The 144179-nt window shown below is 44.5% G+C and overlaps 1 protein-coding gene and 1 pseudogene across 4 annotated transcripts; one reads left to right on the top strand and one right to left on the bottom strand.

Moving 5' to 3' along the window:
- Positions 1–29180: 29180 nt before the first annotated feature.
- Positions 29181–72505, bottom strand: RCN1 (reticulocalbin 1). 4 transcript variants are annotated; one of them, XM_073604493.1, is made up of 7 exons: positions 72355–72505; positions 63437–63682; positions 58003–58196; positions 53982–54157; positions 47928–47988; positions 32808–33007; positions 29181–29352 (listed from the first exon to the last, which is right to left on the bottom strand). In XM_073604493.1, exons 2-7 carry the CDS (start codon positions 63655–63657, stop codon positions 29245–29247), a joined length of 960 nt encoding a protein of 319 aa, XP_073460594.1. In that variant the 5' UTR covers positions 63658–63682; positions 72355–72505; the 3' UTR covers positions 29181–29244. The 4 variants fall into 4 exon arrangements, with proteins under 4 accessions (XP_073460594.1, XP_073460595.1, XP_073460593.1 ...); XM_073604494.1 differs by having other exon boundaries at positions 72307–72454; XM_073604492.1 differs by having other exon boundaries at positions 72325–72377.
- On the top strand, positions 54281–55213 carry LOC141112890 (histone H2A type 1-like; annotated as a pseudogene).
- Positions 72506–144179: the final 71674 nt, after the last annotated feature.

Genomic DNA, 144179 nt, shown 5'->3' on the forward strand with positions numbered 1-144179 from the left:
CTAGATTGAGGCCTATATTGTAACAAGATTAGGAGAGTTTTGTCTGACATTAGGCTTTGTCTTGTGTTGTGTCTTGCAGTGAACATGGATATCTTAATGAGAGATACTGACTTCATGTCACTATTCATTGATATGCTAAGTGAGCTGCCCTGTCTGTGGGAGATTACCCACCCCCATTTCAAGAACCAAGCAAAGAGGAAGGCAGCACTGGAGCAATTGTGTGAAATTGTGAAGCAGGTGATCCCCACGGCAGACATCACTTATTTAAAGATTTTCATTGGTGGCCTGAGGAGCACATATCTGAGGGAGCGCAAGAAAGTCCTGGATTCGCAGTGACATCTATGTCCCCAGGATGTTGTACTACGACAGGCTGCACTTTCTGGCAGGCCAGACTGAACCCAGGTCATCACTCTCCAGTCTTCCTTCCACGCTTCCTTCCCCCCTGGCTGAGGCTTCTGACGCCCAACCTGGGCCTTCCAGGCCGCATGTGGAGGAGCCCAGATTGAGCCAGGTATAGCATTCCTCTAAATATTTCTGCTTGTCCAATCAATGATGTTACCTAGATGTTAGTTTGGAGTACTAATTTAGAATTGTGATTGATGATGCAAAACATTACAACTATGTCCCTTTTTCATACACAGGGAAGTCTCAGCCAGGAGGTGGCCGGGCCGAGCCGGCTGGCTGATCTGCAGGTCCCTCCACCCCCCCTGAAAAGAGAAAGTGGCAGTAGGACGAGTGCCCTAGAGGAGGCGGCTATCAGATTCTTTTGGAGGGCTACAGAGGTCCTGGGAGCACCACACACCAGGCAGGAAAATATTGCTGCCTTCATAGCATATAAAATGCAGAGGATGGAGGAGGGCCAAAAAGCCATGTGTGAGGCCCTCATATCAGAGGCTCTGGAGAAAGGTATGAGGGGCCAAATTACACCTCACACACAGCTTTGGGATGGTCCTCCTCCTCCTCCCTCTCCTCCAGGTCCTCCCAGTCCTCCTCCAGGTCCTCCCAGTCCTCCTCCAGGTCCCCCCCAGTCCTCCTCCTCCTCCAGGTCCTACTCCTCCTCCTGCCACATCTCCAACTGCACAGCCACAGCCCGGAAGGAAGTGTGAAAGGAAGACCAGACAGTGATTGCCCTGGGTCCAGTCTGGTCGGCCAAAAAATGCAGCCTCTTGTGGTACCACAGCCTGGGGACACAGATGTCATCTGCTGCTATCCGGATCTCTGCAAATCCCGGACCAGACTGCCCTCCCTTACATATGGACTCCTCAGGCCACCAATTTTGATGTTGAAGAATTGATGTCTGCTGTGGGGGTCCCAGGCTTCGCTAATTTCTCCTGTTGATCCAGTGTTGCCTTCCTCTTTGTTTGGTTCTGATCCCTTAATAAAGGATTTTTGTTTTGAATTATACTCTCCTATGTGTTTTACTTCAAAAAGGACAGTTTGTTTGTGAGGATTCAGGTACATTTCAAATATACAATGTGAAATGAACAAGGGACACCAACAACAAACAATCTCCTGGAGATTAAATAATAAAAGATATTAATGGTGTTGGGGTAACTTGCCACACAAAACACACACAAAAATATTCTGGAGTAAAAATAAAAATAACATTGAACAAAGATCAGCCTTGGAAAAAATCCAAACATTAAAGAAAAAAAAAGGCTTAAAAACAAAATAAAACAAACATAAAAAATATAAAACTGTCAGATGTGACAACTAATAACAATATATTGAGGGAATCCCACTAAAAAAACACAAATAAAAGTTTGTGAGAAGTGTGTGTGAATATGAGCAGCAAAACTACTTAATTCTTGTCACATTATAAAGAAGAAGAGAGTGCGCTGTATTAAACCATTTTTTACATTGCAGCGTGACGAAAGTGCTGTATCCATTGCGAACGCTAAGTTTACCAGAACGAGCTGTCCCGTGTTGGAATTTCTTCTGAGCATGCGTGGCACTTTGTGCGTCGGAACAGGCCACACACGGTCGGAATTGACGCGATCGGATTTTGTTGTCGGAAAATTTTATCTCCTGCTGTCCAACTTTGTGTGTCGGAAAATCCGATGGAAAATGTCCGATGGCGCCCACACACGGTCGGAATTTCCGACAACACGCTCCGATCGGACATTGTCCATCGGAAAATCCGACCCTGTGTACGGGGCATTAGACTTATCAAGGGAAAAAGGTGTCTCCACTGAAGCTTTATGACCAATCCTTGTTTCCACAACAACCCAAAATTTTCAAAATCCAATTGTCACAGGGACAGAAAGTGAGGTGAAATCTTCTCAACAGGGACATAGACAGCAAAAACAAATGTTACAGGAGTGTTAACCCTTTCCTATGCTATCCAAAAAGCTTAAAAATATTTTTTTTGGCTGGAGCTACACTTAAAAAAATTCCGACTTACATACAAATTCAACTTAAGAGCAAACCAACAGACCCTATCTTGTTTGTAACCCAGGGACTGCCTGTACTAACTATAAGATAAATAATAAAAGCAATCAACTATTCCACCTCCATACTGATGAAAATTGTTTAGCTAAATCTTTCACAAATCTGGCCATGTAGAGGCAGTTAATATTATATCCTCCAAGCTTCCAATTTTACTGTAAAAGAGCATGGCACCTCCCTAATGTGATAGGTCTGCACACTGACCAATAGTGTAGTGAAGTGGAGAGGGCAAGGCTGAGCTCAACTTTTATATAGAACATACAGTGAGTGCTACTCCTGTATTTCTGGTCACAATAAACATTTTGACATGTAACAATCACTGAAATTTATGGAATTTATTCATAAAAAAAAACTGAATTCTGACTTTGAAACTCAGAATTCTGAGATTGAAATTCAGAATTGTAAGTTTAAAAAAAAAATTTCTACAGAATTCTGAGATTAAAAGTCAGAATTCTGAGTTTTAAAGTCAGAATTCTGAGATTCAAAGTCAGAATTCTGACTTTCAAACTCAGAATTCTGGAAAAATAAAAAAAAATTAATTTTTTTTTTTTTTTCAAACTCATAATTCTGTTTTTTTTTATTTTTATGATGGCCCCAGGGCACTTCCATAACCTTTGCTTGTGTATTCTTTTCAATTTCAATTGTCTATTATATTTTCACTTGTCTTTTTTTACCAGTTTGTGACTGGTGTACCTTAAGTACAGACCTCAAATGCAGAGGAAATGATGACTTAGCTACCCAGTACTGGGCATTATTTCCATTGTGTGTTTCCCTCTGTAGCTCATATTCCAAATAGGAAGCAAGAATAGGTTCTGGCAATAGAGATTAAAGTGTATATAAAGCCATAACCTTTTTTCTAGTTTTTGATAAAATATGTAAGGGTTGGAACCTCTGCCAAATTTGTTTTTGCTGTCTGTGTCCCCACTGGAGAGATTCAACCTTTCTATTTGTCCTGGTGGCCATTGCCTTCGGTACAGAAAGTAATACAAAGTCCCAAATTTTTGAGGTGTCACAGGAGGTGTTGGGAAATGTTCCAACGGGTACACTGTTCCGGTGACAACTGTCTAATGCCAGCCATAGACAGATCAAAAAATTTGGCCGGTTCAGCAGGAAGTCTAGACATGTGCGCCGTCAATAAATTTGTTTCATTCCGTTCCAGAATTAATTCATATTTCGTAATTCGTGTCCGAAATTTCATACAAACTACGAATTTTCGTTAGGTTCGTTAACTTTTCGTAACAATTACGAATGTTCTTTATGATGAATTTATCATTATGAGGGGCTCCCACCATCCCTGTGCTGTGCTGACTTCCTGGGTTTTTAACTTTTAGGTTTGTTAACTTTTCATAACAATTACAAATGTTCGTTAGGAATTTTGATCTGAAATTCGTAAACGAAATTTCGTATTTGGTCCAAAATCGAAAGCATAGCAATTCATATTTCGGATCCTCCCGAATGTACAAATTTACGGAAATTTGTACGAATTTTAGATTCGTACGAAACTAATCGCACATGTCTAGCAGGAACCAGATGAACTCCAATCCACCTATGGGTAGGCAGATTGTACTGAAGTTGATCTATCAATTGACTTCAGTACAACCAGCCTGTTTTGTTTTTGTTTTTTTTTTAATGATCATTGCTATTGGCAGAGACCAGTGGTTAAAGTAAAGAAAATTGCATAATGTTTGGCCAACTTTAGGGAGCATATCTTGTCACTTCAGGGAGTTCTCTTCTTACTTCTGCCTTTTTTTCAGGTACAGAAAGTGAAGGGAAATCCCAGACAGTATGTGTAAGGAGCTGGATACACACACTGTATTGGATTCTACTTTTCTCTATGTGGTGCATAGACATGAGTGAAATTTCAATAAAGAGGCATCTCTGGATACATGAAAGGGGCCACATGGGGGTCCTCAAAAAATTAAAAAATGGAGCACCTCACTATTTTTTGAAAGTCAAAAAATATTAATTTTCCTATATGATAATAGCCAAAACATTTTGAAGGCTTCCTAATGCCCCACTTTGTTATTGATTGACCAGAAACAGTTGTTTAATTGAAACTAACTGCTACAAACTGTTTCCACTCAATGCCCGATAAAGGGGGTATTTGGAAGACCACAAAATGTGTTGGATCTTATCATATGAGGAATTAAATATTTTCTGCATTCTCAAGATATAGTGTGGTGGACCATGTCTTCTACTTTGCAGAAAAAATCCTAACAGGAGTCTTAACCATTCCCTACTCCATCCAAAAATGTAAAAGTTTTTGCTTTACATACTGGTCAACCTGGGTGCATGCAACAAGCTTAGTAGGGGCTGACCATCATTCTCTATTCACGTACACTCCAGCTGGAATTCAAACTGAAGGAGAATGTTACTTTATATTTTTCAGCAAAGGGTCAAGGGAGATAGGACAGGGGATTTATTAATACCTTCTGTAACAATGTGAAGTAGAAAATGATGTGCACAGTGCAGCAACCAATCAGAAAACGTCTATGATTGGGTTAATTGATAGAAAAACTAAGATCTTGCAACTTAACCATACCTCCTCCATAGATTCTAACATAGGGGAGATGCACTTAACACTATTAGCCAGATGGTTTTTTTAAAGGTAACTTTTTTATTGTTTTTATAAACAGTAACAATAATTGTTATGCAGGTTTACAGAGCACAGCAAATGTTGCATTATTCAAGGTTCAATACAGTGGACAAGCACATAAACTGACATCATGCAGTAGTACATATAACACATTTCACAATACATTACATTGTCGGTATCAAATGTTAGGTGCTGGGAATTACATTATCACAACCAGTATTGTGTTCTCTCATTAAGCAGGGGGTATGGTACTCTCTGAACTCACCCATGAGTTCCAGATTTTAGTGAATTTTTTGGGACATCCCCTTGCCTCATATGTCAGCTTATATAATGGTATAGCTTGGTTGACAATAGTGAGCCAGAGTTTCACGGTCGGGACCACACTAGATTTCCAATGCATAGTTATTGTTTTTTTAGCATAGAACATCACTATACGTATGAATGATTGAACATGTTTGGATAACTCTTCATCATCAATATATCCCAACAGACATCTAAGAGGATTACAGATATTTGGTATATTGGCTATAGTGCTGATAAAGGCCGTAACCTCTGACCAAAATTGCCGTATCGGCGCGCATTCCCATATTAAATGGAAGAACGTGCCCTCAGCCGCCCCGCATCGAGGGCATAAGGAGTTGGGTGCTCTCTTCAGTTTAAATAATATTTGTGGAGTGAAGTAAGCTCTGTATAATAACTTGGTCTGGATTACTTTATCTCTAGAAGAGATGACAGAGGGGACCTGTACGGGTAAAATTTCCCCCCAAATCTCCTCCGTCAGCTCAGGTATGTCCAATTTCCACTTATGTTGAGTAGCATTAAGTCTGGCAGTAGTGGAGTGCAGCAAAGTCTTATAATAGGACGATATAAGTTTGTCATGAGAAGGGTCGGTCAGTAGAAGCTCAAGTTGTGAGGGTTGCATCTCCGTATTGCGAAGCCCAAATTGTGCCGCTGCAGTATGTCTGATCTGTAAATAATGGAAATATGCCGTGTGTGGGAGCCCAAAATCCCTCTGAAATTCCACAAAGGATCGGAATGTGTTATCTAAAAACAGGTGTGCTATAGTTTTAACCCCTTTCTTCGCCCAATATCCCCCGTCAGTTCTCTGGTTAAATTCTGGTAAACTTGGATTTCCCCATAATGGAGCGTTAGGAGACAAGACAGCTCTAGAGCTAGGGGGTAGTAGTTTAGATATTTTAAATATCTGTAGCGTCATGGCTAGAATCTTTACTCCTTCTCTCCCCCTTAGTGACATGCGATGTATTAGATTTTGAAGGGATTCATATGAAGTGAGGATGGCTGCCTCAAGGGCAGTAGCCGCATTGTTGGCCTCTGGGAAGAACCACCAATGGGCATGTGCCAATTGTGAGGCAATATAATAAGTTTGGAGACATGGTAGCGCCAATCCCCCCTCTAGGGTGGGCAATTGTAGGGTATGTTTGGCAATCCTCACCACACCGCCCCTCCATATAAATTGGGTGATTATAGAGTCTATTTCCTTAAATTTGGTTTTTGTTATATAGATTGGTGAGTTGCCTAGAACGTAAAGGAATCTCGGGAGGTAAATCATTTTAAAGATATTTATTCTTCCTAGGAGCGTCAGTGGAAGATTATTCCAGGTTTTTAATGTGTTTTTTAATCTACTAATGAGGGGATCTAGATTAGTCTTGGCATAGGAAGAGATAGGTTGTTCAATCAGGACCCCTAAATATCTAAAGCTGTGGACTATTTGTACTGGGCAATCGTGAGGTAGTCTTACTGGAGTCTCTCGATCGATCTGGAACAATAAGGATTTATCCCAGTTGACCTGAAAGCCTGAGAAAAGGCCAAACCGCCGGATGATTTCCAGCAGGGTTGGGAGTGACGACTGGGGGTCCTCCAAATATATCAACATATCGTCCGCATACAAGGACACTTTTTCTTCTAGGCCCCCAGTCGTCAGTCCCTTAACTTCCCCACTGGATCTCACCAATGCTGCCAGGGGTTCTATTGCTATTGCGAACAGGAGTGGTGACAGTGGACACCCTTGTCTTGTACCTCTCTTTATCTGAAAAGCTTTTGATACGGATGCATTTACTCTCAGTCTAGCAATAGGCTCGGAGTAAAGGAGGCGCACCCACTTTATAAAAGTAGAGCCAAACCCAAATTTGGCTAGAACTTCAAAAAGATATGGCCATTCAACTGAATCAAAGGCCTTGTGAGCATCTAAGGCCAGAACAGCTCGGGTACCAGTTTTATCGTGGATTGCTTGCAGATTAGTATACAGTCTACGTAGATTGATAGAGGTTGACCTTCCAGGTATGAATCCTGTTTGATCCGCCCCCACAATGGTTGTAATCACCGCATTCAATCGTTTAGCAAGTACTTTAGCTAAAATTTTTACGTCAGTGTTAATAAGTGAGATTGGTCGGTATGATTCGCATAAGAGGTGGTCTTTATGTGGCTTGGGGATTAATACTATCAGTGCTTCTGACATGGAGGGTGGCAATCGACCTGTCCTAATGGCAAAATTATACATCCTTAACAAATGAGGTATTAGTAGGTCCCTAAAGTGCATGTACCACTCAATAGGAAACCCATCAAGGCCTGGAGTTTTGTGTCTAGCAAAGGATTGTATTGCATCTCCTATTTCATCTACCGTCAATGGGGCGTCAAGTGTGACTGTCTGAAGCTCTGTTAATTTGGGGAGTGAAATTTCCGAGAGGTAATCGTCTAGTTCCACTATTGTATAGTGAGCTCTAGTTGTGTATAGGGTGGAATAGAACTCGACAAACGCTTCCATAATATCTTTGCTCTGTTCCACCACTATGCCCGCTGAATTTTTAATTCTGGGAATATTGCATGATTGGTATTCTGGTCTGGCTAGGTATGCTAATAACCGACTATTTTTATCTCCAAATTCGAATATACGTTGGCTCTGGTATAGGAGTTTTTTTTGTGTACGTTCCACTAATACCAAGTCCAGCTCTCTAGCCCTGTGTCGCCAAGTGGCGTATGTCGCAGAGGTAGGGTTATCAGAGTACGCAATCTCCGCGTCCCTGAGCCCACCCTCCGCGTCCACTAGTCTGGATTGTGATGCCCTGCGGGCCTGCCCAATCGCAGCTGCAAAGGAACCACGAGTGGTGGCCTTAAAGGCATCCCAGACCATCAGGGTGTCTGCACTATGTTTGTTATTTACCCAGTAAATTTTCATGTCGGCTGTACTCTGGTCCACCACGGCCTGGTCCTCCAACCAGAGCGGGCTTAGTCTCCACACTCTGTACGAGGAGGGTGCGTCAAAGGCCAGGTCCACCATCAAAGGTGAGTGGTCCGACAATGCCCTAGGTAGATACTTAATTCCTGTTATTAAATGAAGTATATTAGAAGAAACCAGACATAGATCAATTCGTGATAGGGTATTATGGGAATCAGATTGACACGAATACTCCCTCACACCAGCATGCTTCCATCTCCAGGCCTCCACCAGGTCAAATTGGGTTAGATAGGATCCTAAGGGCGTTGGGGGCATTGTAGAACATCGGAATCTGTCCATAGAGTTATCTAGCACTGTATTATAATCCCCCGCTATGATTAGTGGGCCTTCAGCAATTTCGAGTATTGTTCCCATCACCTTTTCAAAAAATTTCCTCGTAAAGGGTGGCGGGATATAGATATTTATCACCGTATATGGTTTACCTAGAAATTCCATTACCAAGATGACAAAGCAGCCATTTGGGTCAATTTTAATGCGTTTAATGGAGATTGGTGCTGATTTGGCAATGAGAATAGACGTCCCCCTGGCAAAGGAAGAATAGGTGGAGTGTAGAGCATAAGCTATTTTAGCTCTTTTAAGGGCCATAACTCTGGAGCCCTGGAGATGGGTTTCCTGGAGAAGGATCACATGCGGCCTGTGGCGTGCCAAGTAATCAAACATCACTGAACGCTTTATCTTAGAATTAAGCCCCCGAACATTCCATGATATCAGACGTAGAGTATTCATTTCTGAGTGTAATACATAAGATTGCGCGACCACCTCCCGAGGCACCCCAGAGCCACCCATCGTGTGGGACTCCAGGCTCCCCGAGAGGCGGGGGCGCAATTCCGAAAGCTTGTTTGAAAAATTTGCATATTATTCAGTACGTATACCTGAGCACCTTGATAATTTGTCTGATCCATAAACCTGCAAACATGTATCATAGAGTAGTAATAAGCATGTAACCATGGCATAAACGATGCCAACACCCAAAAGGTTTTCCAACCCTCCCATCCCACCCTAACCCTCCCGGCTCCCATATCCCAACTCATGAGAGCTTTGTACCCTAAATTGAAACTGCGTAGCAGGGGGTGTTTAGAACAGTCTCGTGGTCACCCTCCCGGGATAGCACTAATCAGGGGGAGATTGTGAACACGAGCTACCACCCGTGCAAACTTCCCGGGCAGAATATTCGTCAGCCCGGTCTTAACAAAATATTCCTTTGGATGATGATAGAAATGTTTCAGTTCCGGTCCGCCTAACTGTAACCAGATTGGTCAGCCTGTAGAAGGATACTAATAGTTCCATCATGGGACGTACAGCATTGAACAGTTGTCTTCCTTCAGGTGGATAAGTGTTAGTATGGGAATGTCAATGTCCTGGGGTTTATTTGTAATCTTCATTGTGAATATTAAAGATTAGTAGCTCAAAGGATGTCAATGAACAAAGAGCTCTGCTGTCATTGAACAATAGGGGGATGTATTGGTCATCGGGGGGGTGATCTCCGCGGCAGGTTCTTTTGTTCAAAAGGTCCCAGTGCGTCTGCCCAGTGAGCCGCTTCTTTCGGATCAGTGAAGAAATGGGCTTTGCCCTGATGAATGACCCGAAGGCGTGCAGGATACAGCATGCTGTATGGTAGTTGTAGATCACGTAAACGCTTCTTGACCGCTAGGAAAGTGGCACGCTGTTTCTGTGTGGCTACCGAGAAGTCAGGGAAGATGGTGATGCCGTTACCGTTGAAGAGTATACTCCCCTTCTCCCTGGCCGCTCTGATGATGGCTTCTCTATCCCTGAAATGCAGCATCTTAATGAGCATAGCGCGTGGGGGGGCCCCAGGGGGTAAGGGGCGCAGTGGAACCCTATGGGCCCTCTCGATGGCAAACATGGTGGAAAATACATTGGCGCCAAATACTGTCATCAGCCATTGCTCCATAAACTTTTCTGGGGCCTTGCCCTCTGCCCCTTCTGGAAAGCCTAGGAAGCGGAGGTTGTTGCGTCTTAGACGGTCTTCCATATCTGTAAGCTTATCAGCCATATAATCTTGGGCCTGGCGCAACTCCCTTACAGATCCCTGCAAAGGGTGCGTGTCATCCTCTAAATCTCCTATGCGCTGTTCCGCATTGTGCACTCTATGTCTCAGGTTTTGTACATCATGTTTCAGGAATGATAGATCAGTTTTAATTGAGTCCATCTGTGTGGTAAGGGAAGCATGGCTGTGCTGTATAGCCTCCATGATTTGTGAGAGAGAGGGTTCTGCAGGGCCTGCAGCCGTATCAGCATTAGGATCAGACACTGAGTCTCTGTCCTCTGGGGAGGGGGATAGCAGGGGGTCTTCAGGGCTGCTGCCAGGGATATATTGTGACTCACCCTTCCCTCGATGCTGCTGGATTATCAAAGAGGTGGATGGCTGACCTTGCTTCTGAGCGTGGAGCCGGCCGGCGCCATTTTGCTGCGGCGGGCATGGCTGTGATGGCGGACCGAGTCTCGAGGTTTCCTCCATGGCCGGACCGTATTTCACCATGATCAGAGGTGCTCTGGAGTCCTGGGAGGTTAATGAGCTGAAGGATGGTTGTGGATGGTGGCCGGGCTGGCAGGATGGCTGAAGGATCTGAGTGAGACGGACGGAGCTCAGGCTCTGCACGTCTTCACATCCCGGTCGTTGGCCACGCCCCCCCAGCCAGATGGTTTAACATCCTACCAAGGATCTATACCAGCGATAAGCAATTAGCGGATCTCCAGCTGTTGCACAACTACAAGTCCCATCATGCCTCTGCCTCTGGGTGTCATGCTTGTGGCTGTCAGAGTCTTGCTATACCTCATGGGTCTTGTAGTTCTGCAACAGCTGGAGGTCCGCTAATTGCATATCCCTGATCTATACCTTCTATCCTCTGGTCACCATTCCTTTGGAAAAACTGCAGGAGAATCAGCGCCTTTGCTCACATATAGTGGCAATGCCCAATGATACAAAGATACTGGTTATCATTATTGGACCTTATAACCCAAATTAGCGATATTACCTTTGCAGCTGAACTTTGGATTTGCCTGTTCCATAATATGCCTTCCTTTTAAAATACTACAAACACACTCTTTTCCTCCTGCTCCTTCAAATGTTCTCATCACTGCAGTCAAAAACTGTAAAAATGTTTATTTGACCAACGATAAGAACAGGGGGTCTCCAAATTTTCTACACAAAGGACCAGTTTACTGTCCCTTAGACCTTTAGCCAGCCTTATATGGTGCAATTTTCTTTCCTGCAACCACATGTTGCAGGAAAGAAAATCATTTGATTGATTCCCCCATTAACACAGTCAGTGTTGATCAGGGAATCCCTCCCGTCCCTGCCTAGAGAAGACAGTGATTATTGCTAGCAGCTATAGCCGCTGGCAGTAATTGCATGAGAAATCTGACATGCTAGCTGTACCCAAGTCGATCGATGGATTGTTTTGGGTACAATCAGCCTGCCTATACATGGTTCAAATCTCAGCCGGTCCCTGCTGAACTGGCCGAGAGTTGAACCATCTATGGCCGGCTTTAGGGGGGCAAGACTATGGAGAGTGCGAGTAGAAATTGGCCCCGCATCAGTGAGAGTAAACAATGCCTCAAGCTTGGTGATAAATAGGATTAAAACATTTACATAGAACATGTGGTCAGCAGGAGGAATAATACCCCATCATTGGTATTAGGCATGTGCAATTCGTTTCGTTCCGAATTCGTTTTTTAGCGAATTTCGACAAATTCGTTAATTCGGGAATATCCGAATTAACGAAAACCCGTTTAACGAATTTTTTCCGAATATTCGTAAATTTGATAAAAGTGGACATTCGTAAATTCAAGCATTCGTACATTCGTACATTCGCAATTTACGAATGTACATTTGTACTTTCGTACATTAGTAAATTAGTGAATTCGTAAATTTGTAAATTCGAAAATTCGGAGATCTGAAATAATAGTTAACTAATAATAACTTAACTATTAGTAATTACTAGTAACTTTTAAATTATAGGTATTGTAATTTCCTTTCAAATTTGGCTGTTAGTGAACGTAACACATACAAATTTATCCAAAGTTATGAATGATCCGAAAAAACGGAATGGAACGTAATGAATTAATAATAATAAATAACAATAATAATAATAACAACGTTTTATTATTATCATTTATTATTAATTTGTTCCGTTCGATTTGTTTAGATGCAGCATTCGTTTTGGATAATTCGTAACTTCGGATAAATTCGTATTTGTTACGTTCACTGACAGTCAAATTTGAAAGGAAATTACAATACCTATAATTTAATAGTAAGTTACTATTTCAGATTTTTGAATTTTCGGGTTTTTGGATTTTCAAACTTCGAATTTACAAATTTACGAATTTTCTAATTTACAAATGTACGATTTTACGAATTTACGAATGTACGAATTTACAAATGTACAAATGTAAAAATGAACGAATGTATGAAAGTACGAATGTTCGAATTTACGAATGTACGAATGTACGAATGAACGCATTTACGAATTTACGAATGAATGAATTTACGAATCGCGATCATAACGAATGACCCGAAAAACGAAAAAAATAATAAACTAATGAAATGAAAACGAAAATGAACTAATTTTTTGACTGTGCACATGTCTAATTGGTATTAGTGGGAGGAATTGTGCCCCATTGGTGTTCATGGTAGGAATAGTGCTCCATCATTGGTGTCATTGGGAGAAATAGTGCCACATTATTGGTGTCAGTGGCAGTAAAAGTGCCCTATAATTGGTGTCAGTTACAGGAATAGTGCCCCATAATTGGTGTAAGTGGGAGGAATAGTGCCTCATCGTTGGTGTCAGTGGGAGGTATAATGCCCCATTGTTGGTGTCTGTAGAAGGAATGGTACCAAGGGTCTAAAGATAAGTGAAGGGCTGCAGCTTGGAGACCACTATATTAAAAAAAATTGAACAAAGGTTCTTAAACACAGCTTTACAGCCATTCCCATCCTCCCTCCTTTTTCATATCTAGTCTCCCTGGCCTTTCTTTTCCTTTTCTGCTTTTCAAGCCCTCTAAATATGGAAAATGATGGTGTTGCTTTACTGAAAAACTCTTTATACTTACACTATATTACCAAAAGTATTGGGAAGCCTGCCTTTACACGCACATGAACTTTAATGTCATCCCAGTCTTAGTCCGTAGGGTTTAATATAATGAGTTGGCCCACCCTTTGCAACTAAAACAGTTTCAACTCTTCTGGGAAGGCTGTCCATAAGGTTAAGAAATGTGTCTATGGGAATATTTGACCATTCTTTCAGAAGCGCATTTGTGAGGTCAGGCATTGGTGTGCACGAGAAGGCTGGCTCACAGTCTCCACGCAAATTCATCCCAAAGATGTTCTATTGGGTTGAGGTCAGGATTCTGTGCAGGCGAGTTAAGTTATTTCCCCCCAAACTCGCTCATCCGTGTTTTTATGGACCTTGCTTTGTGCACTGATGCACAGTCATGTTGGAACAGGAAAGGGACGCCCAAACTGTCCCCACAAACTTGGAAGCAAGAAATTTTCAAAATGTCTTGGTATGCTGACGCTTAAGAGTTCCTTTCACTGGAACTAAGGGGCCAAGCCTAACCCCTGAAAAACAACCCCACACCATAATCCTCCCTCCACCATATGATTTGGACCAGTGCACAAATCAAGGTCCATAAAGACATGTATGAGCGAGTTTGGGGTGGAGGAACTTGACTGGCCTGCACAGAGTCCTGACCCCTTCCTGATAAAACACCTTTGGAATGAATTAGAGCAGAGACTGCGAGCCAGGCCTTTTCGTCCAACATCAGTGCCTGACCTCACAAATACGCTTCTGGAAGAATGGTCAAACATTCCCATAGACACACTCCTAAACCTTGTGGACAGCCTTCCCAGAAGATTTGAAGCTCTTATAGCTGCAAAGGGTGGGCAACTCAATATTGAACCCTACGGACTAAGACTGGGATGCCATTAAAGTTCATGTGTGTGTAAAGGCAGGTGTACCAATACATTTGGTTGTCTTGTGTATATGGAGGCTCACATGTAAAACCATCTGGATTGTTAATTATGTGTTTTTTTTCACTAAAACCTAATAAAGAGAAAATAAAATAAACCTATATTATTGTTCTGACCTTTTTCAAGGTGATGAGCGGTGCAGTCTGATTGGCTGTTCTGAGTTACTGCACACCATCGCTCTTCTCTACCTGAATGTTTTCGCAAGCAAAACATAACCAGAACATAAAATGATTCTTGATGGTTGAGAAATGCAAACAGCAAAATAAGATAATAAAGTTTGTTAGTTTAGGAGCAGTTAGCAAAATGAATAAAACCCAAACATTAAAATCTGCATGAAAACTCCAGAGATTCGGGGGAAGAAAAAAAAGTATATTTAGCTTTCAATAAGTCTTCATGAAGCATTTATAGCTTCAAATTTTCAGTCACATTCAATTTGTTCCACGTCATTTAACATTCTCTCTCACAATATTCAGGAATCTAAAAACAACTTAACGGTGAAATATGCAGATAGACTTTGTGTGATACACATTGTAACTGCATGGTGATCTAAAAACTATTGCGCACCGTGGTTTCAGGAAAGGGTAATGTAAGGTGGAGATCATAATTCTTGCTGACGCTGTTAACCGATTGGATTCACAAAACAATATATCCAAAATATTTATTTATTTCTCGTACATCACAGGACACAGAGAAGCCATATATATTACTACATGGGTTATGCACTACCTATAGGCGAATGGACACTGGGAGAATAACCAAAAACAGGAAGTGATCCCTATATAACCCCTCACATACAGGAAGTACTCCAGTTTTTTTGCCAGTGTCTAAAATGGTGGATGGTCATTTTTGAGCTCTCTGTGAGTTTCCATGCTGTAATCCCGCACAGGTTCTTAAGAATCAAGGGACAGCATTTCCAGATTGGATCCATTTCAAAAATCTACTATGCTAAGATAAATGGTACCGAGCCTCGTAAAGAAGATTAAATGATCTACAACTAGATTTTGCCTGTAATGCAACCTTCGGGTGCTGGACCCTGCGTAGTGGAATCCTGGACACCACAGCGCTACGGCATTCCTGCAGGGTGCTGTACAGGCCCAAGGGACCCTCATGCTAAAAGGGTACCCAGTCCTTAAAGGTCCGTGTGACAGAACCCACCACGATGGGTGAAGTTTTCAACCTCATCAAAGGCTTTTGAGCTTTGTCATAGAAGAACAACATTTTCAGTTTGTGGCTCTGCCCTTTGGGCTTGCAACCACACCCTGGGTCTTCACAAAGATCCTAGAACCGGTACTGGGTCTTCTAAGATCTCAAGGGATCTTGATTGCAGGCTACTTAGATGATCTCCTACTCAGGGATCAATCGCTGCAGGTTTTGATAAGGAACGTGACCTTTACGGTCCAATTCCTGGAACATCTCAGATGGATCATAAATTCAGAGAAATCGGCCCTAAATCAGGTTCAAAGTCTGAAATACTTAGGCCTTATCATGGACACAGTCCAGGCAAAAGTTCTTGCCTCCAAGAAGGGTCGAGGCCCTCATTCGAGGGAATTCCGTATGCCAGTTCCATTCCAGGGCATTGCAGCAGAACATTCTGTCTGCATGGAGCAGGAAGATGCAGGCTTTGGATTCCTGCATGATCATAACCTCCAAGACTCGAGGAAGTCTCGCCTGGTGGTTAATAGACCAGAATCTGGTACAGGGAAGGTCTTTTCTTCCACTGTCGTGGAAGGTAGTGACCACAGATGCCAGTCTTTCCGGCTGGGGCACAGTCATGGAAAGTTCCACAGTCCAGGGGAAATGGACTGACAGAACAGTGATTGCCCATCAATGTGCTAGAGCTGCAGGCAATATGCCTCGCGCTGAATTATTGGACGTCAAAGTTACAGGGTCACCCGGTAAAGGTGCAAACCGACAATGCCACGGTTGTGGCCTATGTCAACCATCAGGGTGGCACCAAGAGTCTTCTGGCCCACATGGAGGTCAGTCATGTGCTATCCTGGGCAGAAAGGCATGTGCCAGTGCTGTCTGTCATCCACATTCCAGGGGTAGAGAACTGGAAAGCAGACATCCAGGAGAATGGTCTCTGCACCCACAGGTGTTTATGCAGATTTGCCAGCGGTGGGGTACACCAGATGTAGACCTGCTGGCATCCAGGTTCATCTGCAAGATTCAGCAGTTTGTATCCAGAGCAAGAGATCCACTTGCGATCGGGATAGATGCTCTGGTAGTTCCCCGGACTCAGTCCTCTTTGATTTATGCTTTCCCCCCCCCGATTCTTCGTCTGCCACATCTTTTGCACAGGATCCGAGAGGAGATGACATCAGTTATTCTGGTAGCTCCGGCCAGAACCAGGAGGGCCTGGTATCCGGAGGTAGTGAGATTAGCAGTAGGCAAGCCTTGGACGCTTCCGCTCCAGCTCGATCTACTGTCACAGGGGCCTATATTCCATCCGAATTTACGCTTGCTGAATTTGACGGCATGGCTATTGAAGCAAGGGTGCTAGAAGATCGTGGATCGTGGAGATAGTGGTAACTACATTGGTGAATGCCAGAAAGGCGGTCACCAGGAAGGTTTATCACAGGGTTTAGAAGGCTTACATTACATGGTGTGAGGCCAGAAGTTGGCATCCTCGCAGATGTTTGGTAGAGAGAATTCTCTTTTTTCTTCAGTCAGGCTTAGATAAAAGATTAGCATTGACAACAACTGCAGGTATCAACCTTATCAGTGTACTTCCAAAAGCCTTTGGCTTCACATTCCCTGGTCCGGACTTTTATTCAGGGAGTGACTCACTTATTGCCTCCCGTTAAATCACCTCTTTGCCCTTGGGATTTGAATTTGGTTTTGTCACTGCTACAGGAGCAGCCTTTTGAACCAATCAACGAAGTTCCATTAGTTCTTTAGACACGGAAGTTGGCTTTTCATTTTGCAATTACTTCGGCTAGAAGGGTCTCCAAATTGGCGGCCCTTTCCTGTAAGGAGCCGTGTTTGATTTTGCACCATGATAAAGTGGTGCTATGTCCTGTTCCATCCTTTTTGCCTAAGGTAGTTTCTGAATTTCATTTAAATCAGGACATTGTTCTACCTTCTTTTTTCTCTCACCCTGGCTCGCCAGAATAGAAGCAGTTGCACCTTTTGGATGTGGTGCGGGTGGTCAGAGTCTACCTGCAAAGGTCTGCAAACATCAGAAGTTCTGATACGTTTTTTTTGTTTTGCCAAGAAGGGTCAAATGGCTTCTAAGGCATCCATTTCACTTTGGATTCGCCAGTTAATCACTCAGGCCTATGGTCTGAAAGGTAAAGCTCCTCCCTTTGGGGTTAGAGATCATTCTACCAGGGGTGTTGGAACCTCCTGGAATTTTCACCATCAGGCGTCAGTGGCGCAGATTTGCAAGACCGCTACTTGGTCTTCGGTACATACGTTCACAAGATTTTATCAGGTGGATGTTAAGGCAGCGGTTTTTACAGTAGTGTCTTGTGGGCTGCTGTATAAATTTGATGGTGTTTTCATACAGTGTCTCCCTCCCCTCAAGGCTATTGCTCTACAGGTAGTAATGTATATGGCTGCTCTGTGTCCCATGATGTATGAGAAAGAAAATTGGATTTTTTTCTTTATACTTACCTGTAAAATCCATTTCTTTGAGTACATCACGGGACACAGAGTCCCCTCTATTTTTGGGTGTTCATTGCTTGCTACAAAACTGGAGTACTTCCTGTATGTGAGGGGTTATATAGGGGATCACTTCCTGTTTTTGGTTATTCTACCAGTGTCCATTCACCTATAGGTAGCCCATAACCCAGGTAGGAATGTATATGGCTGCTCTGTGTCCCGTGATGTACTCAAAGAAATGGATTTTCCAGGTAAGTATGAAGAAAAAGTCGAATTTTCGGTATTTACTGTCAAATATGCTTTTCCTTCATTGGGGCACGCTTGTGTTAGGCAGTACCCTCTACTGGTGGGATGGAAAAAGGCTGCCGCTGGGTCTTCTGGTCCCCAGCTTCTTCACTTATAGATATTGGTCAGTTTTTAACACTGCGTATTTTCGGTAGACTTCAAAAAAAGCGATATGCTGTAACAAATGCACAAAAAAACAGTGACAGGCAAAGCCTATTGCTGGGGCAGGACTTATCATTAATGGTGGAAGGGGGGGGGTTTAAAAGAAAACTGTCATGGGCAAAAAACCTTAGCTTGCTTTTGCTGACTGCATTGTGAAAATGTTGATATGTCATGGTGATCCTATGGCTGGGTACAGGTATACGAAACAATGGCTTACGTGTACGATTTACAGATTGTGACTTATGAAGGATAAAAGCCACAGCATTTTGGATACAGAATTGTAAATTTGCCTCCTTGCAGCTATCTGTACGTTGGACAGTTGCAGTCAATGCCCTTACGGAACACAACCTTTGAGATAAACCCAGCTACAGGATGAGCCACCTAGAGAGGTCATTACATCTGCATTAAAATGGCGGAAAAACCATGTGACAGTAGGAAGCACAGCCTGAATATTTATCAAATAAAATAATTCATATTTAGAATCAGGAAGTTTTTATTTTAGTTGCAGTTTACCTATATACAAATCAGATGCTTTGGATCCGCATTCAATTTCAATAACATGTGAATTGAACCAGCTTTTAACGAAGCCGGGTTCACACATCTTCTGGGTGGCCGCAGTCCGTTTCTAAAAAGAGTCCTGTGCGATTTTGCGTCCGGTTTAGATGCAGATTCAAGTAAAAATTTGCACCTGAATCAGTCAACAAAAGCGCACCAGACTCCGGACTGTAAACTGCAGCCGGACATGGGTGAACCCAGCCTTGATTTTAATATTAGCACATTATTAACATCATGCAGTTATCAGAATGCAATTTTTTTTGCTACAGTGATCTTTTAATACAGGGTGTAACAATGGTTTTGCAGAGCATTCTGGGTTTTCTAAAGTATGAACAGAGCAGTAGATTCTTCTGCTGAGACTCTCTCTCTTTACCTAAAGGTCTATTTGCAGCCATTTGGAGCGGGGTAAGGCTTTTTAGTCATCCCTCCAATTTAACTTTGTGTGCAACTTGAGCTTTAGCTTCTTAGCACCAAAATTACTTTGTATAACTTGGCACAAGGTATTGTGAGTATTGGCTGGATAGTGGAAGTAATGTTTTTTTGTGGTTGTGGTTTAATTACAGTTAAACTCAGTAGTCAGATGCTAGTAGAATAAAGTTTAAGCCTCCAGCTATAAAAACAGTTTTGATAATATGGGGGTACCATCATCCTAGTAATAATATTTGGAGAGAAACTAAGGGCAACTCCACTACTAAGCCCTCAGTAGAGAAAAAAACATATATAAAAAAAAAAAAGTTTTATTTATACAAAAGTATTAAAAAGACACAAATCCACAAATTGGATAAAAACAATTGGTAGTAACATAGTCGGCTCATGTATTATACAAATAGTCGGCTGGTAGCATGGTATCGTTAGACATACGCTAAGGACATGGAACAATTGAATTCTCGATGTACTGCATATCCGACATGTTTCATGGCTGAAATTAGGAAATTATATAAAAAGTATAATCTAAAACAGAACAATAAAAAGCATTTTAATATTGTTCCAATGAGTGATAATGAGGGGAAGATGGTCACTGATTTGCTTACCCAAGAAGAACCATCACTCAGATGGCAGTCAAGTCAAAGATGAGGGCGCCCTATGGCGGGCATGTGGTACATTTAATATATGTATATCAATATCTGAATAAATTGGTGAAAATAAAAAGATATGTGTTTAATAGTCCATGTATGACTAATTGGGGTCGTTCTTATTGATGCAACAAAAGGTACGAGACGTAGGGATGAGGGCAAAAAAGAATCGACAAAATGGGGGGGGGGGGGAGGCAGGAAAAAAAGGGAAAGGGGTTGGGAGGGAGAAGGGGAACAGGTTTAGGTTTACACTGAGCCATGTGCAGCTTAGTGTACAACCCAGGAACGATTCCATGCTGGGATAAAGTATCTCCTAGAGTTATGTCATCTTGCTAATCAAAATGACCATAGCCTCCGAACCCATAAAGAGAGTTAAGGAAGATGGAACCAATCAGGATAAAGAGCAGTGAGGACAGCATGGCGCTGGAGGGAATCACTTTGCAAGGTATGTGTGCCATAATGTGCAAATATGTTGTACATACTTGAACATTATGGCGAAAAAAGCTCCTGGTGGCCCAAACATTTTTTTGGGATGTTTAATTCTTGAAGTATTAGGGCTATGTATAAATGCCTCTTTCTAAACAAACATGCTGTATACAAGTATTAAAATTCCCCATCTCTACGCTTGTTTCAGCTTACCGACTCTTTGAAGACAAAGCATCAGCATGACAGCCAGAAGATGAGCATTGCCAAAAGGAAAAGCCAGCAATGGCAGCCTACACAATTTTTACATGTAATTTTGTAGAATAGGTTAAAGGATAAGTTCGACTTTGGGAACATGGAACATGGTCCCAATGCAGCTGCTGCTGCCCAGTTCCCCCTGGCAGCAGTATGGGGAGAAGTTCCCTGTACTAGATGTCACTTTTTGAAATCAGCGCGGCTGCGTGGGGCTCTGCCCACACAGCCACATCATTCACTCACACAGCTCTGTGTGTGAACGAACTACAAGCCCCGACATCCTTTGCGGCTGCTGGCTTGTAGTTCTCAATGAGAACAAGGCTCCACAGCACTATGATAGTTCACATGTGCATTTATTCTTTTTTTTTTTTTTTTTTTTACTTATCCTTTAACCATTAGTCAACCTGCTCACACAGATATCCTGCGGTAGGTCGGCTCTCCTGAGCGAATCGCCATACCTGTACGGCGGCTCCCGCTACACGAGCATGCCCGCAGGTCGGACGGACTCGATGTCTGTCTGCGACCCGCGATCGCCTATTACAGAGGCAGAACGGGGAACTGCCTTTGTAAACAAGGCGATTCCCCATTCTGAGAGGGGAAATGTCAGAGATCTATTGTTCCCAGTGAATGGGAACAGTAATCTTTGGTTATGTCCCTGGTAGCCCATCCCCCCTACAGTTAGAACACGCTGAGGGAACACACTTAACCCCTTGATCGCCCCCTAGTGTTAACCCCTTCCATGCCAGTGTCATTTTTACATTGATCAGTGCATTTTTACAGCACTTATCAATATAATAATGTCACTGGTCCCCAAAAAGTGTAATTTGGGGTCAGATTTGTCCGCCGCAATGTCGCAGTCCTGCTAAAAATCGCAGATCGCCGCCATTACTAGTAAAAACAATAAAAAACAATAAAAGTCCCTAAAACTATCCCATAGTTTGTAGACGCAATAACTTTTGCGCAAACCAATCAATATACGCCCATTTTTTTTTTACCCAAAATATTTAGAAGAATATATATCGGTCTAAACTGATGAATAAATCATTTTTTTTATATTTTTTGTTTGGACATGTATTATAGCAAAAAGTAAAAAAAAAAAAAATATTTTTTTCATAATTGTCGCTCTTTGTTTATAGCGCAAAAAATAAAAACCAAAGAGGTGATCAAATACCACCAAAGGAAATCTCTATTTGTGAGAAAAAAAGGACGTCAATTTTGTTTGGGTACAGTGTCGCACGACCGCGTAATTGTCAGTTAAAGCGACATGGGGGGGGCAAATCCTTTCCGGGCTGAAGTGGTTAAATGTCCAGGTTAGAGAGGTATTATTTACAGTTAAAGCAAAAATGCAGGGTCTGGTTAAAAAAAGAAGTATGGCCAAAGTTAATTTTGGCCATAGGTGTGCACTTATTTGTGCTCTCCTGTGACCCAGAAGTCTGCTGACTTCACAGAGCCACACCAGACTCTGTATGTATCCCGGCAATAATATTGGGATCTACCCAGATGCCTTGCAGGCAGCTGGCTTAGTCTCTTAATGTGCTGCTGAGAGCCTGAGCCATCCGCTCCTGCCTGGTGCTCCAGTGAGTGCTGGAGGAGCAGAGTGGTGACTGTCACCTCTTTCTGCTCAAAAAAAAAACAAAAAAAACCCCCAAAAAACTCCACTTTGCACTGAAAGTGCACATGGAAGTAAACCCGCTGTAGATCTGAGGGGGACATGCAAGGAAAATAAAAAACAGCATTTTAGCTTGCACATGATTGGATGATAAAATCAGAAGAGCTTCCCCTTATTTCAGATCTACCCCTTAGATTTAGAGCGACTGCACTTACAAGTGCACATGCAGTGCAAAGTGGATTTGCCTTTCGTAAATAACCCCCTATGTTGACTCCCATTTACCAGACTCCACTGGGTTGTACTGGCTGCATGCACTCTCCTGGTTGTACTGGGCATGTCGTATTGGTGCTGCGGCGCTGGTTTAGTGGAATTTTTTTTAGTATGGCTGTCTGCTCAGAGCAAACTGAGAACGGTCATGTGATCGCTCAGTTCTCAGGCTCAGAGTCAGTGGGGGATAGCTTGCAGCATCAGACTGATGTTGCAGCAGGTAAGAATGCATGTATGTGTGTGTTTTATATTCTGACAATTCTACTTCTACAAGTCCCTGATTCCATCACATATAGCAACTTTTTACAGTTACAAAAAAGTTTTTAAATAAAAAAAAAAAAAAAAGTTACTACATATACTAATGCTGGCCATAGAGAGTTGGAACCTCGGCTGAGTCAAAAGGAACCGGCTCAGAATCGAACCATGTATGGGCAGGCTGACTATACCCAAGTTGATCCATCAATCAACTTGGGTACAACTGGCCTGACGGATTTTACATGCGATTATTGCAAGCGGCTGTTATAGCGGGTAACAATATTCACTGTGTTCTCTCAGCGGGGGCGGCTTTTCTTGCCCAAACCCCTCTTTGCTGGGGATATTACATATCCCTCATCTTGTGAGAAGACCATCCTGCACTGTTCTGGAGCATCTTCTCGTAAGGTTTGGTATACTCAAAATTCTCTGGGATCTTACTGAAAGGATAGCAAGGTCACCCTCTGCAGTACAGCAGCCAGGGTAAGGCAAGTATTACTTTTTTAAGTTTTTTCCCTACATTTTTTTTTTCTTTAAGCTGCTATATGTGATGAGAGAGAGGAACTGATTTATCAAGCAAACCTGGTGGACTACTGTCTCTTATCACTCTTAATGTGCAACTAAATGTATTTAACTATATGGTTACTCTCACTTCTTTCCATCAAAAATCAGATAACGCCAGTAAATCTGCTTTGGATAGAAAGAAATCCATTCCCTCAGCGTAGTTAATTAAACCGTTTATCAGGACATTAATGCTCTATCCAATTATTCTTACTTTATCTTGCTTCTCAGACTGACTTAATTTTTATGTATGCAATTTACAAATGATATAGAGAGACATAAATTGTGCTACAACTGTGGCATAATTAAATTCACTCTGGCTGGGTGACCTGATATTTACCTGCATGCAACAGATGCAGTATTTTAATCGCCAAATGTTTTATTACATCCTTGCTTGCTTGGGAAATAAGATTTAATAATTACATTGAAAAGGACATTGAATATCTTAATTAAGAAATAACGGTCAGGCAGGTCCAGCGTGCTACGCACCACAGCCTTTTCAATGCTGAACACACTTAAGGTAAATCTGTCGCAAATTCGGGCAATTCAAACTGAGCATATAACAACGAAATAGGACAAATGCACTAAAGGTTATATGATAAGGGGGTACTAATGTGCAAACCAAGGGGTAAGAAACTAAACCTAACAAGTAGCTGCCAACATCTGGGGGTTTTGGTAGATCATAAGCTCAATAATAACATGCAATCTGCGGTTTCCAAAGCCAGCAAAGTCCTTTCTTGTATTAAGAGAGGTATGGACTCTAGAGAGAGGTATAATTTTGCGCCTGTTCAAATCATTAGTAAGACCTCATCTGGAATATGCAGTTCAGTTTTGGGCACCAGTTCTCAAAAGGATATCGGGGAACTGGAGAAAGTGCAGAGAAGGGCAACCAAACCGATAAGAGGCATGGGGGAGCTCAGCTATGTGGAAAGATTAGAGGAACTGAATTTATTCACTCTTGAGAAGAGGAGAATAAAGGGGGATATGATCAACATGTTCAAATACCCTGTTCCCCCGAAAATAAGACCTAGCGTGATTGTCGGTGATTGCTGCAATATAAGCCCTACCCCCCAAATAAGCCCTAGTTAAAGTCCTTGTAGGTCTTATTTTCAGGGTAGGGCTTATTTTCGGGGAAACAGGGTAGGGCTTATATTGCAGCCATCACAGACAGTCACACTAGGTCTTATTTTCGGGGAAACAGGGTATATAAGGGGTCCATATAGTGAACTTGGTGTTTACGGTCAACACGGAGGACAAAGTGGCACCAAATACGGAAAGGTTTCTTCACAGTAAGAGCTGTGAAAATGTGGAATAGATTCCCTCCAGAGGTGGTTCTGGCCAGCTCAGTAGATTGCTTTAAGAAAGGCCTGGATACTTTCCTAAATGTACAGAATATAACTGGGTACTGACATTTATAGGTAAAGTTGATCCAGGGAAAATCCGATCAGGAAGGATTTTTTCCCCTGCTGTAGCAAATTGGAGCATGCTCTGCTCGTTTTTTTTTGCCTTCCTCTGAATCAACTGTGGATATAGAATTGGGTATATTGAATTGTACAATATTTTTTATTTTATTTATTTATTTTATGGTTGAACTGGATGGACTTGTGTCTTTTTTCAATCTAACTATGAAACTTTGAAACATCAATGGTGTTCCCACAGTTAGTTTTGTTAGTGTGGGTGCACTAAAGGTTACCTACCATCATTTTTTTTTTTTAATGGGTAACAGAAATGAACCACTATTAGCAGTCAAGTTAGTCTCCCTCTCTACTGTCCTACCTACATAATCGGGATGTTGCTGCCTTTTCCTTTATTACCCTTCCTGATTGATCTTATTTGTTAGTCTCATCTGACATGTTCCTAGGAACTAATTTTTAAACCTCTATTGACATGATATGCATTTCATGAAGGCATAACTTCTTAGGGCTCATTCTGATGGGCGCTAAGAACTGTCCTCCGCATTGAGGCATTTTTTTTCCTGCGTCTGTGTCCACCTCTGAGCTGCACCCAGGCAACCTATAGAAGTGGATGCAGACGCAGCGGCTGCACAGACACATTCGCATGTCAAAATCTGACATGTGAGTAGGAGCGGGTGCATGGATCTTAACACACAGGGGGGTTATTTACTAAAGGCAAATCCACTTTGCACTACAAGTACAGTCGCTTTAGATCTGAGGGGGACATGCAAGGAAAATAAAAAACAGCATTTTAGCTTGCACATGATTGGATGATAAAATCAGCAGAGCTTCCCCTCATATCTACAGCGTCTGCACTTCCAAGTACACTTTTAATGCACTTGTAGTGCAAAGTGCATTTGCCTTTAGTAAATAAACCCCATTGTGTCACAGCACCTGTCTGAATAAGCTCTTAGGAGAAAAAACATGAAACCCCGATTGGTAGATGGGACTTTAAAAGTGATCAAGGAGAATGTATTGTATCAAAAATAAGAAACTTATTACAAAAAAACATATTGAATAAAAGACTCAAGTCATCAAAGACAAAAGAATACATCAATATTGATACATTTGATTGGGTTTACAGAGTACAGACACGAATAGGCTTATTGTATGAACCCGACGTTTCCGGCTTGATGCACTTCTTCAGGGGTTTTTTAACATCCAGAGCCCGGTGTCTATTCGAAAAATGTATATATACGCATCATTAAGTAATTCGTACAAACAATGTATATCTTCTTTTTATATCTCGAACAGTTAGTGTTTTTTTGGCCATTTTGAAAAAGAATAATTTTTTGTTTTCAAACGCTTCTAGACGCAAACGCGGCTAAAAGGACGTTTTTTGATGCCGGTTTCTAGGTGTGAAGTTAAATCGTTCAGGAGAGGTTGAACAACATCCCGTGTACATGAAGCCTTACCTATCTAGTGTGTTCCTTGGCCTTCATGATGCGGTTTGTTCACTAAGGTTCTCTAACAAACCTCTGAGGGCTTCACAGAACAGCTGTATTTATACTGAGATTAAATTACACACAGGTGGACTGTATTTACTAATTAGGTGACTTCTGAAGGCAATTGGTTCCACTAGATTTTAGTTAGGGGTATCAGAGTAAAGGGGGCTGAATACAAAAGCACGCCACACTTTTCAGATATTTATTTGTAAAAAACTTTGAAAACCAATTATCATTTTCCTTCCACTTCACAATTATGTGCCACTTTGTGTTGGTCTATCACATAAAATCCCAATAAACGACAATAAACAACAGACAAGGCACTGTCACTTCAGTCACCTATAGGATCATTCTGCGTTTTTTTTTTTTTTTATTACAATGTGGAGTTTGAGTTTTTAGGTTTGTTACGAGTTTACTTTAATCAAAGAGATGCACAGTGTGGAAAAACTGATACATTTTCCTTACATTACAGCTCAGCAATTATTAGTTTGTAAAATTTTATCAAAAAAAAAAAAAATCTATAACTATATTAAAATCATTTTATTAACCCGATTCCTGCCCACCCCAGCATCTCTGAATGCCTAGGAGGCAGGGACAATCTGCAATCAAAGTGACCACTGTCACGGTGGTCACATGATCAGAGGTGAGTCCCACCAGCTACTGATCTTTATTCCAGATCGAGGGCTGTCTTCGACAGCTTGGTCTTTGTGCTGGGAGTGTGAAGTGAGCAGGCTTTCGGCACAAAAACCTCGACCACTCAGTAACCAATATGTACAGTGTGTGGGGGTTGTTAAATCTCACCCTCTTGCTGCCGCACATGTGTTGGGTGGTCATAAAGGGGTCAAAAACTAACACGCTAGCACATTCTGAATAACTCAAAAGAAAAGAATTAAAAAAAAAACACAACACTTTTTTTTTTTTTAAATAAAAAATTTTTAATAAAATACTGATATGTTAAAACAGGCAGAACTGGTTATCTGTATACAGAATAAAAACTCTGTATTATTATGAACAATTTAATCCGCAATATACAATAAAACATTCTTAATCTTTAATAAAGATTTATATGTACAAACATTAGAGGAAAAAAAAAAAATTAATGTTCCCAAATTAGGCTAAACTACTGACTGTCGCTATTAATCATATATGTAAATTTTATTGAGGCCATACAGGAAAGGGTTTATTCACATGATGTGAGAATGTTGGTGAATACCAGTGAAATAAAGAGCAAAAAGTTAGTTAGCTGGCCTTTTACTTAAAGTGAGAGTGCGAGGTACCCCTCAAGGGCGGGGCTAGTCATTTTTATGGGCCATATTTGATATGGTGGGAGAAGTTGTTCCAACAACAGATAACTTATACTGTGCTATAATTAACTTTCATATATACATAGGTGGAAGGCTAACTTGCTCAGTCTATACTTGTAGTTCGGAAGCAGGCAGCATCATCAAGTGTTTTTTGCAATAATTGGAAAGCCGGTATTCAGAGCTATTAAGGCCAGGTACGACTGAAATGCGTGAGCAAGGGACCTTTGTAGTAGCCTTTTTTGATTATGTAACAAAGTGTGGACAGCTGGTGGCCTCATGCACAATGGGGTTGATTTACTAAAAAAACTGGAGAGTGCAAAATCTGGTGCAGCTCTGCATAGACACCAATCACCTTCCAGGTTTTTTTTGCCAAAGCTTAAGACCCCTTTCACACTGGAGGCGTTTTTCAGACACTTTTGTGCTAAAAATAGCGCCTGTAAAGAGCTTCAGCTGCAAACCCAGTGTGAAAGCCCCAGTGCTTTCACACTGGGGCGCTGTGCTTGCTGGGAATCACAAAAAATCCTGCAAGCAGCTTCTTTGCAGTGCTATTGGAGCGGTGAATACACTGCTCCTATAGTGCCCCCTGTCCATTGAAATCAATGGGCAGTGCCACCGCAAACCGCCGCTGCAGCGGCGTTCTTAACTAATTTTAACCCCCGCTAGCGGCCAAATAGCGCTGCTAAAACTACGGTAAAGCCGCTTTACTGCAGACGCCCGGGCGCCAGCAGTGTGAAAGCACTCTTACTGAACAAGCTGAAGTTAGAAGCCGATTGCCTATCATGCACAGCTGCACCAAGTTTTGTACTTTCCAGCCCTACTGCTGGCAGCCTACAAAACTCTATGAGAGGCTAAAAGCTGCTGCAGCTGGACGGTGCACCGAGCAGTACTATGGTTTAGGGCAGCATGTGCCCAGGGGTGAATTTGTCCCTACAAGCATACTGCCCTAAACCTCAGTACCACTTAGTGCACCATCCAGGGCAGTATGTGCCCAGGGAGGAATGCCCAGAACTCAGATTGCTAAACATTAGTACCAGATGGTGCACTGTCCGGCCACAGCAACTTTCACACTCAAAGAGTTCTACAGGTGCCTTCCGCCCAAGCCAAAATGCTCCTCCCATGCACCAGAGCAAAACAAACAGTGTGCATGAAGTCCAGGGGTGCTGAATTTACTATTGTTGCTTTGTACAGAGAAGTGCAGCTGTACATCTTTTCTGCTAGTGGTCCTGTTCACCTGTTCTTTGTGATGACCAAACTCATGGAGTGGTCATCAAACATCTTTAGCCCACAGTCCTACGATAGCCTCATGGACTGCTAGGAAATCAGTACAAACTCATTACCGCATCCCTCACTAAAGTCTTCCTCTGGCCCATTAGTGGTGCATTTGAATGTTGGTTAAATAATATGTTGGTCGTATCATCTGTACACAAATCCCCAATGTGCCCCTGTATGGCCAACATTTTAGTAAACATAAAAAGAAGAAAAGAAAAATGGAACAATCTATGTAACAGACGGTTTCCATCATCACATTAAAATCTGTTCATAGGCTTTTTCAGAACACTAAAATCCTGGGTAACTCTACCCATTTTGAGGTAATGAAGAGCGCATAAATTTGTGGTGGTGCAAATACTATGGTTTAGTAGAAGTCAAGTGAAAAAAAGAAAAAAAAAAAAAAAAAAAAGAAATCACAGCTGTGCAGTCTTTCGATCACAATTCATCATGGTTCCTGGTAAGGTCTTCTCCATAGTTTGTAGCCTGGCTTCCTACAAACATGTTCCAATTATTTATTATCTCCTCCTTGGTCAGTAGTTTATCCTGTAAGCAAAAGACAACAATGTTAAAAATGCATTTTACTACCAGCCAGGCTTGTGTATGCTAGGGGAAGAGATGGAATTTATTCTCTGCTTTGCAGGAACAAACTCCATCCCCTCCCACCTGTCAGAACGGCAATCTGCCTTTACATAGGCAAATTGCAGTTCTGTCTCTCTGTCCGACGATCAGCGGGTGCTGGCGGACAGCAAGTACCCCATCGCCCATCCATCGGTTTAGGTGTGTAATCACAGCGGAAGTGAGCCGCCGGCAGTGTGCACGCGCGCCCCCTACCCATAGGTGAAGGATCACATCCAAAGCACAGCTGCTACCCTGTAGCAGTAAAACTGCTATAGGGCAAGTGGTTAAGGTGGAACTACACTTCATCTGAGAACCACAGACCAAAAATGCTATTTAACTAATTTTTAATAGCAAAGCAAACTCAGCCACTCATACAAGTCTCCATGCTTTATTTTGTTGAGAAGTCACTTTGAAAAACATCCTCCTAGCATTTCTGGCTGTGGCCATCTTGAGTAAGGGCAGATGACTCATGTAGCATTTACTTCCTGGAATCAACCTGCCTTAGCTTAGGCAAGCAGGAGAAGGTGTGCTTAGCTGAAAAAGCCCCTCCTACCCTACTGAAGACTCCTGGGATGTATGACATAATTTGCTTAGGCCTGGAACCAGAAAGGAACTGAAGAAATGTATATATATATAAAAAAAAAAAAAAAAAAGTTTAAAACACAAGTAAATATGATATACATTCCTATCCATGTATTAATTGCTAGCACCAGTCAGATTAAAAATAGTCAGTCAATGCTGACTGAGAGAGTAAAGTTTCCGCTGTAACCTAAAACTCCAGCCAACTCATATATCTGTTTTAGAGCGAGTGGGGAAAAGGTTTGCATCTGTCATGTTTTACCATTTGGGAGATTTTCCTTCATTTCCTGCCCTAGTGACCACCTTGGAAGGAAGGGAGAGGAAATCTCCCCAGTGGGAACACAGGCAGGAAAAAAGCCTCAACAGAGATTCAGGACCAAAACCACATTTATTGGTTTGAATGGGAAAGGGTTTCATGTGCCATCTATGTCCCCACTGGGGTGATTTCTCCGCACTCCCTTTCCTGGTGAACCAGAACATGACGTGAGAAGATATAACCCATGAAAAGCAGACAGGAAAAAAGACTAGAGTCTCATCCTTACCCACTCACACCCACCGCAAAAAAAAAAATTTTTGCAAAGAGTGCGAGACACAGAGGTAGTGAAAGTCAGAATGGTGTTACTTTCACAAGTCCATTTACAGAACAATGTTCCGGATGTAAAATTGAATTTCTCACAAGAGACCTTCTTAACGTTTTCCCCCTGATAATACGGCTAACAGATTGATAAATCTGCTGAAGCCAGCAGTCCTATTCTGTATACAGCAGAGAATGGAAACGTAGGATGCTTTAAAGTGGTTCTAAAGGGAAAATGTTTTTTTACCTTAACCACTTGCCTGCTGGGCACTTTCACCCCTTCCTGCCCAGGCCAATTTTCAGCTTTCAGCGCTGTCTCTCTTTGAATGACAATTGCGCAGTCATGAAACACTGTACCCAAATGAAATTTGTATCATTTTTTTCACACAAATAGAGCTTTATTTTTGTGGTATTTAATCACCACTGGGTTTTTTATTTTTTACTAAACTAAGAAAAAAAAAAGTCATATTCATAGTTTGTTATAAAATTTTGCAAACAGGTAAGTTTTCTCCTTCACTGATGTGTGCTGATGAGGCTGCACTGATGGGCCCCTTATTATCAGTACTGATGTCCCTTTAACACAAGGCGGTTATCGGTTTTCTTCTTCTTTCCTCACGCTATCAGCGTGAGGAAAGAAAAGCTGATAATTGGCTTGTGTTTACATCCTGTGATCAGCTGTCATTAAACACAGCTTTGATTGTCCCTTTACCCCGATCTGTGATCAGCTGAGTCCAGAGGACATGACAATCACAGAGCATGCTGCAGGATGCCCTCCCGGCAAATTAACCCCACACTGTAGCCATCTTTCGGCTATACTGCGGGCAGGAAGTGGTTAATGGATTTCCCTGCATTAGAGTAATAAGAAAAAAAAACTTGCCATTTGGTTTGCCCTCCCCCACCCCATCCAAATAGGTTACCTGACTTCTGTATCGATTCAGCGCAGTGACTGTCTGCCAGTCTGGTTCCTCCCTGCTCTCACAAGCTTGGCTGAGAGCAGCAGGCGCCATTGGCTCTTGCCGCCGTCAGTCAAATCCAGTGAGCAGAGAGCGGGGGGTGGTACCAAACTGCGCTGTGTGTGTCAATAGACACAGATAGCCTGGCTCGGGATGGAGCCCACACAGCAAGTGCTTGCTAAGGGGGAAGACACAGAAGAGCAGGAGCCAAGAACATCAGCAAGGGACCACCAGAAGAGGAGGTTCGGGGCTGCTTTGTGCAGTACCATTGCATTGAGCAGGTGAGTAGAACATGCTTGTTCTTTTATTTAAAAATAAATGCCTTTACAAACACTAAGGGTTAAGAAAATTGCTTAAAGCTGAAATAGCTGTATATGATGCTCTTTGGACTTCAGAGAGTTTACAATCCAATGCTTGTGTGGACTGAGCATTAGACTGTCCATACATGGATCTTTCCCTTTTTGGTCACCTGGCGGGCTGACTGCAAAAAAAATAAAAAATTAAAATGAACTGATTCCCCCATTCATACAAGCAAGATGGATGAGCGAATCCTGCCTGCAGTGCCATTGTATTCTGACAGCAGGGACTACTCTGCTATTAGAATACACTGAAAGGCACTGCAGCTGTAGGGCTGCAGACGCTGATCGAATGAAAACTTTTCAACAGTCCTGTTTAAGAGACGTTGATCGTTAGATCAGCTTCTTTCACATGTGAACGTTCATAGATGGATTAAAATTTGGCTGGTTCAGCAGGGACTGGTTGAATTTCAATCCATCTATGGCCAGCTTTAGAAGCATTATAGCTTTTATTATATGTCCTAGGACTGAACAGAGGCAGCTGGATACTTTGAGCCAGATAAATTAGGATGCAGGGAAGGGAGACGCCCATGAGGAAAGAGATATGATCCAGAAGGGCGAGGACACAAGGGGAGCGTGAGATGCTCCTAAAGGGAGAGAGAAACTTACAAAAAGATCCCAGGAGTTGTGAATGTAACTTGGCATAGCATTAAAAAGAACTTTTAGAATTCCATCAATATAAAAAAAAAGTATAAATATGGGGCGAGTGGCAATCCACCGAGAAAGCTGGCAAAACGCAGATGCCATGAACAGCTCCTTTTCACCATTCATTTTACTCATGCCCTTTCATATATAGGATTGTCGCGCATCCAACATTCCAATGTGATTCTTGGTTCTAAACAGTTGCTCATATAGTGACAACGAATGAGTAGAATCTATGCAATTAGGTATAAAACATTTTATAACATTTCCAACTACCTTGCTGGTGTCGGATTCATAGATCAGATGTCTGGCCTCAGCCTGGGCATGATCATAGTCCTGAGGAAGAATCCAGTGTCTGATTTCTTCATGGTCCATTTTTCCATCTTTGTTGAGGTCCCGGAAATCAGAGAACTGCTCCCTCTCTGTGGCCACCCATTCAGGCTCAGGAGTCCCTTCTTCATGTGAAAACATATCCGCTAGAAAGAGCAGGCATTAGATTTAGATTAAAAAAAAAAAAAGGATATATAGAAGATAATGTACAGAAAATAACAGTTGATTTCACAGTAAAGGTGGCCTCTACAATCATAGCTGAAGTAATCAGTCTGTGCCAAATATCTTTTACAGGGGCACAATCACAATCACAAATATAATGCTTTTTATACTGTATGTGCAGTACAAAGTTTGGAGTTTAAAGGAGATGTAGGGAGTTAATTCACAAAAAAAAAAAAAAAAAAAAAAAAAAAATGCTGCAGCTGTCCCCCGTTGGCTTTAAGACCAAGAACTGACAGATCACATGACCACTAATCACTCAGCTCTCGGTCTTCCAGGAACGGAGAGCTGCGACTGTCAGTCACTGCTCTCCACTCTGCCTATCCAGCGCCAGGCTGGAGACGGGGTGGGGGCAGCTGGCCTCAGCTCTCAGCCATGTGTTGGGAACCTGAGCCAACTGTCAATGTGGTCAGGATCCTTCAAGAGCCTGGAGCGGCTCTGTGACCTCAGCTGACAACGGGCAATAGCTGGCTGTGGACTGAATCAGGGTCACAGAAGAGCAAAAAAAAAAGTAAGTGTTCTCCTGTGACCCAGAAGAGAAGTATGACCAAAAATGCTCTGGCCATACTCTTCTTTTAAGGGCTAGTTTACCCAAGCATTGCCCTCTGAGGAGCAATTGCACAGGGAATTGCTTTTCAGAGGGCATTTGAGGGGCAGTGAGGCCCCTTCACCGCCTGTTTAAACCTCCCAGAGGCCCACAACACCTCGTCATTACTGTGTGTATTGTTGAATGGGTTATGCTTGGTGGGTGGTAGTGCCCGCCAAACATGACAGGGGGGTTTCATTCTTGCCATGGCCACACAACTGACCGATTTGGCACTTTGGGAGGAGTCCCAGGCTTGTAATGGTACATTATGTCTTTTATTATTTTTTTACCACTTGTAAAATCATCACAGCAGTTTTCAGATTTCCAGAGTCGGATTTGCCTATGCTATGTTTGCATAGGCCGCAGGGGTCTCTAAACTATAGCCCTCCAGTTCTTCAGGAACTGCAATTCCCATCATGCCTAGTCATCTCTGAGAATGTCAGAGTGTTACAATGCCTCATGGGACGTGTAGTTCTGCAAGAGCTGGAGGGCCATAGTTTGGAGATCCCTGGATAGGGCCTTGCCTGGATATTGGATAGAAGGGAGGAACCTTCTGAATCAGCAAGCACTCCGGCATTTTTAGGCATCATTTACACAGCCATAGAGGGCCGAACACCATCAAAAAGGAGCTTATTTCTGTGTCTCGAAAGTCACAAGTGTTTGTGTACAGTCTGGATGGGAATTATCTTTGTCAGCTATCCCTGTATGCATGTAACTCCTCAAATGTGCACTTACAAGTGTATAGCTGCAGCATCTGTCAGCCTGTCATTGATTTGTACAGGCTGCTGTCAGCATCTGTACACAAACACCTGTGACTCTTGGGCTTAGATCTCCTTCTTGATGTATGGCCCTCTGTGGCACACAAACACCATGCCTGCCTCAAATGTAGCAATGATAGGAATGGGTTCTAAATGTATTAATTACATCTACTGTAACTACAGTGCCTTGAAAAAGTATTCATACCCCTTGAAATTGTCCACATTTTGTCATGTTACAACCAAAAATGTAAATGTATTTTAAATGGGATTTTATGTGATAGACCAACTCAAAGTAGCACATAATTGTGAAGTGGAAGGAAAATGATAAATGCTTTTCAATTTTTTGTTATAAATATGTGAAAAGTGTGGCGTACATTTGTATGGCGCCCCCCTGAGTCAATACTTTGTAGAACCACCTTTCACTGCAATTACAGCTGCAAGTCTTTTTGGGGATGTCTCTACCAGCTTTGCAGATCTACAGAGTGAAATTTTTGCCCATTCTTTTGTGCAAAATAGCTCAAGTTCTGTCAGATTGTATGGAGAAGGTCTGTGAACAGCAATTTTCAAGTCTTGCCACAGATTGTCAATTGGATTCAGGTCTGGACTTCGACTGGGTCATTATAACACATGAATATGCTTTGATCTAAACCATTCCATTGTAGCTCTGGCTGTATGTTTATAGTTGTCCTGCTGGAAGGTGAACCTCCGCCCCAATCTCAAATCTTTTCCAGATTCTAAACAGGTTTTCTTCTAAGATTGCCCTGTGTTTGGCTCCATCCATCTTCCCATCAACTCTGACCAGCTTCCCTGTCCCTGCTGAATAAAAGCATCCCCACAACATGATACTGCCACCACCATGTTTCACAGTGAAGATGGTGTGTTCAGGGTGATGTGCAGTGTAATGCCGCATACACACGAGCGGAATGTCTGACAGAAAAAGTCAGACGGGAGCTTTTCATTGTATATTCCGATCGTGTGTATGCCCATCGGACTTTTTACGTCGAAAATTCTGACGGACCTAGAAAAGGAACATGTTCTAAATATTTCCGACGGAACCAATTCCTATCGGGAAAACCGCTCGTCTGTATACTGTTCCGACGTATCAAAAACGACACATGCTCTGAAGCAAGTACGAGACGGAAGCTATTGGCTACTGGCTATTGAACTTCCTTTTCCTAGTCCCGTCGTACATGTTGCACGTCACCACGTTCTTGATGGTCGGACTTTGGTGTGATCGTGTGTATGTAAGACAGCTTGAGTGGAATTTAGTCGGAATTCTGTCGGAGAAACCTTCAGAGTTTATTCCGACGGAAAAAACGATCGTGTGTACAGGGCATTAGTTTTCTGTCACACATAGCATTTGCTTTTAGGCCAAAAAGTTAAATTTTGGTCTCATTTGACTAGAGCACCGTCATCCATGTTTGCTGTGTCCCCTACATGGCTTCTCGCAAACTGGCTTATGGCTTTCTTTCAACAATGTCTTTCTTCTTGCCACTCTTCCATAAAGGTCAGATTTGTGGAGTGCACGACTAATAGTTTACCTGTGGACAGATTCTCCCCCCTGAGCTGTGGATCTCTGCAGCTCCTCCAGAGTTACCATGGGCCTCTTGGCTGCTTCTCTGATTAATGCTCTCCTTGCCTTGCCCGGCCTGTCAGTTTAGGTGGATGGCCATGTCTTGGTGGGTTTGCAGTTGCTCCATACGCTTTCCATTTTTGGATGATGGCAGTGCTCCGTGAGATGTTCAAAGCTTGGGATATTTTATTTTTTAATAACCTAACCCTGCTTTAAAACTTCACCACAACCTTATCCCTGACCTGTCTGGTGTGTTCCTTGGCCTTCGTGATGCTGTTTGTTCACTAAGGTTCTCCAACAAACCTCTGAAAGTTTCACAGAACAGCTGTATTTATACTGAGATTACCTTACACACAGGTGGACTCTATTTACCAATTATATTAGTTGGGGGTATCAGAGTAAAGGGGGCTGAAAACAAATGCACGCCACACTTTTCAGATATTTTTTTTGAAAACCATTTGTCATTTTCCTTTAACTTCACAATTATGTGCCACTTTGTGTTAGTCTATCACATAAAATCCCAATAAGTTTACGTTTTTGGTTGTAACATGACAAAATGTAGAAAATTTCAAGGGGTATGAATACTTTTTCAAGGCACTGTACTTGTATTTACCCTGTATCACCTATAGGGTAGACCTCAGACTGTGAGACAAAAGGTCAGTGTAGTGTCCTGACACTAAGAATTGTAGAGGAGTTCCACAGATACTTTTGTATCCATCAGGCTTATTTGATAAAGCAAAGCAGATGCTATGTCCAGTATGTCAATAGTCTTCCCAGTAGAGAGGAGGGCATTATAGCCACACAGAGAGGAACTCCTTACCAATGCCTGTGGTTCTGGCATTGGGCATCCAACAAAATAATATAAATGTGATGTCTACAGACTTTTGGCCATATAGTGTGCAATCCCTCCCACCCCCCAAAAAAACATATTACATATATTCCAGGCAATGTTTAAGTCCTTTAACTGTCAGAGATAAAGTCAAGGGGGATCTTCAATACTATGTAGAGTGGCAGAAAAGTGTGTAGTCTGGCTGAACAGAATTGCAAAAACATTTGGCAGGCAAAATAGCTAAAGTAGAACTCCAGATTAAAATAGTAGGCCTTAAAACGACAGAGTGCAATACTCCCTTTCAATGCAGAGTTGTCCCCCACAGTAATTTTCTCCTGGCACTAGATGGCGCCCCTTCACCAGGAACTCACTTCCCCTTGGCCCAGGCTGTAGTGAACCTGCCTCTGGGGAGGCGTTATCATCCAGCCAGGGCTCGGGGGACTACCACATTGAATGATGTTATAATTACATGAACACACATTTTATATATTTATTCATGTGCTCATGTATGCGTATATTATTCAAAATTTTAATAATATCATAAAGATATTAAGTGCAGTGTCTTAAAATATTAAAGTGCCATTAAACCCACATCATAAAAAACTACCAATACATGCTGTTCATACTCAGTCACTATGAGATTCATTTTCTGTATTCTGCAAAAAACCTGGGTCGATCCTGCTGCTCTCTTCATGTCCCTAATCCAGCTAAGGATTTTGCAGAGAAGTGTTGGCAGCTTTGCACATGCTCTGTTTTCAGCGAGTTTTTATACTGAGCTTTTCCTCCCGATCACATCTGAGCAGCCTATGTGACTATAGGAGTCACACATGTGGGTGTATACAAATTGGTAAATGACATCCCACTTCCTCACTCCTCCTCAATACCCACTTACCACCTATACACAATGGAGGCTCTATATTACATGTAGATTCATGGAGGCTTCACTTCCCTCTTATTCTAAGACACAGGCTGGAGGCTGTGACTGGCAGAAATTCACCCACACCATTGTATTGTCACAAATAATAAATATTTGATTATGCCAATTTAAAACAGTTTGATAATTATTTATTTTTACTTTGTATCCCAAAGGCTGTTTTTTTAGTTTCACCATGTGAACAGCAGTAGAGGACTAGAAGCTACTCCTGCTTATGTTTCCCTGCAGACAAGCTGGAAAAGATCTGGGTCATGTGGCTGCTGTGTATCGATTAGGAAAAAAGTACTTTTATTATTTATTTTTTATTAAAATAATTACAGTGCCATCATCCACATACAGAAATAAAAAGGGATAATGTTAATTAAAAATAGTGCTAGGCAAGCAGACTATGGGGGCACAGGTTCTCCTTGTGCTCCCCTATGACCCCATACCAGAAAAAGCGTAGTGCTATCTATCTACACACACACACACACACACACACACACACACACACACACACACACACACACACACACACACACCTCTCCTGCTTAACAGCACTAGATCATTTGATGCACCAAGCACTGCATTTTGGCTAGGTAAGGGAAGTGTCAAGTGTCAAGAGGTCCCCAATACCCAGAAATATTGGGTATTTCACTATTCCCAGGCAGGTCAAAGCAATAGCAGTATTGGGGGGAGCAAGTACTGGTTACTTATAGCATCGGTTTAAATCCCAGCTGGGATACTATCTGCATGGAATTTGCAGGCTTGCCCTGTGCTTGTGTGGGTTTCCCCATGGGACAACAGTTTCCTCCACATTAACTAGTATGTACACATGAGATCAAGATTAATTGTACCCCCTCCCCACTATGCTGCTGGTCTGCACTCACCCTGTTCTATAAGGCGGTGTTCCCAGGCACACTCATGTCATCACCTCCTGACCACAAAATGATCCCCGCTTCTGCTCTCCAGCATGGTTTGCATTCTCATTGAAGTGAACCGGACCACAAGTGAACCGTGCCCAGGACCACCTCTTCCAAGTGGTCCCGGGCAAGGTATGCTTAACCAATTCCAGGCGCGGTTCAGTGCAATCATCCCACATAAACAAACCGGATCAAGGGAGAAAACTGTGCCTGGGCACGGTTACATATGCCATATGGGTGTGAGTGCACCCTTAAAGTGATTGTAAACAGTCACCTTGTAAAACAACCCATTCAGTTGAAAATAGAAATGAAAGGCAAAACATTTTTGTATAGATATAAAAAAGTTATTTATAAGGTTTTTTTCCCCCTCTCTTCCCTCTGTTCTCTGCTGTATAAGGAGGTGGGGGGGGGGGGAGCAGCAGCATATTGAGCTTCCCAGTGAATGGCTGTGCAGCGGGGGCTTGTGAGGACAAGTCTGATTATTGGAGGAAAATATACCGAGTTCCCAGCATTGCTATAGAAATGACCACGCTGTGCTCTCCTTAGTTTGGTCAGTTTTTAATAGGAAAGCAAAAGGAACTGGAAGGAACGCCAGGGATTTTACACAAAGATAGTAATACAAAGAGAACAGGATACTGTCTCATACAAGTACAGGGTACATATCAGGAATATGAAGTTTGGGGTAACAAACGCTTTAAGGTGGGCATATGCGGCTTGAAATTTGATCTATCTATGGGCAGGCTATTGATCGATTTCAGTACAACCAGACTGTCTTTTTTGTTTAATCACTGCCAGAGGCTATATTCACTAGCAGTGATTATTGAATTCTGACGGTAGGGAAACCTCCCGCTGTCAGAACACAATAGTGCAGCGGGAGGAATTACCCCATCAACATTGACTGTGGAGATGGGGAAATCGAGCAATTTTCTTTCCTTCCACCTGTGGTGGAAGGAAAGAAAATTGTATAATGTATGGACAGCCTTAGATTGTAAGCTCCTTTAGGGCAGGGATGTGAATGTACATTATAAAAAAAAAAAAAAAAAAAAAAAAACACTGTATAAATAATAATAAACTAGAAAAGCTACAATTTCTGGGGAAATTGTGTGAAGTGTTCTTGCCTCCATCTACAGTAGTCTACAACTGGAGTGGGCGGAGTAACGGGGTGGAGTGGCTTGAGTAAATGTTGTGTGGTTGGAGTGGCAGGAGTAACTGTGAAAAGTGTTAAAAAGCTTAATATTTTAAAAAGTATAAATAGTAGTAAAAAAGTTGAAGAAGTCCCATCATTAGCTGAAAGAGCTGAACTTTTTTTTCGAGAATTTTTTTTTTTTTCAAAAATGATTTTTATTTTTTTTATTTTTATTTTTTTCATGGGGTGGTCATAATGTTTTAGCTTATCATGGGGTGGTCATAATGTTTTAGCTTATCATGGGGTGGTCATTATGTTTTAGCTGATCATGGGGTTGTCAGCTTTTGTCACCTCCCACTCTAGTTTTGAACATGTCGCCATTCATTCATATGGGACCAATTATCGCCGCAAAAACGACGATATTTCGTGAACCATTCGGCGAAACGTTCCACAAAGTCATAGCACACCAATTGGGAACAATCCTCATGTTTCCGTATATTACAGTCTATGTAGTGTAAAAGCTGTGGGAGGAGTTAGGGTGGTAAATTTGGCTATAATAATAATAATAATATATATGTGAGATAACAGTAAGTGGTCTTGCTATGCAAGAACACTTAATAACCTACTATAAAGCAAACCTGTTACTTAGGCCATCATGGGTAAAATACAAGTTCACTTTTACGTATGTTTATTTCAGCTCTGTATTTAACTGCCCAAAATTCCACATTAAAAATTCTGTATTCAGCCTGTCTGAACTCATTCATTTATTAAGAATAATACAGATTAACCTGCAGAAAAACATTAATAAACCATATGCAGGCACAAGATAAACCAGCACAAAAATAATCCTTCTATAAAAACTTCCCATCTGTGTTCTACACAACACATGACAAATGGAAATGAAAAATAAGACAGGTCAGAAAAGGTTTCATTATGTCAATTTTGATTTGGGCACAAAAAAAAAAACTATGTAAACCTCGAATAACAGAATGTCATCTTTTTTTCCTTCTGTCTACCGCTGAGAAAACAACATTCTTGATCAACACCTAAATTAAATTACTTTACCTCTCTCCATTACCGAAGGCACTCTGGGAACACATCCTGTCATTACCAAGTAGGGTGCTGCCTTCTATAGCACTGTGACATTGTACACAAAACAATATACACAATTTGGACCACTTTACCCTCGCTGGGAGAACAGCAGGCCAGTAGGTAAGCACCAACCTCGACAGAACTTTGACCAAAGAAACATTTTAATTGCCAAGAGCCCATTAAACGTCTTGGGAGAGCGGCTTGCCGGCTCTTATAGTAGGATGCGTTTCTGCCTCATTTCATCATACACAAAAGAGGACACAATTATAGGTCTAATTTAAGCACACCTGCATTATTTCAAATCAGATGTATATAGATTTAAATATATATAAGAAAGAGCCAGGCTTCATTGGCACAGTGTGAGCAGTCAAACCCAGGTAGTCGTTCCCAAACTTTTTAGACTTGTTGCGATGTTCTGCAGCTGCCTGAAATTAAGTTTGCAACTGGGGCAGCAATAAATATATAGCCGTTAATAACCCCTGAAACGCCACTGGGGCTGATATATGAACAAAAAAAAAAAAAAAAAGAAAAAAATGAACCAAAGCAACCGGTTAAAGAGACATCCTTAGGATGCAGAGATCCTAAAAACAGTCTCATTTTAGAGAAGACCCGCCAAGTGGTCTGCTTTCTTACTAGTCTCCTTCCCCCCAAACACACCCAATTTTTTTCCCTAATAGGCCCCTGTCACACCGTCATGCTGCCTGTGTTTTTCATCCGTTCATTGAGGCATGAGAAATGGACAGCAATGCATACCTATGGGCAAACTGATGTAAGCGGATGATCATCAACACAATTTTTGACAAGTCAAAAAAAAAAAAAATAGTCCCCTATGTAGATCCATCATCAATCATGTCGTCCAGAGATGCAGGTCCATATCAATTACAATGAACGATGGCCGCCAAATCACATGACAAAAATTTTTAAAAAAGTCGCCTGCCCAACCAAATGGCTCCCTCTAGCAGCGGGGGAGGCGGTGCTATCATTCACTGAATGACCCCGCCCCCTTATGACACAATTGCCCCTTTGTTTGCTTTAACTGCGGGGAAACCCCCCGGCAAGCATCAGTAGTGGTCAGGTTCGGCAGCCAGCAGGTTTTTTTTTTTTTTTTTTTTGTGTGGGTCTTTGGCCATTGTTAATCATGACTGACATGGACTTGCATCGCTGGACATTATGTAATATATATATATATATATATATATATATATATATATATATATATATATATATATATATATATATATATATATATATATATATATATATATATATATCTCTATATATATATATAGATATATATATCTATATATCTATATATATCTATATCTATATATATAAATAAAAAATTTAATATAAAAAAAATTAGATAAAAAATAGTGTGGTGAATATAGTCCAGAACAGACACACACAATGAATGTGTGTGAACTCAACACACAGCAACCTATGCGTTTGCAAAAATATCTACTAAGAGAGGGTTTTTTTATTTCATGATTTAACTGGCTTCTATCATTGTAGGAGGTGTAGGGTGTGCTCTCTCAATGGTTGTAGACCTAGAAGAACACAAAAGTTCATCTCATCTAGCACCTCTATTGAATATGAAATCAAACCGTTCATTACCTGTTCCACCGAGGGTGCGGTCTACCTGCTCCAATGTCCATGTGGACTCCAATATGTGGGCAGGACCAAACGCTCCCTCACGGTGAGACTTAATGAACACATTACTAGTATTAAAAATGGTCTCCTTAAAAACTCAGTTTCAATACATTATTTAACAGCACATGGTAAAAATCCCGCCAAAACAATTTTTTGGGGAATCGACAAGTTTTGTCCCCAATGGAGAGGGAGCTCTTTGGTGCGTGGCATTTCCAGATTAGAAATGTCCTGGATACATAGGATCAAGAGCTATGTTCCTTTTGAGCTAAATGTGGATCTGAATGCATTTATTGACAATTCTCAATTGGATGGTTATATTGGTATATACACTGGCATAAATATTAATATATTGAATGTTAAATTGGGTGGGTGGTATTATCAATATAAATATATTATTGTGAACTTGGTGCGAGTCTTAGGTGGCCATATTTTTCCCAAATATATTTTAATATATTCTCATTGTTCTGATTCAAGACTCCAATTTGAATGTATTATTTTTTGTATGTTAACTTAATCACACTCTGCCTCTTTAGGGGGTTTGATCAGTGTGTTATATTTACTTGATCTTGTTCATGACACATTGTACGTTAAGTACCGTATTTTACCACTAGAGGCATGGATGAACCAATTTCCGTGTCCCCTTAGTTATAAATCTGTCAATTCCGGGACACGGTACTCTATTTGGTTTTGAAATGGCCCTTTTATCCTGTGAGAGCCCGAAATTGGTGCCTTAGTTAGATATGTGAGAGCCCGTAATTGGTGCCTCACTTAGATATATTTGCCACTATACAAAACTTGCCGATTATCTACTATTAAATTATAACAGGTTGTCCCTTTGTTCTGGTATGAATTAAGCTTTTTATAACCTTGTTGAAATGTTAGCAATGCCTTGATTCGGTATGTCTAACCCCTTCTTTAAGTTTTCAACTCCCTGTGCCTTGCAAATTTTTAGACATATTGCGGTTCTTATTTTGTAATCTCGAATAAAGTTTTTTTAATTCCTAATATATTCTTTTATTACCTCCCCAAGCAGAGGACTGGGTCCCAGCCTCCTAAGACTCAGATCGAGGCGTGGTTCCTTTTGTTCACTATATAGCGCGATGACTCACCCATTCCCCGAGACGTCAGGTTTGACGCGCTGACGTCATCGCGCTGTAACACAGTGGGCAAGTGTTCACAAGCCGGCCAGCTCTTTTTTTAACCATTTTATTCAGCATTTCTGTAAGTGCAATCTTTTAACCTTAATAAGCCTATATGGTACGTTTTTTACATTATGGTGAGTCGCTTTACATTTTCTGGGTAACGCTTGACCTATTCCCCTGGCGGTTTGATGTTTGAGTCTCCCTGTTCATCTGGTGCTTAGTTCAAGATTCTTCCCAATCAATACCTATGGATATTCAACACTCTTCTGGACAGAAGCCCTGGCTGGGTATTTAGCCGTAGGTTCATAAGAGCTTGCCTTTTGGTAAGCACGCACTCTATGTGGTGGAGGTGCACTGTCTTTGAGAGGTGTTTTTTACAAGAATATTACCGGTGTGCACTATATGGATTGAATCTATTTTTGCAAACACATAGGTTGCTGTGTGTTGAGTTCACACACATTCATTGTGTGTGTGTGTGTGTGTGTGTGTGTGTGTGTGTGTGTGTGTGTGTGTGTGTGTGTGTTCTGGACCATATTCACCACACTATTTTATTTTTTATATATTATTTTTTATAGCGCTGCTTTTTTGAACTTTATATTTGTTTATGTGTGCATCTCACGTTTTTAGCAGCCACTGTCTATCTTTAGTGGCTTTTCTTTTTGTTGGTATTTAGTGCGGTACTTTCCATTTATTTAAACACACACACACACACACATTTTTTTTCTCTCTAATAAAAGGACTTCCTGTGAATGGCTGAGCAACGCCAGCCATTTTCTAACAGCAGACAGGAAGTTCCCATCCCACTGACGGAACACAGTGCTGTATACTATGCAGTTGCTGACAGTTTATACAGCACTGACAGTGGGAGTATCTATAAACACAGGAAAAAAATATTTTGGGCCATATTCAATGTGCAGCCAAATTGGCTTTGTTCATTGTCTAGAATTTCCACCTCTAGGGTAGCTTCACTGCCCTGCAGGGTCTCCTGGAGCCACCCTGACATGCATGTCCCAGCTGGGTAAATATCTTCCTGTGTTGATGCTCTGTGCACTGAGAGACTCAAGCAGCACATAACCCCCTCCGTCCAAAGCTACTCTTACAAGGACTGTGACTGACATCAGCCCTCTTCAGTGAGATATCCCTAGTGTTATGAATTGTACCAAAGCAATAGTGTATTACTCGACAAAAAAAAAAACTTTGCAGAGGCATAAAATTATATATTGATATAGTCCCAGTGCATTACAGACATCCCAAGTTTCCCAAGAGGTGCAGGAGTCTCCCGCATTTTGGCTGCGGCTCCCTGACACTCGTGCTGCTCAATACCCCGGCTGCAGGGCAGGCAGCGGGTCCGGTGATGGCACTGCAAGGAAGCAGAAGTGGCAGAGGCTATTTCAGGCTGACCTGAGAGGAGCATGAAGTGTCCAGACTCCAGTCCCAGAACTCCTCCTCCTCCCTGCACTTCACCGCAAAGACGTAGTGCTGCAGGAAGTGACACCGATAAGGAGCTGCAGTAAGCCACACAGGTACAGATGGGGCTGTGGCAGGGAGAGGGCAAGCAGGACTGGAATAGGGTGGCCATGAGGTGGATGGTGTGCTCTGCTTCTCCTAACATTGACATGGTATGGATTAATGGCCATCACTCCTCAGGGGGCACGCTGGAGGTACTTAGTGCCTCCAGAGTGCCCCTTTAAATCCTTTAGAATGGATGAACAGCAGTACTAGGGGTCTCAATCTCTTGTGTTCCTTTTATAAAGTAAGGTAGTTGCGCGCTACTATATAAAAAAAAAAAAAAAAAAAAAAAAAAAACTAACGTAGGGTTGCTGCTGCTGTCACCCCTGTGCTCCCACAAAAAACAAGATATAAAAGTATATAAAATGAGACGTGTTTTGACCCCTTGTAGGGTCTTTCAAGGAGGTGAGCGAGCATTGCATGTGGTGGCGGGAGCACTATGGATATGGCGGTTATTTGAAGCAAGAAAAAAAAGTTCACATCTTCCTGTATGCCAGTGGAAGAAATATCACTTATAAATAATTATTATTGGACTTTTTTTAGAGCACTTAATATTGTACACAATTTTCTGATTTTCATTTCATATTATTTTGTTTTATTATTTATGCAGCGCTGTCTCATTTATATACTTTATATAGAGTGTTCCTTTAATATCGCTCTATAACCGATTTCATTTGATCTCACAGAGTGCCACCTCCCTGAAATCAGTTTTGAAAGGTTGGGATGTCTGGCATTAGGTCACACGACTAAACTGTCCAGTACGGTGCACACTCCCTGACTGGTATTAGAGGAAGTGCAGCAGAGAGGGACAGGCATGCTTTAAAAGAGGATATGTAAGCGTTAAAAGGGCAGCTCCACACTGCCCCGCTGCATTTCTGCTGAAGCACAGCTACCCTGCTGTTTTCATGGGGGTTAGCAATGCTTTCCTATAGACTTCTATGATGTCCTGTGGTTTTGGTATGGTTTCAGAAAGCACACCAAAACTGCATCTCTGGTGTGCTTTCTGAAACTGCATCAATGACGGATCATAGAAGTCTATGGGAAAGCGCAGCTAACCTGCATAAGACCTGCACACCGGGGCAGTGTGAGGCTGCCATAAAGCAAAGGTAAATGAAAAGCTTTTTTTCTTTAAGGTAGATGTATATATTATAGTGAAAATGCAGCTGTGCAAAGAGGGTTTGAAGGGTTAGTTCACCTTCACAAAAAAAACTGCCCATGCTGTTAAGGGGCATCTGTAGATAAAAGTAAAAAACTGTGTAGCTTTGCCCAAAACTGAATATTGCCCTTGCTATAGGTGTAGGCCATTTATAGAACTCAGTAAGCCAGACTGGAAACTCCAGAATGTTGCTTGGACGTTGCCAAGGTCCAGCTATTGCTGTTCACTTTCACCAAAGGAGTGAGCTCGTCCAACTTTGAACTCAAAACTACTGCATTAGGGGAGAGAGTGCGTGCAAAGGGGTTTGATTCAGAGAAAGAGCTCACTACTGTGATAGCGAAGGTAAACACTAACAGGTGGGACCCTCACAGCAATGTTCTGGGAGTATTCCAGTTAGGTGTCTTGAGATACAGAAATGGCCTACACCTATAAGAAAGGCATTATTCAACTTTAGTGCCTGTTCACACTGCCCTATGTGAACCGCTGCGGATGTCAATAGAAAGTTAATGACACCCCCAGATCGGTTCGCATTTCGCAGTGCGAATTGTCAAATGGTGCAGGAAACGGATCGCATGGGTGTGAACACCCATGCGATCCGATTCCAGTGCGGATCAAAAAAAGGGCCCGCACCATTTTGGAGCAAATGCAATGCGAATTTAGCCATACAGTCTGTATGGCTGAATTTGCATCGCACGGAGATCGCATGTGATGTTAGACATGCGATGTCTAACACTGCACCAGTGTGAATCCTGCCTTAGCCAAAGTTGCACAGCTTGTTTTGTATCTACAGGCAATCTTTATCTGCACAGGCAGTTTTTAGTAAAAGGTGAACTAACCATTTCATACTACTTTAAATACTTTGAGTGACTAGCTCTCCATCTAACTTTATCATGACTTTTCTAATCTGCATACGTGTTCCATCTCACTGAATCAAAATATTGAAGCCATGAGATCTGCACGAGACCAGGAAATTAGCATCTTTAGACGAGAAAGGTATTATTTAAAAGGCCCAAAAGGGAGGTCATGGAGGCAAGAGGGGTTGGGGCCAAGCTTGACATTTACAGTAAATGGACATCTGACCTTACTCTGACTTCCTTGATCTGCATACTTGTTCCAAGTCAGCGACTGGAAAAGTGTATCCAGGGGGTCTGGGCAGAAGCCAAACAGCTAAAAAATTTCAAAAGAATGATAGTCCTCATGTTGCTCTAAGGAAGGTTTAAGGGTCCATTCTTGTAAATGCAGTGCACTACAACACAATGGGCATTCACATTGAGTACCATGAAATGTGTCATGGCAGGTACAGATTGTCCAAGAACAGGATAATAGATATGAAGGTTTGCGAACTCACAGAGTCCAATGCCATGGAGCCTGGAAGTCTGGCATAGGTTTACTGGACAATTAACATCTGCCTTGGCACATTCTAGGGGTAACGGATTTAGGTGACAGTTACCTGTATGGACATACAGTGGGGGAAACATCTTTAACAATATAACCAATTCCAGTTGAATGCAACCAACTACTACTAGCTATTCCATGACCTGCATAAATAAGAATTTTCAGAGACTGTTACCATTAGATACAAAGTCTTACCAATATATTCATCTTCATCAACATATCCATCTCCATTCTTGTCAATATCTTCCAAGGTCTCCTACAAGATATAATACCAAAACAATAAAGAACGCATCTTAACAGCAGTCTAAAGCAAGCCATAGATTATGCAATTTTATTTCCTTCCACCACAGCTCAGTGTTGATGGGGAATCCCTCCTGCAGTGCTATTGTGTTCTGCCATTGGGGAGCCTTCCCTGCTGTCAAAATACAATGCTTAGTTTTGCCGGCTATAGATGGCGGCACGACAATTCATCCAAAATTATCAGAAGGGACAAACATGAAAAATTTTCTCGTACAATACCAGAACGTACAATTTTCGTTTAAACAGTACATTATTCAGCGGAAAAAAAAAAAAAAAGAAGAAGAAACAGCAAGACCACGCAAGCCTGAAAACCAAAAGAATACATTACAATGCAACACATCACGTTTTATTCTGTCATAGAGAATTTTCGTAGGTTTAGTAACCACTGTGTTTTTGATAGGAGACTAGCATGCAAAGAAAATAAACGGACAATCGTTCATCCGATATTCTCATCCTGTGTACAAGGCTTAAAGAGGAAGTAGACCCCGATGGGTTTTACTTCCTCTTTATTTCCCTGCAAAGGTAAAGCTTAATGGGCTGCTATACACTGCATAGTAACCCATTATGTGTCATTTACCTGAAAATGAAGCCTGCAATGTTACTGATGTCCCCACTAGCAGCAAGCGTCCAACTTCACCTCTCTTCCTTCTGGAGCCACGAACTCCGGCTCTGTGACTGGCCTGAGCCGCGTGAAACTCCAGCACACGAGTGTGGGAGCCGCCAGTCACGGCATGACCCCCTTAAGAAACGGCACAATCTGCCCCCTTTCTAAAGTGCGCATGCGCAGACATCGGCACGCAGCTTTATTGTAAATATCTCCTAAACCATGGAGGTTTAGGAGATATTTCCAGCACCTACAGATAAGCCTTAACATAGGCTTAACAGTGGGTAAAAGAGGTTGTACAGGGTGACAACCACTTTAAAAAGACAACCATGAGATTAGGATGTGTGTAGTTTAGCCATAAGCATTGTCATTTTCACACATCACAATATTTGCATACAAACAGAACACACAAATCTTATTTAAAACAATAAACACTACAAAGATCCTCTAACACTTTGTGAAACAGCAATCTGAAGGCAATGGTTTTGCCTGCTGTGTGTGCCCACATCTGCTACAGTCTCACTATACAATAGTCACCTGTGCACCAGTTTACTGACAAATAATCTACTGGCAGGTAGCTCTTAGTGAATTTGCCTTCCCAGAGGAAGCGTGTTCAGTGAGCAATGCAGGCAATCGCAAAGACTCGCAGAGCTCAGACTTTAGTGCTTGCCAATTGCAGTTCCCTTAGGAAGCCTCTACTGAACAGAGCCAAAAAATAAAAAATCCCAAACTCCAGTAGTAGCCTTTAGACACCAGTTTTTATCAGTTAAACCCCAGTTGGATTAACCAATAAAAACAGTTTCAAGTGCTCTTTTGGACATTTAGACATAGCCCCCTGAGAGACTTTGTACACTTACCTAAATCTCTGGAGGTTTTTCCAGCAGTTTTCAGAGGGTATCCTTACTCCTTTTTATAATACCTGTCTCCTCCACCCCCCCACCCCCCCCCCCTTTTTTTTTTTTTTTTTTAATGCATACAAGGTTATGCGGTCATGACTGTGCAAAACCTTCTTTAAGCTCTTTTAATACTTGTTAATGTCATTTTTGTTTCACTTTACAAGATATAGGATCAACCATACTGCACGTTTTAATTTTCTCTTTTCTGTACATATGAAGTTTAAAATAAAGAATTAAAAAAAAAAATTGCTAATCAGCAGCTCCATGATCCAAAAAAATATTGCTAATCATATTTGTTTTCACTCTATACAAGTACAATTCTGCATTATTTTTTAAATCTTTACACCCCTGTGGGCTGCTGCCTGGGGCTGAAGGCAGACTGTGCGATGACTGCACTTTCTGTACTCCAGAAAACTGAAGAGAGTGTAGTCATGACTGCCTGAGCATTCCGGGAGGGTTGAGTGAGGCTGGGCGTCATTCACACTAGGGTTGTCCCGATACCACTTTTTTAGGACCGAGTACAAGTACCGATACTTTTTTTCAAGTACTCGCCGATACCGAATACCGATACTTTTTTTTAATGTCACGTGACAGTGTTTTTTTTTTTTTTTTTTTTTGGGGGGGGGGAGTGAACGGTGTGTGTGTGTGTTTTTTTTTTTTTTTTTTTCCATTTACATTTATTATTTTTTACAATTTAATTTTTTTTATTCTTTATTGCACTATGTGTGTGTTTTTTTTTTTAATCAGCCCTGTTGGGGGGCTTTGGTGAGATATCAGGGGTCTTAACAGACCTCTGATATCTCCCCCTTGAGACAGAGAAAGAGACCGAGGATAGAGATTCCCCAGTCCCTTTCTCTGCAGCCTCGGCTGCACTGACAACGAATGGAGAGAAGACAGCGGCTCCTCTCCATTCATAAACTGACACATTGTAATCACAGGTGATTACAATGTTTCAGTTATGTGAATAGACAGAGTCAGCTGACTCTATCCATACACACAGCGGAGAGACAGCAGAATGGAGGGGACAGAGGAAGAGAGAGGGGGACAGCGGAAAGCCGGAACGGATGGGGACAGCGGAGGGGGACAGAGGAACGGAGGGGGACAGAGCAAAGAAGGAGGACAGCGGAGGGGGACAGAGGAACGGAGGGGGACAGAGGAACGGAGGGGGACAGAGGAACGGAGGGGGACAGAGCAACGGAGGGGGACAGAGCAACGGAGCAGGACAGCGGAGGGGGACAGAGGAACAGAGGGGGACTAAGGGGGGATGAGGTGACAGTCAGCGGTGATCGTGTGTGGGGGAGTTACAAGCACCGATCACCGCTGTATGTCACTAAAGCAGCTGAAAGCCGCGGGGGGAGAAGCCTGTAACTCCCCCACGCGCTGATCACCGCTGACAGTCAAGGTATCGGGGGAAGCATCGGGAGCATTTGCCCGAGTACAAGTACTTGGGCAAATGCTCGGTATCGGTGCCGATACCGATACTAGTATCGGTATCGGGACAACCCTAATTCACACTGTTGGTAGGATGGCTGGTAAAAAAAACAAAATGGAGTTTCCTTGGAGGAAAGTGCCAGGAGAAGGCTTAATAACTTGCAGTGAAAGCTGCATTTGTTCCTTTTCCTGGGGTTATGGAATTTAAAGCGGACCTGTTGCCAAACCATTTACGTCAATAACAGCCTTTTCATAAGCTTATATGTGCATTTGGTTTATTTTATGCATGTTATTTACCTGTAAAAGCCCCCCCCCCCTTCCTGTTTAGACAACCGAAAGCCCTGAGACCGCTGCTGAGTGTCGCCATTTTGGAAGTAATGCTCAATTCACAGGACGACTGCACTCTGAAAAGACATCCAACTTTATTGTAGTAATTAAAACACCCCAATACCAGGGGAACAGAGGAAAGTCAACTCATTTCACGCCATCTCAGAGCTTACGTTATGAAGAAGCGATGTGATACCGCAAAACACTTTAACTTTCCTCAGTCCCCATGGTGTTACAGTGCTGTATTGGAGTGTTTTATTACTACAATAAAGTTGGATGTCTTTTCGGAGTGCAGCAGTCCGGACCTATGGATTGTGCATTACACACAGGTAAACAAAGCTTGGGAGTGATGTCTGCAGACTCAGTGGTATCACTCGAGTCACACTATGTTACTCCCTCTCACTACAAACCAAGGATATGTGTATGAGACACTCAAGCTGTATGGAAATAAAGTCCTGTGCCCACCACTGTGAGTGCTGGCCAGGAATGGTAGAGAGTAATTAGGTGTCCAGGGAGCCGCACATCAAGACCTGATTTAAGGCAGTCTCGACCTGGACCCCCGCCAGGCCACGCCCCAGCATGTTTCACTCTGCCCGCTGGTGCTTACTCTTTCGGTGGGGTCCCCATGAGTAAGCTCCAGTGGGAGGAGTTAAACACATGGGGGCATGGCCAGGCAGGTGTCCATTCACGATCATACAGCAGGTCTTGACCTGATGTGCAGCTCCCAGGACACCTAATCACTCTCTACCACTCCCTCTCACTACTCTCGCAGCAGCTACATAAAAGGTGAAGGGAGGGGCAGAGGAGCTGGGTCAGCATAGAGACACTCCTCATAGAGAAGAGAGCTATGACATGAAAGGAGGGAGGAGGCTGTGCTAGGAATTTAAAGTCAAATTTGCTAGCAAGTTCAGAGGCACACTGCAAGTCAATTAAAAATGGTCTATGAAAAAAGAGAAAAACACTGCAATTAGTCATTTAAAATAGTTGACATTTTTTGTTTTTACCTGCATTTCTTAATTTGGTGACAGGTCTCTTTACCCACTTCAATACCGGGCACTTTTACCCTCTTCCTGCCCAGGCCGATTATCAGCTTTTGGCACTGTCGCACTTTGAATGACAATTGCATGGTCATGCAACGCTGTACCCAAACAACATTTTTATCATTTTTTTGAGACAGATAGAGCTTTCTTTTGGTGGTAATTAACCGAGAATTTTGAAAACAAAAAAAAGTTTGTTTTTGTTACAAAATTTTGTAAATAAGTACATTTTTCTCCTTCACTGATGTGCGCTGATGAGGCGGCACTAATCTGCAGCACTGATTGGCACAGGCAGGCATCGCTGATGGGGCTGCACTGATAATCAATGCACTGATTATTAACCTACCAGGATGTCTTTGAAGTGTGGGAGGAGTGCCTTAAAGGAGTTGTAAAGGCAAAAGCTTTTTCACCTTAATGGATTCTATGCATTAAGATAAAAAACCTTGTGTGTAGCAGGCCCCCCCAGCACCCACTAATACTTGCCCTGAGCCCCTTCTCTATCTAGCGATGTCCACGATTCCCTCGGCCGTCCGAGACTCTCCTTCTGATTGTCTGGGGCACACCCATGGCGCCATTGGCTCCCGCAGCTGTCAAAGTCAGTTAGCCAATGAAGAGAGGGGACGGGGCCAGGGCTCCGTGTCTGAATGGATACACAGAGTTCTGACTCGGGTGCCCCCATAGCAAGCTGCTGGTCTATGGGGGCACTCGTCAGGAGGGAGGGGCCAAGAGCACCAAAGAGGGACTCAAGAAGAGGAGGATCAGGACTACTCTGTGCAAAACCACTGCAACAGAGGAGGCAAGTATAACATGTTTGTTATTTATTTTTATTAAAAGCAAAAAACTTTAAATCACTTTAAGGAAACCCACACAAGCACAGAGAGCGCATGCAAACTTCATGCAGAAAGTGTCCTGGCTGGGATTCGAACAGCAGACACCAATGTAAGGCAGAAGTGCTAACCACTGCGCCATTGTGAACCCTTCCACTAATCACATAATATCCAGCTTGTAGCCAATAATTTTATAGCATATGTATAAGGAGAACAATTTGGTTTCTTTTTTTTTTTTACTTTGTAACTCCACTCAGCACACTGGGAAGCCTTTCCATTTCTATAAGCGTTTGTTACCCCAACACTTTATATTTCCGATATGTGCCTGTACCATGTACTTCTATGAGAAAGTATCCTGTTCTCTTTGTATTGCTTCCTTTGTGTGAAATTCCAGGTGTTCCTGCCAGTCCCTCTGCTTCTCTATTATAAACTGACCACACTAATCAGGAGAGCACAGTGTGGTCAGTTCTCTAGCTATGCTGGGAACTCAGCCTGTTCTCTTCCAATGATCAGACTTGTCCTGACACGCCCCCGCTGCACAGCCATTCATTGGGAAGCTCAGACTGTGGCTACTTCAACTCCCCCCCCCCCCCCCCCAGCTCTTATGCAACTGAGAACAGATGGAATGTGATCACTTCTGAAAAAGGGAAAAAAATTATTTATAATGTTTTTTATATCTATACAAAACCGTTTTGCCTTTCATTTCTATTTTAATGAATGGGTTGTTTTACAAGGGGATTGTTTACAATCACTTTAAGCTGAAGCTGGCTCTGCATACCCTGCACAATCATGGGTACAAACGTGGTCAGGTCTGTTCATATACCTACCAGTATAACAATATCCTTCATATGCTCAAATTCTTCTGGGTGGAGGAATGATGTAAACTCTTCCCGATTCGCTAGCAGGTCTCCGTTAAGATCAGCCTTTGTGAACCTCCTCTCGTCACGTGGCAGCATTTTCTTGTAGCTGAACTGGTCTGCATCCTGGAACTCCTCGGGATTTGCTGTGATGGAATAACAAATAAATTCAATACCAATGTTATACGTTTCCAGTATCTCATGAGGGCGTTACATGCAATTGACCACATCCAAAAGTTGAGAGGATTTCTGCAAAGTTTAATTTTTACATGGCAGACTGGAAAGTGAACCCCTCACCTGCTTGATGTTTAAAAGTTATTGAAAAGTTTGTTTTCTCAATATAACAAACATGTTATACTTACCTGCTTTGTGCAATGGTTTTGTTAGAGAGCAGCCCCAAAGTTCCTCTTCTGGGGTCCCTTGCTGGCGATCTTGGCTGCTCCTCTTCTGTGTGCCCCCACAGTAAGCCACTTGTTATGGAGGCACTTGTGCAGGCTTGATCCCAAGCCAGGCTGTGTGTCTATAAACAGCCCCGCCCTCTGCTCCTTCCCTACAGGATTTGACTGACAGCAGAAGGAGCCAATGGCTCCAGCTGCTGTAGAGTCTCCTCTGAAAAGAGAAAGAGGGAAGAGTGGCTGCAAATGGGCAGAGCACTGGATCGAGATCAGGCTCAGGTAAGTGTTTAAGGGTGAGGGGCTGGAGGAAGCAACTTTTGAAAGGTTCTTTACCTTTACTGTATAACCACTTTAAAGCAAATCACACAGCTTTTCCTAAACACCTCTCTTTCAGTGGGAATTCATTACCGGAATTCTGTCTACATGCAGTCAACAAGGCAAGGTTCGTGCCAAGGTCAAGACCTGATCATCCTGGGCTGGTCTGCAGTTCCCAATCGGTCATTTTCACCACCTGCTGAGGAAGGGAAACTATGCAGAGTGGGTCAGGGCCAGAGCTTCCATCCATCTGCCAACCTTCTTCAAGTAGAAATCTGATAGCCGAGATCCTCAAGATGGCCGGCAACACTGCCCACATCAGGAAGACCAGCATCACCCCATGACCCCTCCAGCTGGCTGTCCACAATGATAAGGAGCTCAACAATCTGCTCCTTGGCGTAACCATCGTCCAGGGAAGAGTCCTAGCTAACATCCAGGCCGTGCTGCTGGCCAAGAAAACCCGAGAGCCACAAGTTTGCTAAGTCCAAGTAAACTGGATCTTTTCATTTCAGGCCTTCCTAAACACCTATACCCAAAATGAAAGCGATATTAAACCAAAAACAAAAAAAGGTGATAAATTGTGGCTTATCAATCATTATATGTGGTGCCCCCCCTCCCCTCTGCTTTCACCTGGTGATCTGGCCACACCTCCTGTCTTAGAGTGTCCCCACTCTGGATGAAGGAGCACAGGGGGCACCTTTGGACAGCAGCAATGTCAGTCTGGGGGGGGGGGAGGGAGTGTTAGATGTACCAGCAGATTTAAATACACTAACAAATTAAAGCCAAACTCCAATTACACAAGCAGTTACAGCAAAGTGTTTTTTTTTTTCTTTTGGGATAAAGATTTTACATAAATAAATGCTGATCGTTGCAAGCACCCCTGTCAGTGTTAAATGGTTTTTCTCATTCCTGCAAACTGATACGTTTAAAAAAACAAAACAAAACAGATTACTGGCCAGACCACCAGGTGAAAATAGAAGAAAGTAAGCCTTAAAAAAGGAAACTATTGCAGCCATCATATCTACGAATTGGTAAGCTGCAATATAATAAAGGTTTGCCTTTGGGTTTAATACTGCTTTAAAATCACCCATGTAATTTAGCCAATGTCTGCTAACGGCTATTGATATCAGAACCATTTGCCCTTCTCTCACAGTCATTGTGTTATGATGTATTACAGCATGCAAACTATAGGAATGTGAACCCAATGATTGCCGAATATAAAATGCTCTGCAAATAGTGCAAAACTGACCACTAGAAGGCAGGGCTGGACTGGGACAAAAATGTGGCCCTGGACTTCATCCAGACCAGCCCAGGGCACAACACATCAGGGCATGGTACATCAGGGCACAGCACATCAGGGTATAGAGCCCAGCACATCAGGACACAAGGCACATCAGGGCACAGCACATCAGGGTACAGCACATCAGGGTACAGCACACCAGGCCACATCAGGGTATAGGGCACAGCACATCAGGGTACAGAGCCCAGTACATCAGGGTACAGGGCACAACATATCAAGGTACAGTGCACAGCGCATCAGGGCACAACACGTCAGGGCACACGACATTGAGGCACAACACACCGGGGCACAGGACATCGGGGCAAGGCACATCAGGGCACAGCACATCAGGGCATGGGGCACATCAAGCCATATGGTACATCAAGGCACAGGGCACATAGCACATCAGGGCACATGGAACATCAGGGCACGGGGCACATCAGGGCACATGGCACATCAGGGAACATGATGGGGCACATCAGGGCACATCAGGCTACATGGCACATTAGGGCACGTGGCACATCAGGACATGGGGCACATCGGGGCACATAGCACAGTAGAGCACGGGGCACATTATGTGGCACATGGCATATTATGGGATCTTACTAGCCAGCATGCAGAGTAGCGCAGGGAGCTTCTGTAGTAGCAAGTTTTCTCTCGTGTTATCACGCTGTTCCCCGGTGGCCCCTCCTCTCTTCTCGTCTATACCAGATGATCTTATAAGCCAATTGGTATAGACAAGATACAAGACACGAGAGAAAACTTACTACTACAGAAGCTCCCTGCGCTACTCTGCATGCTGGCTAATCTCGATCTACCCGTCAGGCACCAGCTGCTGGCAGTTGACGGGTAGATTGCCACGCATTGCAGATGCGGCTGAAAGTGAAACTGGCCCACACTGTGCCATCGGCCCACCGGGAATCTCCCGGTAGTCCCGATGGCCAGTCCATCCCTGCTAGAAGGTGTGAAACACACACCTCCAGACAATTTTAAAGTCCAACTGAAATTTACTGTAAAAACAAATAAAGGAACCCAGGGTGTAGCCAAACCCCCCCCCCCCCCCTTTTTTTTTTTTTTTTTTCTTCTGGACATTCGGTTACAGAGAAGGATCCAGCTCTGTGTGGAAGAAGCAGTCTCTCTATAGCGGTCCAACATGCTCCCTGTGAGTCAGCTAATACCTCTGAAATAAGCAAAGCTCATTGTCCTTACTGATTGGGGAACTCTACTTCTGACTTAACAGGGGGTGCACTGGATCCCCACAGAGAGACAGCTGCTTACACACAGATAGCAGCGGCCCCTCGGCATCTAAATGATGGGGGATGGGCCGATTTCTTCCAAAACAAGCTCTAGTGCCAGTAAAACAAGCAGTAATATCTAACAAGTTACTGTTAGACTACAACCTGGGTTCATTTAGGGATACTTCTCTCGGGTTTTAACACTCTTCATTCTAGAATATTTTTATGTGTCTTGTTAAAAGGGGTTGCAAAAAGATATGTTATTTTTGTGAAAGAAATAACAAACATATTTTATACTTGCCTGCTCTGTGCAAGGGTTTTGCACAGAGCAGCCCTGAGCAGATCCTGCTCTTCTGGAGTGCCCCCTCTTCTAGGCGCCCCTGGCTCCTCCTTCATCGGGTGCCCTCACAGAAAGCCGTTTTTTAATAGGGGCACTCAATGAAGGGGAGGCTCCCCAGTCCAACTGCTGCGTCCATTGACAGCAATGACACCAAAGGCTCCTACTGCTATCAATCTGTCCAATGAGAAGAGAGACAGCGGCTGGAGCCGCTGGGCTCGTGCACATTGCTGGATCGGTTCAGGCAAGAAAAAGGGGGACTCTGGGGGTAGCTGCAGCAAAGAAGGTTTTTCACCTTAATGCATAGAATGCATTAGGGTGATAAAACCTTAAGACTTTACAATCACTTTAAGCACACCATGAATTTGATAGCCCGAGACCATAGCTACAGTAAGGATTATCCAACATTCAATGTCATTTCAAGACTTACCCAAGTAGTACCCATAGGTGGCCTGCTTGTACTCTTCCCATGAAATGTGGTTATCCTGATTGACATCGTAGTCCTTCCAGACTCGTGCTACATTTTCATAGATATATCTTTTCTGGACCCGTTTAATCCATGACGTCAGCTCTTCAGTGCTTATAAACCCATCACTGTCATTGTCTATTCTGTCCACTATTTTCCTGCAAACAAATTAGAAAGGTGCCATGAGATTTACAAATGGTGAACAGTTATCTGATCATTCTAGTTTTTAAGCAGGTCTTCAAGGGATACTGTAAAATATTTATACTTGTATAAAAACTGAAGCTGTCATTTTTCATTTGAATTTTTAAAAAAGGGGAAAAAAAAAAAAATGATTAGTCAGCAGGCAATCATATCAAGTGTCCATATATCTTTATTCTTGACTATGACGTGACAACAGGTAGACAAGCAGTAGCCAAATATGAAATCCCCTTCAACAGGGCTTGAGCTTTAATGCCAGACTTCTTATATGAACTGTAGCACCCTCTACTAGGAGATAGGAGTAATCTGGCATTTGAGTCATGGTGCCATAGTAAATGCTTATCTTCTGATTGAGATCTCCTTCTAGGAGAGGGTGCAATAGTCAATATAGAAAGGATGGGGTAATAGCCCAAGCCCCGATGAAGGGAGATACTTTGTTCTCCAAGACACGTTGATTACTGCTCGTCTATCCATTGTTACTTCATAATAAAGCAATCTGGACACTTCAGGTGATCATCTGGCCCCCGATCTTTTTTCTCATTTGGATGCCTCAAGTCATGTGGTACCAACCTGGCGGAACTGACCCCCTCACCTTTGTGTTTTTTGAGCGGCCAAAGAGAAGCTAATAAAACAGACTATCAACTATCAAGAAAAAAAATAAATAAATCCTTTCCTTCAACAGCGGCTTCTGTAAAATTATGCTTTCAGGTTTAGCTTAAAGGGTAACATGGTATTTCTTATGCCTCGTACACACGGGCGGACTCTTCGACCGGACTGGTCCCACAGACTTTTGAATGAACGGACTTGATTACACACGATCACACCAAAGTCCGACGGATTCGTACGTGATGACGTACGACCGGACTAAAATAAGGAAGTTGATAGCCGGTAGCCAATAGCTGCCCTAGCGTGGGTTTTTGTCCATCGGACTAGCATACAGATGAGCGGATTTTTCGACCGGACTCGAGTCCGTCTGACAAATTTGAAACATGTTCCAAATCTAAAGTCTGTGCGATTTTTGACCGAAAAAGTCCGCTGCAGGTCCGATGGAGCCCACACCATGGTCGGATTGTCCGCCGGATTCGATATTGAATATAATAAATTTAATAAAAAATATATAAATAAATATAATAAAAAACTAAATATTTTCAATGGTATATATTTTTTTTTTTTTTTTATAAAAAGAAGAAAAGAAAAAAGAAAAGGAAGAAGGGGAGGGGTTAAGCTTTAAAGAATTATTTTAGTATTTAGGTTAAGTGTTGAAGGTATAACTTACTGCTACATCATTGAATGGTACCCCAATGCATTTGCTTTGCAGAGCACAGTAATGCCCCGTACACACGGTCGGATTTTCTGACGGAAAATATGTGATAGGACCTTGTTGTCGGAAATTCCGACCGTGTGTGGGCTCCATCACACATTTTCCATCGGAATTTCCGACACACAAAGTTTGAGAGCAGGCTATAAAATTTTCCGACAACAAAATCCGTTGTCGGAAATTCCGATTGTGTGTAGACAAATCCGACACACAAAGTGCCACGCATGCTCAGAATAAATTAAGAGACGAAAGCTATTGGCTACTTCCCAGTTTATAGTCCCGACGTACGTGTTTTTCGTCACCGCGTTTAGAACGATCGGATTTTCCTTCAACTTTGCGTGATCGTGTGCATGCAAGACAAGTTTGAGCCAACATTCGTCAGAAAAAATCCATGGATTTTGTTGTCGGAATGTCCAATCCATGTCCGATCGTGTGTACAGGGCATAACAGATGGCAGCGCGCCACCAGGCGCTACTGTGCATTAATAAAAATGCTGCAGGTACATTTTTGAGTGGAATTGGGTGTGTTGGGTAGTACAACGTATGTTAAACACACCAGAATGGACCTCCATGATATGAAGTAGTCCCTCAGGTAAGCTGCTAGATTTACTATAGTTAAGTAGCATCCTAATGTACCGTTCTTTTCTACAGTTGGACGAATTGGATGCAGGGACACACGGGATGCCTTTGCTGACATTTTACTCTTGCTTGGCATCACATGCGTCCCTTAAAGCCAGGCACACACACTACAGTTTTTTCTCGTGCAATCCAGAGGGTTGAACGAAAAAAACCTGATAGCTCTGGTCAGAGCCGCTGTACTAACCATGCGAGGTTAGTTCTGCGATTTCCCCCGCTGAGCTGTTGTATTCTGAAAGGGGGGCGGTCCCCCCCGCCAGAACAATCCGATCAGCACTCTCTGCCATTGGCCGAGAGCGCTCATCGGGAGTCGGTCGGATGTTGATTTTCCAACATGCGCGTCCAACAGAAACTGGCTGAACGTCCTCCGTCGGACAGACAGACATGCACAAGCCAGATGTTGGATTTTTTTTTTTTAAGCGCCCATTGTCCCGACATTCGGCCCGTGTGTTTGGGGCTTAAGGAGGGGTGCTTAATGTATATGTTCTCCTACTAAGGAGGCATTGAAATTTAGAGTTAGGAGCACAGTATACAAAGATCCCTTGACGTGGGCACTGCGGCTTACGCATGTTTGCATGTGTGCAAACAAAACCCACTGTTTTTTTAATGTAAACTGTTAGACAGGGTCAATGTGGTTGTTTTGCAGGCTGGCGTGTGTTCTGGGCAATCTTTGGTTTGTTTGTGACATGCACATCCGAACAAATGTGAAAGTATTAGATTTCTTCAACCAATTTAGAAAAAAATATGAAGAAAGAAAGTAGATTAAGAAAGTCATCCTAAAACAGAAATATAAAGGTCTTGATACGCATTGAATGTATGGAAAATGTTATTTTATTTGTTTTTTTTTTTTTAAGAGACAATAAATGCTTGGTAGAGACATTTTTAAGAAAGCAAAAAGCAACATGCAGTGTAAAATTGCCCTCAGCGAATATCAAATAATAGATACATTTTCACAGTCCTGATGATACATTTATATTGAATTCTGAGATGAGCGCTGAATGATCAACTGCAGCACGCGATTGTAACGTGGAGGTCACTGAATGACTGGCGGTAATATACTGCAGATACCATCTTATGTCTTCTTCTCAGTCCCCCTATTTGAATTAAGCTCATTAAATCACTGACAACCCTGACCATTTCACAAGTGTATGTGCCACGTTATCAGCATTGTAAGACACTCCCCTGTCATCTGATCATCTGACCCCTCACCGAGGAAGGCAGGGGGGACAGCTTCACACAGTCGATGGACAGACTAAGCTTTTTGCACAAACTGGTTAGGAAACCTAACAAAAAATACAAATCCTGAGATGGAATTACTAAATAAGCTAAAGAACAACTCGACAATTATCAATTATCAATTCCTCTTTCAGAAGTCGGACTGCAGAAAGCGGAAATTTGATTACTAATGGTTTACTTTGTGCATTGTATTCCTTACTGTGAGCTGTGCAGTCAGGATTCCCAGGACTAGCTGAGGCTCCCACCTATCACTGCAGGCTGTCACTGCCAGGTTCCCAGGAAACATGACAGGACATTACCATGTATAAAGCAGCACAATTTTCATTGGAAGCGCATGTTAAGAAACATAAGTAAAAAAAATAAAAAAATAAAAAAAATAAAAATAAAAAAGCACTACACGGAGACATCAAAAAAAAAAAAAAAGGCTGCGGAGCCACAGTTTGATGTTCCACCTAGAATGAGAACATGCAGCCGCTCATGGCTATAAATGTGCTGCACCTGCAGTGCTTTGCCTTAAAAAGTATACCCCCACTCCCTTTCAGTGGGCAGTACCACCATTCAAGTGAAACGGGATGTGCCACAACCATGTGCAAACAAGTGGCTTCCACTTCCATGCTTTTTAGAGTTTTAACAAGCAGTGAGCAGGCGATATATCACCTCCCAGCCTCCAGTCAACCTCCCTCTGAAAAGTGATTCATCACTGACTTTTTAGAGGGGCAGCAATGGCTGCCACAAGTGTGAATGAGCCATTAAAAGCCCTGCAAGTATAGAAAACATATCTACTGATCTGCCAGAAATATACTCAGGTCCCGAGTCTTGTTGTAGCCCCCATAGTTAAGAATGAGAAGTTACAGTTTTAGAAAGCTCATTACTGGAGTACCCAAGGAGGTATAATAAGCCAGCAGGTGAAGCTGTCTTTTGTTTTCTCAAACAAACATTTCATACTTACCTGTTCTGGTTTTGCACAGAGTAGCCCTAATCCTCCTTTTGGGGCCCCCCACCTGTGCCCCTGGCTCCTCCCCCTGGCTAAATGCCCACATAGAAAGCCACTTTCAATTGGGCACTCATGCTGGGCTCACCCCTGAGCCTCCGTCTGTGTCTATTGGTACAGGCAGGGCAGCTCAACCCCCGCCCACCACTACAGAATGTGACTGACAGGAGCCAATGGCAGCTGCTTTTATGCACAGCGCTGGATCGAAATCAGGCTCAGGTAAGTATGAGGGGGGGGGGATTCTGTGACACAGAAGGTTTCTTACCTTAAAAAGAGAAAGTAAACCTTCCTGTATTCTTTGTACCTATAGGTAAGCCTAGAATAAGGCTTACCTATAGGTACTGTAACTATCTCCTAAACGTGCGGAGAGGAAGAGAAATTTACTGTATACTGTGCCGATGAGGTCATCGGCGCATACGCTCTGAAGGAACAGCTGACCGTGCTGTTTCTTCAGAAGCCTGTGCCGTGACTGGCAGCTCCCGCACGGAAGTGATGTCACGTGGCTCCGACCAGTCACACAGCCGGAGTCCGCGGCCCCAGAAGAAAGACAAGCAAAGATGGATGCAGCCTCCAGCGGGGAAGGCGAGCGCTTTGTTTGCAGGTAAGTTTAAAATAACGTGCTAGTACATTATGCCTTTACTTTACAGGTAAGAAAAAAAAAAAAAAACAGCGTTTACTTCCTCTTTAATGCATTAAGATAAAAAAAAACAAACAAACACAAAACACCTCTAGGTTTTAGAACCACTTTAAGGTTAAGCAATGTTACCTCCAGCACCCCAGAGACAGAACGTGAGGGAAAATCTCTTCAGTGAGGTCACCGAGATAAATAAATGGGTATGTAAAGCATTCCACGTCTACCACACACCAATTTCTGTGATTTCCAGGTTGAGAATTATGTATTTGTGCAGTTGTATTGCTGCACAATCAATAACTGAAGACAGGAAAGTTCCGTTCATCAAAATAAAATAAGACCTTGCAAAGTTATCAACTTCGCACAGAATAATGCAAATGAGGTCTCACCCTAGTCTGTCTTTGCTTTCCTCCTGAGTTAGCTGATCAAATGTTTTGGCCTCATCTTTGCCCAGGAAGGCCTCATGGTCCTGCTGGAAGCTCTGGTTCTCCTCATGAACCTGAGTGTTGAGCTCGGGGTCCAGGCGTATCCTCTCCTTACGAAAGGTAGGTTTGGAGATCACCTCTCCTGCACACAGTAGCAGCACGTATAGAAACTTATGAGGCTCCATCACTGTTCTAATAGCAGCACAGGAACTGCAAGACAAGATCAATCCAAGGTTATTGTATTCTCACATCTACTTCTATTTATACACACAATGCTAAAGCCTGGGGAAATTAAAAGTATCTATGGGTCGGATTCATTAAGCTTTGTGCTGAACTGACCTCTCAAACTGTATCATATGTGATATCACTTGAGGGGTCACTTTAGCACACCTTCAGTGTTATCTCTACTTGAAGAGTCAGGATCTAGGTCAGCCTCTCTCAAACAGTTCCTCCAGAGGTTACTGGGGTTCCTTGAGTTATGGTTAATTGACCTCGCGTGTGGTGCATGTATAGTTCTGAGGTCAATGCCACTTGAAGAGCTAGCTGCAGGAACTCTGATCTTTTTATCTATCTATAAGAGTGGTATACTCTACACCACTGTAAACCCTTCCCACTAACCAGTACTGTAAGTAAATGTATGTAAATGGTGATTGAATCACATGTCTGCAAAACCTGTAAAAGGCTTTAAGGCTGCTTTCAGACTGGGGCAGGCATTGACGGTAAAACCTGACTGTTTTAGCGGCGCTTTACCGCCATTTTACCAGCGCTATTCGCCCACTAGCGTGTCGATTTTAACCCCCGTTAGCAACCAAATAAAGGGTTAAATGCGCCCGTGTAGCACTTTGCAGGTGCTTTGGAAGCGGTGCTCATTCATTTCAATGGGCAGGAGAGGTATATACAGCGCTCCTCCACCGCCCCAAAGATGTTGCTTGCAGGACGCAAGGCAAGCTTGAGCGGAATTCTGTTACCATCCAAGTTTTTTTTGGAAAATCCGCTCGTGTGTACGGGGCAAAAGGGTGTCACATATGGACAATTTTTGGTACTGTAATTTGTCGTCATTTCAGAGGCTTGCTCAATTTTAAATCTCGACATGTTTGGTATCTATTTACTCAATGCAACATCATCTTATATTTTACCAAATCGTTGGGTCTTATATTGTGTTTGAGTGCACTAAAATGCATTTAAAAGAGAAGTATGGGAATTTTTGTTTATTGTAGAATTATACACACGACTGGACTTTATGGCATACTTGGTCCGGCGAACCGGAGTCCGTTGGACAATTCGATCGTGTGTGGGCTCCAGCTGACTTTTTTTTCTCAAAAGTTTAACGGACCTAGAAATGAAACATGTTTCAAATCTGTCCGACGGACTCGAGTCCGGTCGAAAAGTCCGCTCGTCTGTAAGCTAGTCCGACAGACAAAAACCGACGCTAGGGCAGCTATTGGCTACTGGCTATGAACTTCCTTGTTTTAGTCCGGTCGTACGAATCCATCGGACTTTGGTTGATTGTGTGTAGGCAAGTCCGTTCATTCGGAAAGTCCGTCAAAAAGTACGCCGGACAAAGTCTGCCGTAAAGTCCGCTCGTGTGTACGCGGCATTATACTTACCTAGGTGGATGGAGCATCAGTCCCCTGCCAGCTCTAAAACTGAGAAACAAGCAATTAAACACCGCCAATAGCTCGGTTCTCACAGCTCCATGAGCAGAGAGCAGTAACTGTCAGTCACCGCTCCCTGCTCTGTCCCTCCCCTCGATCACTGGAGAGCTGGGCTGTAGAGGGGGTGCGAGCGGCCGGCTCAGCCTCTCAGCGCCTTGCTGAGAGGCTGTGCCGGGTCCCCATCGAGGCATGTGGGTGGATCCTGACCATATGATTGGGAACTTTCCCCAGCTTGGATTGGCTCTGACATCAGCGGAGAGCGGGCTTCAGTTCGTTCTGCACTCCTGTGATCTAAAGAAGTACAGCCAAATGCGCTTTGGTTGTACTTCTCCTTTAAGTGTATTTTTTCCTGAAAATTTGTGTTTCATAAACGGCTGCACAAATATCATGCAACAAAAATATTGCAGCAAGACCCACCATTTTATTCTCCAGAAATAATGCAATTTTAACGTGTATGTGAAAAATTTCAAAAATCACCCCAGTAGGCAAGAGGTTAAAGTAGAATTCCAGCCTAACTCTAACTAGTCTTAAAAATGTTCCCCCCCTCACTACCTATGCTGCCTAACCTGTTTACAAAAAAAAAAAAAAGCTGGAATTCTACTTGAATACTAAGAGCTGTGCTCAGAACACTTGAATGAGCTGTGCAGTGCCAGAATTGAGAATGGAAACATCTATCAATAATGTGGTTATGACATAATTCCAGCACTACGGAAGAGCTGCACATTGTTACCCCGGATAGGTCAGTGTACACATTTCCTCCATCTCACCGAACACACTCACTTACACAACACTTTCATCATTGCCTTTTATCATTTACTGGTGTGCAATCATTATCCCATCACACATTTACTCCCGTATTTCCCAACCTACAAGTGTGTAGCACCCTGATACCCTGCAGTATCTAACCGCCTCCTGTACTGATACAATCCCCCACCTGCCCCATTCACATGCACTGCCAGCATTCTGTATGGCCTGATTCACACCAATGCAGTTAGCTTTTGATCCATTTTGGCAGTGCGTTTTGCTTTTTTGCACACAAGTTTGACACGCTTTGCTTTTTTTTTTTTTTTTTTTTTTTTTTTTGGGCCAAGTTGTTGTTGAGCAGAATTTAAAAAACAAAAACAAAAAAAACCCCACACAACACAAAAACACATCAAAATGCACTACATGCTTTTCTGCAGCATCTCCATTGAAGTCTGTTGAACCAAAATCGCACAGTTTTGTATTTCAAAAAAGTCCCTGACCCATTCCAAGAAATGCAGCGGCTGAAAAAAAAGCATAGATGTGAACATGCCCTGTAGGAAACCATGTTAAATGTACTGTAATGCATTTCTGCAAAAAGCTCCAAAAAACACAAAAAGGTGTGAACCAGGCCTTAAAGGGGGAAGTAAACTTCCCTCTAATGTTTGTACCTATAGGTGAGCCTATAATAAGGCTTACCTATAGGTACTGCAAAAATCTCCTACGCTTGTACAGGAGATATCTACTGTATACTGCATCGATTAGGTCATCGGCGCATGCGCTCTGAAGGAATGGCAGCCCGTGCCGTTTCTTCAAAAGCCTGTGCCATGATGTCACACAACCGGAGTCCACGGACCCAGAAGGAAGATGAATGCAGCCTCCAATGGGGACGCCGCTGGCTTCATTTGCAGGCAAGTTGCACATAATGTGCTTGTATGCAATGAACACTAGCACATTATGCTTTTACTTTGCAGGTAAAGAAAAAAAGGAAAAAAAAAAAGGGGGGGGGGGGTTACTTCCTCTTTAAGCTGGCCATAGACAGATCAAAATGGTTGGTTCAGCAGGGACCGGCCAAATTTCAATCTATGTGTGGCCGCTCCCATTCAAAAGAACTCAATCAAATGGGCTTGTTTGAAAAATGTTCACGAGCAACAGCTGCAGCCTCTGAACAGCATATTCTGAATACAATGGCACAGCAGGGAGGATTCCTCCATTCACCTCTATTGTGTGTATGGGGGAATCAGTTAATTTTTTTTTCGATGCATCCACTACCTGATCGGAAAAATCAGTAGCTAAGCTGTTAGCACTTCTGCCTGGCAGCACAATGGTCATCGGTTTGATACCCAACTACGACACTACGTGCCTGGAGTTTGCATGTTCTCCCTGTACCCGTGTGGGTTTCCTCCCACACTCCAAAGCCATGCTGGTAGGTTAATTGGCTCTAGTATGTATGAATGGGAGTTAGTGACCTTAAAACATTGTAAGCTCCTTGAGGGCAGGAACTGATGAGAATGTACAATATATGTGTAAAGCTCTGCATAAATTGATGGCATTATATACAGTGCACCCGGAAAGTATTCACAGCTTCACTTTTTCCACATTTTACAGCCTTATTTCAAAATGGATTAAATTATTTTCCTCAAAATTCTACAAACAATACCCCATTAAGACAACATGAAGGATGTTTGTTTGAAATCTTTTCAAAGTTATTAAAAATAAAAAATAATCCCATGTACATAAGTATTCACATCCTTTGCCATGACACTCAAAATTGAGCTCAGGTGCATCCTGTTTCCACTGATCATCCTTCAGATGTTTCTAAAACTTGATTAGAGTCCACCTGTGGTAAATTCAGTTGATTGGACATGCACAAACCAAGCCATGAAGTCCAAGGAATTGTCTGTAGACCTCCGAGACAGGATTTATTAAGGCACAGAGGGAAAGGTACAGAAAAATTTCTGCAGCATTGAAGGTACCAATGAGCACAGTGGCTTCCATCATCTCTAAATGGCAGAAGTTTAGAACCACCAGGACTCTTCCTAGAGTGGGCCGCCAGGCCAAACAGAGATTGGGGGAGAAGGGCCTTGGTCAGGGAGTAGACCAAGAACCTGATGGTCACTCTAACAGAGCTCCAGCAATTCTCTGTGGTAAGAGGAGAACAAACATCTCTGCTGCACTCCACCAATCAGGCCTGTATGGTAGAGTCGCCAGATGGAAGCCACTCCTCAGTAAAAGGCACATGACAGCCTGCCTTGTGTTTTCCAAAAGGCACCTAAAGGACTCTGACAAGGAGAAACAAAATTTTCTGGTCTGATGAAACAAGGATTTAACTCTTTGGCCTGAATGGCAAGCGTCATTACTGGAGGAAACCAGGCACCGCTTATCACCTGGCCAATATCATCTCTACAGTGAAGCATGGTGGTGGCAGCATCATGCTGTGGGGATGTTTTGCAGCGACAGGAACTGGGAGACTAGTCAGGATCGTGGGAAAGATGAATGAAGCAATATACAGAGAAATCCTTGATGAAAACCTGCTCCAGAGTGCTCTGGACCTCAGATTGGGGCGAAGGTTCATCTTCCAACAGGACAACGACCCTAAGCACACAGCCAAGATAACAAAGGAGTGGCTACGGGGCAACTCTGTGAATGTCCTTGAGTCACCCAGCCAGAGCCCAGGCTTGAACCCAATTGAACATCTCTAAAGAGAGATCTGAAAATGGCCATACACCAACGCTCCCCATCCAACCTGATGGAGCTTGAGAGGTCCTGCAGAGAAGAATGGGAGAAACTGCCCAAAAATAGGTGTGCTAAGCTTGTAGAATCATACTCAAAAAGACTTTAGGCTGTAATTGGTGCCAAAGGGAATTCAAGAAAGTATTGAGCAAAGGCTGTGAATAATAATGTACATGGGATTTTTTGCAAAGATTTCAACCAAACTTTTTTCACATTGCCATATTATGGGGTATTGGTTGTAGAATTTTGAGGAAAATAATGAATTTAATCAATTTTGGAATAAGGCTCCAAACGGGCCCCAAATGCCAGTACCACGTGGTAGGATGTTCAGCCCTGTCCAACCACAGCCTGCCATAAACATCGACAGGCGGCCCACATGGGGACTGGACGCTGCGCCTGTCCCTACTGGGTGTGAGGATAGCACTGTAGCTGGATGACCCCGTGTGCAAGGGGCCCAAGTCTGTTTTATATCCATTTCCATCAGTAAATTCCTTATGTTACAAACCCCAGATCTCCCATTAGTTGGTCACTTTATGGTTGTAAAATGTTATGTGTTGATAATATTATAGAATAAAATTTTAGTTTATTCTTCTGATCATTGCCCCCTACACTAATCCAGAAAAAAAACACCTCCCCGAAATTCCCTCTCTATAGAATGCAGCTCTAGAATTGCATAAATGTAGCTGGAAAAAATGTCCACATCATTCGTGCCAGTAATGATAAGTTAACCATGGAAAAGTGTGCCCTCCCACTCAACCCTGAGCAAGTGTGCTCTACAACTAAGCCCCCAGGCATGCATGCCCTGCCCAAGAGTCTCAGACATGTGTGCTCTGCTACCCAGCTTTGGGCAAACTCGGCCCTGCCACTCAGCCCTCGGGGAAAGTGCTCAATCGTTCAACCCTCACTTAAACCATGCCCAGTCATTCAACCCTAGGGCAACGGTGACCCAGCCCTCAGCCCCCGTTCACCAGCGGTGACCCAGCCCTCAGCCCCGGTTCACCAGCGGTGACCCAGCCCTCTGCCACCGTTCACCAGCGGTGACCCAGCCCTCTGCCACCGTTCACCAGCGGTGACCCAGCCCTCTGCCACCGTTCACCAGCGGTGACCCAGCCCTCTGCCACCGTTCACCAGCGGTGACCCAGCCCTCTGCCACCGTTCACCAGCGGTGACCCAGCCCTCTGCCACCGTTCACCAGCGGTGACCCAGCCCTCTGCCACCGTTCACCAGCGGTGACCCAGCCCTCTGCCACCGTTCACCAGCGGTGACCCAGCCCTCTGCCACCGTTCACCAGCGGTGACCCAGCCCTCTGCCACCGTTCACCAGCGGTGACCCAGCCCTCTGCCACCGTTCACCAGCTGTGACCCAGCCCTCTGCCCCAGTTCACCAGCTGTGACCCAGCCCTCTGCCCCAGTTCACCAGCTGTGACCCAGCCCTCTGCCCCCGTTCACCAGCTGTGACCCAGCCCTCTGCCCCCGTTCACCAGCTGTGACCCAGCCCTCTGCCCCCGTTCACCAGCGGTGACCCAGCCCTCTGCCACCGTTCACCAGCTGTGACCCAGCCCTCTGCCCCCGTTCACCAGCTGTGACCCAGCCCTCTGCCCCCGTTCACCAGCTGTGACCCAGCCCTCTGCCCCCGTTCACCAGCGGTGACCCAGCCCTCTGCCCCCGTTCACCAGCGGTGACCCAGCCCTCTGCCCCCGTTCACCAGCGGTGACCCAGCCCTCTGCCCCCGTTCACCAGCGGTGACCCAGCCCTCTGCCCCCGTTCACCAGCGGTGACCCAGCCCTCTGCCCCCGTTCACCAGCGGTGACCCAGCCCTCTGCCCCCGTTCACCAGCGGTGACCCAGCCCTCTGCCCCCGTTCACCAGCGGTGACCCAGCCCTCTGCCCCCGTTCACCAGCGGTGACCCAGCCCTCTGCCCCCGTTCACCAGCGGTGACCCAGCCCTCTGCCCCCGTTCACCAGCGGTGACCCAGCCCTCTGCCCCCGTTCACCAGCGGTGACCCAGCCCTCAGCCCCGGTTCACCAGCGGTGACCCAGCCCTCAGCCCCGGTTCACCAGCTGTGACCCAGCCCTCAGCCCCGGTTCACCAGCTGTGACCCAGCCCTCAGCCCCGGTTCACCAGCTGTGACCCAGCCCTCAGCCCCGGTTCACCAGCTGTGACCCAGCCCTCAGCCCCGGTTCACCAGCTGTGACCCAGCCCTCAGCCCCGGTTCACCAGCGGTGACCCAGCCCTCAGCCCCGGTTCACCAGCGGTGACCCAGCCCTCAGCCCCGGTTCACCAGCGGTGACCCAGCCCTCAGCCCCGGTTCACCAGCGGTGACCCAGCCCTCAGCCCCGGTTCACCAGCGGTGACCCAGCCCTCAGCCCCGGTTCACCAGCGGTGACCCAGCCCTCAGCCCCGGTTCACCAGCGGTGACCCAGCCCTCAGCCCCGGTTCACCAGCGGTGACCCAGCCCTCAGCCCCGGTTCACCAGCGGTGACCCAGCCCTCAGCCCCGGTTCACCAGCGGTGACCCAGCCCTCAGCCCCGGTTCACCAGCGGTGACCCAGCCCTCAGCCCCGGTTCACCAGCGGTGACCCAGCCCTCTGCCCTGGTCCTGTGGTGACCCAGCCCTCTGCCCCTGTTCACCTGCGGTGACCCAGCCCTCGCCCAGCGGTGACCCAGCCCTCAGCCCCGGTTCACCAGCGGTGACCCAGCCCTCTGCCCTGGTCCTGTGGTGACCCAGCCCTCTGCCCCTGTTCACCTGCGGTGACCCAGCCCTCTGCCCCCGGTCCTGCGGTGACCAAGCCCTCGCCCAGCGGTGACCCAACCCTCTGCCCCGGTTTACCTGTGGTGACCCAGCCCTCAGCCCCGGTTTACCTGTGGTGACCCAGCCCTCAGCCCCGGTCCTGCGGTGACCCAGCCCTCGCCCAGCGGTGACCCAGCCCTCAGCCCCGGTTTACCTGCGGTGACCCAGCCCTCTGCCCCGGTCCTGCGGTGACCCAGCCCTCTGCCCCGGTCCTGCGGTGACCCAGCCCTCGCCCAGCGGTGACCCAGCCCTCAGCCCCGGTTTACCTGTGGTGACCCAGCCCTCAGCCCCGGTTTACCTGTGGTGACCCAGCCCTCAGCCCCGGTTTACCTGTGGTGACCCAGCCCTCAGCCCCGGTTTACCTGTGGTGACCCAGCCCTCTGCCCCGGTCCTGCGGTGACCCAGCCCTCGCCCAGCGGTGACCCAGCCCTCAGCCCCGGTTTACCTGTGGTGACCCAGCCCTCAGCCCCGGTTTACCTGTGGTGACCCAGCCCTCAGCCCCGGTTTACCTGTGGTGACCCAGCCCTCTGCCCCGGTCCTGCGGTGACCCAGCCCTCGCCCAGCGGTGACCCAGCCCTCAGCCCCGGTTTACCTGTGGTGACCCAGCCCTCATACACCTACCACTGATTCCTGGGGACAGGTACACCTACCACCGAGGACACATGCCTACCACTGACCCCTGGACAGATATATATATACATATATACATACACCTACCACTGACCCCTGGATACATACATACATACATATATACACCTACCACTGACCCCTGGGGACACATACCTCTCGCCCTGTCCTGGGGACACATCCCCCCCTCCTCGTGTACACTCACCCCGGTCCTCTGCATTCAGTCACACACCGTCCTCCAGCAGTCCCCCGCACACCCTTCGCCCTGTCCTCAGCCTCCTCCACTCACCCGGCGGGTCACTCTCACCCTGCACTCAGCATGTCACCGTGGACTTACTTGCTCCATACAGGGATAGGAGCCGCTGTCAGCCAACCCCGTGCGAGGAGACGTTGTGGTCTGTCAGCTGTCACGCCGCTTCCTATTGGCCGGGCGAGATTCAATGACTGGGAGGAGCCAGGGCGCCACGTTGCATCGTAGCCTGGGGTGTTGTGTACTGAGTACGGTAATGGAGGGGTTACTGGAGGGCAGACTGACACCGAGCACCGCCGAGATATCAGAGAGGAGAGGAGAGAGTATAGAGGGGCCCCCAACAATACAATGCACCTTGTATGACCCCCCTTACCTGGACACATACATGGGGGGGGGGGGGGGCACAGTATTTTATTACATTGTAAACACACTTTTATTTTATTATGCAAATTGAGGGACAGACATTCAGCAATACAGAGCTACTTACCCTATGTGACCCCTAATATGTATGACCCCTAATGTGTGATCCCCTAATATGTGACCCCTGATGTATGACCCCTAATGTGTGATCCCCTAATATGTGTGACCCCTAATGTGTGATCCCCTAATATGTGTGATCCCCTAATATGTGTGACCCCCTAATGTGTGATACCTAATATATGACCCCCCTAATGTGTGATCCCCTAATGTGTGACCCCCAAATGTATGACCCCCAAATGTATGACCCCCTAATGTGTGACCCCTAATGTGTGATCCCTGTTGTGCCCCCCTAATGTGTGATCCCCTAATGTGTTGTGCCCCCCTATATGTGACCCCTAATGTGGGGACCTTAACCCAACCCTGGCTGCATAGTCCTGGCATTTTGCATTATTTTCCTCCAATCCTTTCATTTCTTTCTTCCCTCTCCCCTCCTTTATATCCTTCCTTCATATACACTCCATGGGGGAGACAATGGGACTGATTTATACACCATTCACATGGAAATTAGAATGAAATAAATCTGTCATATTCACTAATATCTTGTCTTTATCTGCTCATTTCCTGGGAAAGTTATGAGATCAAATGCTACATTTCAAGATTTTAAACCCAAAACCAATGTATTATATTACAGCTTAATAATCATTAGATATGGTGGCTGCATTAGTTTCATATTTTTTTTTAGGCTTCCCCCCTCTGTTTTCACCAGGTAATCTGGCCAGTAACACACCTCCCCTATTAGAGCGCCCCCACTCTGGATGAAGGAGCACAGGGGGCACCTTTGGACAGCAGTATTGTCAGCCTGGCGGGAGGGGAGTCTTAGATGGACTAGCAGATTTAGATACACTAACTAATTGAATTCATTATTTTCCTCAAAATTCTACAAACAATACCATATAATGACAACGTGAAAGAAGTTTGTTTGAAATCTTTGCAAATTTATTAAAAATAAAAAGTGAAAAAATTCCCATGTACATTAGTATTCGCAACCTTTGCTCACTACTTTGTTGAAGCCCTTTTGGCACCAATTACAGCCCCATGTCATTGGGTATGATACTACAAGCCTGGCACACCTATTTTTGGGTAGTTTCTCCCATTCTTGTTTGCAGGACCTCTCAAGCTCCATCAGGTTGGATGGGGAGCGTCGGTGAACAGCCATTTTCAGATCTCTCCAGAGATGTTCAATTGGGTTCAAGTCTGGGCTCTGGTTGGGCCACACAAGGACATTCACAAAGTTGTCCCGTAGCCACTCCTTTGTTATCATGGCTGTGTGCTTAGGGTCATTGTCCTGTTGGAAGATGAACCTTCACCCCAGTCTGAGGTCCAGAGCACTCTGGAGCAGGTTTTCATCAAGGATGTCTCTGTACATTGCTGCATTCATCTTTCCCTCAATCCTGACTAGTCTCCCAGTTCCTGTCGCTGAAAAACATCCAAACAGCATGATGCTGCCACCACCATGCTTCACTATAGGGATGGCATTGGCCATTTGATGAGCAGTGGCTGGTTTCCTCCAGACATAACTCTTGCATTCAGGCCAAAGAGTCCAATGCTTGTTTCATCAGACCAGAGAATTTTGTTTCTCGTGGTCTGAGAGTCCTTCAGGTGCCTTTTGGCAAACTCCAGGTGGGCTGTCATGTGCCTTTTACTGAGGAGTGGCCTCCGTCTGACCACTCTACCATACAGAAAACAATTTTAAAAGATGGCTCTCAAACTACTATTAATATTTTTGGGGGCAAAAACAGAAACCAATTTGTCTAGTGTAGACAGGGTACCTCCACAGCTAGGGTAATTAGTTAAAAAAAAAATTGGGAAAAGAAACGGGGAAAGGACAAGTGGTTGAATGGAGGACCCAACCATGGTATTCATATGTCAAATAAACTTTATTAGTACAAAAAATACCGACCTGATTGGCGGAGTGCTGCTGGGATGGTTGTTCTTCTGGAAGGTTCTCCTCTCTCCACAGAGAAACGATGGAGCTCTGTCAGAGTGACCATCGGGTTCTTTGTCAACTCCATAACTAAGGCCCTTCTCCGATCACTCAGTTTGGCTGGGCGGCTCGCTCTAGGAAGAGTCCTGGTGGTTCCAAACTTCTTCCATTTACGGATGATGGAGACCACTGTGTTCATTGGGACCTTCAATGCTGCAGAAATGTTTCCGTACCCTTCCCCAGATCTGTGCCTCAATGCTGTCGGAGGTCTACAGACAATTCCTTAGACTTCATGGCTTGGTTTGTGCTCTGACATGAACTGTTAACTGTGGGGCCTTATATAGACAAGCGTGTGCCTTTCCAAGTCATGTCCAATCAACTGAATTTACCACAGGTGGACTTCAATCAAGTTGTAGAAACTTCTCGGGGATGATCAGTGGAAACAGGATGCACCTGAGCTCAATTTTGAGTGTCATGGCAAAGGCTGTGAATACTTCTGTACATGGGATTTTTTCTGTTTTTATTTTTAAACAATGTGCAAAGATCTCAAACAAATTTCTTTCACGTTGTCATTATGAGGTATTGTTTGTAGAATTTTGAGGAAAATAATTAACTTAATCCATTTTGGAATAAGGCTGGAACATAACAAAATGTGGAAAAAGTGAAGCACTGTGAATACTTTCCAGACACACTGTAGCTGTATATAAAATGCACTTTTTATCCTTCAAAAAAGTGTTTTCCAGTGCTAAGCGTTTCACCCAGCTTCTATAGAGAAAAATGCTGGTATGCCCCCAAAGATACACAATGGGACTTTTAAGGCAAATAATGAACAAAGTATATTAAACAAAAAAAAAATGTATTTGAACATTGTTAAAATATTGGTGTACATCACCATAAATCAACATATTACAAGATGAGACAAAGCTGAATAAGTTGAGGGTGTGTTCTCCTGGTAATTGGACCGACGCGTTTCAGGACCTGTGAGGAGTCCTTTCTTCAGGGGCATTCCATATAAACAGTGAGATAAACAGTTTACAACAACAGAGATAAAAAGTTTACAACACTCTATAATAAAACATAACATACATTAGGAATCAATGATACAGGAGACAGATCTAGACCTATCTGGGTGGGCCATTACCTATTCTTTCATCCAGCTTCTAAATTGATGCATTGGTAATGGAATAGTAGTGGTAAAAAAAAAAAAAAGCACTTGTGTGTTTAATCTTTTTTTTTTTTTTCTCCTTTTTGTATAATTATCTTTTAACCACTTTAGCTCCAGAAGATTTACCCCCCTTCAGTACCATGCTATTTTTTGCGATACGGCACTGCATTATTTTAACTGAAAATTGCGCGGTCATGTAACTCTGTACCCAAATAAAAATTGATGTCCTTTTTTCCCCACAAATAGAGCTTTCTTTTGGTGGTAGTTGATCACCTCTGTGGTTTTTTAAATTTTTTGCGCTATAAGCAAAAATAGACCGACAATTTTGAAAAAAAAAAATATATATATTTTTTACTTTCTGCTATAAAGCATTTCCAAAAAACAAAAGGTAAAAAAAAAAAAAAATGTATTCAGTTTAAGCCGATATGTATTCTGTTACATATTTTTGGTAAAAAAAAAATCCTAATAAGCGTATATTGATTGGTTTGCTCAAAAGTTATAGCGTCTACAAACTAATGGATGTATTTATGACATTTTTATTGATTTATTTTTTATTACTAGTAATGGCGGCGATCAGCGACTTATAGCGGGACTGCGATATTGCGGTGGACAAATCTGACACTTTTTTTGGGAACCAGTGACACCAATACAGTGATCAGTGTTTAAAAAAAAAAAAATGCATTGTCACTGTACTAATGACAAAGGCTGGGAAGGGGTTAACATCAGGGACGATCAAAGGGTGCCCAGCTGGTGTTTTACTGTAGTGGTGGAGGTGCTTGTACTAGGGGAAGGCATTGATCCGTGCCTTCACTACTGACAGAACAGCAATCTGCCTTGTGTACAGAAGGATCAGCCGGTGTCGGTAGACATTGCGCCCGATACCTGGAAGTGCAGGATCACGTATATATACACACACACACACACACATACATATATATATATATACACATACACATACACATACATACATGATCAGACGCAGCGTGGCCACCCTGTAGCAGTAAAACTGATATAGGGCAGTCAGCAAGCAGTTAATGGGGTGTGTCCTATGCCTACATACTTTTGCTAATTGGTGTCCCTCATTCCCATCCCAAAAAGTTAAATGGTATGCTGATACATTCTGCTGCAGAGCTTGATTTTTTTCAAAATTTTGAAAAAAAAATTTCTCCAATTCGTCCAATTTTCAATTCGGAACTAAACGAACCACACATGTCTAGTATTTAAAAGGAGAAGTACAATCAAAGCTCATTTGGCTGTCCTTCTCCTGTGAATCACAGGGGTGCAGTTCATTCTGCACTCCTGTAACCCGTTTTTCAGCTGACGTCATAGAGCTGGTCCAGTCTGGGGAAAGATCGTGACCAGGATCCACCCAGAACCCTGGACCGGCACCTGGCCCAGCCTCTCGGTGAGAGCTTGAGCTAGCCGTTTCCGCCCCCTCCACGGCCCAGCACTCCATCGAGCGTGTGTGTGTGTGTGTGTGGGGGGGGGAAGCTCTCTGCTTACAGAGCTCTAAGAACCAAGCGATTGGTGGTGTTAGATCGCTCATTTCTCAGTGTTGAAGCCAGCGGGGGACAAATGCAGCATTGCACTGATGCCGGATCCACATAGGTAAGTATGATTCTTTAAAAATATAATAATCCATATACAACAAGAAGGAGAAAGGAAATGGGACTTTGTATGAGGCAAGTCATTGGATTGTTCAATTTATTAAAGCGGGGTTCCACCCAAATTTTGAACAATATGTGTATGTATTCTCTTCCTTGCCTAGATGCTGACATGCCATTTAAAAAAATTTAAATCGCCGTAATTACCTTTTATTTTTCTATTCTTCTTTGCACTTCCTGGTTCTCCTCCCGTGGGAGTAGGCGTGTTTCTAGCCTCTTCCAGACTCCTGGGAGCTAGTCTCAGGCTTCCCAGGATGCCACTGAGCATGTGCGGGAACGAGCGGTGAATGCTGGGAGCACAGCATTCACCACATCCAGGAAATAAATGCTTGTGGGCTTCAAATGCCCACAATGAAGATGGAAACCGCCTGCAGTGAGTAATATAAGTTATTCTTTCCGATGAAATCGGACACAGGCGGACATATTACACACAATATGTGAGTATGTAATGCTGAGAAGAAAAGTTTGTGAATGAACTCAAAAAAAAAAAAAAAAAAAAAAAAAACGATAGATAGGTGGACCCCCGCTTAGCAGATTACATTAAGGAAAGTGTCAATCTGTAATACAGGACACAATCCAGTGTAATACATTTGCATAAATATAAAACAATTATACAGAAGAAAGTACAAAATAATAAACATTAATCACAAAAGGACACTCATCCATTCATAAAAGTTCAATGAACATGATCGATTTTTCATGGTAGGCCAAAATTGTTTAAAGCATCAGTTTGATATAACTCGACGCACGTTTCATGGCTCTTGCCAATCATCAGGAGTAAGATACTCTGAAAAGAAATCAGTAATATTTATGAGTAGGGATATCCTTTAAACGGAGAAACAATCTCTCAAAATAAAGGTGTGTAACTTACAGTGCGGACAAATGGTGGCGTCCAACCTAGGATCCAAAGGAAGAAGAGGGACAAGGATGATCATCTCACCCGGGGCTGAGGTGAGGAATCCCATCCAAGCCAGAAACAGCAGCCAGGTGAAGACCAGGTGACCATGTCACAACCATGTGGTTCTGGTGTGTGCTTATCAGTCCATACTGCTCTGCAATGGTAAGAAAATGAAACCATGTGAAATGAATGTGTGTAAATAATGAGTGGAGCCTATATCAGTAGATGAGAGAAGTGATGAATGGTGTTGTGATAAAATGTATGAACTAAAAAACAAAGAAACAAACTCGCAAAAATGAAATACGAAAGTAAGTGATTGTATCCAAATCAAAAGTGGATGATGGACTGTGTGACGTGAAAGCTAAGAATAAACCCAAAAGAATGTGGTGATGAGTATGAAACAAATAAAATTACCCTGTGTGTGGGTCTGTGACTGGAGACCAGGGGCGTAACTAGAAATAGCAGGGCCCCATAGCAAAATGTTGTATGCCCCCCCCCCCCCCCCACACACACACACACAGCTGCCCTAGTGTCAATGCAGCATGACCTGTGCCACATACAGCGTGACCTGTGCCCAATGCAGCGTAACCTGTGCCCAATGCAGCGTAACCTGTGCCCAATGCAGCGTAACCTGTGGCCCATACAGCGTGACCTGTGGCCCATACAGCCTGGTCTGCCGGTGCCCCATACAGCCTCACCTATGCAGAGGAAGAGGCAAGCCACCCGGATCAGCAGAGAGCGGGATTGCCCGCTGTAATAGCTTTCATTTGAATTTCCCGTCTTCCCGGGGCTCATCGTCACATAGCCCCACCTCATGGCCCGATGCCTTTTATGACGTCACATGTCCTGCATTGGATCGGCGTTCTGTCTATCAAAGGCACCGGGCCAAAATGTGGAGTTATTTGATGTGAGCCCCGGGAACACTGGAAGTTCTAATGAAAGCTCTTACATCGGGCAATTCAGCTCTCTGCTGATACGGACAGCTCACCTCTTCCTTTCCTCTCTCTTCCCCTGGCTGGGAGACTGTGCCGGCAGTGCTCTTAACCTCACTGGGCCCCACTCGGCTGCGGGCCCCATAGCACCTGCATGGGTCGCTATGGTTGTAGTTACGCCCCTGCTGGAGACATAGCTGCTGTCCTGCTTGTGTGAAAGGTTGATGTGAAATGGTCAGCTGGCCAGCCTGAGCAGCTTATATCAGGTATAGGGCGGGTCCCCACCAGCACCATGAGCCCCAATAGGATGGAGAGAGGGAGTGTGCACACGGCCCAGGCAGGTAAATGCACCGAGCAGAGCATTCAATCATGATGCCGAATATAAACCAGAATATAAAATTATAAATGTATATGATGATATGAAGGTATTTGAAAAGAAATGGCTCATTGTAAGGGAAACCAGAGTATAGAGTTATAAATGTGTATGATGATATGGATCACAGTCCATCATCCACTTTTGATTTGGATACAATCACTTACTTTCTTATTTCATTTTTGCGGGTTTGTTTCTTTGTTTTTTAGTTCATACATTTTATCACAACACCATTCATCACTTCTCTCATCTACTGATATAGGCTCCACTCATTATTTACACACATTCATTTCACATGGTTTCATTTTCTTACCATTGCAGAGCAGTATGGACTGATAAGCACACACCAGAACCACATGGTTGTGACATGGTCACCTGGTCTTCACCTGGCTGCTGTTTCTGGCTTGGATGGGATTCCTCACCTCAGCCCCGGGTGAGATGATCATCCTTGTCCCTCTTCTTCCTTTGGATCCTAGGTTGGGCGCCACCATTTGTCCGCACTGTAAGTTACACACCTTTATTTTGAGAGATTGTTTCTCCATTTAAAGGATATCCCTACTCATAAATATTACTGATTTCTTTTCAGAGCATCTTACTCCTGATGATTGGCAAGAGCCATGAAACGTGCGTCGAGTTATATCAAACTGATGCTTTAAACAATTTTGGCCTACCATGAAAAATCGATCATGTTCATTGAACTTTTATGAATGGATGAGTGTCCTTTTGTGATTAATATGTTTATTTATTATTTTGTACTTTCTTCTGTATAATTGTTTTATATTTATGCAAATGTATTACACTGGATTGTGTCCTGTATTACAGATTGACACTTTCCTTAATGTAATCTGCTATTTCTTAATAAATTGAACCATCCAAAGACTTGCCTCATACAAAGTCCCCTTTCCTTTCTCCTTCTTCTTCTTGTTGTATACATATTAGGGATGGAGGCTTGTCATTGCTATAATTATGTTGTGTTAGGTCGCATCTACTATAATAATAATCCATACTTCTCTTTTACAACTATTAGGCATCAGAGAAAGGGACCAAAATCTTTAGACATCAGGGAGAACTGTGTAGAGACACCATTAGAGTAGTATTAAACCCAAAAATAAACATTTATTATATTGCAGCTTACAAATTCTAGGATGTGATGGCTGCATTAGGTTTTTTTGTAGGCATTTTTTCCCTTTAATTTCACCTGGTGATCCAGCCAATAAGTCTGTTGTTTCTCAACAGAACAAGCTATTCTGCAGAGAGCTGAGACAAAGCATTTGCCACTGACAAGGGTGCTTACGGTGACCTGCTTTTACTTATTTATGTAAAACCTTTATCCCAAAAAGAACATAACTGTTGCTGTAACTGATTAGAATTATAATGGCTTCAATTTGTTAGTGTATCTAAATCTTCTAGTACTTCTAACTGCCTCCTCCCCCCAGACTGACAATGCTGCTGTCTAGGCTTGCACCGATACTGGTATCAGTGCCGATGCTAAGCGATACTCATACTTGTGCAAATGCTCCAATACCTTTGCAGTCCAATTTTAGCTTGCATAAATGGGCTTAAATTGCACGGAAAAAAATCGCATGCGATCTGAACAGGAATGCTGTGTGATTCCTGTCCGAATCACATGCAATTTCCTCCACCACACCTGTGTGAACCCAGGCTTGTCATTGTGACTTCACTCTGGTTTCACACAAGAGCGGTGCGGGAAACCGCATGACTTTTGGACAGGAATCGCACTGCATTCCTGTTTAAATCGCATGTGATTCTTTGCAGTGCGATCTGAGCCCATACATTTTGTATGGGCTCAGATCGCACGGCAGTGTTATTGGTAATCGGTATCGGCGAGTACTTGAGCATAAGTATCGGTACTCATACTCGCCGGTAAAGAAAATGGTAACGGTGCAATCCTACTGCTGTGCAAAGGTTCTTGTGATTTTAAAAGCAGGATTTACGCGTTTCCGTGTGTCGCACATAGGGCAGTCCATTCACTTCAATGGGTTACCCTATGGGGTTGACTTGCTAAAGGCAAATAGAAGAGAAAATCCCCCCTTAGATTGGGACTTTGACAGACCATCAACTCTTGAGGTAAAAATATATTTTAATAGTATACTTAAAAAAGATGTACAGGCGTCTATGACATACAAAGAAAAAAATAATAATTCCATACAAAATCAATAAATAATCAGAACAGGAAGTATATGCAAGTGAAAATAGTGGATGTACTCTCCTGGGGGTGGTGTACCCCAATACCCAATGCTAAAGGCAAATAGACTGGGAACTTTACAGAATTGCCCTCTGCAAGTGCAGTTGCTCCAGTGCTTAGTAAATGAGGTAAAGCTTCATTTTGCAAAGCATACCCAATTAGGTGCAACGAAAGTACAAAAAAATGTTTTGCTTGCACATGATTGGATGATGGAAGTCAGCAAAGCTTCTGCTCATTTACTAAGCTCTGGAGCAACTGCGTGGGAGTGGGAGTCCACCTGAAAAAAAAAAAAATTATTAAAAGTAAGCAGCTACAAATACTGCAGCTGCTGACTTTTAATAAACGGACATTTACCTATCCAGGAGTCCAGCGATGTCAGCAGCCGAAGCCGAACAATAGCTCGCCTCTCGGCTGCTGCCCCTGCCATTCTCGGTGAGGGAATAAGGAAGTGATGCGTTGTGGCTTCACTTCCCGGTTCCCTACTGCGCATGCACAAGTCGCGCTGCGCATCCTAAGTGGTCCCCGCTATCTCCTGGGACCTGTGTGTTTCCCAGGAGACAGCGGGGGGAGGGGGTGGGGTGCGGGAGGGGGCGTGACCCGGAAGTGGGTGCAGATATCTGTCTAATACAGGTATCTGCACCCCCCTCCCCCCTGAAAGGTGCCAATTGTGGCACCGGAGGGGGGGAGGAATCAGATGAGCTTTTGGGTGGAACTCCGCTTTAAAGTGGTTGTAAACCCTTACAGACCACTTTGTGCTACAGGTAAGCCTATAATAAGGCTTACCTGTAGCTACCCAGGATATCTCCTAAACCTACGTCATCGCGGGTCCGGTCAATTACAGCGCCGGAGCCGCAATAACCTGATGTAACCCCTGGGAGTGGTGTCGGCCGCCGGATTGGTGTACGGGCATCGCAGTGAGGGCTTCGATCTCAGGTGAGTATTACATAATGAGCTAGTATGCTACGCATACTAGCTCATTATGCCTTTGTCTTGCAGGTGTTAGTTTTTTTTTTTTTAAACTGGGTTTACAACCCCTGTAAGGGGTTGTAAAGTCAGAAGGTTTTTTATCTTAAAGCAGAGGTTCACACAAAAATTTAACTTCCGCTTTTTGGAACCCTCCCCCCCTCTGGTGTCACATTTGGCACTTTTCAAGGGGGAGGGGGGTGCAGATACCTGTCTAAGACAGGTATTTGCACCAGCTTCCGGGCATAGACTCCCACGGGAGTGTACGCCACTTCCTGTCCCCCTGCGCTGTCTGCTGGGACACACACGGGTCCCAGAGACAGCAGGGACCATTCGGATTGCGCATGCGCAGTAGGGAACCGGGAAGGGAAGCCGCAAGGCTTCATTTCCTGATTCCCTCACCGAAGATGGCGGCGGCAGCATCCGAGGACCGAGACGGTTCGGCCTCGGGTGCCGACATTGCTGGACCCTGGGACAAGTAGTTTTAGTCCTTATTTTAAAAGTAGCAGCTGCAGTATTTGTAGCTGCTGACTTTAAAAAAAAAAAATTTGCCGGACTCCCGCTTTAATGCATTCTCTCTATGCCTTAAGATAAAAGGCTTACTGTGTGTAGCATCCCCCCTCAGCCCCATCTCTATCCAGCGATGTCTATGAGTGTCTTGACCATCCAAGACTCTCCCTCCTGATTGGTTGAGACACAGCAGCAGCGCCATTGGCTCCCGCTGCTGTCAAAGTCCATCAGCCAATCAGGAGGGAGAGGGGCCGGGACTTCGTGTCTGAATGGACACAGGTAGCTGTGACTCAGCTCAGGTGCCCCCATAGCAAGCTGCTTGCTCTGGGGGTCTCAACAGGAGGGAGGGGCTAGGAGCACAGAAGAGGGACACAAGAAGAGGAGGATCTGGACTGCTCGGTGAAAATCCACTGCAACAGAGCATGTAAGTATAACATGTTTGTTATTTTTATAGAAAAAAAACAAGACTTTACAACCACTTTTAGTAAATCAATCCCTATGTGTGTTATTTGCCCAAAAGAAGCTCTGGCTCATTTTGCTCGAGTGGCTTAACACGATTTTTAAACTTGCCTTTTGCAGTGATTGCAGTGTGGTTCTGTCTTGCGACAATCGCAGCAGAATTGCACCACATTTGGGGTGCCAGTAAGAATAAAGGCACCCAAATGTGTGTCATGCATTTCCAAATCGCCTAGTGAGTGAATTGGGCCTAATACAAGTGAGATTTTTTTCTCCAACGGTTTGAGATTATTTTCCTTGGATCCTATATTGATGAACATTCTCTAACTATTCTGATTATTTTCTCTACTGTTGGACCAGACGGGCTGAGGCTCTGAGTTATACCCCCCAACCCAACCCGACAGTAGGGATCTGGGTGACCTCTGTACATACAGTATTACTGACCTTGTTAATAATTCTGATGAAACTGTCTGAAAATAGCATGGGTGGAAGCTTATGATGTCTGCAAAATGTGATGACATCACTGCAAGTCTGCCATGACATCACTTGGAATAGATTGAGTACTGCCTGTAAGTCTCATATACAATATTCTAGTGTGAAAACACGCTGCCAGCAAGTTTTGTTAAATTAGATTACTGGAAAAGGAACAAAGCCTGAAAATGCCCGTAATTCAGGAAAGTTTAAAAATTCACAGGCAGAGAACACGAGAGCTTCATTGACTCTGGCACTGAACTCCGAGAAGTCAATTTGTGTAAGAATTAGCGCATAAATGTTCTCACTTAGCAATTTGCCATTTCATCACTTCTTCATCCCCTGTTGCAGAGCTTCTCTGGCATAACTGGTGGGGACAGAAAATTAAGCAAAGTGTAAAAATGCAGATAATGAGGAGACCCTCCATATCTCCCAGGGAGGAAGCATAGTTTATTGGAAAGAAGAAGACCTCTGTGGGATTTGCTGTAGGACAAGGTTGCGTTCTTAACTAAAAATGGATGACACAATAGCAAAAAATACATTTACATGAGCCAGCGCAATTATACAGACCTCCGGGTCAGTTCAGTTTACATCTCCTTTAGCAGCTCAGAGTTTAAAGAGAATCATGATTAATTAAGGGTAGTGATGGAGCGTGCCTTGTGTGTGGAGGGAAATATCTGATACTTGCCATCCATAGCCTCTGACATAGTGCAGGATAAGAGGATGGACTAGAGGATTTGATTGGCTTCTAAGAACAAATGTTCTTCCAGATACGTTTAATTGTGATAATAAAAGAAGAAGGTGTTGAGTTAGCCCAGTTGTCTCCAAACTGCGTTCTGTGGGCTGGAATGCGTCCCTTTACATGCCTTTATCCGGCCCTTGGGAATTCCTCTGACATACATGAAGTGCTATTCCTCCCACTGTTAGTGGAAGGAACCCATTATCCCTGACATTAACGATGGGGCACTATTCCTCCCACTGTTAGGGATAATGGGTTCTAGACATGTGCGATTAGTTTCGTACGAATCGAAAATTCGTACGAATTTCCGTACATTCGTACATTTGGGAGGATCCGAAATACAAATTGCTATGCTTCCGAATTTTGTACGAAATACGAAATTTCATATACGAATTTCGGATCCAGATTCCTAACGAACATTTGTAATTGTTACGAAAAGTTAACGAACCTAAAAGTTTAAAACCCAGGAAGTCAGCACAGCACAGGGATGGTGGGAGCCCCTCATGATAAATTCATCATAACGAACATTCGTAATTGTTACGAAAAGTTAACAAACCTAACGAAAATTCGTATTTCGTACGAAATTTCGGGACACGAATTACGAAATATGAATTAATTCTAATACGGAACGGAATGAAACAAATTTATTGACGGCGCACATGTCTACTGGGTTCCTTCCACTGACATTAACGATGGGGCACTATTCCTCCCACTGTTTGGGGTAATGGGTTCCTTCCATTGACATTAACAATGGGGCACTATTCCTCCCACTGATACGAACAATAGGGCACTATCCCTCCCACTGACACCAACAATAGGGCGCTATTGATCGTTTATTGAAAAGAATCAAGCAACCAATTTTATACAAAAGTAAAAAACAAAACCATAGTACAAAACGTCAACAGAAATCCAAGGAATACACATCCATGTTCAGAATATTTACAATATATACGTAATCCACTACCAACACATTTTTAGAAAACTATTTACATAAAGCAGCAGAGAGGACCTAAGAGGCACAACCCATCACCTATGTATGCAGCCATTTATCAAAAATTAATCATAAATTATAAAATCTAGGGTGATAAGAGACAGACATCCACACCCGGGAAAGCGACTCCTGGCAGTCAGGGAGGCTTGAAACCCCTCCACGCCTTCAACCAAGCCCCCTGACTCCGCTTGTCTCTCTCAAGCACCCGAATCTTCTCCGCCTCATGCAAAATGTCATACACCACCACCTGAACAGGAAGGATTTTAATGCCGAATGCAGACCTGACACCGTGCATTCCAGGTGAAATAACGGACTGTAGGCTAACTAAAAAAAGTGTATCTAAACAAAAAACCCCACCAGTATTGAATGCTCCATACACCCACTCAGCATAACCCAGCCTGGAGAGGGAAGGAACACCGAGGGCCCGCCCCACCTGTTTGTACACCTCTATGTTAAAAGGGCAATGAAGCAGAAAATGGTCCATAGTCTCCTCCTCACCTGCACACTCCTCCCGAGGACAGCTATGATCCATCCCACTGCAGAATTTCAAATTGCCCCGAACATAGAGTCTCCCATGGAAGCACAACCAGGCCAGATCCCTAAATTTAGGGGGTACTCTGTCCAAATGAATAAGTCTTAACCCTGCCCTCAAAACTGGGCCTGGGCAATCCCTTAAGGCCAGTGGGTCATGAAAGACTTCGCTCAAGACTCGACTCATAAGGACTTTCCTCGGAACCGATCTGAGATCTTCAGCCGACAATCGCCACTGCCGTAGTAACTTCAGGCACGGAGCGACATAGGCTGGTAGCTGACCACGATGACCCCTGAGATTCTTCACTTGGCCACCTTCTTCCCAAAGTCGTAGAAAAGGCCTAAACCAAGATCTAAATATGCCTGCCCATCCAGGAGGTTCCACTGCAAGCATATTACCAATGTTAAACTTGAGAAAAAGCAGTGAAAAGAAAAGAACTGCGTTGACCATACCTAAGCCACCCTCCCTCCTGGATAGATAGGTGACATTCCTCTTGATGGGGTTCAGTCTGTTCCCCCACAACATCTGGAAGAACACACTACTGACCCTAGCTTAGAGAGACACTGGCAAGATGCAGACAAAGCTGACATACAAGAAGATCGGAATCAGGTAAGTCTTAATCAGATCAACCCTTTCCCTCATAGATAACTTCCATCTCTTCCAGCTGACCACCTTAGTATTGGCAATTTCCAGTCTGCCTTCCCAGTTTTTGGAGGCCATAATCGCGAGTCCAAATTCAATGCCTAGAATCTTAATTCTTTCCTGGGGCACTGGAAAGGTGTCCGGGAGATCAAAACCCTCACCTTCCTTTCCCATCCAGAAAACTTCAGTCTTTTCCTGATTGATCTTGGAGCCTGATGCTTCAGAATACCGTGATGTCAGAGAGACCACCTCCTCTGCTTCATCCGCCCCAGTGACAATCACTGACACATCGTCCGCATAGGCAACAACCCTCAAAGGCGGCTCACCCGGGAGCCCCACTGGCACCCCACACAACATGCTGCTCTCTAGCCTCCTGATGAAGGGGTCGATTGCAAACACATAGAGCGGGGGACTCAGGGGACAACCCTCGCGCACCCCGGAGCCAACCTCAAAGGACTGCCCAACCCAACCATTAACAAGAGGAAAGCTTTCTGCCCCCTTATACAAGACTTTTAACCAATCTACAAAACCACCCGGCAGACCGTAGTTACTAAGGAGCAACCACAAGTACTCATGGTTAACACGATCAAAAGCTTTTGCCTGATCCAATGTCAGCAAATACTTTCCCCAGCCTGCAGCCCTGCACCGCTCCAAGGCCTCCCGGACAGCTAAAACTGCTGTGAAGGTGCACCTACCCTGGACCGAACAGTGCTGATGGCGAGAAAGCAAAGACTCTGCTACTGACGATAGGCGCCAGAAAATGATCTTTGCCAGTATCTTTCTATCAACATTAAGAAGGCTGATGGGGCACCAATTCTCAATCATCGAAGGATCTTTACCCTTTGAAAGAAGAATCACAGCTGAGTGCCTCATGGAAGGGGGAAGTACCCCCTCAGCAAGGCAAGTGTTAAAAACCTCTACCAAATGTGGGGCCAGAATAGACTTAAAAGCTTTGTAAAACTCAGCCGTCAAGCCATCCGGTCCAGGTGACTTTTTGATGGCAAGCTGTTCAATTGCCCTCATCATCTCTTCAACTGTGATCTCCTCTGTCAAATTCATCAATGGGACATCTTCATCATTTAGACCTGGAGTAGAGTCCAAAAAGCTTTGCATCTTGTCACGGTCAAGCTCTTTCCTCCCAAGAAGGTCAGCATAAAAAGACTTCACGACCTCCAGAATCCCTGACCTGGACTTTGTCAAGGAACCTGTACTGTCCTTAAGGCCAACGACCGTTTTAACTGCTACACCTTGTTTGCAGTTCTGGTAAGGGTCAGGCGAGTGGTACTTCCCATAGTCCCTCTCCAGAACCAAAGAGGCATGCCGGTCATATTGACACTTCCTGAGAAGGAGTTTCACTTCGGCGATTGCCCCAGGATCTCCTCCTCTCGAGACAAGAATATCCAGCTTCCTCCGTAAACGTTGGTAGGTCATGTATTTATTAAACTGCTTTCTATTGGCTAGGCCCCTGAAGAATCCAGCAATCCTCTTTTTGGTCAGCTCCCACCACTCAGCCTTGCTGCTACAAAAGTCCAGGATGGTCACCTGTGCCTGAAAGAATTCCTCAAAGGATTGTCTAACATGTTCTTCCTTGGAGTAGAGTCGAATTCAATCTCCAGATGCCCTTGCCCCTCTGAGGGGCGTCTGAAGCATTCAGGACCACAGATAGCATACAGTGATCAGAGAACTCTACTGCCTGCACCACTGGGGGTTAGAAAGCAGAGGTCTCCTTCAAAAAAAACCTATCTATTCTACTCTGACTATTACCTCGATGAAAGGTGAACCCGGTGTCATCCGGGAGGTGCTTAATGTGCACATCCACAAGACCAGCATCCCTAACCATACTATTTAAAAAAACGCTATCATATCCCAGCCTGTCCTTGAAGTCCTTCCTGTCCTTGGGCCTAGTTACTGTATTAAAGTCACCTCCAAAGACCACTTGCCGGGATGTAAAAAGAAATGGCTTGATCCTTGTAAAAAGGCATTTCCTGTCCCACTTTGTGTGCGGCCCATAAACATTAATTAGGCGCAGGTCCTGCCCTCCCACAAGGACGTCTAAGACCATACATCTCCCAATCTCCACCTCAATAACCCGCTGGACAGTTACCATGCCGGTTTTAAACAACACCGCCACACCGCCGTAAGGCTCGGCCGCAAGAGACCAGTAAGATGGACCATACCTCCACTTTCTCTTGGCCATATGAATATCTGCCAAGGAGGTGAGCCTAGTCTCTTGCAAAAATAAAATTTCAGCATCTAATTGGCTGAACAAAAAGAAGGCCATAGAACGAGCTCTTACTGACTTAATGCTGGCGACATTTATTGTCACCACTTTTAACGGAGGGGGAACCTCCATTTGGATTATTGGGTGGATTGCTTCTTAGCTCCCCTCTGCTGCTCATCACCAGAAGCCTCTCTCTTTCTTGAGGCCACCTCAAATTCCATTTCAGAATCGGAACTTCACTCTGAAGAAGCTCCAGATGAGGAAATATCCCACGTAGAGGACCTATGACGGTTGGGGACAGGCACTGGAGCCTGTTCCATCCTCACCACCTGCTTCTTCCGCTTCCCAACCTTCCTTCTCTCCTCCAGGTACTGCAGGTCCGCTTCAGAGATGCCCTCATCTCTTATTTTTGTTTTTGATGTCTTTACAGAAGACTTCTTTACAGAGGAAGAAGCAACCTTTTTAGTACATGCTACCACTCCTGGTGGGGGGGGGGGGGTGCTCCCTTTGAGTCAGACTTAGGAGGGGTAGACTCCTGGGGGGGAACTGACTCAGGGGGCACAGACTTGGAAGGTTCTGACACAAGAGGAGAGGATACAGTAGGCGGGGGGGACACAGAGACAGATACAGAAGGAATACTTACAGACACAGGAGGGGTGGCCACAGGAACTGGAGAGGGATCCTGAACAGGACCAGGGGAGTCAGTCACCGCAACCACCTGCTTCTTCCGCTTCCCAACCTTCCTTCTCTCCTCCAGGTACTGCAGGTCCGCTTCAGAGATGCCCTCATCTCTTATTTTTGTTTTTGATGTCTTTACAGAAGACTTCTTTACAGAGGAAGAAGCAACCTTTTTAGTACATGCTACCACTCCTGGTGGGGGGGGGGGTGCTCCCTTTGAGTCAGACTTAGGAGGGGTAGACTCCTGGGGGGGAACTGACTCAGGGGGCACAGACTTGGAAGGTTCTGACACAAGAGGAGAGGATACAGTAGGCGGGGGGGACACAGAGACAGATACAGAAGGAATACTTACAGACACAGGAGGGGTGGCCACAGGAACTGGAGAGGGATCCTGAACAGGACCAGGGGAGTCAGTCACCGCAGAGGAGGATGGTACACCAGGGGCCTCACCCTCCATCCTGTCCAGCCTTGACAAGTCATCTAGTACCTCCTTCGCCATATTGTGCCAGGCTTCAAGACATCTGCTGTAGGGGTGGCCAAGGCGCAGGCACAGGTTGCACCTGATCATCTCGGTGCAGTCCTTGGCCATATGACCCTGACCCCGACACACTGAACATATCAAGGCTGAACAGGAGGAGCTCAAATGTCCCTTTTCTCCAGAGCGGTGACACAGCTTCAGCTGACCAGGGTAGAAAATAGTCATCCTATCCCTCCCTATAAAAGCTGAGGAGGGCAGGTGACGGACAACATTCCCATCCCTGGCCAACCTGACTGTAACCGACCAACCCCCAGTCCAGATGTTACGTTCATCAAGTATTTTATCGAGCTTAGTCAATACCTCACCATAATTCTTTAACCAGACCTCTAAATCTCGAGCAGGAACACTCTCATTAGTGAGGATAATTGTGATTTTTTTCACTGTAGACCTTTGTGAAACCGCAACTGGGGCCAGACCTTCCCATTCGGGTCTTGACCTGCACCGAGCCTCATATCGCTCCCAGAACAGGTCAAGACCCTCTGGCCTGGTGAAACTAATAGTATATTCCCAGCTCCCAGCAACATGTATTAGGGCATACAGATCGTTTGCCCCAAAACCCATCTCCAAAATCATGTCCACCACTGCACACCGTGCTGGAGGGATTGCACCACCTTCCCATTTAAGAATCACTACATTTCGTCTCGGACCCCCAGCAGAAGCCAGAGACCCAAGACCAGATCCTGGGGTGCTCAAAGTGGTAGGCCGCAGGGGGAAAACCCGCTTGGGGGCGGAGCCACCAGGAGCAGAGCGTACCACCTGAGCAAATGTAGGTTTATCAGGGCCAAGGCCCCACACTGATGTCACATTAGTCTGTACGTTACAATTATTATTATTATCTGCTTGAACAGAGTTGGTAGGACTGTCCATCACGCTTGTACTGGGATGATTTTTATCAGTCACACAAACATTCACATTCCGATCAGGAATAGTCACAGTTTCTGATGCAATACCAGCTGTCTCCTGAAGCTGTGCTGTAGAGTCTTCAGCAGCTGTGGGGCAAACAGCTTTAGACTCAGCTAAAGGGGGGTTAATTGGTTCTGCTGAATGTTGCAGTTCCTCTGCAGGAATGTCATTTTTTAAATGCATATTTTGCTGCACAGCATCATCAGCAGGCACAGCATTGCTACACATGGTATTAGCAGCCTGATTGTCACTGGGCACATTGTCAGTATCAGTCACAGTGTTCACAAAAACAGTTTATGCACCACATGGGGCTTGACAGGCTTTACCTTGTCAGGCATATTATCAGTAATGTCCTCCTCATGAAACACCAACTGATCCTCCCGCAAAGGAGACTCCATTGCCTGGATGGCCCTGAGCATTCCTCCTGAGTCCTGGGAAGGCATGGGGCTGCTTACCTCTCCCTGAGGGGGCAGGGGGTCTGAACTGGGGGTCTCCTCCTCCACCTCCATTTTTGTCATCCTGGCAAACCTTCTGTCATTGCAGAATTTTTCCTTAAAGGGCTCATCTTTGCCTTCCATCATGGACACAATGGTTTCCTGGTGTTCAACCCGGACCTTGGCCAGTTGGCTCTCCGGATCCATGGACCCACGCTTCTGGCTGTGTAAGCCCTCACGCTGCCTTCTCAAGCGCTTCACCTCCGCTCTGAGCTTGTACAGCTTGTCTCTCTCCTTATTCAGGACCTTAATCCCGGCCACCACTCGCTCCCAAATGGCCTCGGAACCTTCATCCTCACCAGGGGTAGAGAGATCCCCAGCCATGGCTTGTACAGGGGCAGGCATGTTACCTGATGGCCCAGGAGATGGCTGAGAGCTTCCAGCAGGAGAGACCCCGCTGGCCTCCATGACTTCCCCAGAAAGGGGCCAGGAGGGCTGGGAGAGATTTCACCACCACTCCCCTCTCACACGGATCACCTGGAGCAGCTTCAGAGACTCCTTCCTCCTGACACACCTGTGCTCCAATGATGGGTGGGGCACTATTCCTCCCACTGACACAAATGATGGGGCACTATTCCTCCCACTGACACCAATGATGGGGGACTATTCCTCCCACTGACACCAACAATAGGGCGCTATTGATCTTTTATTAAAAGAATCAAGCAACCAATTTTATACAAAAGTAAAAAACAAAACCATAGTACAAAACTTCAACAGAAATCCAAGGAATACACATCCATGTTCAGAATATATACAATATATACATAATCCACTACCAAAATTATTTACATAAAGCAGCAGAGAGGGCCTAAGAGGCACAACCCATCACCTATGTACGCAGCCATTTATCAAAAATTAATCCAAAAAAAAAAAATAATCTAGGGTGATAAGAGACAGACAGCCACACCCGGGAAAGAGACTCCTGGCAGTCAGGGAGGCCTGAAACCCCTCCACGCCTTCAACCAAGCCCCCTGACTCCGCTTGTCTCTCTCGAGCACCCGAATCTTCTCCACCTCATGCAGAATGTCATACACCACCACCTGAACAGGAAGGATTTTACGCCGAATGCAGACCTGACACCGTGCGTTCCAAGTGAAATAACGGACTACTAGGCTAACTAGAAAAAGTGTATCTAAACAAAAAACCCCACCAGTATTGAATGCTCCATACACCCACTCAGCATAACCCAGCCTGGAGAGGAAAGGGACACCGAGGGCCCGTCCCACCTGTTTGTACACCTCTATGTTAAAAGGGCAATGAAGCAGAAAATGGTCCATAGTCTCCTCCTCACCTGCACACTCCTCCCGAGGACAGCTACGATCCACCCCACTGCGGAATTTCAAATTGCCCCTAACATAGAGTCTCCCATGGAAGCACAACCAGGCCAGATCCCTGAATTTAGGGGGTACTCTGTCCAAATTAATAAGTCTTAACCCTGCCCTCAAAACTGGGCCTGGGCAATCCCTTAAGGCCAGTGGGTCATGAAAGACTTCGCTCAAGACTCGGCTCATAAGGACTTTCCTCGGAACCGATCTGAGATCTTCAGCCGACAATCGCCACTGCCGTAGTAACTTCAGGCACGGAGCGACATAGGCTGGTAGCTGACCACGATGACCCCTGAGATTCTTCACTTGGCCACCTTCTTCCCAAAGTCGTAGAAAAGGCCTAAACCAAGATCTAAATATGCCTGCCCATCCAGGAGGTTCCACTGCAAGCATATTACCAATATTAAACTTGAGAAAAACCAGTGAAAAGAAAAGAACTGCGTTGACCATACCTAAGCCACCCTCCCTCCTGGATAGATAGGTGACATTCCTCTTGATGGGGTTCAGTCTGTTCCCCCACAACATCTGGAAGAACACACTACTGACCCTAGCATAGAGAGACACTGGCAAGATGCAGACAAAGCTGACATACAAGAAGATCGGAATCAGGTAAGTCTTAATCAGATCAACCCTTTCCCTCATAGATAACTTCCATCTCTTCCAGCTGACCACCTTAGTATTGGCAATTTCCAGTCTGCCTTCCCAGTTTTTTAGGCCATAATCGCCAGGTCCAAATTCAATGCCTAAAATCTTAATTCTTTCCTGGGGCACTGGAAAGGTGTCCGGGAGATCAAACCCCTCACCTTCCTTTCCCATCCAGAAAACTTCACTCTTTTCCTGATTGATCTTGGAGCCTGATGCTTCAGAATACCGTGATGTCAGAGAGACCACCTCCTCTGCTTCATCCGCCCCAGTGACAATCACCGACACATCGTCCGCATAGGCAACAACCCTCAAAGGCGGCTCACCCGGAAGCCCCACTGGCACCCCACACAACATGCCGCTCTCTAGCCTCCTGATGAAGGGGTCGATTGCAAACACATAGAGCAGGGGACTCAGGGGACAACCCTGGCGCACCCCGGAGCCAACCTCAAAGGACTGCCCAACCCAACCATTAACAAGAGGAAAGCTCTCTGCCCCCTCATACAAGACTTTTAACCAATCGACAAAACCACCCGGCAGACCGTACTTACTAAGGAGCAACCACAGGTACTCATGGTTAACACGATCAAAAGCCTTTGCCTGATCCAATGTCAGCAAATACTTTCCCCAGCCTGCAGCCCTGCACCGCTCCAAGGCCTCCCGGACAGCTAAAACTGCTGTGAAGGTGCACCTACCCTGGACCGAACAGTGCTGATGGCGAGAAAGCAAAGACTCTGCTACTGACGATAGGCGCCAGAAAATGATCTTTGCCAGTATCTTTCTATCGACATTAAGAAGGCTGATGGGGCGCCAATTCTCAATCATCGAAGGATCTTTACCCTTTGAAAGAAGAATCACAGCTGAGTGCCTCATGGAAGAGGGAAGTACCCCCTCAGCAAGGCAACTGTTAAAAACCTCTACCAAATGTGGGGCCAGAATAGACTTAAAAGCTTTGTAAAACTCAGCCGTCAAGCCATCCGGTCCAGGTGACTTTTTGATGGCAAGCTGTTCAATTGCCCTTATCACCTCTTCAACTGTGATCTCCTCTGTCAAATTCATCAATGGGACATCTTCATCATTTAGACCTGGAGTAGAGTCCAAAAAGCTTTCCATCTTGTCACGGTCAAGCTCTTTCCTCCCAAGAAGGTCAGCATAAAAGGACCTCACGACCTCCAGAATCCCTGACCTGGACTTTGTCAAGGAACCTGCACTGTCCTTAAGGCCAACGACCGTTTTAACAGCTACACCTTGTTTGCAGTTCTGGTAAGGGTCAGGCGAGTGGTACTTCCCATAGTCCCTCTCCAGAACCAAAGAGGCATGCCGGTCATATTGACACTTCCTGAGAAGGAGTTTCACTTCGGAGATTGCCCCAGGATCTCCTCCTCTCGAGACAAGAATATCCAGCTTCCTCCGTAAACGTTGGTAGGTCATGTATTTATTAAACTGCTTTCTATTGGCTAGGCCCCTGAAGAATCCAGTAATCCTCTTTTTGGTCAGCTCCCACCACTCAGCCTTGCTGCTACAAAAGTCCAGGATGGTCACCTGTGCCTGAAAGAATTCCTCAAAGGATTGTCTAACATGTTCTTCCTTGAGTAGAGTCGAATTCAATCTCCAGATGCCCTTGCCCCTCTGAGGGGCGTCTGAAGCATTCAGGACCACAGATAGCATACAGTGATCAGAGAACTCTACTGCCTGCACCACTGGGGGTGAGAAAGCAGAGGTCTCCTTCAAAAAAAACCTATCTATTCTACTCTGACTATTACCTCGATGAAAGGTGAACCCAGTGTCATCCGGGAGGTGCTTAATGTGCACATCCACAAGACCAGCATCCCTAACCATACTATTTAAAAAAACGCTATCATATCCCAGCCTGTCCTTGAAGTCCTTCCTGTCCTTGGGCCTAGTTACTGTATTAACCACTTCAATACCAGGCACTTAGACACCTTCCCGCCCAGCCCAATTTTCACCTTTCAGTGCTGTTGCAATTTGAATGACAATTGCGCGGCCATGCTACACTGTACCCAAACAATTTTTTTATCATTTTGTTCCCACAAATAGAGCTTTCTTTTGGTGGTATTTGATCACCTCTGCGGTTTTTATTTTTTGCGCAACAAATAAAAAAAGACCGAAAATTTCGAAAAAAAACAAGTTTTTCTTTGTTTCTGTTAAATTTTTTTGTAAATAAGTACGCTTTCTCCTTCAATAATGGGCACTGATATTGACACAAAAATTGTTTTATCCACAATATGGGACTTGACAGGCTTTACCTTGTCAGGCACATTGTCTGTAATGTCCTCATCATTAAATGCCAGCTGATCCCCCCGCATAGGAGACTCCATTACCTGGATGGCCCTGAGCATGCCTCCTGAGTCCTGGGAAGGCATGGGGCTGCTTACCTCTCCCTGAGGGGGCAGGGGGTCAGAACTGGGGGTCTCCTCCTCCACCTCCATCTTTGTCATCCTCGCAAATCTTTTATCGTTACAAAACTTTTCTTTAAATGGCCCATCTCTGCCTTCCATCATGGCCACAATGGTCTCCTGGTGTTCCACCCGAACCTTGGCCAGTTGGATCTCCGGATCCATGGATCCACGTTTCTGGCTATGCAAGCCCTCACGTTGCCTTCTCAGGCGCTTCAGCTCCGCTCTGAGCTTGTAGAGCTTGTCTCTTTCCCTATTCAGGACCTTAATCCCGGCCACCACTCGCTCCCGGATGGCCCCGGAACCTTCATCTTCACCAGGGGCAGAGAGATCACCAACCATGGGTTGTATAGGGGCAGGTATGTTACCTGATGGCCCAGGAGATGGCTGTGAGCTTCCAGCAGGAGAGGCCCTGCTGGCCTCCATGGCTTCCCCAGAAAGGGGCCAGGAGAGCTGGGATAGATTTCCTCACCAGTCCCCTCTCACACAGATCTGCAGCAGCTCCAGAGAGACAGCCTCCTCCTGACACACCTGTGCTCCAATGATGGGTGGGGCACTATTCCTTCCACTGACACCAACGATAAGGCATTATTCCTATCACTAATACCCATTATAGGGCACATTTCCTCCTCCACAGACGCCATTAAGTTTTTTTTACTCCCACAGTCCAGCTCCCCTCAAGCCTGAAGGATAGTAAACTGACCCTTTGTTTAAAAGGTTTGGAGACCCCTGCGCTAGCTCTTTAAATTGTGCAATATTACATCACAAACTGTAACAAGGGATAAAATAACAATTTGTGCAAATCCAGTGCAAAAAAATTGACGTGCAGAACTAAATATTGTAATTTCATGAAAAATTCATAAACCATTTAAAAAAAATTTCATATACAGTGATACCTCGGTTCACGAACTTAATTCGTACCACGACTCTGGTTGCGAAACGGTCACGAACCGAGGCAAATTTTCCTATAGGGCTCAATGTAAATCAGGTTAATCCGTTCTGAACTTTTTTTTTGTACCACAAAAATATGAAACATAGTACAGTACAGTATGAAGAGAGAGAACACTAACCTTGAGAAGGCTTCTGTCGTTGCTCTGAACACTCTTGTCACCTTCATTACTGCTCCGCACTTTCTTCTCACCACCATGTTTGCTCTGAATTTTCTTTGGAGCCATGCTGGATGTCCAGTACAGTATAGAATGTGATAAAAAGCACACAAAAAAGCTTTACAGCAAGTGTGCACAGGGATGTACAGTACTGTACAGCATGTGCTAAAAAGCACAACAAAAAGCTTCTCAATACTGTAATGCCGCGTACACATGAGCGGACTTTACAGCGGACTCGGTCCGGCGTACTGGAGTCCACCGGACAATTCGATCGTGTGTCGGCTCCCGCTGACTTTTTTTCCCCAAAGGTCCGACGGACCTAGGGCAGGGTACTGCATCTCGCGCTCGCTGCAATAGGAAAAACAAATTTTCCTATTGCTGTGAGCGCGAGGCATACCAGGCCCTCAGGTCTGGTATGGATTTTACAGCATTTCATTTTTATTGAGAATTTTAAATTTACATAACAAAAAAAAAAAAAAAAGGAGAAAAAAAGAAAGAAAAGACAAGCATTAATCTCATCCAATGGGTGCCCAAAAAAAAAAACAAAAAAAAAAAAATCCACATATATATGGATGGATTTTAAGGGGAACCCCCTACACCGAAAAACCATAACATACCAGACCCCTATCCGAGCACGCAGCCCAGCCGGTCAGGAAAGGGGGTGGGGACGAGCGAGCGCCCCCCCTCCTGAACCGTACCAGGCCGCATGCCCTCAACATGGGGGGTGGGTGCTTTGGGGGAGGGGGGCGCCCTGTGGCCCCCCCACCCCAAAGCACCTTGTCCCCATGTTGATGAGGACAAGGGCCTCTTCCCAACAACCCTGGCCGTTGGTTGCCGGGGTCTGCGGGTGGGGGGCTTATCGAAATCTGGGAGCCCCTTTTAATAAGGGGGCTCCCAGATCCCGGCTCTCCACCCTATGTGAATGAGTATGGGGTACATGGTACCCCTACCCATTCACCTAAGAAAAAAGTGTCAATAAAAAAAACACACTACAGTTTTTTAAAGTAATTTATTAGACAGCTCTGGGGGTCTTCTTCCGACTTCGGGGGCCTCTCCGGCGTCTTCTCCTGGTGTCTGGATCTTCTGCCGGCTCCTCCACTATCTTCTGCTGCTTTTTTGCTAGCGGTGGCCCGGACTTCTGCCTTCTGCCTTCTTGTCTTCTTCCCTCTTCTCTTTTTCCGATGTTGACACGATGCTTTCTCCGGCTGTAATGTTGTCTGAGCTCTCCGCTATGACTTATATAGGCATTGACCCCGCCCCCCTTATGCCTTCACAGTCCCTGGGCATGCTGGGACTGTGACGGCATAAGGGGGTGGGGTCAATGGGTGATGTTGACCCCGCCTCCTTATGCCGTCACAGTTCCAGCATGCCCAGGGACTCTGACCTCATAAGGGGGCGGGGTCAACGCCTATATAAGTCATAGCGGAGCGCCCAGACAACATTACAGCCGGAGAGAGCGTTGTGTCAACATCGGAAGAAGAGAAGAGGGAAGAAGACAAGAAGGCAGAAGTCCGGGCCACCGCTAGCAAAAGAGCGGCAGAAGATAGCGGAGGAGCCGGTAGAAGATCCAGACACCGGGAGAGGACGCCGGAGAGACCCCCGAAGTCGGAAGAAGACCCCCGGAGTCGGAAGAAGACCCCCGAAGCTGTCTAATAAATTACTTTAAAAAACTGTAGTGTGTTTTTTTATTGACACTTTTTCCTTAGGTGAATGGGCAGGGGTACTATGTACCCCATACTCATTTACATAGGGTGGGGGGCCGGGATCTGGGGGCCCCCTTATTAAAGGGGGCTCCCGGAATTCCAATAAGCCCCCCGCCCACAGACCCCGACAACCAACAGCCAGGGTTGTTGGGAAGAGGCCCTTGTCCTCATCAACATGGGGAGAAAGTGCTTTGGGGTGGGGGGGCCCCCAGGGCGCCCCCCTCCCCCAAAGCACCCACCCCCCATGTTGAGGGCATGCGGCCTGGTACAGTTCAGGAGGGGGGGCGCTTGCTTGTCCCCACCCCCTTTCCTGACCGGCCGGGCTGCATGCTCGGATAGGGGTCTGGTATGGATTTTGGGGGGGACCCCACGCTGTTTTTTCGGGGTAGGGGGTTCCCCTTAAAATCCAGACCAGACCTAAGGGCCTGGTATGCCCCACGACGGGGCTCGCAAGGTGTCAATCTCGCCGATAAAAGCGGCGAGATTGACTTCCTTTTCTAGCCCCGTCGTACTCGAGTGACGTTCAAAATGAACGGACTTGTCCGTGTGTGGACAAGTCCGTTCATTTGGAAAGTCCACCGTAACTCCGTCGAAAGTCCGGCGGGAAGACCGACGGACCTAGTCTGCCGGAAAATCTGGTCGTGTGTAGGCAAGTCCGTCCGGCGGAAGTCCGCCGTAAGTCCGGCGGGAAGACCATCGGACCTAGTTTCCCAGAAAGTCCGGTTGTGTGTACGCGGCATAAGTGTCTTCACTTTCAAATGGGACTTCTTATGGCCAGATCTCTCCATAAAGAGGACCTGTCATGGCCCATGCTATTACACAGGATGTTGTTCATCCCTTGTAATAGCAATAAAGTTGTTTAAAAGTTAAAGGTACAGTGTTAAAAAGAAAATTAAATAATAGAAAAAAAAGAAAATGTAAAAAATAGGTATCGGTAATTGGTATTGAGGAGTACTTGAGGTTAAAGTATACTCGTACTCCGTCTTAAAAAACTGTTATGGGTGCATTCCTAATGTGCCACTTTGTGTTGGTCTATCACCTACAATATAACGTAGGATTTACAAAATAAACATACAAATGGGAAAAAGATTTGGGGAAGAAATTCTCGCTGATAGAGTGGCAACATGCACCTTAGTAACTGGAGTATCACACTATTGCGTGAACCACTGGGACAACACTCTTAAAATTCTTTATAGAAGATATATTATCCTCTTCTTCAAATTATCAGTTATTTCCAGATGCCTCACCATTATGTTGGAGACAATGTGGAAGTGTGGGAAATCTACTTCATACTCTATGGGAACGTGTACCCAGTTTTCGGAATGCTGTGTTCTCTTATATCTAAAGTAACTGGTACTCTTGCTATTCATTCTCCACTGTTAGCTCTGTTGAGTTTCTATAGATACTTATCCAGTTCAATTCAGAACTGTAATTTCCCATATTTTAATAGAGGTTTGTCTGACAATCACTATTAACTGGACAACCACAGCTCTTAATATTTTAGAGGTGATCCATAAAGTTAAGGGATAAGTTCACCTTCGGGAACATCTTACATGATCCATCTGTTTTTAGAGTGGAACATGTAACATATTCCCAATCCTGCAGCTGCTCCCCGATCCCCGCACTCCCTGTGACAGCAGGCAGAGGATCTTCTCCCCGTACCTGCTGTCACTACATGAAAAGAGCGTGGCCATGTGGGCGCACTTACAGATCCTTGTGAACCAATGAACTACAAGTACCGATAGCCTTTGTGGCTTTCGGCTTGTAGTTCTCAATGAACTACCAAGGTGCTGTTGAGATCTCTAGTAGTTCATTGATTCTTTGTGTCTTTGTGAAACTGCCTACCTGTACGATGCATTTGGGCATGTCAGTTCATTTCACTGAGCAGAATAATAATTTATTTTAGCCATTGCAATGAATTAACGCTCAAGCGGTAATCAGACCCTGTGATGGTGGTGATCCTTGATCTGCATCCTTGAGCCAATTGGCTCACTTCTATGTCCGGGAGTTGCGATGCTCACCATGGGATCTCCCTTCTCCCAGTTTGGAGCGGATGGACACTTCCGTGCTGCGCATCAATGTCACGTGACACACGCCGTGTGTACGGACGCCATTTTTTGGCGTCGTCACGCTGGTGATGCTTTTTCCATCTGCGGCCAGTGGGAGGGGTTTCTGACGCCCATGCCAAATGGCGTCATTATTTTGGCAATGGCGCCATTACCTCTTCTGGCACGCTAAGGTGACGTTAGGCAGTGGTGGACGTGTGGTCCTTTATAAGCCTCACCTGGGGCGCTCTGTCCACATTGATGGCTCGTTTTCATTTTGACTAGCACTTATCGAATGCACAGTATGGTTGCTCTCAGTCTAACAACAGGTAACATAGGCAATTATATGGATATAATTGCATTACTCTGTTCCCATTCAATTACAGAAATCGTTAATTCGATAATTATATATAAATTTATATTTTTCTTAGAAGCCACCCAAGATGTTTTTAGCCACCATCTGTAACTGTTTCTTATGAGCCACCGATGTATGGATAGTTGCCCCCAGCCTGTGGGGCTATGTGGGGGGCATGCTTGCGCCACACGTTGCCACAACTCCCGGACAAGATGCCCCTAGGGGAACCTCCAGCTCTCAGGCTAGCACCTCCACATGGCGGTTGTGAGTACTTCTTAAAGTATAAATTACATTTTCCAATTAGACTTTTTCCCATTAGTCTTCTTCCCCTCATAAGGTAGTGACATAGACACTTTTAGGTTTCTGTTCAGATAAAAAGACATTGCTGCTCCTGAATAGTGGATATAAATACTCCACGAAATGCGTAGAGCCTTAGTACATGCAATGTTTAAACCGACTATGTATTTCATTTTTATTCGTATGGTTATCTGTAATGTTACCAGTAATTTCTAGCAAATAGGAAGTTTCTCAGTTGGTGTAGTATAACCCTCTACACACTGTCATGTTAATCATGTTTCTATATGTATACAAATGAAATTTTACTGTTCTATCATGTATTTTGCTGTATGAATTTTTATTATGATATACATTAAATATGCCGTTTTGTGGCCCCCTACTGGTGACTGCATGTTTCATTCAAAGCCCTGCCTTGTTCTCCTATTTTTCACGAAAATGGGATGGAGGCTGGAGACCCCACTAGATCCCTGCATCATACAAAGTCCCAAATCTCCTCTTTTTTGCCAACACTCAAGCGCTAAACACACCTAGCATTATTGCACATTTAGATGCATTTACACGTGTTTAGGCACATCAAGCACTTCTTCTGCCAAAACACTGCTGCTCCTGAAAGAGCTGGCAGTGAGTTTTTTTCTGCCTCTACCTGTAAATGCCTATGCCTACATGGGCTAACATTGAGGGGCGTTTTTTGAGGCAGAAAAAAAAAGTGGCTTTTTTAACACCCAGTGTGCATGAGGCTTAATGCTCCTCTAGCAGGATGTGCCTTGACTAATGGCGCTTGTTAAAACTGATTATTAATTGTTTTTCCTGCTTACGTTGTTTATGTAAACCGTAAAATTTACTTTGATATGCAATACAGTAAGTCTTCTACATAAGAACGAGTTTCATTCCGGGATAGCGTTTGTGAGTCTAATTTGTCTGTAAGTTCAACAAAGTTAGCCTAGGTACTGTCAGGCTAGGAGCATATAACAGGTAACAGTTCAGGTGTTCTGATTATGCAAAGAGTTCAAAGAACAAGAGCACATACCATGAGCAGGTCTGAGCAGAGCAGGTCAGCTGGGACTTGTAGTTCACCGCTGTAGATGAAGGTAGATGTTTGCTGGACCTTGTAGTTCACCACTGCAGATGATGATAGATGTTGTCTGGTGCTTGTAGTTCACCGCGCAGATGAAGGTACTACAGTAGAATCAGGCAAAGCGTAGTCTAGGCAAGCTGGGTCATACACAGGAAGATCAGAGTCCAAACGGTACAGAATCAGAAGCAAGCAAACAGTGTCAAACGAGCCGGGTCATACACGAAATACACAGAGCAGATATCAACTGGATCAAACACTCTAACACGAGCACTGATTGAATGCCGATACAAGTGATTTAAAGGTGAGCTGGCCAATCACTGTTGTTTCCCAGGCAAAGGCTGTGTCAGGTGAGTTGTGCTGGGTCCTAAAGGGATCCTAGTACTGACAGTACCCCCCCTTTCTCAAGGGGTTGCTCCTGCACCCCCAGGCTTACTTGGATAACGAAGATGGAACTTCTTCTTAAGTCGGTCAGCATGAAGATCACAAGCTGATGCAAGATCGATCCTCTGGGCCGAAACCTTTCCAGTGAACAAGATATTGTAAGGAATTGCGCACTCATCTGGAATCAAGAATAAATGCCACTTCATATTCCTGACTGTCCAACACATCCACAGGTTCTGGTTCATTTACTTGGAGGCTGGAATGAACAGGTTGTAACAATGAAACATGAAAGACATTTGGAATGCGCATGGATGGGGGAGTTTTAACCTATAGGATACAGGATTAACAATCTCCGAAATTTCATAGGGCCCGATGAATTTTGGGCCAAGTTTTTTAGATGGAACATGCAGGGACAGGATTCCTAGATGATAGCCACACTTTGTCACCAACATTATATCCTGGTGCCTTCAAGCGCCTCTTGTCATCCATTTTCTTAAAAGCCTGCACAGAGCGAGAAATAGCACGATTGACATCGGACCAGATTTTGGAGAAATTTTCAATTGTGGTGTTGGCATCTGGCACATCAGAGGGTGGAAGATCAAAGGATCACACAAGGATGCAACCCGTAAACACAGAAGAAAGGAGAAGTCCCTGTAGATGTGCTGGCACAATTATTAAAGGCAAACTCTGTCCATGGCAGGACGTTGACCCACTCCACCTCATCATTGGCCATCAGACCACGTACCATCTTTTCTAGAGTCTGATTAGTCCTTTCTGTTTGGCCGTTTGACTCAGGATGATATGCTGAAGAATATTATAACTTAATCCCCAGCTGAGAGCAAAGGGCCTTCCAAAACTGGGCTATAAACTGAGAGCCACGGTCTGAGACAATGTTAGTTGGTGCCCCATGGAGCCTGAAAACATGTTTAATGAATAAAGATGCCAGTTCTTTAGCAGATGGAAGTTTCGGAAGCGGAACAAAGTGGGCCATTTTACTGAACCTGTCTACCACCACCCAGATCGTGGAACATCCCTGGGACAGGGGCAAGTCAGTGATAAAGTCCATAGATAAATGGGTCCAGGGACAGGTAGGTATTGGTAGAGGACGTAGGAGACCGGGCGGCTTAGAGGTACTGCTCTTGCTTCTGGCACAAACTTCACAGGCCTGGACGAAGGCTAACACATCCTGCCTAATCGATGGCCACCAGAGGTTGCGAGAGATAATCTCAAAAGTTTGTCTAAACCCCGGATGTGCTGCAGGTTTTGATGCATGTACCTGCTGCAATACCTGCAAACGAAGAGCCAGGGGCACAAAAAGCATACCAGAGGGAGTGGAGGGAGGGACTTCAGCCTGTGCAGGTAACAAGGCCTCAGAGATGTCAGTCTGGGTGAAAGCCAAAATCCTATCCTCAGAGATAATGGGTTGTGGAGGAAGCGGAGGAGGAGACTCTGATAAAAAGCTGCAAGACAAGGCGTCAGTCTTAATGTTTTTTGGCCCTGGTAAATATGAAATTGTGAAGTCAAATCTGGAGAAGAACAATGACCACCTGGCTTGACGTGAGTTCAGTCTTTTAGCAGAATGGATGTATTCATGGTTTTTGTGGTCAGTCAGAACTATGAATGGATAGCGAGCTCCCTCCAGCCAATGTCTCCATTCCTCCAAAGCGAGCTTTATGGCTAGAAGTTCTCTGTTGCCTGTATCATTATTGCGCTCTGCTGGGGAATATTTACGAGACAAGAAGGCACAGGGGTGGATGGCAGCATTTACAGGATCCTTTTGTGACAAAAGCGCCCCCACCCCTACTTCAGATGCATCTACCTCCACAATAAAAGGTAGCTCAGGAACAGGATGGCGTAGGATTGGTGCAGAGGTAAGGGCTTTCTTTAACTGAGTGAAGGCTGCCTGGGCTTCAGTAGTCCATTTAAAGGTAGTCGGAGTCTTCCTGGTGAGAGAGGTGATGGGATGGGCAATGGTGGCAAAGTTCCTAATGAATTTTTGATAGAAATTTGCAAAGCCCAGGAAGCGCCGAACTGCCTTTATGTCTGAAGGTCGTGCCCAGTCTAAAATGGCTTGAATCTTGGCTGGATCCATGGTGAGGCCTTTGTCAGAAATTAGGTAGCCTAGGAAAGGTACTTGTTTAACATGGAATTAACATTTTTCAGGCTTTACAAAAAGGGAGTGAGTCTTTAATTGGGCCAATACCGAGCAGACATGCTTCTGATGTGTTTCAAGATTGGGAGAATATATCAAAATATCGTCTAAATATACAAGCATGAAGTGACCCAACATGTCACGGAAAATGTCATTCATAAAGTTTTGAAAGACAGCTGGTGCATTTCTGAGACCGAAAGGCATGACAAGACATTCGTAATGACCATCCTTGGTGTTAAAGGCTGTCTTCCACTCGTCGCCTGCACGGATGCGCACCAGATTATAGGCTCTCCTTAAGTCCAGTTTGGAGAAGATTTTGGCTCCCTGGATTTGAGAGAACAATTCTGTGATGAGAGGAAGAGGATACCGATTGGGAACAGTTATTTTATTTAGACCTCTGTAATCAACACAAAGTCTCAGTCCCCCATCCTTCTTTGGGACAAAGAAGCATCCTGCTCCTGCGGTAGAAGTGGAGGGATGGATAAAACACTTAGCTAGGTTTTCCTGGATGTATTCTTGCAAGGCAAGATTCTCTGGCTCAGACAGTGGAAAGACTCTCCCTCGAGGAGGTGTAGTGTCAGGCAAAAGGTCAATGGGACAATCATAACTGCGATGAGGATGTAAAGTGTCAGCAATCCCTTTAGAAAGCACATTCCAAAAGTCCTTATAACAAAGTGGAATCTGTTCCATTCCCACTTGACAGGTAGCAAGTCGAACAGGGTGCTGGATGCAGTTCTTTTTACACTGATTGGACCAAGCCAGAATATTTCCTGTTCGCCAATTACAGGATTGTGCTTCTGAAGCCAAGGAAGGCCTAGGATCAAAGGAGTGGATGGAGAGTCAATGACAAGACATGAAATCTTCTCCCAATGCAAAGCCCTCAATTGTAACTGGAAAGGGTTGGTGGATTGGAGCACTAGATCTTGTGAGAGAGGCCGATTATCCACGGAAATCAGGCGGACTGGGTAATCTAGAGCATGAGTTTCCAGGGACAAAGAGGTAATCAGAGTCTTATCAATAAAATTCTCAGCGTCTCCAGAATCTACCAAGGCCAGCAGTTCATGAGCCCCTGTCCCAAAGTGAATGACAGTGGGTAAAAGAATACGATTGTTCCCCTGGGGAGATGAGAGCAGACCTAAGGTAACCTCCCCGCAATTTCCTAGGTCCTGGAGTTTCCCGGACGTGTAGGGCACGAACAGAGCATATGACCCTTGAGGCCACAATACAAGCAGAGTCCCATGTTACGCCGGCGCGTGTGTTCCTGGGCAGATAACCGGGTGGTGCCTAACTGCATAGTTTCTTCCTCCGATTTGGCGGCGGTCAATTCTAATGGCTAGACTCATAGCCTCCTCCAGTGAGGCTGGGTAGGAGAAGTTGACCAGAGCATCCTTAATTGCATCTGAAAGGCCCATTCTAAACTGGCTGCGGAGAGCTGCATCATTCCAGCCAGATTCCTGGGCCCACCTGCGAAACTCTGAGCAATGCATTTCAGCTGTGGTAGTTCCTTGCTTTAAGTTACGCAGGGTTGATTCTGCAGTAGCAGCACGATCTGGATCATCATATGGCAACCCTAGGGCTTCAAAGAAGGCATCTACTGTTAGCAAGGCTGGATGGTTTGGTTCCAGGATAAAGGCCCAAGCCTGGGGGTCACCCTGTAGTAGAGAGATAATGATTTGAACCCTCTGAGTTTCAGGGCCAGACGAGGATGGCCTTAACTTGAAATATAATTTGCAGCTGCAGCAAAGTTCCAAAACCCTTTACGGTCACCAGAAAACCGGTCAGGCAAAGGAATTTTTGGTTCAAGTGGAGTTTTTGTAGCAGTGGTAATAGAAGGAGATTGCACCTTGGTGAGCAGAGCAGATATCAGCTGGATCAAACACAAGGTAAACTCTAACACAAGCACTGATTGAATGCTGATACAAGTGATTTAAAGGTGATCTGGCCAATCACTGTTGTTTCCCAGGCAAAGGCTGTGTCAGGTGAGTTGTGCTGGGTCCTAAAGGGATCCTAGTACTGACAGGTACCCAATTAAAGGAGTTGTAAAGGCAGAAGGTTTTATTTTTATGCATTCTATGCATTAAGATAAAAAGCCTTCCGTGTGCAGCAGCCCCCCTAATAGTTACCTAAGCCCCCTCTCTGTCCAGCAATGTCCACTAATGTCTCAGCCGTCTTACACTCTCCCTCCTGATTGGCTGAGACACAGCAGTGGCACCATTGGCTCCCGCTGCTGTCAAAGGCTGCTAGCCAATCAGGAGAGAGAGAAGGTGAGGCCGGAGCTCTGTGTCTGAGCTGTGACTCAGTGGATCTGGGCTGCTCTGTGCAAATCCACTGCACAGAGGAGGTAAGTATAACATGTTTGTTATTTTTATAGAAGAAAAACAAGACCTTACAATCACTTTAACACAATCGGCTATAAAGTACTATACTGTAATAGCTTTATAATACAGTACTTTTCACATGAATGATGCTACTGTACTCTATAAAATACTGTACAGTAAAGTAGACAGAATCACAACCACTTGTAGAGGATGCACGCAGGTGACAATGTACACCAGACACATGAACTAACTTATGTGATTGGACATGCAACTTGAAGGTTGGTATAAAGGAGACTTACTATACTGCACGACCCAGATGGTGATATAAACCCTAGATAATCTGGGCTACCTCAGAACTGAGTATTGTCTACAATTTTTGTATCATGCCATTGATATTGAATACTGTATCTTGATGGCTGAAGCTGTCTGTACCTTTGATTTAATAAAAATTATTAGAAAGAAAACTCCTCTGCCTGAACGCCTCTGTTCCTCAGATGGAAGCCATAGTGTCAGTGTACCATGACTTGTTCTGCTCCCCCTACAGTCGGGTCACCTCCCTGGAGCTGGGCGACCTTCCTCTCCTTGTCCTTACGTACAGTGCAGGGCTATTGGTCTGGACTGAAGGCCAGAGCACCTTATGCCCGTACACACGATCAGAAATTCCGCCAGCAAAAGTCGGATGTGAGCTTTTGGTCAGAAATTCCAACCGTGTGTATGCTCCATCGGACTTTTGCTGGTAGAATTCCAGCCAGCAAAAGATTGAGAGCAGGTTCTCTATTTTTCAGTCGGAAAAAGTTCCTACATGAAAATGCGATTGTCTGTATGCAATTCGGATGCGCAAAAAATCACGCATGCTCGGAAACAATTCGACACATGCTCGGAAGCATTGAACTTCATTTTCTCGGCTTGTTGTAGTGTTGTATGTCACCGCGTTCTTGACGGTTGAAAGTTCAGAGAACTTTTGTGTGACCGTTTGTATGCAAGGCAAGCTTGAGCGGAATTCCGTCAGAAAAGCCATCCAAGTTTTTTCTGATGGAATTTCTGATCGTGTGTACGGGGCATTAGAAAAGAAGCTTCAGGGGACTGGTTGCACAGCATGATAAAATAAGATAAGTATTACAGCATCCCCTAGAGTTAATGAGCAGTTCAACCTTGCAATGCAGGGGAGCCCCACTGTAAGGGTAGTTTTTTGTAATTCCTGGAGCTGGGCGGTAATAAACTCAAAAACAAAAATGTAATATTTTGCAGCTCACCAATTATTAGATGTGGTGGCTGTATTAGTTTTCTTTTCTTAAGCTTTTAAGCCCTCTGTTTTCACCTTGTGATCTGGGTGGCCAATAACACACCTCCTGGATGAATGAGCACACAGCACAGAGCACACCTTTGGACAGCAGCAGTATCAGTCTGGGGGGAGGGGAGTGATAAATGTACTAGCAGATTTAAATACACTGACAAATTGAAGCCAGACTGCAGTGCACGCTTTATAAGCAGTTACAGCAAACAGTTTAGTTCCTTTTGGGATAAAGGTTTTACATGAATAAGTAAAGATGATTATTGTAAGCACTCCTGTCAATGGTTTGTCTCATCCCTGTAATCGGATACATCTGGAAGAGAGCTTGTTCTCTTGGCCCCTTTCACACGGGCAGAATTCGTCCAAGCAGATCCGCCTGCTCAGCAGGGGATCTCTCTCCGAATGACAGGCTCGTGTCCGCTCTGCATAGCACAGCCTGCTGTTCTCTACGGGGTGGTCGGATGGAAACAAACTGCATGTCTGTTTCCTTCCGACTGTCATCCCATCCGCCAGACGGACAGCAAACGTATCCCCAGCTGTATGGTTTTAGCGGACCGGATTGGATGCCAGCTGATGACAGCGGACACATCCGCTGCCCCATAGAGAACAATGGATGGTCCAATCCGGTCTGCCTGAAAAACGTCAGGAGGACCCGATTGGTTCACTGGTGTGAGAGGAGCCTTTCAAAAACAACAGACTTACTGGCAGGATCACCAGAGGTAAATAAAAGAAAGAAAGGCTAAAAAAGAAAACGAATGCCGCCATCACATCTAAGAATTGGTAAGCTGCAATATAAATAAAGGATTGCTTCTGGGTTGATAGTGCTTTAAATATCAGACACTTCTTCATTAAGGTGTACAGTATAGAAGCCATGGAGGAAGAGTATTCTAAACACTGCTCGGTGCTGCAATATATTCAAATAATTACAGCACGTGACAGAACCTCGCACAAATTTTGTACACCATTAATCTGGACAGACTGGGCAGAAATACGCTACTTTATCTTAATAGTCAGCGCCTGCATTTTCAAGCAATTTTGCTTGTAAGATATTCCCTTTAAATACAGTGAGTTGTAACATATGTCCAAACACAAGTATAATCGCCAAAACATAAATATGTTGATTTTGATTCGAGCAATTTTTTTTCTGAAAACACTTTTGTGAAGCAAACCTACTCCGTCCATTTTAATGGTAAAATATGTCTGTTCTTCGGCTCGCAGACATGCAGATTTGAAAATGTGTTTTCTGATAAGATATGACTTTGATCATTTTTAAATTGCAGGCAATTTAGTCTTCTGTAGGCCTAGCCCTCCTGTTTATTAATTCCTTTATACAAAGCTGTTATCTTTAGCACACGGGCTCATTAATAAGCAGCCTGGATAGGAAGACACTGTAAATATGTTTTCTTTAGCAGCATTAAACATGAAGGGAAGCAAAGTCGGTTTGTGTGAACTTTGTCTCGGAATATGTTTAGCAAGCAGCAGGCTTGCTGAGAGCTGTGAAACATTTCATGGAATGTTGGCAGTGGATCTGTGTATGACTCTTTGTAGGGCTGTGTAGACAAACGGCTATTTATGATTTATTATATTATGGATATTTACACCAATCAGCCATAAGAGTCTGACCACGGACAGGTAAAGTGAATACCATTGATTATCTTGTTACAATGGTACGTGAAAGTGGGTGGGTTATATAATAGGTAGCAAGTGAACATGTTGTCCCTAAAGATGATGTGTTGAAAGCAGAAAAAAATTAGCAGATGTAAGGATTTGAGCAACTTTGACAAGAGCCAAATTGTAATGGCTAGACGACTGGGTCATAGTTACTCCAAAACTTAGTGGACCTAAGCGCTAAGGATGTCCAATATTGAAGAATAAAAATAAGTTTTTAGTAGTTAGTTTAAAGTGTGCGTAACAATATATAAAACATCCGCCATATGGTGGTATAGGCTCATGGGTACATCAATGCTCTCTCACCGGACCAGTGGTAATATCTCCTGGTGGAATGTGGAGAGCATAGTGTGGTTGTAGATTGCTTGCTCCAAAACTTAGTGGACCTAAGCGCTAAGGATGTCCAATATTGAAGAATAAAAATAAGTCTTTAGTAGTTAGTTTATAGTGTGCGTAACAATATATAAAACAACCGTCATATGGTGGTATAGGCTCATGGGTATATCAATGCTCTCTCACTGGACCAGTGGTAATATCTCCTGGTGGAATGTGGAGAGCATGGTGTGGTTGTAGATTGCTTGCTCAGTGGTCCCAGAGTGAGCACCAGGGTGGTGCTGGTAATTGCCCTGCAGAGGTCCCCTGTCAATGCCGCTGTTGTATGCAGACGCTGTCTGCAAGGTAACCGACAGGTAACCAACAGTATGGCTCTCTAGGGCCATGATGTCCGCGACCTCGGCTGGATGTGACATCCACGGGACCACGGTGTAGATGGTGGCTGAGAGGACCCAAAAAAGCCAACCCGATGGATAACGCGTTTCAAAGCTTCTTTATGAAATCCAAACAATGAACAAAGGAAGTCTATTCTACAGACAACCCTCGGGGCGGAAATGGGAGGGCCTGGGAGGTAAATATTCAGACCAGTGATCTCACCTCCTAAATTCGGTTTTCCCCAAAGACAACATGTCAGCTGGTGACTTGCATCTTATGTGCTCCTGGATTTTTGTTATTGGTAACTCCAAAACTGCCGCTCTTGTGGGATGTTCATGGTTTGCAGTGGGATGTTCATGGTTTGCAGTGGTCATTACCTACTCAAAGTGGTCGAAGGAAGGAAAACTGGTAAACAGGGTCATGGGCAGCCAAGGCTCATTGATGCACGTGAGGAGCAAAGGCCGACCTGTTTAGTCTGATCCAACAGAAGAGCTACTGTGGCTCAAATTGCTGAAAAGGTTCATGCTGGTTCCAATAGAAAGGTGTCAGAACACACAGTGCACAGTTTGCTGTGTATGGGGCTGCATAGCCGCAACCCACTCAGGTTGCCCATGCTCACCCATGTCCATAGCCAAAAGCACCTACAATGGGCACATTAGCATCAGAACTGGACCACGGAGCAGCGGAAGAAGGTGGCCTTGTCTGATGAATCACATCTTCTTTGACTTCATGTGGATGGCTGGGTGCGTGTGCATAGCTTACCTGGGGAAGAGATGGCAATAGGATTTACTATTGGAAAAAAGCGAGCTGGGGGAGGCAGCAATCTGCTACTGACAGCTTGGTGCCAGATACCACAGTATACCGTCTAGTGGAGTCCATGCTTAAACATGTTATGCCCTGTACACACGACCAGTTTTGCCGTCGGAATAAACTGAAGGTTTTTCCAACGGAGTTCCGACGAAATTCCGGTCAAACTGTCTTGCATACACATGGTCACACCAAATTCTGACCGTCCAGAACGCGGTGACGTACAACATGTACGACAGGACTAGAAAATGGAAGTTCAATAGCCAGTAGCTAATAGCTTCCGTCTCATACTTGCTTCAGAGCATGCGTCGTTTTTGGTGCGTCGGAACAGCAAACAGACGAGCGTTTTTTCCGATAGTAATTTGTTCCGTCGGAAAAATATAGAACATGTTCTCTATCTAAGTCCGTCTGAATTCTCGACAGAAAAAGTCCGATGGGGTACACACACGGTCGGAATATACGATGAAAAGCTCCCATCGGACGATTTCTGCTCGTGTGTACGCAGCATAAGGGCTGTTTTGGCTGCAAAAGGGGACCTACTGAATATTATGTGGGTGGGTGGTATATTATGGGTAGGTGTTTATAAAGCTATGGCTGATCTGTGTATATTGGACAGTGCAGATCACAGGGAAAATCCACTGAGCCAATCAAAGTGGCTTTGTGCCTGTGATGGCTCATGGCTGATTACAGCAATCACAAATGCAAATGTGTATATTTAAGAACAGGAGAATCAGTCATCAGCGTACAGCAGAATAAAGACACAGAAGGTTAAGCTTCATTCAAGGGGGTGGATTTAAAGTGCCACTGATCACCAATATTTGTGGGATCTTTATTTCTTTGTAGGGGAGTTTTAAATTGCCACTGACCACCAATGATGGGGAGGGATTTATAATGCCACTAATGATGATGGAAGGAGGGAAATTTATTTTTATTGCTACTACATAGTATTGCTGCTAATCATAATGCTTTTGGGGGAATTCAGTGCAACATAGCCAGAATACCTCTGTTTTAAATGGACATTGTCATCTTACCCATGCAGAGGTGGCACAGTCTCTGGAAAGCACCTCCCTTCCCCAACTCACATACCTTCACTTTACCCAACCTCCCTTCTAGCTCCTTGCTCCTCTACAGCCAGTGAGAATACCTGGCACTTCTGGGTATGGATGAATATGTTACCTGCTCCTCTGTGGCAGTGCTTGGATATAACAGCCAGTTGCTGGAACTGAGCACTGCCACATGACCAGGGGGATGACATATGTCCCCCCGATCGCCAACACCCCCTGTAGAAAAGGAGGGAGTTATGAAGGAGTGCTGGTAATGTGAGTAAAAGAATGAAGAAATGGCCTTGAACAAAGTACCCACTTGGCACCGCACACTCGTAAGGTCTTAGCACTATATCAGTTTTATAGTAACATTTCAGAGTTGTAGTAATTATAATAGATTCATGTGATAGCACACTAGTGGACAAAACAGTATCAACACAGCCCTCTGATGCATGGTTTGCAGTAGTGTTACCAAAGGATAGCCTCTGTTGGAGGGGTGGTGGTATTTTCTATATTCATGCTGCAATGGCCACTTAGAAGGAATTCTAAAAATGTTCTTTGGCATTAGTGTCCCTACTCACCAGGAACCTTTCCCTGTGTTAAGGACAGTGCTTAACTAGTAGGTTCCTCACCCTATCCTATCACTCGCTAAAAAAGTGTCAAAATGATGTTGGGTCCCTTACTTAAAGGCTCCCTTGTTAAGATGGGCGCCTGGCATTCAATCAGATACTTGCCTTCTCTAGAGAGGGTTGTTGGAGTCTTTAAGGGGACAATGTCCCTCAATGGACTGCCTTTCACCCTGCAGTATGGGCACAGTACCACCTACAGGACAGAAGAATGCTTGCACCTGCCTACAAGGGGATTCAGGGGATGCCCTGCATGGCCAAGGTGACCGTGCTCCTTTAAAGAGGTTGTAAAGGCTGAAGGGTTTTTACCTGTAAAAAACCTTTTGTGCTCTGCTCCTCCCACAGCCCCCCTAATACGCTCCTGAGCCCCCTCTGGATCCAGAGATGTGCATGAGATCTTTGGCTGTCCCTGGTCTCTATCTCATCATTGGCTGAGACACAGGAGTGGAAACCATTGCAGTGGCGGCCAGTGGACTGTGGGCCCACGGGCGCCGCCCCCCATCCATGCACCCGGCCCATAGCGGCTTGCTATTAGGGGCACTGGTCAAGGAGGAAGAGCTAGGAGCGCTAGTGGGAGACCCGAGAAGAAGAAGATTGGGGCTGCTCTATGCAAAACCAGTGCACAGAGCAGGTAAGTATGACATGTTTGGGTTTTTTTGTTTTGTTTTTTTCAACGAACCTTTAGAATCACTTTAAGTTTAGGTACATTTAAAGCACTACTGTCCAAGTCTGCTCTTTGTAAAGTCCTGGAAAGACTAAACTGCTAAAGTTCTGTGATGATATGGTGGTACTCATATACATGTCGTACTTCTACTTTAGGTTCACTGGCCCTTAATCAAATTGTGAATTTGGACATAGGACATTTGGACGCTTCGCATTAAAGACACTAATGAGGTGGCATCGACAAGGCCATTTAATGTGTGTCAGGAAGATAATTGCATTCCATGTGTGCTTCGTTCTTCAGAATAGCCATTTGGTTTATGAGATGAAATAGAAAGAGCGATGTGAGTTTTATCAAGAACCTGGCCAAGCAAGAAAATAGCAATGTCAAGCACGCTTAGATCAACGAAGGAGATGGGCCGCTCTCGGGAACTTCTCTTCATACTATAAATAATTATTCAAGTAACAAGAAAAGGCCAGAAATATATTAGATTTTATGTTGAAATTAACATAAAGTGATCTGTAGACATCTGCTAAGCAAGCCAGACCAAAGCTACACTCCGCGCGCTCTGCATCACTGCCTTAAAATAACAAGCGTGGCTCCAGCTTGGCATCGTAAGAGCATTATTAAACGCCATCATTTGCACTGTGTAGACCACGAAAAGGCGCAGCTATTAAACAGACTGACAAATAGATTTAGATGCGGGCTTTCCAGGTACCCATGTAGATGTTCTCATTGATGTAGGGATGGGACTTTTTATTAATTAGATAATTATAGATATGTCATCCATCGGGAACATCGCTGCGGACTGAAACTTGAGCACTTGTACTAAAACACTCCTTTTATTTTTTACCGTGCAGATGAGCAGAGACAAAAACACATCGGTAATTGGTAGCCTAGAATTTAAAAAAGCGGACTGCGTGTGGCAAAATGATGGTAAATTTTAGCGGAAACTGTACTTATATTATGATGTTTTTGCACCTATAAACATAAAAATAGGTATTATTTCCTTATTATTATTATGTCCTTGTTCAGAAACTGTGAATAGAAAGCAGGTCCAGGTAAGAAGAAAGGGATTTTTCAAGTGGATGGCCAGGGGGAGTTAAAAAAAAAAAAAGGTAGTTGAGCCGTGGTTTTACCTCCCCACCCTGGATGCCCATCTGAACCCTAACATTACAGTCTTACAGTACTCACTTTTACATGAGAAAATGCAGAACCAGAAGTTTTCATCAGCGTGCGTCTCGCCAGCCAGAAATGACGTCACCAACCGTTGTGAACTGACGCGTTTCGCCCCTGCCCCAGGAAGTTATCAAAGGCTAACTAGCCTTTGACTTCGGACTTGCGGTTCAGCATTTTGCTTGCATTTTCTCCTGTAAAAGTGAGTGCAATTTTGTCATCTGATTTTAACCACTTGCTGTCCCTGCCTTTTTTTGACATTTGTTGTTTACAAGTAAAAATCTGTATTTTTTTCTAGAAAATCACTTAGAACCCCCAAACATATATATATATATATATATATATATATATATATATATATATATATAATATATATATATATATATACAGTGGTTATAAAAAGTCTACACACCCCTGTTAAAATGTCAGGTTTCCGTGATGTAAAAAAATGAAACAAAGATAAATAATTTCAGAACTTTTTCCACCTTTAATGTGACCTATAAACTGTACAACTCAATTGAAAAACAAACTGAAATCTTTTGGGGGGGAGTAAAAATAAAAAACTAAAATAATGTGGTTGCAAAAGTGTGCACACCCTCTTATAACTGGAGATGTAGCTGCTTTAAGAATTAAGCAATCACATTCAAACTCATGTTAAATAGGAGTCAGTACACACCTGCCATCATTTCAAGTGCCTCTGATTAACCCCAAATAAAGTTCAACTGCTCTAGTAGGTCTTTCCTTTTCAAAGTCGCTTCCTACAGCAAAAGCCATGGTCCGCAGAGAGCTTCCAAAGCATCAGAGGGATCTCATTTTAAAAAGGTATCAGTCAGGGGAAGGGTATAAAATAATTTTGTATTATACAGTGCCTTGCAAAAGTATTCACCACCCCCCCCCCTTTGGCATTTTTCGTGTTTTGTTGCCTCACAACCTGGAATTAACATGGATTGTTTGAGGATTTGCATCATTTAATGTACAGAACATGCCCACAACTTTGAAGATTTTTTTTTATTGTGAAGCAAACTACAAATAGGACAAAATTAACAGAAAAGTCAATGTGCATAACTATTCACACCCCTAAAGTCAATACTTTATAGATCCACCTTTGGCGGCTATGACAGCTCCAAGTCGCTTTGGATAAGTCTCTATGAGCTTGCCACATCTTACCACTGGGATTTTTGCCCATTCCTCCTTGAAAAACTGCTCCAGCTCCTTCAAGTTGGATGGTTTACGCTTGTGAACAGCAATCTTTAAGTCTGACCATAGATTTTTTTATTGAATTGAGGTCTGGGCTTTGACGAAGGCCATTCCAACACATTTACATGTTTCCCCTTAAACCACTCAAGTGTTGCGTTAGCAGTGTGTTTGGGGTCATTGTCCTGCTGGAAGGTGAACCTCCGTCCTAGCCTCAAATTACACACAGAGTGGTACAGGTTTTGCTCAAGAATATCCCTGTATTTAGCACCATCCATCTTTCCCTCAACTCTGATCAGTTTCCCAGTCCTGACTGCTTAAAAACATTCCCACAGCATGATGCCGCCGCCACCATGTTTCACTGTGGGGATGGTGTTCTTTGGGTGATGTGATGTGTTGGGTTTGCGCCAGACATAGTGTTTTCTTTGATGGCCAAAAAGTTCAATTTTAGTCTCATCAGACTAGAAAATCTTCCTCCATACCTTTTGGGAGTCTCCCACATGCCTTTTGGCAAACTCAAAATGTGCCATTTTGTTTTTTGCTGAAAGTAATGGCTTTCTTCTGGCCACTCTGCCATAAAGCCCAACTCTATGGAGCGTACGGCTTATTGTCGTCCTATGTACAGATACTCCAGTCTCTGCTGTGGAACTCTGCAGCTCCTCCAGGAGTCTCTGTGCTGTCTCTCTGATTAATGCCCTCCTTGCCGGGTCCGTGAGTTTTGGTGTTTGGCCGTCTCTTGGCAGGTTTGCTGTTGTGCCATGTTCTTTCCATTTGGTTATGATAGATTTGATGGTGCTCCTAGGGATCATCAAAGATTTGGATATTTTTTTATAACCTAACCCTGACTTGTACTTCTCAACAACATTGTCCCTTACTTGTTTGGAGAGTTCCTTGATCTTCATGGCAGTGTTTGGTTAGTGGTGCCTCTTGCTTAGGTGTTGCAGCCTCTGGGGCCTTTCCAGAAAGGTGTGTATGTGTAATGACAGATCATGTGACACTTAGATTGCACACAGGTGGATATCATTTCACTAATTATGTGACTTCTGAAGGTAATTGGTTGCACCAAAGCTTTTTATGGGATTCATAACAAAAGGGGTGAATACATACACACATGTCAAATATCAGTTTTTTAATTCTAAAAAAATACTTTTATGTATATATTTTTCTAATTTTACTTCACCAAATTTTGTGTTCTGATCCATCACATATAATTCAGATTAAAAAAACGTTGAACTAAAGGCTGTAATGTAACAAATAGGTAAAAAGCCAAGGGGGGTGAATACTTTTGCAAGGCACTGTATGTCTGTGTTTAAAACATACTATCTTTTATGGAGTGTGTACTCCCTCTGTTTTTAAACAATTTTGTATAAATAAAATATCTTGTGATTTTACATGTTTTGTCACATTGACTAATCATCTTGGGCACTTTAAAATCCCCATTTCCCATAGTCCCTCCATGTGGAGAGGCATAGGAATTACCTTCTTGTCTGCTACCCCTCTCTGTCAATCCTCCACTGGCTTCCATTCACCCAACAAATTAAATTCAAAATTCTAACAAATCACAAAGCCTTCCACAACTTGACCCCCAGCTACATCACTAACCTAGTCTGTAAATACCAACCTACTCATTCCCTTCGTTCCTCTCAAGACCTCCTGTTCTCTAGTTGCCTTGTCACCTTTCCACATTCATGCCTCCAGGACTTTTCCCGAGCCTCTCCTATGCTAGGGAACTCCCTACCCCAATCTGTCTGACTATCTTTTACTCTTTTTGCTTCTACACAATCTCTTATATTCTGCCCCTACCTAACAACTGTACTTTTATTTTCTCCATCAGCTCATCCCCCACAGTTATTACCTTTTGTATCACTTGACCCTCCCTCCTAGATTGTAAGCTCTAATGAGCTGGACCTTCTGATCCCTCCTGTATTGAATTGTATTGTAACTGTACTGTCTGTCCTCACATTGTAAAGCGATGCACAAACTGGTGGTGCCATACGCGTGCACAGGGGGTGTGTCAGGTGAGCCTGGGCACACCCTAATCACTACATGCAGTGCAGATTCTACTGCCCGGGTTCCCCCGTGTTGCCCCCCCCCCCCGTAGTGCTGCTGGCTCCCCTACTCTTCTCTCCCTCCAGCTGCTGCAGGGGATTTTTCAGGAGTGAGAGTGGAGGAAGGGGCTAGTAACTATGTCATTTACCAGCATCTTCTTTTTCTAAATAAACATAGTGAACAAGCTCACTCACTGTGCTCTTTCATTACTGAAGCATAAAAACTTTGTTTACTATGCTTCAGTTTATGAATGAACAGGAAGCCGCTCAGCACAGAGGACCTCATTCATTCACTGTCCCATGCAGCTGAGGCTGCAGAGAAAGGCATGTTTGAGCTTTGGGGTGCACACCCTAATGCACTAGGATGCGCACACCTATGGTTGGCGCTATATAAATCCTGTATAATAATAATAAATAATAATATACGACTGAGCAATCAATGTATGGGGCCCAATGAACAACAGCATAGCTCCCAACTGTCCCTGATGTTTGAGCTTTGGGGTGCACACCCTAATGCACTAGGCTGCGCACACCTATGGTTGGCGCTATATAAATCCTGTATAATAATAATAATAATATACGACTGAGCAATCAATGTATGGGGCCCAATGAACAACAGCATAGCTCCCAACTGTCCCTGATTTTGAGGGACTGTCCCTGATTTGGAGCAATGTCCTTCCGTCCCTCTTTCCCCCTCATTTGGCCCTCATTTTGGTCTGATCTATATAGTTGTATATAAAATGCACTTTTTATCTTTCCAAAAGTGTTTCCCAGAGCTAAACTTTTCATCCAAAATCTAAATTGCTGCATTTGTAGATTTTAAAAGCCAATATAAAGGAATAGTAGTGGTTAAAAAAAAAGCCTTTGTGGATTTAATTAACCTTTTTTTGGGGGTTAATTCTCTTTTAATGGGGTGTGGCAGGAGGCGTGTCCTATGTCTACATACGTTTGCTAGTAGGTGTCTCTCAAATCTCTATATTTGCTGTGCAGACAAACATGCAACAAAAAAGCAAATAGAAGATAAAACTTTTAGCAAAACAACATTTTTAGAAGCTTATACGTTTCATCGGTTATTATGGCCTGGATTCATTAAAGGAGAAGTCCAGCCTGAGATCGTTTGGCTGGGCTTCTCCTATGGGTCAAAACGAATTGCACTCCTGTGACCCATAGAAGAAGCCCAGCCAAACGAGCTCAGGCTGGCTGACCTATTTTCAGCAGAGAGTAATCTGGAGTCCGCTCTCTGCTGACTTCACAGAAACCAGTCCAGGCACCGCATCATCGCAACACAAAAAAGTCTGGATCCACCAGGTGACTGTACTGATGGATGTCTTTGCCTCTCAGCGAGCCGCTGAGAGCCTGAGATGGCCGATCCCCACCCCTCCACAGCTCAGCGCTCCAATGAGCAAGGAGGAGCAGAGCGGAGAGCTGATGATTGACAGTCAGCTGCTCTCGTCTTGGGGATCTGTGAGAACCGAGCCAACAGCGGTGTTCAATGACTCAGTTCTCAGGGTAGAGACGCTGGGGGACAGATACAGCATCGGATTGATGCTGCATCCACCTAGGTAAGTATAAAAGGGAAAATTATTATTATTATACATGATATATATAGTGCCCACAGTTTATGCAGCACAAACATACTTCTCTTTTAACTAAGAATGCAGTAACTAAGTTTTCATTCAGGCCCTCCCTAACCTCTGTAGCTAGGGGCACTATGGACCAATTCATCCTCAACTTTTACAAGTAAAGTATATCAGGCCTTCGCATTCGGCTGTCCTCTATCCTGTATCTGCCTTGTGCTTGCCTTAGGCTGCAAGCAAGCGTATTCAAATATTGACATATTGGCATCTATGCTGGACCTTTCTGCCAGGAGCTGGCAGAAAAATCCACAGTAAACAATGTTCAGTCTGGCACTAGCCTTTATGCACATATGGAGAGTCATATATAGTCATATACGGGTAACCTCATTGTATTGGATAGAATAGTCTGTTGTTGTCTTGCCACCAGAATGAAATTACGCACCTATGTACACTTTGGGGCATTTTGTTATGTCCCTAAATGCAGCTCAAAAGTAAGAATCAAAATGACACATGGACACACTGGCTAATATAGAGCTGCATCCAGAGGCATAAAAAATGCTTCTAAAAGTGGCGTTTTTTTTTTTTCTGCCACTGTACATGAGGACCTAGAGCAGGGATTTCCACACCCTCTAAACAAAGGGCCAGTTTACTGTTCTTCAGACTTAAGGGGGGCCAGACATAGGTGTTAGTGAGAGGAATAGTGTCCCATCATTGGTGTCAGTGAGAGGAATAGTGTCCCATTACTGGTGTCAGTGGGAGGAATAGTGTCCCATCATTGGTGTCAGTGAGAGGAATAGTGTCCCATCATTGGTGTCAGTGAGAGGAAAGTGCTCCATCATTGGTGTCAGTGAGAGGAATAGTGCCCCATCATTGGTGTCAGTGAGAGGAAAGTGCTCCATCATTGGTGTCAGTGAGAGGAATAGTGCCCCATCATTGGTGTCAGTGAGAGGAAAGTGCTCCATCATTGGTGTCAGTGAGAGGAACAGTGCCCCATCATTGGTGTCAGTGAGAGGGCTAGTGCCCCATCATTGGTGTCAGTGAGAGGGATAGCGCCCCATCATAGGTGTCAGTGAGAGGAATAGTGCCCATCATTGGTGTCAGTGAGAGGGATAGCACCCCATCATTGGTGTCAGTGAGAGGGATAGCGCCCCATCATAGGTGTCAGTGAGAGGGATAGTGCCCCATCATTGGTGTTAGTGAGAGGAATAGTGTCCCATCATTGGTGTCAGTGAAAGAGATAGCACCCCATCATTGGTGTCAGTGAGAGGGATATCACTCCATCATTGGTGTCAGTGATAGGGATAGTGTCCCATCATAGGTGTCAGTGAGAGGGATAGTGCCCCATCATTGGTGTCAGTGAGAGGAATAGTGTCCCATCATTGGTGTCAGTGAAAGGGATAGCACCCCATCATTGGTGTCAGTGAGAGGGATAGCGCCCCATCATAGGTGTCAGTGAGAGGGATATTGCCCAATCATTGGTGTCAGTGAGAGGGATATTGCCCCATCATTGGTGTCAGTGAGAGAAATAGTGTCCCATCATTGGTGTTAGTGGGAGGAATAGTACCCCATTATTGGTGTCAGTGAGAGGAATAGTGTCCCATCATTGGTGTCAGTGAGAGGAATAACGCACCATCAGTGGTGCTAGTGGGAGGAATAGTACCCCTTTGTTGGTGTCAGTGGGAGAAATAGTGTCTTGTATCAGTGAGAGGAACAGTGCCCCATGGGCCGGATAAAGGCAAGCAAAGGGTTGCATCCGGCCCCTGGAGAGCAGTTTGGAGACCACTGCCCTAGAGATCAGAAGGCTGGCAGGCTGTTAAGTCAGGACCTAGTCACACCTATGCATGTGTCCCCCAAAGCAATTTCTATTGAAATCTGTGCGTGTTGCAGTGCATTTTGTATTGATTGTCATCATGCATCATAGTGCAAATCAATGCCTGTCAACGCACATTGGCATGTGTTGTGGTGCATTGACGTGTTTGGATGTGTTTCCTTTTATTTCAATGAAAAAACGCATCAAGCAAAAACGCATCGTGTGAACCTCCCCACTGTTGGGGGAGGTGCAGGCAAAATGAATTTAGCTGATAAAATGAAACTGAAAGTACTTCCTTTTGTAGATGAATTCATCCATAGTGCCTGCAACTACAAGGCTTGTTTGATAACTTAATTACTTGTCAAAAATACGTAAATGTGTGACCCTCCATAGCCTGGCCACAGCTCTACTTTAAAGTAAACCCTTACATATACCCAGTAAAGTGGCTAGCCTCAGGTGATACACAAGGATTAAACAAATCCTCCTACATAAGTTGTACCTGTTTATCTGCAGCCCTCTGCCCTCAACAGCCTCCTAAAGCTCGCATTTTACACAGCATTCCATGATTCCAGAAGGCAAGGGGCAATCTGATGTCACACACTAAACACGGAGCTGAGCGTAATCTGAGATTTGAGTGGAGTTAATGGACACACACCCCTCTACACAGTCTCACACGGGAAAATACACAGCTGAGGATGTCAATCACTTGCCGTGTGCTGGGGGGGCCTACCCCCTGGATTGCTTGGTGTCAGAAAAAATTGTTAGAAATGACTTACGCAGAAAGTGGTCAGGAGAGAGTATTAGGTGCTTTGGATCAAGGCAAATACACACTAGAGAAGGATATGCTTTGTTCAATTTTAATTTCAGAGGTTTACATTTGCTTTAAAGTGGTTGTAAAGGCTGAAGTTTTTTTTACCTTCATGCATTCTAGGTAAAAAACCTTGTGTGTGCTGCTCCCCCGACACCCCCCCCCCCCCCCCCCAATACTCACCTGAGCTCCCTCTTGATCTATCAATGTGCAAGAAAACCTCGACTGTCCCGGGACTCCCTCTCCTCTTTGTCAATCCCAACCAGTGAGCCAATGAGGAGAGAGCGGAGGCAGGGCCAAGCTGTGGCTCTTTGTGTCTTATGGACACACAGAGCAGGCATGCACCAGTTCCCACATAGCAAGCAACTTACTATTGGGGGCTCTGGTCGAGGGGGAGGAACTAGGAGCACCTGCGGGGGACCGGAGTAGAAGAGGACTGGGGCTGCTCTATGCAAAACCATTACACAGAGCAGGTAAGTATGACATGCTTGTTGTTGTTTATATATATAAAAAAAAAGAAAAACAAAGAAAAAAAAAAGCTGAACCTTTAATACCATTTCAAATTACTTGAATCTTTTTAGAGAAAAAAAAACAGATATTAAAGAGAACTAAAAAGTAATGGATCTGTGAGTCTAAATTTAATTATCCCAAAATATTCTGCCAGGACATCCTCCATCAATAAAAGTAGGGTCATTCCCCTTTCACTTTGATACACAAATGGCGATCAAACGACGCGCAGTCCAGAGTACAACGCACCACTCAGTTGTCTGCCACTATCTGCCATACACTCTCTAGTTGTAATATTTCTGTCTATAAATTATTATCATGTTTAATGTGACAAAAATAATATTTATATAAATGTTACATCCTCAGAAAAAAAATACAATTAAATATAAAATATATTCCTAAATGAATTTGTTTTATAAACTAATGTAACTTACTATGTAAGTTATCGTTAAACTTTCCATTCTTATTTACATCTTTTTAAAAGTTCTTAAGTTAACCACCACAATTCATTATTTAACTCGTTTACATGTATATTAGGGAGGAAAACATTAAAAAGAGCATTTACTGATGTGCCTGGGGCACTGCCTTGTTAAATTTGTTGGCTTAGGACTATTTAGTAATGAACGTGGAGGCTTTCTCCTGACCTTCTGTGATGGCTTGGAAGTCATTGCAGTGATTATTGGTTGAAGTTTTGGACTTCTAAGCGCTTCTACCAGCGACAAGACAGAGTTGATTAGATGCAGAGGAGGAGAAATAGGGCTTAGACATATAAATGGGAAATATTGATGTTCACCCATGGAAAAAAAAGTACCATATAATATTTTGTGACAATTTAATGTTAGCATTTAAACACAAATAAATAAGCCAATTTTAGTATTTACTATGGGGTGCTTGAGGTCAACTTGAACAGATCATGCAATAAAGACATTAATTGCCAAAATGAAATATTTAGCTAACCGTATTTCGTGCCATATTCCAACCTTTTAACATTTTTCTTTAACTATGAGAGAAGAAAGGTGGTCACCCATCAACAAATCTTAAATGGAATATACAGTGGGTTAGCACACATTTTTTATTTATTATAGCCAGGACTAAAAAATACACATTTAAAAAAATTTTTTTTTTTCAGTCAGGTAAATATAAAGTATTGCATATTAATATTTTACTTTTTTAGCCAGGAGATAAAGCTATTGGCACCTTTTCACATGTTTGCAGGCTGTCCTAGTCCCTTAATGAAAAAAGCATGTTGTTGACAGAGTACCTTAGCTTAAGCTGCAATTTACACAAACAAGTGAATAAGTCAAAGCAGCGGCTTATCCCTTAGAACGGCTTTCTCTTTAGCTAAGCCATAACATAGTCGCCAACTGTCCCAAATTTTCTGGGATAGTTATGGGTTTTTAAAAGCTGTCCCGACACAACCTTGTCCAAGGCTGCCTTCCTGCACAATTCAGTGCAGTGTTATTTTACAGCCCACACATTTGAATGGGCTGTAGATTACACCAGACCTCACAAAATGTAGTGCATGCGTTACTTTTCAAAAACGCACTGTCACCAGATTGCATGGTACTGATCTGGTGCAGGCAAAAGCACTGCTTTTGCAATCTTTGTTTGGGGTGAGTTTTTGGACCTAAAGAAGCTCAAAACCAAATAATATACTAAATTCATATAGACATACCATCTAGGGCCAGCAAAAGCAGAAAATGTTCCCATCGTGCAGCAGCACTCACCTATTTTTGTGTGGACCCCAGGTGTGAAGTGTGCCAACCATGGAGACAGCCGCATATGCTAAACATGAGCTTGAAATTCCAAATGTGATAGCCTTGGGACACTCAATGAATAGCCAGTGGTCACCCTGTGTTAATGAGTACTAATGAGTACGAGATTCAAACAGTGATAGGAAGGCTGAATGTACCAAGTTGATCAATCGATCAACTTAGGTACAACCAGCCTGCTGGATCTTACATGGTATAGCCGCTAGCAATAATCACTGTCTTTTCCCAGTGTGGATGGCTTCCCCTACCTCCCTGCCAGAAGAATACAATGACTCGGCAGGAGGCATTCCCCTGTCAACACTGTCTGTGTTGATGGGGGAATTGAGCAAACCTAGGTTGCAGGAAAGAAATTTGCACCATATATGGCCGTCTTTACACCCCCCCACATACATTTTAACATTTTATTCTATTCTGTACAAAAGGGGGTTGTGTGTTTAACCTTTTTTTTTTACCACAAAAACTGATTTAACTTTTTTTTTGTCTTATTTTAACATAAAATTTCTTTGACTCTCAGTCTCTCCCCCCTCCCTCTTTCTTTCTCTCTCTTTCCTTCTCTCTCTCTCTCTCACTCTCTCATTCACAAATTCCTAATGTTTTTTTCATTGTGTACACAAACTTTTTATGTCTTGAAGAGAATATAATATGGTAATATTAAATAAATAAATGTATTAAGGTTTTATTTATTTATTTTATTTATTTATGTTTTTTACGGTTTGCTGACTATCCATCCTTTTTGAAGACATTTTGAGGTAAGTAAAACATGTATATAAATGTATTTATTTATTTTATACTCTAGATTTGAGAGGCCAGAAGATTTGCTGAGTATCTATCCTTTTGGAAGACATTGGAGCATTTCTTTAGGGCAAGTAAAAAAAAATCTTTCTATCTCTCTCTCCCTCTGCCTTAGGGTCGGTTCACACTGGGACGACTTGGGATCCGACTTGTACGCCCTCAAGTCGCCCCAGAAAGAGATTCACATTTAAGTGAATGGGAGCGTCTTAATATACACTACTGAAGTCGCTCCGACTTCAGAGCGTACTCCCTGTACTACTTTGATCCGACTTTGATCCGACTTCAGCCTATTGACTATCATTGAAGTCGGATCAACGTCTCGCATGATCCGACTTCGGCATGCGACTTGTGCTCAGATGATCTTGAGGGGGAACTCCGCGCCAAATTTTAAATAAAAATCCGGCATGGGTTCCCCCTCCAGGAGCATACCAGGCCCTTGGGTCTGGTATGGACCTTGAGGGGAACCCCCTACGCCGAAAAGGCGGCGTGGGGGGTCCCCCCCAATCCTTACCAGACCCTTATCCGAGCGCGCAGCCCGGCCGGACAGGAATGGGGGTGGGGGACGAGCGAGCGCCCCCCCCCCATCCTGAACCGTACCAGGCCGCATGCCCTCAACATGGGGGGGTTGGTGCCTTGGGGGAGGGGGCGCGCTGCGGCCCCCCCACCCCAAAGCACCTTGTCCCCATGTTGATGAGGACAAGGGCCTCTTCCCGACAACCCTGGCCGTTGGTTGTCGGGGTCTGCGGGCGGAGGGCTTATCGGAATCCGGGAGCCCCCTTTAATAAGAGGGCCCCCAGATCCCGGCCCCCCACCCTATGTGAATGAGTATGGGGTACATCGAACCCCTACCCATTCACCTAGGGAAAGTGTCAATTTAAAAAAAAACACTACACAGATTTTTAAAGTAATTTATTAGACAGCTCCGGGGGTCTTCTTCCGACTTCGGGGGTCTCTCCGGTTCTTCTCCGCGCTCTCCGGATCTTCTGCCGGGCTCCTCCGCTATTTTCTGCTCTTTTGCCGCTCTTTTGCTATAGCGAAGGAGCCCGGTCTTCAATCTTCTGCCTTCTGCCCTCTTCTCCTGATGTTGACATGACGCTCTCTGGGGCTGGAATGCGCTCTGAGCGCTCCGCTCTGACTTATATAGGTGGTGACCACGCCCCCTTATGCCGTCACAGTCCCTGGGCATGCTGGGACTGTGACGTTTTCGGGGGCGTGGTCATCACCCAATGACCACGCCCCCTTATGCAGTCATAGCCCCAGCATGCCCAGGGACTGTGACGGCATAAGGGGGCGGGGTCACCGCCTATATAAGTCAGAGCAGAGCGCACAGAGAGCATTCTAGCCGGAGAGAGCGTCGTGTCAACATCAGAAGAAGAGAAGAGGGCAGAAGACGGAAGACCGGGCTCCTCCGCTTTAGCAAAAGAGCGGCAGAAGAGAGCGGAGGAGCCCGGAGGAAGATCCAGAGAGCGTGGAGAAGAACCGGAGAGACCCCCGAAGTCGGAAGAAGACCCCAGGAGCTGTCTAATAAAATACTTTAAAAATCTATGTAGTGTTTTTTTTTAAATTGACACTTTTTCCCTAGGTGAATGGGTAGGGGTACGATGTACCCCATACTCATTCACATAGGGTGGGGGGCCGGGATCTGTGGGCCCCCTTATTAAAGGGGGCTCCCGGATTCCGATAAGCCCTCCGCCCGCAGACCCCGACAACCAACGGCCAGGGTTGTCGGGAAGAGGCCCTTGTCCTCATCAACATGGGGACAAGGTGCTTTGGGGGGGGGCCGCAACGCTCCCCCTCCCCCAAGGCACCAACCCCCCATGTTGAGGGCATGCGGCCTGGTACGATTCAGGAGGGGGGGGGGGCGCTCGCTCGTCCCCACTCCCATTCCTGTCCGGCCGGGCTGCGTGCTCGGATAAGGGTCTGGTATGGATTGGGGGGGGACCTGGTATGCTCCCAGAGGGGGAACCCATGCCGGTTTTTTATTTAAAATTTGGCGCAGAGTTCCCCCTAAAGATTCATACCAAACACAGTGGCGGGGATCCAAGTCGGATCCCCGTTCATTGAAAGTCGGACACATGTGGCAGGGCAAAGTCGGATCCACAAGTCTCGTTGAAGTCGTGTTGAAGTCGCGTTGCAAAGTCGCGTTGAAGTCGTGTTGCCCCTGTGTGAATCGAGCCTTAGGGTCGGTTCACACATGGGCAACACGACTTTAACGCGACTTTGTACCGCGACTTCAACGCGGCTTCAGCGCGACTTTGGCGCGACTTCGGCAAATTACGAGGCGACTTCAAGTCGCCTCCATGACAGGCGACTTCACTGCCGCCCCCCCCGGACCGTACCAGGCCGCATGCCCTCAACATTAGGGGGTGCTTTGGGGCATGGGGGGCGCAGTGTGCGCCCCCCCACCCCAAAGCACCTTGTCCCCATGTTGATGAGGACAAGGGCCTCTTCCCGACAACCCTGGCCGTTGGTTGTCGGGGTCTGCGGGCGGGGGGCTTATCGGAATCTGGGAGCCCCCTTTAATAAGGGGGCCCCCAGATCCCGGCCCCCCACCCTATGTGAATGAGTATGGGGTACATGGTACCCCTACCCATTCACCTAGGGAAAAAAAGCGTCAATAAAAAAACCAGTACACAGGTTTTTAAAATATATTATTAGGCAGCTCCGGGGTCTTCTTCCGACTTCGGGGGTCCTCTTCCGACTTCGGGGGTCTCTCCGCCGTCTCCTCCCGGTGTCCGCATCTTCTGCCGGCTCCTCCGCTATCTTCTGCAGCTCAATTGCTAGCGGTGGTCCGGACTTCTGCCTTCTTCTTTTCTTCCAGAGATGTTGACACGACGCTCTCTCCAGCTGGAATGGTCTCTGAACGCTCCGCAACGGACTTATATAGGCGGTGACCCCGCCCCCTTATGAGGTCACTGTCCCGGGGCATGCTGGGGCTGTGCCGTCATAAGGGGGCGTGGTCATCACCCGGTGACCACGCCTCCTAAAACGTCACAGACCCAGCATGCCCAGGGACTGTGACGGCATAAGGGGGCGGGGTCACCGCCTATATAAGTCCCTTGCAGAGCGCACAGAAACCATTCTGGCTGGGGAGAGCGTCGTGTCAACATCTCTGGAAGAGAAGAGGGAAGAAGATGATCCAGAGGTCCGGACCACCGCTGGCAAAAGAGCGCCAGAAGATAGCGGTGGAGCCGGCAGAAGATGCGGACACCGGGAGAAGACGCCGGAGAGACCCCCGAAGTCGGAAGAGGACCCCCGAAGTCGGAAGAAGATCCCGGAGCTGCCTAATAAATTATTTTAAATACCTGTGTACTGTGTTTTTTATTGGCGCTTTTTTCCCTAGGTGAATGGGTAGGGGTACCATGTACCCCATACTTATTCACATAGGGTGGGGGGCCGGGATCTGGGGGCCCCCCTTATTAAAGGGGGCTCCCAGATTCCGATAAGCCCCCCGCCCGCAAACCCCGACAACCAACGGCCAGGGTTGTCGGGAAGACTCCCTTGTCCTCATCAACATGGGGACAAGGTGCTTTGGGGTGGGGGGGCCGCAGCGCGCCCCCCTCCCCCAAGGCACCAACCCCCCATGTTGAGGGCATGCGGCCTGGTACGGCTCAGGAGGGGGGGGTGCTCGCTCGTCCCCACCCCCATTCCTGTCCGGCCGGGCTGCGTGCTCGGATAAGGGTCTGGTATGGATTGGGGGGGACCCCCCACGCCGTTCTTTCGGCGTAGGGGGTTCTCCTCAAGGTCCATACCAGACCCAAGGGCCTGGCATGCCCCTGGAGGGGGAACCCATGCCGGATTTTTATTCAAAATTTGGCGCGGAGTTCCCCTCAAGATCATCTGAGCACAAGTCGCATGCCGAAGTCGGATCATGCGAGACGGTGATCCGACTTCAATGATAGTCAATAGGCTGAAGTCGGATCAAAGTCGGATCAAAGTAGTACAGGGAGTACGCTCTGAAGTCGGAGCGACTTCAGTAGTGTCTATTAAGACGCTAGCGTTAACTCCCATTGAAACTATTTCTGGGGCGACTTGAGGGCGTACAAGTCGGATCCCAAGTCGCCCCAGTGTGAACCGAGCCTTACTCTCTCTCTTTCACCCCCTCTTTGTCTCTCTGTCTCTCTATTGCCCCCCACTTCTCTCTATCCCTCCCTCTACCATGGGCGTAGCATAAGGAGTTGCAGGGGTCACAATCGCAACCCCGCTCCTAGCTCCAGGGGGCCCCTGCAGCTTCCCTGTCATATTATCATGTCCTCCACAAAATCCAGCTCCGATCTGCCCTAGGGCCCCACAGCCATGCTCCAGTACTGGGCTTCTACTTTTCCTTTCACAGTCCACACCCCCTCCCCATTGGCAGGGAAGAAGCTGTGAGCCATTTCCTGAATGGAGAGGAGCACAAGGTGAGAACAGCCCAGGATGGGGAAGTGTCTGTGCTGTGTGCTGGGAACATGGAATGGTAACCAAGCTCAGCGAGGCATGGGAAGGAGAGTGCCGTCCTGTAGCCACGATGGGACCGATGTCACTGATGAGGTATGACACTTCTCAGTGTCTTCTAGTCACCAGCTGGGATTCTCTGTACCCCCACACATACACCCAGGGATGTCTACTTACCCCACTTCCCTGACAACTGGGGAAAAGACACACACCTCCGGGAGGTGACCTTCCCCCAACACTGACACAGAAACCTTCAGAAATTGCTAAAACAAATCCCTTAACACCTCCTTGGGCTGCAGGCTCCAGATTTTGTGTCACATGGCTGGCTTTGCCCTCCCAGATCTAAGTCCCCCCCCCCCCACAAAGTCCACTGACCACCCCCTCCACTCTGCATGCTATGCCCAGCTGCTGAGCTCCTTTCCCATTACAGCACTCTATACTGTTCCTCCTCCGCAGGGCTAAAATCACATTCCTTTACAACACAGCTAGTTAGCCATGATCTGCACAGGGTGTATTTGCCTACTTCAACTACACTGCCATTCCGACCAGAGAATTTCACAGGTCAGAAGGGCAACATAAAAGCCAGATACACCCTGTGAAGACTGACAGACTGTGTGTAAAGGAATGTGATTTCAGCCCTGTGTAGTGTGGGGGGGGAGCTGTATACAGTGCTGGGATGGGAAAGGAGCTCTGCCAAGTGACCTGCCAGGGGTCCCTGTCCTCTGATTCTTCAGCGGTGATCCCTGTCCTCTGATGTAAAGAGGAACTCTGGGAACTCAAAACTCTTAAGCCACTTTGAGTATCATGGCGTGCGGTGGATGTATCTGCACGCATGCTGGTAGTAGTGGGGGCCCAGGTCAACTTTTGGCCCACAAGCTTCAAGCTACGCCTCTGCCTTCTACCTCTGTCTTTCCCTTTCTCTCTCTCTCACTCTCTTGCTCATGGATTTCGATTCTGTATATGGGATTGTATGATTGTTATATTTTTTCCCTTTTATTGATTTATTTAACTAGATGGTATTTTGGTCTTTTTTCAACCTAATGTAACACTCTGGAGTTTAGACAGGGTTGCTCCTCAGAAATTTACTTGCCAGGAGTAGTTATCCTGGTTGATTGCTAGAGATCTATTGGTTTCTCCCTAAGTTTGGCCTTGTTGCCCTTTTTTCTTCTACCACTAGGTGGCCGGGTACTTGGTGGTACTAGTTATGAGAAGGGCAACACAAGGTCAGGTTATGGAGGTTATGGGTATGTGGGGTGTCTCAGTCAAAGGATTTTCTTGGATCCCTTGGGATGCTGGGAGAGCCTATCTATTCGGGTGTAGTCAGGTGATCTCTGTTCTGTGCCACCTAGATGGCTGTCTGGGTGGATGTGTGTTGTATTGCCCCAGCTGCTAGGCCAGAGATTGGGCCTATCCCGGGCACATCTGGCTGCTAGGCTGTCTGAGGGCCTATCCAAAAGCAAGAGAGAAGCAGCAGGGTTGGGATTGCGGCTTGCAGTCCAACCAGAAGTGACGGTTCTTCTGGCCGGAGAACCTGTCGTGGTCGGAGGTAGAACGGAAAGCTGTCTCCACTAAGGGACCAACCACCTTATTACCAGGGACCACCGTGAGTAACTGAAGTATCAGAGCAGTATTCTCACCTGGCCCTAACCCTCTATCCCCCAAAAAAGTTTGTTAAGGGAAGTAAAATCTCTTATGCATTCAAGAAGTGTCTAACGCCCAATGACTTTAATTATCTTGCACCCACCATATCTCACAACCTACTATATGCAGAAGGATGTCAGCTATCTCTGGCCCTGGAGGTTCTCATTAGACCGAAGGAGGCCTGGGACCTTGCTACACTAACTATGTAACTATGTTACAAAAGGTAAACATATCCTTTAAGTAGATTCACGAAACACCTGTGCATCCTGTGCAGGCAAAAACAGTCCTATTCTTATATAAATTCATGATACCGCCCAACGGCTGGAAGGGCATCATGACTTATCCCATTTTTATATGCTGTAAGCTGAGTCACGGGAGTCCATACTCACTTTAGTATTTACAACAGGTTAACTGATCAGGTTTTAAGATTTAGTTACCTCCTGATCCCTTATAGTAACTACCTCCCACTGCTCCCACCAGTGGATGTGCGTTGGCATCTACCAACACACATCCCCTACACTTTTCTCCCTAGGCTAACACCTGGAGACGTGTTTACTACCTCTTATTACTCGTGACACTCATCTAGAGAGTTACTAAACTTCATTTTCCTTTCTTTCATTTTTTTTCCTTTTTTTTTTTTCTCTTTTTCTTTCTACTTTTATTTATATAATTTGATCTGACATCGGAATATCCACGGTTGTTTCACAAACAAATAGGCAATAACCTATAATATATCAAAATGTCATATACAATGATCAATAATCATTCTTTTGTAATATCTCACAACGTCAGGGGCTTGAACATACCAGAAAAAAGAATATCGTTACTTCGAGAACTACATAAAGCTAAACCAGTGGTGGTGTTTCTCCAGGAGACTCATTTCAAGACAGGTAACATCCCCAAACTACACGACAAACAATACACACAAGTGTTCCACGCAACCAATTCCATATCCAAATCCAAAGGAGTTTCCATTCTATTACATAAGAATTCAGAGATTGTTATCTCATAACAACTGACAGACACAGAAGGAAGATATATCTTCCTCAAAGGAAATTGGGCAGGGACTCCAATTACGTTGGCCTACGTGTACTTTCCTAACTCTGCGCAAATCACATTTTGCCAACGAGTAATTGATGAACTAAAAAGCTTCGCAACAGGCTGTATTGTATTTGGAGGGGACTTCAACCTAGCACTGAATCCCCTACAGGACTCTTCAGATGGCAAATCTAGTGTGCCATATAAAAAATTAAGAAAAATCAAAACACTCCTTGCCTCTCTCACATTAATAGACTCGTGGCGTACATGTAATCCAACAGGGAAGGATTTTACATATTTTTCAACATTACATAACAAATTTACACAAATTGATTATATTTTTATCTCACAAAGAGACTTACCCATCCTAAAATCAGCTAAGATTGGAATAAAGACCTTCTTGGACCACGCACCCATATCGATGACTCTACATAAAAAGGCTAGAAGGCCCAGAACTACAAATTGTAGGTTAAATCCTTCTCTGCTTACTGATTTGGCAGACACAAACAAAATATCAGAAACGATTAAATATTACTTTAAAGAAAACGAGTCAGAAGACATAATACCTATGAACATATGGGAAGCTCACAAATGCGTGGTCCGAGGGGAATTTATCAGGTTGGGGGCTGCAAAAAAGAGAGAAGCAGAAAAGGAACTCATGGCTTTAACACAGGCCATAAGAGATATGGAAACCAAACATAAACAATCTTTAGTGATTGAAGCAGCCACAACTCTACTTGAATTAAGGAAAAAACTACAGTCTATCCTGAACCTCAAAGCCCAAAGGATCCTTTTTTCGCGAAAGGGGTTCTTTTATGAACATGGCGACAAATCAGGTAAATTTTTAGCAAAAGCATTGAAGGAAACCTTATTATCTACAAACATATTGGCCATTAAGACCAAACAAAATCAAATTACTAATGATACTCAAAAGATTGCCCAAAGATTCCAAGAATACTATACAGACCTATACAACTTACCTTCTACACATAAACCCAAAGATCTTATAGGATCAAGAAAATAAATAATTCACAAATTCCTTACAGACAGTGGCCTCCCCATTCTGAAAGACATAGACACACAAACATTAGAAGAACCGATAACAGAACAGGAAATGATTGAAGCCATTAAATCCCTCAAATCGGGGAAAAGCCCCGGACCAGACGGCCTCACAGCCCATTATTACAAGACCTTCTCCGACATTTTGATTCCACATCTTCTCAAAACATTGAACTCCCTAAAAACCCACATGACATCTCTGAAGACTTTCTGAGAGCACATGTAACAGTACTGCCCAAACTAAATAAAGATCCAACAGACTGTGCCAATTACAGACCAATATCCCTACTTAACCTTGATCTAAAAATTCATACGAAAATATTAGCAAACCAATTAAGACCATTACTGAATCAATTAATAGGACCTGAACAAGTGGGATTCCTGCCTGGCAGAGAGGCCAAAGATAATGTAATTAAATCCATGAATCTCATACATAAAATACACATAGATAAACACGAAGGCATGTTATTATCAACCGATGCGGAGAAGGCCTTCGACCGAGTGTCGTGGGACTTCTTATTTGCCGTATTTTCCCATATCGGTTTAAAATCACATATGTTAGCTTGGATAAAGGCCTTATACTACAACCCGACAGCCCAAATTAAAATAAATGGAACATTATCTGACAAAGTAAGAATTCAAAATGGGACAAGACAGGGATGTCCATTATCACCCCTACTATTTATTCTCACCCTGGAACCACTAATTCGTATTATAAATAAAATAACTGACATTCATGGTTTCGATGTCAAAAACAAAATATATAAATGCGCAGCTTACGCTGATGATTTACTATTCTTCATATCCCAACCACACATTACCATGCCCAACCTATGTAATGTATTTTCCCAATATAGCTATATATCAAACTTCAAAATAAATTACAACAAATCTGAAGCGCTGAACCTAACACTTAGGGAGTATACATTAAATAACACAAAAAACAACTGCAAATTTAAATGGGAAACAACATCCCTCACCTACCTGGGAATACAATTAACCCCAAAGTTGGATTCCATGTATAAAGCCAATTTTCAACCACTTTTAAAAAATATCACCAAAGATTTAGAAAAATGGACAATGAAGTACTTCTTGTGGTTTGGTAGAGCAGCTATAATTAAAATAACATTTTTACCCAGAATACTATACTTCTTCCAAACAGTACCCATAATACTACCTTCAAGCTTCTTTAAATCTCTACACTCCCTGCTAAGAAAATTCCTTTGGAACTCCAAAAAACCTAGAATCAGTCTAAATTTACTTACTATGAACAAACAAAATGGAGGCATGGGTTTTCCTAATTTTAAAAATTATTACCTAGCTACACAATTAACTAGAATCATAGATTGGACATAATAAAAAAGAAATAACCGCGCTAAATATAAGTGAAACACGTGAAGCAATCTCAAAGACTTCCGTGAGGAAGTACATATATAAAAAAAACAAAAATGTTGAAAAATATTAAAAATTAAATTACTTGGGTCAACACATGTATGTATGAATCAAACATGAGTGTCCATATGTAATATTTGCGAATAAAAATAAGTGTCCATATATGGTAACAGAAAATAAAAATGTGAAGTAATGATCTGAAAGCAGTCCAAGAAAGACCCCTTGGGTGAATCCAACCAGAGTCAATGGTGTAAAAAATATGAGTGACAACCCATACAGTATCCGCAAATACCCAATAATTGCGCTTACCGCAAGGCAAGCGAACACCAGCCTGTATCACGTCTTGGTGTGGAGAATCCAGATGGTGCTCTCAGACTGTATACATCGTAGCTGAAAGGATGTAATGAGGACACCAAACTTCCATCTCATAGACATGTAAATAAAAAGAAACTGGCCATAGTGTAATACTGCCAAACTAATCAAAGTTTAGAAAAGGTAGAAAACTTACACTAGTGCATAAAGATACAGCAGGAAAAAAAGGGAACTTAGAGTGAACACTAGCAAACTCCGTAGTGAAGATGAGATCCCACACTCCGTGCAAATATTGCGCTTACCACAAGGCAAGCCAACAACAGCTTGTGTTCAGTATTGGTTAACCACACCACACTACGTGATCCACCACCAGGCAAATAATGCGCTTACCGCAAGGCAAGCCAACTACAGCTTATGTTCAATAGCAGTATGAGAGATCCATTGCGACAGGAACCGGGGGCTACAGCAGGGACTCCAAAATGACATCTCACAAGCATGTAAATAAAAAGGAACTGGCCATAGTGTAATACTGATAAAAACGATTTAATAGATAAAGGTAGAAAACTCACATGAGTATGTAAAAATACAGCAAACAGCCGGCCGGCATAGCGAGCACCCGTCCACACTGAAAATGGTGATGACGTCAGAGCGTCAACCTACCGACGTACGTTTCACCACAAATGGCGTCGTCTGGGGAACATAGACTGGACATGCCACAAGAGAATAAAGATTGGGTGGGACTGGAAAATAACATAGGACCTATTCCGATATCATATGCTCCATGGATTCCTTGGAACCTGTGTCCGAAACAATTAAAACAACATCCTCTCATAGGGGCAACATTAAAAACTCTACAAGCAATTAATCAGAGACATTTACTTACCTCCTCACTAGGGCCACTAACTCCACTGACAACAAACCCTGACTTCCCCTCAGGAATGGATGGTTCCATCCAATCACTTTACAACAGAAACACTCCACTTTTAGTCGCACATGGTTTAAAGAACAACAAAATCAAGTCTCAAGCAGATCTACAAAAAGAAATAGGACAAACACCACTACATTTCAAGGAATACCAACAAATATATGACTTCATCATGAACACTCAGAGACAAAAACATTTCCTTAGACCCTTAACACCCTTCGAAACTATATGATTTTTGGCTAGTACGACCACTAGGAATATTTCATTAACATATACTTGGTTGCAGTCCAGCGATTTACAGGAATCTAGCAGACACAAAACTTTCTGGGAATCAACCCTGAACAAACCCATTACAAAAGACCAATGGCTACAAGCATGTGTGTTCGCACACAAGTGTGCAATCAGTGTGAGATTACAGGAAACTTCATTCAAAATCCTAACAAATTGGTATATTACACCAAATAAATTACACAAATGGTTTCTGACAATACCTGGACATTGCTGGCGCTGCAATCGGGAAGAAGGCACCCTATACCACATCTGGTGGGAATGTGATTTGATTAAACCCTTTTGGAACCAAGTAATCAAGATCATAAAACACATCACAAAAACGAAAATTCATTTAGACGCTGCTTGCTGTCTTATAAATATTACCAATTGCACCCTAAAAAAATACAAAAACTCCCTGACCAGATTCTTAATCACAGCAGCAAAAACAGTAATACCAAGACAATGGAGAAACACCGCCGCACCTACAATTAAAGAATGGTTGGAAGAGATACATCTGCTCAAAGGTATGGAGGAGATCAGGGCAACAGCACAAGGGAATACAGAAAATTTTAATAAAATATGGCAGCCATGGATCATCTTTAAATTTTCTGATTCTTATAACACTTTCACATAGGGATATACCTCTTAACATAAAGAAATGTGAATAATTACATCTCTCTTATATTTTATTTACTCTTCTTTCCCTCTCTTTACTTTTCATTTCTGTTACTATATATATTTAGAAGGGTATTTTTATAGACCCTTGAATTTATTTTTCTCTTGAATTAAATAATAGATTTTGATACATAAATTCAGAGTATTTTAAATAAACAATTGGTGTAAAGATAGGCTGATTACAAAATTCAATTCAATTATATACAGTTATATTTTTATATGATACTCATGTACAAATGTTAGTATGATTGTACAAATGCTATATTTTAACATCAATAAAAGCTTTTTGTTTAAAAAAAAAAAAAAAGAAATAGTCCTATTCTCCCATTCATGTATATTGGGGCATATCCATGCAGGTGCAGGTGTGTGTGGGATTGGGTTGGGTTTGGGAGGATGGGAGAGAGAGGGGGGGGGGTGAGAGAGATGGGCATGAGCATACGTGGGAGTGATAGCAACTCAGCCCGGCGAAGGCAAGTGACTGAAGACACAGAACCCGGAAGGAAGACCAGTTGAAGATGGAAGTGCCCGGGACCCGCCGGATTGATCACAGCACAGCGCTGGAGGGCTCAGTCTGACAGGTAAGTGTACCCTAATGTGCTAATATACCGTGCATACTAGTACATTATGGCATAACCTACCTCAGCACCTCTAAAAAGCAGTAATGTTAGCGAAGTTTACTGCCGCTTTAATATCACAGGATCCCAGGAGCCTCTCATGGGACCCTTACTGACCCAGTGGCCCTTGGGCAGTGCCCAAGTGCATAGTTGCCAACATTTCAAAAATATTTTCAGGGACACTTTTTTACCAGTGGTATATTTAGAGTAGCTGACATCCCCTATGTTCCTCTATACATCACAATAGTAATTACAAAATTGATTGAGTACTAATAATGGGCAATACAAATATGAATAAGTGTGCCCGTTCTAGAGCTGCTTGGTAACATTGAGGATATTCAATATAATTTTAAAGAACTGTTTTTGTGGGTAAGAGGAGTATGGATGAGGAGTATGGATGGTATAAAAGTGGGACGTATGTGCAGGTGAGGGAGAGGAATGTGGAGGATATAACAGTGGACACTATGTACAGGAGAGGAGTGGAAGGTATGGCAGTGGGCACTATGTACAGGAGAGGAGTGTGGGGGGGTAATGACAGTGGGCAGTATGCACAGCAGAGGAGTGTGGAGGGTTGACAGTGGGCACTATGTACAGGAGAGGAGTGTGGAGAGAAAGACAGTTGGCAGTATGTACAGGAGAGGAGTGTGGAGGGTATGATGGGGGCATTATGTACAGGAGCAGAGTGTGGAGGGTATGACAGTGTGTGGTATGTACAGGAGAGGAGTGTGGAGGGTATCACAGTGGGCAGTATGCACAGGAGAGGAGTGTGGAGGGCATGACAGTGGGCAGTATGTACAGGAGAGGAGTGTGGAGGGTATCACAGTGGGCAGTATGCACAGGAGAGGAGTGTGGAGGGTATGACAGTGGGCAGTATGTAAAGGAGAGGAGTACGGAGTGTATTACAGTGGGCAGTATGCACAGGAGAGGAGTGTGGAGGGTATGACAGCCGGCACTATGTACAGTAGAGGAGTTTATGAAAGTGGGAAGTATGTACAGGAGAGGAGTGTGGGGGGTATGACAGTGGGCAGTATGTACAGGAGAGGAGTGTGGAGGGTATGACAGTGGGCAGTATGTACAGGTGAGGAGTGTGGAGGGTATGACAGTGGGCACTATGTACAGGTGAGAAGGATGAAGGAAAGCTGGGATGGAAATGTGTAAAGGTTTGTGGAAGCATATTTAGGGACTGCTTAGTGGTTAGGCGGGCCATACATGGATTGAAATTAAGCCAATTAAGCAGAGACCAGCCATAGTCGATCTATGTATGAGCTAGCTGGTTGTGCACAAGTCAATCTATTAATCAAGTACAACCAGCCTGTCAAGTTTTTCCAAAACAATCAGTGCTGCCAGCTATAGTTAGCAACACAGATCATTGTATTCTTTGGGTAGGGAAGGCTCCCCACTTGCAGAACACAATAACACTGCGGGAGTGATTCCCCAATCCACAGGTAAGCAGGTGAGAGGGTGTTTGGGGACAGGGTGGGGAGAGAGGTCTGCCAGTAGGGGGTTGTGAGGTGGTCATGGAGGAATATCTTTTGGAGTAGGGTCTGTCATCTGCAGGTTGGGAAATGGTCACCTGTGATATAAGTTGAAGGGAGGTAGCTAACATTGGAAATGGCTAGGGAGTTACCTGGTTGGTGGGAAGTGTGAAATAAATGATGTGTTTCAAGTCTTTCACATTTATAATGTAATGCTTACTGCCCTCTGAAAAGTGATCTGTGGTGGATTGCTTTTCAAAGAGTGGTATAGCGGCAGCTGACAGGCATTCATGAGGTGCTACTGCCGCCTTGTTTTTTTTTACATTGCTGAATGGTATTTTTACATTGTTGGACTATGCTGCAACTAAGAGCGAGTTTGGCTTGCAGTTGCAGAGTGGCTCCATTGAAATCAATAGGCGTGTTTGACAAGCGGTGCTGCCTGTCATACTCTGCAGGCTCCAAGCTGTCCATTGAGCTCAGTGCCTCTGACAAGAAGTGAGGAGAGGCACTGTGAGCTCATTTCAGTCTGCTGCAAACAGAGTATGTCAGCTTGTATTTAAACTGGTCGCACTGTATGTAGCTTCTGACAGGCTGCCCAAGGAACCCTGTATCTCTGAAACCCTAGATGACAGGAGCTCCATATTTTCACAACTTTAGTATTTTTGTTTTCTTTTTATTCATGAAACAGTTTCTTTCCAAAAAAAACACACGTTTGAATACCGTATTTATCGGCGTATAACACGCGCCGGCGTATAACACGCACCCCTAATTTGGGAGGGAATTTTAAGGAAAAAACTTTTAGGAGTAAAGTTTAAGGAAGAAAAACTTACATTAAAATGCCCATCAATGCAGCGTTATCGGTGTCCATCTGCAGCCTTGTCAGTGTCAGTGCAGCCTTGCTCCAGTGTCTATTGCAGCCTTGTCAGTGCAGCTTTGCCCCAGTGCAGAATTGTCAGTGCAGCCTTGTCAGTGCAGCTTTGCCCCAGTGCAGAATTGTCAATGCAGCCTTGCCCAAGTGTCCATTGCAGCCTTGTCAGTGCAGCTTTGCCCCAGTGCAACTTTGCCCCAGTGCAGCCTTGCCCCAGTGCAGCCTTGCCCCAGTGCAGCTTTGCCCCAGTGCAGCTTTGCCCCGTGCAGCCTTGCCCCAGTGTGGCCTTGTGTGATCGCCGCGAATCGTATCCTGCCGACATGCACAGCCGTGTGTAAATTCAAATATGGCGCCGAGACTGCAGGGACTCGGCGGAGCCAAGATACACATACCTGAGAGTCCTCGGCTTTTCTCGGCGCCGCTTACGGTCCCGCCCAGTCCTGCCCTATGATGGACATCACACAGGTCCAATGGCGGGACTGGGTGGGACTGTAAGCGGCGCAGAGAAAAGCCGAGGACTCTCGGGTATGTGTATCTTGGCTCCGCCGAGTCCCTGCAGTCTCGGCGCCATATTTGAATTTACACACGGCTGTGTTTATCGGCGGGGATCGCGGCAATCGCCGCGATCGCGCTGATCACACAAAATTGGCGGGGATCGGCCTATAACACGCACCCACAATTTTCCCCTGATTTTCAGGGGAAAAAAGTGCGTGTTATATGCCGATAAATACGGTAATTGCTGTGCAAATACCGCGTGACATAAAAAGTTGCAACGACCACCATTTTATTCTCCAGAGTGTCTGCGAACGCTAACAGTTTTTTTGGTAGCAATTAAAGCAGTCGCTGACAATCAGGTGCTCTTTTTGCCTGTGAGTCGCATTAGTTGTACCTATAAATTTAGAGGCCAAAATGTCCAAACAGAGGTACACTAGTAAAGAGGCCTACACGTTGCTGAGCATGACAGATGAGAGCGAAGGGAAAGCCGCCTCACTGGCAGATTCAGGCTCAGTATACGAACCAGTAGACAGCAGCGACACCCTGACAGCTCTGACAACGGAGTAGTGGTCCCTGCTAAGGTCAGGCGTACCCGACTCCGTTCTTCTGTTGTTGAGGTGCAAGAACCGCAGAGCTCACGTATGGAACAGAGAGCCAGTACTAGTGCCACTCATCCTTCTGGTGAACTAGAAAGCACCAACGGCCTAGTACACCCTGGTCGTACATCCAGCACTGCAGTATCACATGGTGACATGGCGAGTCCCATAAGTGCAGTTCAAGCTGGTGCGGTGGCTAGCACAAGTAGTGTCCCGCAGCCACCAAGAAGACAAAGACAGGCCTGTCAAGCCCACAGTGCCTTTCCTGCAGAATATGCCAACCCTGATTGGAGCTTGGAGCCCACCAATTTTGCAACACCCGTACTTCCCCCATTCACTGGCCAACCCAGAATTCAGGTGGAAACAGTTGATTTTACATCACTTGATTTTTATTCACTGTTTTTTACGGAAGATCTCTGTAGATCTATTGTGGGCCAAAGCAATTTGTATGCTGGTCAATTTATCACTGCTAATCCCCAGTTGACCCTTGCCAGAGACTGGAAACCTATTATGGTTTCCAAATTTAAGACCTTTCAGCTCCTATCCCTCCTCATGGGCATAACTAAAAAAAGTGAGTTGCGATCATATTGGTCTACTGACCCAATTCATCATATGCCCGTGTTCTCTGCTTCCATGACCAGCTCTAGATACAAGCAGATCTTGTGGTTCATGCATTTTAATGACAAAGAACTCTGTCATCCTCGGGGTGACCCTGGATTTGATCGGCTCCACAAAATTCGGCCCCTCGTAAACCACTTCAACCAACAGTTTGTAGCCTTGTTTACTCCCCATCAAGTTGTCTGCATTGATGAGTCCCTGATTACATTTTCTGCCCGCTTGTCTTTCAAACAGTATTTCCCCAGCAAGCGTGCCAAATATGGGGTCAAGTTGTATAAGCTCTGTGACAGGGCAACAGGCTATATATATAGTTTTATGGTTTACGAGGGAAGAGATAGTCATGTGGAGCCGAGAACTGCCCAGACTACATAGCTGGCAAGATTGTTTGGGACTTGGTGTCACTCTTATTCGGAAAGGGGTACCACTTGTACGTTGACAATTATTACACGAGCCTGCCACATTTTAGTCACTTGTTTGATCATGGAATTGGCGCATGTGGCACCGTGCGATCTAATTGCTGGGGCTTCCCCCAATGGCTTGTAGAATCCCGACATAGGCTGGGGGAGAGAGCCTGCTTCAAGTATAATAATTTGCTCGCAGTGAAGTGGAGGGATAATCAGAATGTTTTCAGGACAAAACAAGCATGAATGTTTTTGTTACGTCCTCCATTCACGAAGATACGACAGTCCAAATTCCAATGCGACTGGTGTTGTGGAGAAACCCCTCTGTGTCCACAAATACAACCTTAATATGGGAGGGGTGGACCTCAACGAACAGTTGATGGTGCCGTACTTAATTGCCCATAAGGCCAGACGCTCGTACAAAAAAGTGTCTGTATACTTATTACAATTGGCTCTGGTGAACGCTTATGTGCTATACAAATCGTCAAGACGAACTGGATCCTTCCTTAACTTCCAGGAAGAGATCATCACAGCCCTTCTGTTTCCAGACGGTGCTGTGCCCCAACTTTCCAATCCAAATACAGTGAGCCGGCTGCATGAGAGGCATTTTCTGTATGTTCTCCCAGTACCCCTACCCAATGATCACCCCAAAGAAGATGTTGTGTCTGTGGAAAACACGGATATAGGCGTGACATCCGCTGTTATTGTCCCTCCTGTCCTGGCCAACCTGGTCTCTGCATTGGTGAATGTTTCCAATGTTACCACACACTAGTGGAGTATTAGCGTAGGGTACAGCACGGCACAGTCTAGGGTACACTTTCACAGGGTCTACAAAGATGCCACCGCATTTTGAGAGACCCGAACCTGGAACCATTACAGTTACAGTTACAAATAAAAGTGTAAAAAAAAATTTTTATAAAAAAAAAAAAAATTATATATATATATATATATGTATACAGTATCTCACAAAAGTGAGTACACCTCTCACATTTTTGTAAATATTTTATTATATCTT

The sequence above is a fragment of the Aquarana catesbeiana genome, linkage group LG11 (assembly GCF_042186555.1).
Source record: "Aquarana catesbeiana isolate 2022-GZ linkage group LG11, ASM4218655v1, whole genome shotgun sequence".
NCBI classification, from domain to species: Eukaryota; Metazoa; Chordata; class Amphibia; order Anura; family Ranidae; genus Aquarana; species Aquarana catesbeiana.

Excerpts from the sequence above, each read along its gene's own strand:
- RCN1 (XM_073604492.1), bottom strand. Across the intron at positions 47,989-53,981 it reads TGAAGGATATTGTTATACTG|GAGACCTTGGAAGATATTGA; the intron begins GTAGGTATATGA and ends TATATCTTGTAG. Across the intron at positions 29,353-32,807 it reads ATGAATCCGACACCAGCAAG|GATAAACTACTGACCAAGGA; the intron begins GTAGTTGGAAAT and ends TTTTGCTTACAG.